Here is a 144,179-nt window from a genome sequence, read left to right as displayed (position 1 = left end):
AAACGATTAGTATAATTTGGACACCTTCTAAGTTAATTGAGGAAATCAATGGGATCTTATTGTACACAATTATCCAACTAGTTATGTCTTGGTGGTCGCTTTCTAATCATTTCTTCCAAATTTTTTTGTAGGGAAAGTTGGTTGTAGGCACAAAAAATGTTTGTCAAATTATTAGATACTTGAAAAAGCTCAAAGCTTAGCATAGACATGTAAATACTCACCAACACATTAAATTTTGATATTCACGACTTACGTGGCATGCATGCGCCATGTGTCTCACAAATCTTACACATGGCATATGACTCATCGAGACCGAACGAGTCATCAAGGGTGTCACCCATCACCATTTGACGGATTGTAATTAAGGAATTATTTTAGATTATAACATTGTCTTTTTAGGCAACGATTAAGAAGAAATTGTATTCAAGTGGTTGATTAGTCAATGGATTTTCGACTAAAGAACTTGTATTCAATTCGTGATTAGTCAGTGGCTTTTGGACTACGCGTCTAATTGTTGTGTGACAAAGATTGAGAAAGTATGAAGACACATTAGGCTGCTAATATAGGCAAAGCTAAAATTTGAAGTCGTTTGGAAATGTTTGCTTCGGTTCAAACTTCACATTAATTGCCCTCCAAATTCCAAAGGGTGCTTAATGATGCTTGGTGATTAATATAAATTAAGGTATATGGATAAAACTCAAGTGTTAACAATTGCTTAGATTTTTTGTTATTTTTTTTTTCCTAGGCTTATTTACCAAACAAAAAACATACATAAAAACCCTAGACGTCTAAAGCAAAAATCAAAGAAAAATTATCTATCACCGCCTCCTTGTTTTGGCTTTGAAGTTGGTGGAAATCATCTTGACAATCATTTTTGGTATTTTTCCTCTCTCCCTTTCCATTCACTTTGTTTTGGTGTAGAATTGTCACCGTAAACATTATAATCGTCGTGATAATCGTTGTCTTCTGGCCCACGCACGTAGTAAACACAAGAGTCTAGATCTAGTTATCACATTCAATATGGGGTTGAAGCCGGAAGCCATGGAAGACTTCGGATTGTGTTGGGATCGAGTTTACCTAGTACGACACTATGGGTTTAGCTGGTATGGTGCTATGGCTCTCGAATGTCCGGAATATGTAGAGCGGCGACATGGTTTTATCCTTTTAATTTGTTTCTATTTAATAATATCCAGGATCTGTCTTGGAGTTTGGTTCGGATTTCTCTCTTTATGGAAGAGTTCGCTAGTTTGATTGCTCTCTATACGAGAATTGCTTCATTTTAATTTTCGTTTTGGTGTACTTTCTAAATCTCTATGCGATTTCTTAATGAAGAATTTGTCTTTAACACCAAGGCTTTAGTTTGTAATACGGTTGAAATTTAATTTAATTTTGAAGGGTCGTCCTCTTAATTAAATAAGCCAATCAAATTATTTATCAGCTAATGCTAACCATCAGATTAGAATAAGCAACTCTCTCTTTAATTATTTGTCACTTTCATTATCCTTCTGGAAGAAAATTAGGGAATGATCGATGCTTATGTGTTGCATATGTCATGCAGTGAGCCACTACACTAGTATTGGTTTGTTGCGTTTATCGTTTTTGTGACAAATTTGTATTGGTGCACCTTGCTTGTGGTAGTCGTGTAGGGGTTTTAATTAATCGCTTGTTTGTACAAATTCACTCCAAATCAATATATTGATCACTGGAGGAATGTACCTAATTAGCACCCTTGTATTTATTTATGATGATCAATGAAATAACGCTATTGTTTCTTGTAAAAGAAAAGAAAAAACATCACAGGGAGGAGGCATCACAATATGCTTGCATCACATGAAGTTGAATAGGATCCTAGGGAGTTATGGGATCTAGCCATGTTGTTTGGATATAGTCATGTTGTTTTGCTTGTAACGATATTCGATCATGCGCGTATTAGCGACAACTACTTACATTGTGAATAAGCGACAATCAATCATATGACACAGTACAGTCAAAATTACACAGCCAATTGTAATTGTTCCCAAACAAATTAGTCTCCCTCTAAAGGGACTTGTGTACATGGAACGCGCAAGTTGCGGCATGTAGGAGTAGAAAATAATGATGTGAGAGGAAGAAATTCAATTAAAGTCCAACGTTATTGTTATCCGAAATTCAATTAAAGCCCAACGTTATATAATAGTGTGAAGGATTGACTAATTAATACCATGTGTGTATTGACATTTCTTTTATCACAAGTCTCGTTTTTTTTTTCCTTTAAAAATGAGAACAATTGGTGGCAAGTTATGGTTATCCACCATTTTCAGGGGCTAGAAAGACTCATAGGCATTTCAGCCTCTCCTAGCCACAAATTTGGCATCCACACCAGTAACGGTTTTCGAACCCAAGACCTCTAGTTTTTAGTTTTAAGGAAATCTCATAATCCGTCATTTACCACTAGCCAGAAATCTCGTACATTGACAAGAGATATTTATCCAACCAAATATAGAACGTCAAAAGAGTTATATAAAAAACAATAATTGACTACTTAAAGATGAGTAGGAACTCCTACTCAAAACTCTTAGTGTTTTAATCACAGAGTTTTGTGCTTATGATCAAAATTATTCATGTTTTGAATCAATAATATTTATGTTAATACATAAATAAATAAGAGTGGGCCCCTTCAATCCTACGATATGATATTTTAATTCGTTTGACATTTAAGTGAAAAAATGATGCCTTATTAGTGTGGTGCCTAGTTAAAGACTCCAACAACAAAAGAGAAACTAGGTAATTAGGAAGATTTTCTATCTTCATATTTCAACGCCCAACAAATTTTATTACATAAAATATTCATCTTTTGACTAGCGTCGCAAACTCTATTGATAAAACATGCAACTTTTCCAGTTATTTATTTATTTTTTCAAACGATAGAATTTTTATTATATTCAAATAAAATGCATACATCATATGTTAAACATTGAACAACCAATCTGGTTCAAAACGGCTCCATCTACAAAAGTCACTCTTGTGACCTCATTTTTTTCCTTCAAATAGGCTGCCAACATAAAATTTAAAAAGAATATGTTCTTTACAGGCATACGAAAAATAACATGATTGCGGAGTTGTATGTACTTGAGCAGTTTTATCTACAGACTCCACATATGCTTCCAGACGTTCTCAGTGAGCAAGCTAAGTCTTTTGCAACAAAATGCAAAATGCCTCTATAAAGCCATCACTCTAATCTCGCATCCTCTCATTATCCTCAGCGCATCCAAAGCACATTCACTTTGTTACAATTCACTCTCTTTCTTTTCCGTCGAAGAAAATTCTCTTTTTGTTCATCCCCTCTCTCTTTTTGTCCTCACCCTTCAAATTCATATCATGGCGAATTCGAAAAAACTGGAAATCCCAGGTTCCAAGTCCAAGCACAGTCGAAATCGAAGGCTCCCTCCCAGGAGGGGAGAGATCAAGATCAAGATATTTAAGGAATTGGTCAAGTTCTTGGCTCCCATGGCGGGCGGGGGAGCTCGAAAGCCAAGGGAAAATGGAGCAGTACCCACTTGGGGTTTCAGCTGGGGTTGTTGGAGAATAATTTAGAAACAAAATAATAGAAATACAGAACTTGAAATTCTTATACTTTATTACTAAAAAAATATTTGCAATACAGAATGAAATTACACAATAAATACAGAAATTATAATGATACTAACTTTAATGAATCAAAGGTAGAGGCTAGCGCAGAAGCTATGTCCTTCGAACAGTATTTACATCTCACTTTTATGTTTGTGGTTCTATAACGTTTACTCGACTAAGATATAACTATCTAATTCTACAACTCGCACTGGATTATAGAATTCTATCGCATTTGCTTTATGTGTTTACTCTCTGGAAAGTTTGTACAAAAGTGAAGGAGGAAGAAAAGATGATTTTCAATGGAATTGAGAACTCCAGTTATATAGGTTCTTTCATACCCCTTCAAATACCTTTTGGAGTTGTGTTTATTAATCAAAACATTTTTAATTAATTTTGATTAATTAATATTAATATTATGGTATAATCATCAAGCCTAATCCACACAATTAGTGGTCCAAACCTCAATCCTCATTCCCAATGGTCCAACACCTAATTACTAATGAAGGAGACTAGTTCCCTGATGTGGGACTTAAAAGGAGCTCAAAACTCCAACAAGGGTTTGGGTACTGCTCCGATGCTCAGTCTGATCGCTCCTGATCCCTCATTTTCTGAAAATTGAGGTTCTTGTTAACTTTGTATAATATAGTTTTGTTCATTTTTTTAATTTATTTGGTCTTTGAGTTTATTTGGGATGTAACCGGAGATTCTTGAGTAAGGAATACTGTTCCGCATCACCTGTCTGCATAGGACATGCGAGAAGGGACATCATTGCATTCAGGTACCAATGGTCCAATACCACACAGACCCACTTTGGAAGACCTAAATGCAGGAATCCTTTTTAACGTGTCTTGAGCATACGAGCGACGTGACATAAAATTTATATTCAGAATTTTTCAGACACGAGGGATTGAGGTTGGGGTTAAGAGAGAAGTTTGGGGAAATGGGTTTACTGTGTTGGTGTGTGCCCGTAGGCCTTTTTGTTGCAGAAGTGATGTAGGACTTGAGGGCGTGTTTGTTTGCCCTCGTTAAAGTTCACTGGATTGGACTACTTTGTTAAGACTATTAATCCCGTGTTTGGTGCAAGCTGGACTAAACTTAAATGGGATTAAGTCGGACTCATTCTGACTAAGAGCTTCGCTAAGTCGTCCTAGTGAGACCCCCCCCCCAAAAAAAAAAAAAAACCACGAGATTGCTAATCCCGTCTCCAACATCGTTTGTACACCTTTGTCGTCTGCAACTCCTACTCCCTTACCCCTGTCCAGATCTAAAACCCACCCCCACCCACTACCTAAATCTCAAAATCCAACATCTAAAATTCCCCCAAAACCACATGCAAACGAATCTCCTGAACAAATTCAAAACAAAAACGCAAAATCACCAGAAAATCCTGAGATTTTCCAAGAAAATTAGAGGAGGGGTTAGGTTGTGAGCTCTGATGAATCGTCTGCATAAGGAAAAAAGGGAGAGGTTAGGGAGAGAGTGGACGGTGGAAAAGAGGGGATGAGAGGGAGATGGACGAAGGAAAATATAGAGATGTATACGGAGAGTGGAAGAGACTTCTAGAAAATGGTGAACCAGATGAAAAGAGGGAGAGGGGAGGGACAGAGTAGCGGAGGAAAGAGGAATGGGTTAGAGTGATATGCTTGGAAAAAAAATTACTGGGCATTAGATAGGTGTTTCTAGAAACAAGTAAAATGATAGATTAATAATAAAATATTAATAAATAGAGATTAAATAATATAGTATCTAAATTTAATAGTTATTCTACTTCTTAGTCTGTCACTGCACCAAACGCTTCACTAAGTCAGTCCAGCTTAGTCTCAGAAGCTAGTCTAGTTCGAGATAGTTCGGTGCAACAAACGCACCCTCAGGGTTTTGTTCAGTATTACAGTGATTTAGAACAAGAAGTGGTGGTTTTTCAGCTTGTAATTTTACTGTGTTTTCAATGTACCCATTTTGTTCAAATATAATACTTTACCTTCCAATTTTATTGCCATATCTATGTTGCTTGGTATGTTGGGAGTTGGATTCGAGCATTTATTTCAGTAAAAGAACAGCCCCTTTTTGCGTACAAAGCAGTTTTTGGTAACTTTGATTGGGGCTTTTTCAACATATACAAAACACGAGACATTACACTATATGTTATAATACAAGTGATGATACAGTGCAAAAATATTTCATATCATCGCTATATTATAATATGTAAATATGTAATCTATCGGCTTGTGTTTTGGGTGATTGATGTTGCTCTAATTTTCCTTATCCTAAGATTGTTAAGATATAGTTAATACACCTACCATAATAATTTTGTCTTATTAGGCCTAAAAAAGTGATTATAAATAATTTTTTGTTGTTAAATTGAAGGATTATTGTTAAATCCCCAAACAAATGGGGGCGGGGCCCGGGGGGGATTGGGGGGCTAAATATATATAATATTAGGGAAAATGCCTTCAAGACTCGACTTTTCTCTTATTGTCCGTCGTTTTTTATTTTTAGTGTTAAATTGAATGATCAAAGGTCAAAACTAAACAGGATATACATAAACCCCCTTGTTTATTTAACTTTCTTAATTTTTTTTTTTTCTCTTTCAAAAGCCCTAACAATCTTATGTATTTTTGTAGGCCAATACTATGAAGGAAAAGGTCGAGGAGGAAACTTTCAACCTCGGGAACTTGGTCTTCTAGGCAGCGAGTCCAGGAGCAAAACCAAGCTTGATAGAACTGAGAGCTAGAGAGGGTGAGTTCGAGAGCAACAAAAGAGAGATTTGTGAGAAAGAAGTGAAACGGAAAAAAAAAAATCGAGAAGATACAGTTGAAATAAAGGGTCGGTCAATGATCGATGCGTGGAATCGAAAGGGCAAAACCGTGCTTCCACTATACAAAAGCCAAGATAAATCGATCTGAGACAAATATTTGAAGGGCATTTTCGTCACGCTACTGTTAATGAACTGTAACATGTGATTTGGGTTTTAGTATATATAAATATATAACTTACATAAAATAAATTTGTCGTTACATAATGTTTTCATTTAATAATAAATTATCATGTTTAAGTTTGTTGTCTTATATTATTGCTTTGCATTACAAGACCAAAACAATTCGGTAACAGTGAACTCATTTCGTATAATTGCTCTCACAACTCTGAGGCAAACACTTTTATTGGTTTGGTTTAATTGCCCAATATTGTCTTCAAAATCTTGTCAATGTACGGAGTGTCCTACTTTGCTTATGTTATTTTAATATTTTTCTTGGAAACTGACAGTTGGAGGAAGTTGTTCGGCACTTTTTTTTATTTTATCAAAATTCAGCAATTTTTTAAATACAATTTTTATATTGTGTTGTTCTATTTCAATACAATCGATTAAAGTGAAAGAATTAAATTTAGGACTTCAAGAAGTAAATGTTATTAATCATTTTATAAAGAAGTGCAGATTACCTATTTCTTTTGGAGTATGATTATTTTCATTCATAATCTCTCTCTCCTTTCATCATCTTTTATTTAAACGATTGCAATTACGTCACGTTTACATCTTGTTTTGAATTTTTTATATAGAGAATAAGACAAAATAAGAGTATGAAAGAAGAGGATGGAAGGGGATGGTAATAGGAGGGAAGAGAATTATACTCCATTTCTTTTACCTATTTTAAAGTGCAATGATATCACTAGCTCCTTTTTGGTTTTTTTACAAAGAGTAATGCTATGAATATCAAATTGTAAAACTAAATTTTCAAACCAAACAATGTGTCACCAATAAAAAATAAAAACATTAAGTAATAATCTAACCATTAACATCCACATCATTTGGTTTACAAAATTTAGTTTAGAAATTTGATCTTTTTAGCATTACTCTTTCACAAAATAAGACCATGTAAATAGAGTAGTGCTATTTACACATCATTTTTTGGCTCTCACACACCATTGCTAAATTTTTTAAATTGATCTTCTTCAATTCATACTATTTGACAATCAAAAATTAAAAAATGTGTTTAAAAAGTAAAAATAAGTTGTTGGATAACATCATTCTTTAAATAACCAAAACAATGCATCATGTCAAGATGGTGGCCCCAAAAAGGCAAACCTCCCAAAGGATGAAATAAGCAAATAAGCCCCACTTTGTTTATGCCAATTCCTGCGCTTGATGTATAATTTGTACCATAAACTAACATTAATAATGGGAAATTAATCATTGGTGGTACTAGAAACCAAAATGAAAATCCTTTTTTTTTTTTTTTTTTTTGTAATTTTAAAATTTTAAAACTCTCATTTGTTCCTATCAACATCAAAGTTTCAATAATCGGTTCAACAGTTCATTACTAGTTAACATTATTATTGTCTTCAACTTAATTGTGTATGCAATCTAGTAGGTGTGCGGTTTTACGTGAGTAATGATATTCATACCATATTTTTGTATCACATTTTCATACCATTTTAGGTAGTATTTAATTGTGTATGCAATCTACTAGTTAATTAAATGATGATTATGGTATACGAGGAGTCTTTTTCCTTCATTTCCTTGGGTTTTGCAAATTTTTCAAATGATGTGACTGTCTACATTAGATGTCACCTAAGGTGGTATAGAAATGTGGTATAAAAATATGGTATGAATAACATTACCCAGTTTTACATAAAAAGTATTAATGCAATTAATGATGAAATCATCAATCTTTAATTGGGTTAGGTTTCCGCGTAAACATTCTTCAACTAGTCCTTGAAATTATTGATGTCTGTCAATCATCTAACCATCAAAGTTATGCATGATTTGCTATTCAGTACTACGGTCTAGTGGTATTCATTTTTACTTGAAAGTGATATGTCTTAGGCTCCAATTTTGTAGATGGCGAATTCGATACCAAATTAGGTTGTCCATTATGTGGTTTAACCCAACTCTCTCTCCTCATAATGTAAAAATATGATGTACTCAAAAAAAAAAAAAAAAAAAGTTATGCATGATTTGTTAATGGTTGTATGTATTTAAAGTTTGCTTTTAAATTTTAGGTTGATGATAACGAGGGACTTGGATTAAGATAATTAGTTTTCATTTTACTTATTTTTGCTTTTATTTATTTATCATGCATGCATGCATGCATGGTAGATTAGTGGGACGCGCTTTTGCTTGCCCTACAAATTGACACAATTTTGCATCATCACACAATTTCTTCTGCCAAACTCTTTGAAATCGAATATTTTGCATCATCTCACAATCGTCACAACCCCTCCTTGCATTGATGTAGTTCTCTCTATGTCTATCCAATTTTCCCACACATTTGCATTTTTTCTTTCGGCTACTAGCATTTGCACGGCCATCCAACTTTCCCCACTTACTGCCGGCGACTTCTCTTTGATAAGGAGAGAACTACTGGAGAACGCAATCACGATTCATTTTTTTTTTTGTCATACAACAAAACACTAAATACAAAACCAAAAAGGCCCTGCAATTAAAAGACACCAACTATCAACTTTTCCAATAGTAATCAGTTGTAATTTGCTTGTCATGATTCGAAGAATTACAGGAAGATTGCTGTAGCTAATTCACTTTTTCACATTACCAACTTTTTCATCATAAGTTCTAAACTTAAAACATGATATAAAAATAAACCAAAGAAAAGGAAATTCCAACATATCTATCAAAACATTTTTAATCATCTTCAAGAGCCACATCTCAATAGAAAAGCTTGTTTTTTCTCTATAGCTATTAGGGTTTTAGCCGGAATGAACATGGGATAAACAAAGGGTGATGCTAGAATTTAATTAGAGTGTGTGGGTTTATTGATAAATTTGAGTTTTACTATTAATTTCATTTTGTACTTAATAATAATTATGCAATATTGTAAGATAAACAATTAACATTTAAAATTTAAGTTAGGTGAAAGTTACACGGGTTTAAATAAAATTTTTCTTTTTTTTTTTATATTTAAACGCCCAACAAATTTAATTACATGAAATATTTATCTTTTGACCGCTATCACAACCTCCATTGATAAAACATGTATCTTTTACAGTTATTATTTTTATTTTTTCAAACATTAGAATATTGTATTAAATTCAAATAGAGACGCATACGTCGAATCCCAAAACATTGACAACCAATCTAGTTCGAAACGATTCCATCTACAAAAGTCACTCTTGCGACTTCATTTGTTCCTTCAAATATGCAACCAACGTAACATTAAAAAAGAATATGTTCTTTACCGGCATACGAAAAATAGCTTGAAAGTTCAAGCCAGCCACTACAAAGTGCCACGTCTTGACTTGAAATACGGCCACTCCAAATAGCATGAAAGTTCCACCAAAAATCTAAACCCTAAACAAAATGCAAAATGCCTTTAAAACCATCACACTCTCTCTTTTCAGTCGAAGAAATTCTCCTTTTTCATCGCCTTCAACAAAAAAACTCTGTTTTCCTCTGTTCTTCTGCTCTTGTCCTCACCCTTCAAATTCATCATGTCGAATTTGAAAAAACTGGAAATCCCAGGTTCCAAGTCCAAACACAGCCGAAATCGAAGGCTCCCTCCCAGGAGGGGACAGATCAAGATCAGGATATTTAAGGAATTGATCAAGTTCTTGGCTCCCATGGCGGGCGGGGGAGCTCGAAAGCCGAGGGAAAATGGAGGGTTCCTGAGCTCCAGCTCCCAAACCCCAGCTGAAACCCCAAGTGGGTACTGCTGCAATGCTCAGTCTGATCGCTCCTGATCCCTCGTTTTCTGAAAATTGATGTTCTTGTTAACTTTGTATGGTATAGTTTTGTTCATTTTTCTGTTCCGCATCACCCGTCTACATAAGACACTCGAAGAGGGACATCATTGCATTCAGGTACCAGTAGACCTGAACGCACGAATCTTTCTTAGTGTGTGTCTTGAGCATACGAGTGACGTGATACAAAATTTATATTCAGAATTTCTCGGACACGTGGGATTGAGGTTGGGGTTAAGAGAGAAATTTGGGGAAGTGGGTTTGCTGTGTTGGTGTGTGCCCGTAGGCGATTTGGTTGCAGAAGTGATGTAGGCCGTCGGCGTTTTGTTTGGTATTACAGTGATTTAGAACAAGAAGTGGCTGTTTTTCAGCTTTGTAATTCTACTGTGTTTTCAACGTACCCATTTTGTTCAAATATAATACTTTACGTTCCAATTTTATTGCCAGATCTGTGTTGCTCGGTATGTTGGGAGTTGGATTTGAGCATTAATTTCAGTAAAAGAACGGCCCCTTTTTGGAGAAATTTTTCCAGATTCTGGGCGTATAAGCTAATCTGGAATTCCACCAATCATAATTTGCCACCTGTACACATTTAAACACCACCCCACCATTTAACAATAAAAAAAATAGAACATATTGGGGTTTGGGCCCCACCGGTCTCTCTTTCCTCTCTCCTTCTTTGAAAACTGAAAAGTCTTTTTATTTGTTGACCAAAAAATGAATGTTATATGAGAAAATTTTCCAGGCAATCTTCGACCAAAACGTCCCACAATTTGCAACCAAACGTTCACTATTGCCATAGCTTAGATTGTTTCTTATCTTTATTTTTTTTTCTAGGGTTATTTACCAAACAAAAAACATACATAAAAACCCTAGACGTCTCAAGCAAAAATCAAAGAAAAATTATATGTTGTCGCCTCCTTGTTTTAGCTTTGGGGTTGGTGGAAATCTTCTTAACAATCATTTTTGGTATATTTTCTCTCTCCCTTTCCATTTACTTTGTTTTGGTGTAGAATTGTCACCATAAATGTTAGAGTTGCCATGATTATCGTTTCTTTTGATCACGCACATAGTAAACACAAGGGTCTAGATCTAGTTATCACATTCAATATGGGGTTGAAGCTGGAAGCCATGGAGGACTTCGGATTGTGTTGGGATTTAGTCTACCTAGTACGACACTATGGGTTTAGCAGGTTCGGTGCTATGGCTCTCAGATGTCCGGAGGATGTAGAGTGGCTGTTTCTATTTAATAATATCCAGGATCTGTCTTGGAGTTTGGTTCGGATTTCTCTCTTTATGGAAGAGTTTGCTAGTTTGATTGCTCTCTATACGAGAATTGCTTCGTTTTAATTTTTGTTTTGGTGTGCTATATCTCTTTTGAATTCATGTTTGAATGGTGGAGCTGTTTGATTTGCTGTATCTTCTTCACTTGGTATTCAGGGATCGTGGCGGTGATTTGTTGATACTTTATTGCAATATTTTAGATATAGTTTGCAATGACCCTTTTACAGTTGAGTTCTTCATGATATGTATTTGTAACGTCATTTTTTTCAAAGAATGAAATATCCTATCTTCTTTAAGAATTTGATTGAATCCGGCAATGAATCTGGACATGATGTTGTACTGCTTGTACTTTTGGTCTTCAGGTCTCCTTCGACGTGTACTTTCTAAATCTTTGTGCGACTTTCTTGATGAAGAATTTGCACAAAAAGGCTTTAGTTTGTAATACGGTAGAAATTTAATTTAATTTTGAAGGGTCCTCCTGCTTATTAAATAAGCTAATCAAACGACTTATTAGCTAATGCTAACCCTCGGATTAGAATAAGCAACTCTCTCTTTAATTATTTGTCACTTTCATTATCCTTCCGGAAGAAAATTAGGGAATGATCGATGCTTATGTGTTGCATATGTCATGCAGTGAGCCATTACACTAGTATTGGTTTGTTCACTTGTTGCATTTATCGTTTTTGTGATAAATTTGTATTGGTGCACCTTACTTGTGGTAGTCGTGTAGGTGTTTTAATTAATCGTTTGTGTGTGCAAATTTACTCCAGATCATTGTATTGGTCACTGGAGCAGTGTACCCAATTGACACCCTTGTATTTGTTTGTGATGATCAATGAAATACTGCTATCGTTTCTTGAAAAAAAAAAAAAAAAAAAAAAAAAAACATCACAGGGAGGAGGGATCACAATATGCTTCCATCACATGAAGTTGAATAGGGATCCCTTTCTTCCATATATTAGGGAGTTATGGAATTTTTTTTTCTTTTTTTTTGGACAAATTAGGGAGTTATGGAATCTAGCCATGTTGTTTTGCTTGTAACAACAATCGATCATGCGGGTGTTAATGACAACTTATTACGGTGTGAATGAGTGACAATCAATCATGTGACACAATACAAATCAAAATTAGACGACCAATTGTAATTGCTCCCAAACAAATTAGTCTCCCTCTAAAAGGACTTGTGTGCATGGAACATGCACGTCGCGATATATGTAGGAGTAGAAAATAATGATGTGGGTGGAAGAAATTCAATTAAAGTCCAACGTTATTGTTATCCGAAATTCAATTAAAGTCCAACGTTATATAATAGTGTGAAGGATTGACTAATTAACCTCATGTGTGTTGTTGGCATTTCTTTTATCACAAGTCTCGTACAATTTTTTTTTTTTTTTTTAAAAGGGGGTCAACTAGTGGTAAGTCATAGTTATCTATCATTTTTGGGGGTCGGGAAGACTCACAGAAGTATTTCAGCCTCCCCATGACCACAAGTCTAGCTTCCATACCAGCAGCGGGTTTCGAACCTAAGACCCCAATTTTTAATTTTAAGAAAGTCTCGTAATTCGCTTTTTACCACTGGCCACAAGTCTCGTACATTGACAAAAGATATTTATCTAACCAAATATAGAACGTCAAAAGAATTATATAAAGAATAGTAATTGGCTACTCAAGGATGAGTAGGAACTCCTACTCAAAACTCTTAGTATTTTAATCACAGAGCTTTGTGCGTATGATTAGAATCATTCATATTATGAATCACATTGTAAAGATCATCTCTGCAAAAAATAAATTAAAACTAAAATTGTTTAGTCAATCTATTGTAGTAAATACATAGACAGTTTGTAATGTTTTTACCAATACTGTTCATTTGTTTTTAAATAGTTTGATGACTAAACAACTTTAGTTTTAATTGACTTTTTGCAAATGCGATCTTTATAGGGTAATTTATAATATAAACGGTTTTGATTATAAACATGAAGTTCTATAAATTGACAACGAACAATTTTGAGAAATTTTGAGTAGGAGTCCTACTTATTTTTTAGTAGCCAAGTATTACCCTATATTTTAATGGAAGAGAGCGAGTCTTGGCGCAATAGAAAGGTTGCTCATTTGTGATCGAAAGGTCATGGGTTTGAGTCGTGGAATCAACCTCTTTGCAAAGTAAGGGTACCGATGCGCACAATAAACGTTCCCTTTCACCACCAGGACCCTTGCAAAGCAGGAAGACTTGTTGGTTTGGAATCACCCTTTTATATATATTGATGAAAAAAATTCAAATAATCTTCACTATTTTTCACTTAAATCAAACTAAACTACGCATTACCTAATAAGTTGTTCGATTGCAATTAATTTGAAGGTGAAATTGGTCGAAACTATATTGTATATGTCGTTAAGTTACGTATCTACATAGTTAATGTGAAGGGAAAATACCTATTTATTTTCTTGTGCGTCACATATATTGAACTTTTTTTATTGATTGCGGTATGATACTGAGTTGAATGGAGAGATGGATACATATCAAGAACAATTCCTCAAACGCCGGACTTGACTCTTTTCAAGTGGTCTAGGTTTACATACATTGGATATCAACAGCTCAACGAGGATAGAAAAATCGGACGGAAAAGGAATAAAATCTTTCACCTTCGAATCTTTAATTCAATCCGTACGGGGCTTTGCCACGTGTTGCAAGACTAGGTGCGTTATGAGCCAATTTTTTCAGGATGCAGATGTATATATAGACCCTAAGTTTCTTTTCTACCAAGCGAAAGTAGTAAGTTTGATGAATGTTCATACTACTGTTCCAACGACAACAAGAATTTCTTAATACTACTTTGCTACCTTTTTCGTTTGTTTTGATTCAAGATAAGGAAAGAAAGCCCACGACTTTGCTACCTTTTTCGTTTGTTTTGATTCAAGATAAGGAAAGAAAGCCCACGACTTGTTGAGATTCCATGATTAGTACGATGCAGATAATACGGACCGATGAATCTCATCGATTGATACACATTCAATGGACGAAATCTCTTTTCCTCTCTTTCCCTTAAGTTTTCTCTTTATTTGTCGCTTCAAACCTCTCAACCTTGAACCACTAGTCACCTAAATTCCAAATCAAGTTCAACCTCACCTCAAAATCAACCCCAACACTGCCACAACACACTCAACCCACAACCCCTAATTGCAGGCTCTCACTCTACCCTCTCCAAAATGAGCCCTAGCACCGCCACATCCCTTAATTGATGGTCCCTCGATTCTAAAATCTCAGTCAATATTAACAAAACAACAAAGAGAGGGGCGTGTAAAACAATGTCTTTTGGTGGCAAAGATCTTTTTCATAACTGTAGAAGAATTATAGAGAGAAACAAAGACCTACAATTGGATTTGGGGTTTGTTAATAACGGTGGGTGTGGTGGTGGGGGAGAAAGAAGTTGATGGGGAAGAGAGAAAGGAGAAGATGATTTGGCCGTCGGATTTATATCAACGGATAAGACCAATTGATGCCGAGTATTCCCATAAAACTGATCCGAAGAGGATCTAAAATGAAATTATTTTTATTGAAAGAATAAATGGAATTAAATAATAAAACCATAGGTGCCACCAAACTCCAGTACATAACTGAAGTCATGATCTTCGTATAAATACATTTAAATGCAAAACACAACAAAAATTAAAGCCTAGCGTGATAGGTGGGGCACTTATCCTTAATTGATAAGGGCATGATTTCAGAACCTATTGTTTTATAAGCCAAAAAACCCCCATCTAATTGTGTTTATATAAGTATTTTTTACTGCAATTTTATATTACTATTTTTATTTCTGTGATAGAAAAATAGAGTTAATTAGTTTCAAATTTTATTGGGAGCTTTTAGTCACACCAAACAAATAGGATAATAATTTCATCCACCGTGAGGGAACGCACATGTCGCACCGGTGCCGAAATAATTGGAACTATTCAATTTCTTAATCTTCATTTGAAAATTATGTGTACAACAAAAAACATTTGAATCGAAAATCGTTTATTATGTGAGTACCAATTAACATATTCATAATGAACCACTCATTTATTTGATACATTTGGATGACTAAACAAGTTTCACTTTGATTTATTTGATACGTTTGAATGGCTAAATAATTTTCACTTTGATTTATTTGTATGGATGATATTCAAATAAGATTAAAAATTTGAACGATTTCAATTATAAAATTAATACAGCTAAGATAAGTTATCACAAGAGGTGGGACGTGCATCCTTTTAAATGCATCATATTTATTGGATGGCTTATTTATTAGTATGCCTCTTGAAACTCAAATCTCGTTTCACTTTATTTATCTCTTGAAAAAAAAAAAGAAAAAAAAAAGTTAGAGAAGAAGAATACATTTTGTTGTTAGAGAGTTTGAAGGCCCACTCCTAGTTTGTAATTTCCTGTGCAACCCAACCCAGAAGGCAGCTCCATCCAAGCTGCAGCCTTATGGGCCTAATCATAGTTTGGGCTCACGAAGACTAATCTTCTAAGTTTTTTTTTTATTTTTTTTTGGATCAAAGGTACCATTCATTACCAACAACAAATATTACAATACAAATGCCCAAATTTTACAACACAGAGGCCCAAAAACAAAAAACACAAACAAACAACAGTGGCCCAACCAAAAGTTGAGACCAAAACAAAAGAAAACACAGAAACAACCGGATCTGTTGCATCTTCCTCCATAACCGCCGCTGCAACCACCAAAACAACAGTCATGCATGTCGATCCAGCCAAATTCGTTCCCCAAACTAAGCCTCGCCTCATCGATACCAGCAGCCAATCCCAAGCTTCACTCCTAGAATAGCTACATACAACTGAGAATCTGCAGCCAAGTGAAAGAAGCTCATGGTAGTCCACGAGCAACAGTGCCAACAAAGGCAAACAACAAAGAGAAGGTGCTGGTGCAAGGAACACCTGACCTAGTAGAAGCACCAGATCAATACACACCAACTAGAAACATCGCAACAAATCATGGCAAAGGGTGACAGAAGATTGGAAATTGGATGGATATGGATGAGAGACAGCAGAGGGGAGAGAAGAAGGCAAATCGGCCAATAAAACCAAGGGAAAAAAAAACAGTGAATGGAAAGAAGAGAAAGAGAAAGAGAGAGAGAAAGAAACAAAAGAAAACCCACCGATCTCAGCCGGAGCTAGGATCGGCGACACCAGAATTGAACTCGATTGGGAACCACTCACATAGATAGGTGAGAATAACCCTCAAACAGAGGGAAGGTCTCTCTCAGAGAGAGAGAGGGTGAGAACAACCCTCAAACAGAGGGAAGGTCTCTCTCAGAGAGAGAGAGAGAGAGAGAGATTTCTAAGTTTTAACAGAAAGAAAATTGGAATTTTGTTTGACCCAAGAAAAAGAAAGGAGGCAGATTCTCTGCCCTCTCACTTTCGTGTCCTCCTGTTTTATGTGGTCACGGTTAAGCCATGTCAATATTTTATATTGTTGTTTTTATAAAGATAATAAGATAAAAAAATATAATAATATAAAATATTGATATGATTTAATCGAACAGAAGGGCACGGAAAGTGAAAGTGAGAGGACCGAGAATCTGCCTCCAAAAAGAAAAGATCAAAAATTGACTTATGATTTCTTGACTCACTGTCCTTTCTTTTTCCACGTTCAAATTTGAAAGTTCAAAAGTTGGAATCCAAAAGAAACAAAAAAAGCAGAAGATATTGGTGGCTGTAAGGCAGAGGTGGTGCCAAATGGCCCCTCCATAGCTTTCACTCACCATTTTCAGGCGATCACTCGACCTTTTCCATCTCTATATCTCTCTCTCCCTCTCCTGTGTTTGTCGATGTGAGAACTCGGCAGGGCTTCCTTTTTCTTGTTTTTATTCCTTTCTCTCGGAGAATTAGAAGGAAAGAAGGAAAGAGATGGAGTCTGAGAATATTGAAGCTAATCAAGCAAACAAAGAAGGGATTTCTCTGTACGGAGGCAAGTATGTACAGTACAACATTCTGGGTAATCTGTTTGAAGTCTCCGCCAAATATGCCCCTCCTATTCATCCAGTCGGTCGCGGTGCATACGGCATCGTCTGGTACCTATCTCTTTCTCTCTCTCTCTACACTTTTTTTGGTTTCTGTTTTGACATTGGTTTTTGGCTTAGAAATGGTATCTGTTTGGATTCTGGGAATAGCAGGGTTGAACTTTTGAGCTTGGATTTGAAAAGTTTGGTTCCGAAATTGAACTGGGTAGGCTTTAGCTTTCTGGGATTTTGCCTTTCTTGGGTCCCAAAAGGATCGATTTTGGATTCAAATTCAATGACCCAGTATTCGATTTGTTTTTTATATTTCGGTTGCTTTTGTATTTGAAGTGGAGATATTGTTAGTTTAGTTGTTTTATAAGTTTGAGAGAGTTTATGGTGAATATGTGTTGATGTGTATCTTGATTTTTACTCAATGAGAGTATTCAGAGTAGAGGTGGTTAATGTTTCCCTTATGGCAGCTGTGCAACAAACTCTGAAACAAAAGAAGAGGTTGCAATCAAGAAAATTGGGAATGCATTTGACAATAGGATCGATGCGAAAAGGACGCTTCGAGAGATAAAGCTCCTTTGTCATATGGATCATGACAATGTAAAGCCTCATCTGCTGTTCCTTCCTTTTGGAAAGTTGGAATTACCCAAATGGAGCTGAATGATAAATATTACCCAAATAAGAAATAATTGGGTTGTTGTTTTGCAGGTTGTCAAAATTAAGGACATCATAAAGCCGGCAGATAGGGAAAAGTTCAATGATGTTTACATTGTATATGAATTGATGGATACTGACTTGAATCAGATAATACACTCTAGCCAGGCTTTGACAGATGATCATTGTCAGGTAAGTTGAGCGTTGTTATATTGTGGACATTGTTTTGAAGGAATGTTGAACCTATTTTCAAAATTTCAAATGGTAAAACTATTAGGTTTATGATATCGATGAATCAAGCTCTTCGCTGTTCAAAAAGAGCTACTGGTCCCTTGAATAAAGTGAATGCTGTTGTTAATTATCCAGTATCTTTGCATTTTGACATATACGTTTGCTTGAATAAAGTAAGAGACCATGTACGACACTGTGTCACAGGCTTTTTAGTATGACCTAAAAGTCTGATACCTGGTAACCCAGACATAAACATTATACATAGGTAGGCACACTGAATATTTGATTTGTATTTTGTTTGTTTTGCTGCAATTCTGAAATTTCATGCTTCTCTGTGGTTCTCTCTCCCTCTCCCTCTCGTGATTATATGTAGACTATGTATTGGCCATGTTGTATTCGCAACATGTATATACTCAAAAGTGTAGTAGATTACCTTGAAAGTTATGTTGAAATCAAGGTTTAAATCACTTAAATTTTAAGCACCATATAATGTTTCTTGCAGTATTTCTTGTATCAATTACTGCGGGGATTGAAGTACATACACTCTGCAAATGTTTTGCACCGTGACCTGAAACCAAGTAACCTGCTTCTCAATGCAAATTGTGACCTTAAGATTTGTGACTTTGGGCTTGCAAGAACTACATCAGAGACAGATTTCATGACAGAATATGTTGTAACTCGTTGGTATCGAGCCCCTGAGTTACTACTCAACTGTTCAGAATACACTGCAGCAATTGATATTTGGTCAGTAGGGTGCATCTTCATGGAGATTCTTAGGAGGGAACCACTGTTTCCTGGTAAAGACTATGTTCAGCAGTTGAGTCTCATAACTGAGGTATATGCACTTTTCGTCATATTCTCTAGCGACTCTTGAACTTGATAGATGTGATTTAGCGTCAGCAGAGCATATTGTTTATTGTTGATATTCTTTACAAGGGATGTCAGAACTAGTTACAGAATTTGGAAGTTTATGCTGTTAATTTTATAGTTTTGATGTTTCAAATTCTTGATTGTTCAATACAGCTGCTAGGTTCACCAGATGATTCAGATCTTGGCTTTTTAAGAAGTGATAATGCTAGGAAGTATGTTAAGCAGCTCCCACATGTCCCAAAGCAACCCTTTGCCGAGAAAATCCCAAATGTCTCGCCACTGGCAATTGATCTTGCAGAAAGAATGCTAGTTTTTGATCCAAGCAAACGTATTACTGGTAAGCCTCATACCATTAAATAACACTCAATCTTTTCTCATTCACCTTCAAGGTACTCACATTTATCTTTTTGGTTCACTATGTACGAAAAGTGGAGGAAGCACTGAACCATCCATTTTTATCAAGTCTTCACGAGATCAATGAGGAGCCTATCTGCCCATCTCCATTCGTCTTTGACTTTGAGCAGGCATCCCTGGATGAAGAAGATATAAAGGAGCTTATATGGAGGGAGTCTCTACACTTCAATCCAGACAATATGTTGGGATAATTTTGTCGACTGCGACCTGTATTCTCTTTATGTTGTGTTTTCCACCGACCAGCATCGCATTTGAAGGATGCTTTTGGTTGCGGAAGGTTGGTAATGTAACTCATTTGTGAGGAGATTCTATATAAGAAGATCAACTAGGGGAGACGGGGTTCTCCTTTGTGTTGAGAGGATGAAACGGCGGTTTCATAACGAGAGTGATATGGTAATGTGAAGCTTCTGGATTGATTCAATCTGAGAATCCAGTAAGAGCTTAGGGTTGGTGTGGTATATGAGAAGGCTTGGTTCTCCCGGCCTTCTTTGGATTTGACGTGGTTTGTATATTGTAAATGCAATATGATTCGAAACCAAATAAAAGTAAGAATATAGCGGGGAAGATAGCTCAGCTAGTTTGTTTTCATCTTTGTACTTTTTCGGTTGGAGTTTCTTATGAACCTTTTTGAGTAAATTAGCATTCACATAATATGCATAAATATGTGACAGTTGACAAAGCTAGCATGTCAAACAAGAAAGCTATGCGGTATATGGTCCCTTTGGAATGATTTGCATACAACTAGTACATTGTAGCGGTGAAACATAGCTCAAAAATGGATTAATACGGTGACTCTTCGAATAGGAATCGTTTTTCCGAAAAATCTTGGCTTTCGTGCCTTGGTGGGTCTTTGAGATCCTTTCAATGACCTATGTTGTGTCGAAGGGATATTTATATATAAAAGATAGTTTTTCTATCATATTAGCATTTTCATTAATATTATTAGTTAGTGATCTCGTTCAGCGAGTCTTTTCTTCCGTGAAACTGTTGGAACCAATCCTACATTTTGTCTCTGTGGACTGAGAAGAAAGGGGCGCAACAGGAAGAGGATTGTAACACAAAAGAAGCAAGGGGTCACCTTCTGTCAAATATACAACATGAATTATGGCAATGCAATGTAGTTGGACTTTCACGCCGATCCAAATGAATTATCCTTTCCACAAAGGTAAACTGCTAGGCGCAGGTGATTAAATATGAATGATATAGCTTAGGACCAGGTCTTTTTTTATTTTTTGTTTTGCTTTTTGTGTTAATACAAGTCATTACTAGCATATGGGCACACACAAAGTGTGAGAAAATTTTTTAATTTTGTTTTTGAAATAGAAAGAGAGAGGAAGAGAGTGATAGAGAATGTGGGAGTCAGAAGTTTTTATTTTTTATTTATTTTTTATTTTTTAATTTTTAATTAGAGATATGTTAGGATTAAATGTAGGTGGGGTTTTGAAAAGAAAAAAAAAAGCAAAATTTGGTTGTGTGAAATTACATTTCTACCCCATATTTCTTATTCATGTTCTGCTTTAATTAAAAGGTTAAACTGGTAATTTCATAGGATTTTAGTTGACAATAAGTGTTTTATTAATTAATAGAGATAAGTTTTTCTATTATGTCCGGCTAATTAGCAATTGTTTACATTTATTTTTGGAGAAGTCATTACATTTACATGGATCCCAACTCCCAAGTGATTATTCAAGTGGACATTATATTTTGGCCCCAAAACCCAAGAAAAATTGGAAATCGCAGAGACTATATTTCCAGAAAGAAAAAGATATCCCTTTACGATTTGGAAATCAATTAGAATTAGGATAGGATAAAGAAACTGGCTCAGTACTATAAATATGCGGTTCCGCCTCACGTTTTGTTTCATCAAACTCTCTCTAAATCTCTTGTTGTATGCAATTATATAGCCCTATAGACCTAGCTCTCTTGTCCCATGGATCCCAAGTTTGCACTCCGTTTTCTTCTCGTTCTTCTTCTCACCTCACCTCTCTTTGTTACCAACACCATGCAAGCTGAAGCCGTCCAACCCTACGGAGAAACGAACCAACGCGAACCATCCGAGATAATCAACGGCGGTTTGGTATCAGTCATCCTCTCCGACAAAGGGTATCATGCCATGTCACTTACCCTAGACATCCTTCTTGAGGCTGTAAACCCTAACAGCACTGTTACCCTCTTTTGCCCACAAGACAAAGCTTTCTTCAACTCCAAGTACCCACAGCCCCCATTGACACTCCTTAAGTACCATGCTGTTCCATTCAAGGTGGACAAGGCTTCCATGGAGGCCTCCTTCCATCGCGGCCTCAAGGTCGACACTCTCCTGCCCGGTCATCCTCTCGTCGTTACTTCCCTACCGGCCGGCACGCATGGATATGCTTCTCTTAACCTAGTCAAAGTCACTGAATGGGATCTCTATAACAATGGACGGCTGATTGTTCACGGGGTTGAAGACTTGTTCGATCCGGCTTTTCAAACCCTAAGGTATCCAGAGTACGACGTGGTTGCGAAAGATGATGTTAGTTCTGGTGGAGTTTCTTGGCTCAAGGAGGCAACAGAGAATTGGTTTCTTATGCTAGGTCTGGCGGCTGCTTCCACTTGTGCACTCGTTCTTGCATTTTTCTTTTGCGCCAAGCCTTCGAAGATGGATGATGTTCACTATTCTCCTTTGTAATATTAGGTTCTTCGTCATGTATTAAATGAGGTTAATTAATAAAGGTTTTTGAACAATGCTTGAATCTTGATGATCTTTTATATATTTTGCTGGTTCTTTCTTTCTTCTTATTATTTGTGGAAGTTTATTGTAATTTTTTTTTTTTTAAACTTCGGTGATGCGGGGAAATTTTTTATAAAGAAAAAGTGGAAGGTTATTGTATTAATTAGATGGTTTTCTTCATTTTGGCGTGCATATAGAGGTCACTAATTGGAGATAAAAAATAAAGAAAGTTACACTTATTAAACTGGTTACAAACTTTTAATAAAAAAGAGAACTGAAACGTGGATATATATATATATATATATATGTATATGTATAGTTCAAAAACGTGTCACTTCGTTTTCCAAGCAGGGAGGAAATGGCAAAATATCACTCTTTTATCCCCTCTAAAACTTCGAAGTCTAATATTGTTTGTTGAAATATCCCATATTAACCGTATCTTTGAGAAAATAAGAATTTAAATATCCTAATCTCACTTCAACTAATAATAAGGCAGAGTTTAAATATCTTAATCTCACTCCAACTAGTAATGAGGTCTTTTGTGACAAAATCTCACATGGACTGTGCAGACAGTTGTTAGAGATGAGCCTTCAGCCCGTCTCTCTAATAATTTGACATCCTTATGTTGTTGTCATGGCTATTTGAGTTTCTTGGACTGCAAACGAAATGCGAGGAAGAACCGAAGAAGAGTATGAATCGGGCAAACTCTATCAATGTAATTGCTTCCTATGTTTAAGTGTTTTCTCTTTTAATTTCGTAAGTTTACACGTTTGATCAATTTCTAGCATTTGGATATCTTTTTAACGATAATGCGTTTTTCTCTGGAACTTACTTGTCTCTCACTTACGATTGAACATAGGTGTGTTAAATTGGGGTTGTCGGTGTTAAAAAGGCTAGCTAGGTTTTTAAAGTAGCAAGTTTCAAGGCCTCCCCACTTGTTTGAATCATCAACTCTGACACTTACATGCATATGTGCATTCACCAATCCAGTAGGAAGTAAATGCCGTAAATGTCGATTTCCATTTATGCTAACAATTACATTATGTACTGGGAGATCCCACATATGACGTAAAGTCCACCACCTTCCAACAAAACCAAGGATCGCCAAAACAAAAGCCTCACGTCATGCTTACAGCTGAAAATTGATAACTTGTTTCGGTTGGCTCCCTTGTTTCCCAAGCGCCTTATCGAGTGCAGCACTGAAATTGTCAAAGGGAACCAGCTCCATCCTACAAACAGGGAAAGCCTCTAAATGTTAAAAATACAGCAGTTGAAATTTGAAAAATTGGAGGAAGAAAAGAAGCCGAAAGTGTATAGCGGACGAAAGAGAACTTACTCGTATTTTAACTTCCCTTCGCGTGCTAGGTCCAGGAGGTGATCTATCAAAACTCTACACTCAAATGCCTTTTCTGTACTCATCCATTTCTGCAACCAGAATCCCCTCAAGGAAAGATCCTACACACGGAGATATATGAGACAGTACACAAGCAGAATGAAATTATCACAAACAGATACATTAATCTGTGGAACTAATGAGAAATTTCTCTACTAACGGAAACTGGTGGGTAAAAAAATTGTGTCGCTTTAAAACTATGAAACCCAAAGGCTCGCCAACCAACATGACAACCCACCATACCCCAACAGATAATTCCTATTTCTCCCTTCATCTCCGCGGCTACGCCACATAAAGAGCTAACCTAATCTGGGTTTTAAATGCCAGAAAGGATTTCTGTAACTGTACAACTTTAAATTTCTAATCAAATTAATCTCCTAGGCTTATAAAACTAACACTCAAGAAAACTTGCCAGAATAGTTCAAGACTAAATATGCCATAAATGCATATATAATGATACCGGGTCTACTCAATCCTTTTTTTGGAACATGCAACCTTCAATCTTTTGACCTCTAATGGTACGATCTAACTGTTTTCCTTCTTTGTAGTAATCAGATTTTCTTATGTGCTTTTGTTATCGTTCCCTTTCCTATTTCATGGTTTTCCCACGTCCGTTTATTTCTAATGTAGCATCCCTTGTCATTTCCACATGTTTTCCTTCACTCCTCATCACACCCACACTAACTCGCAGTTCTCAGCGGAGAAATAAAAATTTGAAGTTTCTGTGTGCAATATACTTTCCTCTAAAAAGTAAAAGCCACAAATGTCAAATTGACTTACCTTAAAAATAAAAGATGAAGTTGATACAGTAACAGGTTTCTTAGACATTCCACCATATGTTACCATAGTTCCACCACGCCTTAAACAGAAAAACATTACATTTTCATAAGAACGTCAAGTTTTAATACCACTTGAAAAAACGTTGCACTGTTCAAAGTATATAGTACGGCAAATCATGTTACCCCAAAAATTTAAGAACCAGAGAAGCAGCATTGCCTCCAACACAGTTAAATCCCAATGAAGGTTCAGGTATACCACCCTGGCATATAAATCAGATTAAACGCCAACAGATTAGTGAAACAACTAAGTGGAGGAAGAACCGAACCGCAACGTACAAATTAATTAATCGATTCCAGAATTTGTGGAAGACACTTGAGAATATCAACTATAACAAGGAAAAAGGGATAATACCAGAAGACCCTTGACATTCTTAACTTCCAGCTGACTCTCTGTAAAAACTTCATCGGCACCAAGGTTTTTGAGTTTTTCTTTTACTTCATCTGACCCAGCCCTGTAGGAAGCATACAACGGTAAGCTAAATAAAGATTCTTTTGACAAAAATGTATATTTCTGGAAGCAGAAATCTAAGAAATATACTTCTATCAGAAAACTGTACTTTTTAATAAACAAATCTTTCGTATTAGCACCTGTCCCTTATTATGTTAATGTTATGGATGCCACGATGCTGTGCAAGCTGAATAATGCACTGCCCCACGATGCTTGTAGCTCCATTTTGAACAATAGCATCTCCTATTCAAACCAAATTAGTCAGTGACAAAACGATTAAGAAAACAGCGTAGAGATTACAGATGTTGCTATACCTTTCTTTAAAGTGGTGAAGTCTTCTAGCATTCTTAGAGCAGTCAAAGGATTAACCGTAACAGTGGCAGCATACTCCAAGGGTGAATCTTTATTGATCTTATGCCATACACTCTGATCTTTCACAATATAAGTCTGCCATGTCCCTAAGCAAACAATTATCCAAATGCATTCAAATATTTTGTTTGCATCACTGTAAATGTAAGGAAACGTGATCTTGAAACGAAGAATTTACCGAAAGAAGGCGGAGATGGGATGACCAAATCGCCAGGCGAGAGACCTTTAACCGCAGACCCGATTGATTGTACCTCTCCTACGCCTTCATATCCTCCAACCGCTGGAACTTGTGGCCTCACAGGGTACACCCCTTTTCATGGTTCAATTCAAGAAAGACCCACTAGTAAGCAACAAATAGTAAATTCAATAAAAATATCGTCAAAACATGATCTTAAAATATTTTGCAACTTTGTTTACTCATGTTCATTTTTGTTTTGAATTTTTTCAAAACAAGCTAAAAATAGAGGTAACAAAAGTCAGGTGTTGTCCTATTCCACTTGTTATATTATAAGTGAACGACATGATTGATATGTCACACTTCTAAGATGTATTATAAGAAAACAAATTTACGTATTGTAATTTGGGTTAACTTCATGTGGGCTTGTTCCGGATACACCGAAAAATTGCTCCTAAAAATAAAGCAACAAATCGGAGCACATGTTAAAGTAATAAATTTACCTCCATTTTCTGAGCAACCAAACAGATAATAAACAACAATGAGAGACTGAACCCAGAAATAAAAAGATAAATAAACCTTCAATTCGATTAATATCAGAAGGGTTGATAGGAGCAGCCAACATTTTCACACACACATCGTTCTCCTTCACTTCAACCGGCGGTAATTCTATCACTCTTCCAACCAAAAAACCACCACTAATTTAAACATTAAGAATTTAAAATAAAAATGAGTTATAAAAGAGGTGAAATTGTGAGAGAAAGTTAAACCTGGTGACCCTGTCGGGAGGACCGTGTTGCTCGTATACCACCGCCTTAGACGGCGGCGATAAGTTCGTGGAGAAAGCCCGCACGCTCAGGGTTTGGGACCGGCGGAGGACGGCGTCGTTTACGGTGACATTGCAGAGTGGTTTCAATGCTCTGAGAGTAGCTGATCGAACCAGAGACACCATTTTTCAATCTCGAGACCGTCCTCTGAGCTCCAACCCAGGGAGCTTCGTGAAGCTTAAGAGAGTTATGGGCATAAGTCAATCATGGCCGTTGGTTGAAACCGACGCCCGAGATTAACTTAAAACTCAAACCGGGTCTAGACCGCAATTACCCGGTTAAGATATTTGACCCGTTTTACCTCTCCTCTATGGAACATATTTTTACATCAAATTTTGGATCCTCTTTCATCCATTGTTAATATCTGATTTACTTGGCTTATAAGAAATTCAAGAGGTACATAATTTTATTGTGTATGTATTTAAGGCTTGTCAAATATCACGCTGCTTAAGTTGAATTTCGAATGAATCTCAGTATCTATCATCAAAACCTTGAAAATTTCATTATGTCTCACTGCTGAAGTTCCAAACTTTGACATGATAAACTCCTCTAATATGTATATATATAGTAGAAAATTCCCAAAATTCACATATAAGATAAAACATTTCCAAGTAAATATCAATCGATCTTTATTTTGCACAAGAATTCAAATCATGTTGAGAATAGCTACTATTCAACACCCATTGTAGGTTAGCTCAAAAGTCAAGCTTAGAGCAACTAATTGGAATCAAATTGCTAAAAAGACTTTTCTCTCCCTTTGGTAGATTTTTTCTCTGCTTGAAGGTGTTCCTCACCGTTTGTGTGAATGATTACAATTTTTTTCAATTTCGGTGGCACCGACCCTAGTTTAGGCCAAGGTCAGTGGTCGTTCTCTCTTTTCTCTCTTCGTCGCTTCTTTTCCTCCCTTATGTTGTTATTTCCCTTGCTCTCCATCTGATTTGCCCTCTTCTTACTCCACTTGCGTCCCTCCTCCTTGTTCATCCAAGCTCCAATATGCAGTCACGATTCCCCACTTATTGTTGCAGTATGTTGAGATGGTGCGTAGAGCTCTGGTGCTTACAGCGACTCGGATATTTCCAACACCACCACCTTCTCTCTATCTGCCTTTACTAACTATGTTGCTTGTGGAAGCCAACGAGCTTCTTTCACTTGGTCACTAGCTCTCTTCACTTTATGGTTCGAAAAGGTGCTCGAGGTTGGATGTTGCAATCGGCAAGGTTCGATTAGGGTTGTGGAATTGTGCAGGTTGAGATGCACTATTGCGGTGGCGGTTGCAACAGAATTCTTGGTTTTCTTTAGCTTTGTTTATGTTTTGAGCCTCAACTGTTGGTTAGGCTCTTGTTTGGTTGGTTTGGTTGGGCCCTTTTTGCTTGTTTGTGTTTTTCTATCTTCGGGCCTTTGGTTTGTAGGTTTGTAGTTGCCAATGAATTTTACCTTTGTTCCAAAACAAAAAAAAACAAAAAAATCACAGTTAATTGAGACAAAAAAATAATTAGAGCAGTTAAACAATTTTTTTTTTCTTAGTAAAACATTGTTTTGACAGTGTTTAGGTGGAAAAAACATCCGATCACCGACATCTCAATTTTTCCAAATTAACCACTGCACTTTCTTCAATTTCCCACCTAGCTGGCAGATTAGTTCTGTCTTTGGTTTATATCATGATTTCAGAAATCTGTTTGTACTTGACCAATGATTCAAGAAAGGAAAGAATGTACTCCTGCAGGCTGCAAAGCAGCAATGATTAATGAGAGGACTCACAAAACAAAATTAGAATGTGATAAACGAGTGGTAACTGTACAAAATACGACACTGGATCATGTTCATCAATTATTGCTTAACTTTGAACAATATATTTTGGATCTGCACATTTATTTTTACTTTTCACATTTTCTTTTCAATATTCAGCTATTAAATCAAATAAATTAAAAAATATCACATGACATAAATTATCAAAGAGTGTGTGAATAACCCACATCTATATTTTCTCTTCCGGCATGCCACAAACCATTATAAATGATCAGTGGCTGATTCAATTAGTGTCCAATGGAAATAAGGAGTAGGTAATCACCATGGGATGACTTAGTGGTTTTGGATTACTGACGCTAATGAATTGCATGATGATGGTAAGAGGAAGTTGAAACGTCTCTGTAAATCTTTTTTATCTCTAGAAAATGAATTTTTCGTGACGAAACCACCAACTGATTTTTTATTTTATTTTTTTAAGAAAAGAAAAACGAGTAGGTAGTGCAATCTCCAAATAAAAGTTTTTTTAATTTGTTTTTAGTTTAAATAGAAATTAAAAAGGTTCTTTTGTAGCTATACGTGGAAGGCGGAGCTTTTCTCTACTGAAGCACAAATCCATGCACGAGATGACTGCCCATTAACCGTCGGCTTAAGGCGCGAGTCATGTAGTATATTTGTGTTTAGATAACTTACTCTATAATCTATATGACTACTCCAAATTATTAGACCATCTCCAACTCTTGGCCTAAAATTTGAACTTTTTAACCTAGAAAATTTAGGTTTTAACCCAGAAACCGTTTTTCTGCTCCAACCCTTGGCATAAAATTTTATTCTCATATTATTAAAGAATGAATTTAAGCTAATTTTTTTTTTCTTTAAGTAACTTTTTTAAAAGAAAAAATTATGTAGACTATCCTAATTTAATTTTATGAACATTTTAACCAAAAAATATTTAGATTCTGACAAATCCTGAAAAATCACTAACCGACACCATAAAACTCGCTAAACACTATGAAAAAATATGAAACACATAAAAGATTTTTTTTAATTACTTCAACAGTTAGATTTAAATTTGGACCGTTAATTTTTTTTTTTTACCGTTAAATTTCACAAATTAGATCTTAGCTGTTGGATTCAATGAATTTATAAATATTAAACTAAATAAAATTTACATATATGGTGGGCCGGCCCCACTAATCCTGGGCTAAATCCTGGACTAAATCTGGCTTTGGTTTAGGTTTTAGGTTTTAGGTCCAATTTTAAGCTTGGGTTGGGTTGGATTTGGAGGGGGGAATAAAAGGGAAAAAATAGGTTATAGGTCAGGGTTAGAAATGGTCTTAGGGTGCGTAATATCTTAGTTCATGACACGTGCGGTATAAAAAAATATATATATGAAATCATCATTCTGGACTCCTCTATTGTTTTATAACAAGATGTTGGAATGAGACTAGTGTAGAACGATTATTCTAAAGTATCTGCAATACTTCTTTAAGTAAGACTGTTTATAACTTATAACTTGACTAAGTGAGATTTCGTATTAGTCTAAACCAATCTCAAAATTGTTTTGGTATGCTATAATCACTAGAACCGAACATGTGGTGCATAGAGCTTTGACGCGTAACAAATTGAGTGGCATGCAATCTGTTCAAATGCAAATGTGTTAAAAGATGGATCTAACTTAAAAATTTTAATATGAACATTAATCACCATATATATATATATTTTTTTTTTATTCTCAAAACCTGTTTAGCTCAGATAAACTAAAATATACTATATTTCTAAGTGTATTATTTGAGCTTTTCGTTGTTGTTTAAAAGCAGGGAAATAGCTGGTGGTTTTGTCATGATATTATCATTTCGAAGGCCGAAAAGATTCACATAAACATTTAAATCTCTCTCTTGATGTGTCCATTGCATGGACAGTTGACTTTTAATTCTTCTTGTTCCCTTCTTTCTCCTATTATGTTGAGGTATTATTTTATAGAAGGATAGTCCTAAGGAGATTAAAATTTTAAACTAAATTTACAAACTAAATAATATGTCACAAATAAAAAATAAGTACGTTAACCACCACTTAACTAATAATCCAATAATCAACATCCACATCATTTGGTTTACAAAATTCAATTTAGAAATTTGCTCTCTCTAGCATTACCCTTTATAAAATATAGGCGTTTGTTACAATGCCTTTTTTATATGTTGTCTTAACTGTTAGAATTCCTCTATCCCACATTGGCCACAGAGCTTGAGAACAAACCCTTTAAATAGAATTACCCCAATCTAACTAATACCAAGACCTTTTGTATTAAAACCCCACACCTGACGGATTGAGCAGGTAGCCAAGTGGAGACAGTATCAGTGTTGTTGGAGTGGGCCCATGGCCCGTCTACCTGTAATTTAAGATGGGATCAAAGCCAGGGGACGGTTCCGTACATCCACGTGAACGGGTGGATCCCCTTTGGCCCCGCGCAAATGGGTGAGCTCTGTCATGGTTTCATGTAGGCCAAAAAGATGCCACGTGCATTGGCCCAACGCAAACGGGTGAGCCCTGGCTTGGCTCTACGTGGTTGCCGATGTGTGGAACTCCACGTGTGACCCATAAAATAGGGTTTCATGTGCAGGGGAGTGTTAGAATTCCTCTGTCCCACATCGGCCACAAAGCTTGAGAACAAGCTCTTTAAATAGAATTACCCCACTCTAATTAATACCAATGTCTTTTGTATTAAAACCCCACACCTCACGGATTGAGCAGATGGTCGAGTGGGGACAATATCAATGTTGTTGGAGTGGGCCCATGGCCCGTCTACCTGAAATTTAAGATTAACCACATTCTAGGCTTTAATTATTGGAAGTAACTTGGATTCTCAAGGATGATGAGAAGTTCATTCTAATTAACTATGTGACCAATTTACAAAATTTCATGCTTATGATCGGAACGGATCATATTATAAAGCACTTTGTTCATATCATTTTTTTTTGTAAATAATCAATAAAATATAAGATCGTTTAGTCATTAAACTACATAAAGACTTATTGATAAATTCGGTAAAAGCATTAAAAACCATCCATCTATTTGCAATAATTGATTGACTAACCAACATTAACTTTAATTGATTTTTTGTATAAAAATTATAGAAAAATGAACAATTCCGATAATAAACACGAAATTCTATAATTGACCTTTAAGCGAATTGAGGAGGAACTCCTCTCGATCTTGAGAAGCCAAGTATTGCTCTTAATTGTTATTAACTAATATGACCCCAATGATTAGGTTACTCCTCCAAGTGATGCGTAACTTTTCTTGCCTTGGTTCAAGTGCAGTTAGAATAATATTTCTGAAGATATATTATATCAGAGGGACAAGAATTGTCTGCCCTTCCACTTCCCGTGCCCTCTGGTGTTCTCTTATTTTATGTGATTACAGTTAAGCCATGTCAACATTTTACATTATTTTTTTATAAAGATAATAAGATAAAAATAAATAATAATATAAAACATTAACATAGTTTAACCGTGATTACACAAATAAGAGGGCACCGAAGTGAAAAGGCAGATAATCCTTATCTATATATGAGACACCAACTTTAATATTGATCAGTGTAGGGTTATGTAGATGTCTATTTATCTTTATCTTTTACCAAAAAAGAATGATAAAAAATGTGTTTATCATTTATCTGTACTTAAAGATCGCATGGGGTAAAGCTACTTTTATTTTATTTTATTAATGAGTAAAACTATTTTTGATTAAAAAATTGAGTTCGGCTCCTTAAGGTTAAACAAGAGTTTTCCTTAAAATACTTTGTGAGTTATTTACAGAATTTTGTGCTTATAATCGAAATTTTCATATTATAAATCAGTCTATAAAGATCAATTCGACATAATATCAATTAAAACTAAGATTGTTTAGTCAATCAAATGTAGCAAATAGATTGACAGTTCGTAATGTTTTTATCAAATCCGTCCATATATTTTTATACAGATTGACGATTCGTAATGTTTTTATCGAATCAGTCTATATATTTTTATACAGCTCGATAACTAAACAATTCTAATTTTAATTGAGTTCTTTTAGATATGAACTTTACAAGAAGTACAACTTCATTAGTTAGCTTATCGAATAAAACGTGCGTGATGCCAAAACGTGCTTGAGAAAGTGCGTGCTGCATGGCATCACAAGAAGTATTGGTGCGAAGGGCATCGTTCGAAACCCCATCTCAAACACTATGTGAAGTATACTGCTCCTAAATGTTAGAGTTAACGTTTACCATGGTACAAACACTTACCATTAGATGTATATATAAAATATTCCTCCACCTATTTTTTTCTTCAAAGTTTAAAGAGGAGGAAATTGTAATAATGGTCTTTCAATTTTAATTCAATTGAAGCAATGATCTCTCAATTAAAAATTCATGATAAATGGTCCCTTAACTCTTCAAAACGTGCAATTATGGTCATTTTTTTCAACTTCGTCAAAACTTCTGTCAAAACAAGTCATGTTGGAAGAATCACCGCTACAATTGGGTTAAAGTTAAGGGATCATTGTTCCAACTGAATTAAAGTTGAGGAATCATTTCTTCAATTGGATTAAAGTTGAGAGACAATTTCTACAATTTTTTCATTTAGTTTTCCATATTTGTTCCTTGATTTTGACCTCATGTGCGTGGCACGAGACTCATTTTGACGGAAGATTTAACGATGTTGATGAAAATGACTATAACTACACGTTTTGACGAGTTAAGGGATCAATGGTCATGAATTTATAGTTGAGAGACTATTGCTCTAGTTAAGTTAAAGTTAAAGAACTATTGCTACAATTTTCTCTTTAAAAAACATAACATAAACTGTCTCACATATTGATAGATTATTACCTATACGTAAGTCCTAGGATCGATTTCACCTCTTCCACTATTGTGTCAAAAAACGAGTTTGATGTCATACATAGAGAGACATGTGCATGATAACATATTTTGGAACGTTGATAACAACTTCTTATAACTAACAAAACATATAATGCTTCGTAACAAAATCATTGTTTGCAAAAATTTTTTGGTAAATGCAATTTAACTGGAGGAAGTTGACGTACTATGAATGAAATCATAGGGAGACAAATTTTTACATGTGAAGATTCTCAATGCATGAACTTTTTCACCTAGGGTGGGTTCAAAAAAAACCGAAAACCTAAAACCTAAAAAAAGGGGACCTAACACTGAACCGAAACCAAAAAATCGAAAACTAAAAAGAAATCGAACTGAAAAATAAAAAAGAAGAACCAAACCAAACCTTATTGGTTTGGTTTCGATTTTGGAGGTTTGGAAATTGAACCGAACCGAATCCCTTTATATTTTATGAATGTATGTCCATGATGTTTTTTTTTTGTGAAACTTTGTTGCCAAGTTTGAAACTAAGCCTTGAGCTTTTCAAGGAGCATACTTTGTTCAAATAGCAGAATATTTCGTGGGTTATAGAGGAAAGTTTTGGAAAGCTTTAGAACTTGGATGAGTTTCTCTATTTGTTTGTTTTTTCAATGGATACGCTAATCATTTTTATTTGCAATTGAGGTTGTTGAAAAAATATGATTGGTTTCTATGATCTTGTTTATATGTACAACTACCTTCCCACTTTCCCACTTTCTCTATTTTCTTATTATTAGTCTACCAATGCAAGCCTTCTTTTTACTTCTCGTGCCCATAATGGGGTTGCACATCAGGTGGCAGTTTTTGTCACGCTTGTGGGGGGTGTACATGTATGAGATTGTTATGAGCTAGAATGATTGTTTAATGTTCTGTCATCTGATGTAAATATTTAAATTCGAATTTAATGATATATACCTTTTGAAAAAAAAAAGAAAAAAATTAATACAGTCAAAGCCAAGTGCCAGCTGTGACATCCACATGTCAAATTACAATTTGTTCGACACCAAAAACTCATTTTTTTTGTTTCCAGTTTTATTTTCCCCGGGAAATACGCAGCAGAGTTATGGCAGGCGAGCGCATCGATCACCGTTGAGACCACCATTTCACAGCACAGCATTATTAAGGGCAAACGCGTAAAGTCAGAGGGCCCCTAAAATACTGATTCAGTGGGACCCACCAGGGGAATATCAACCGTCAACTTTTGTTTCATTACAGATCCGACGGCTGTGGTAAGAGCTGTGACGGATGGCCATCACCTGCCGGTGAATGTTCAGAAAGAAGAGATGTTCGGTTGCTCGCCGGAGGAAAAGGACAAAGATTAGTTGCGAACCAGCTCGCGGCCAAAATCACGGGGCCAATGATAAACGGCCACGTAACCAGAGCATTTGGGAGATAGGAACACGTAAACGACATTACAAAAATACCGTAAATTTAATGCGAGTTTGACCAAAGAAAGCAAAGTGCCGGAACGATAGGCTCGGCTCCGACGGCTCGGATATGGTTGTAAGCGCTAACACATGCAGCAAAATTCCGGCCCCGGTTATCTGTAGGGTACTTTATTATTAGATTACGAAAGTTAAGCGTAAGATTAATTTTCATCCGTGGAGAATCTTTTTCTATAGCTTTGTTTTATTCTTCTTTAATTTTAAGTAAGAAATTTTAAATTCGATTCTCTTCAAATATGAATTTAAATCATATTATTGCTAGTCTATTGTAAGGTTTAACCTACTTCCCCACCCTTTTAGTGTAGGTATCGTTAAAAAAAAAAAAAAAAAAAAAAAAGGAAGCTTGGGTGTAATTATATATTGGGGAAATACCGTAAAGAATGCTTTCTCGAGGCCAAATTGCCTACTAGTCGGCCGTTTAGGTTTTCAATTATGTTGTTCTAACTACAAGATATGCAATTAAAAACATCAGATTTCTAATAATATGTTTACCATATAAAAGGGGAATTGTTATTTTCACTCAAAAAATCTCATTTTACACTCCAAACTTTCATATTAGGAAAGAAAAATACACTTGTGAGGAGTGTAGAATGAGATTTTTGGAGTGCTAATAACACTTCCCTATAAAAATTTGGTTCAATATAATCTTACATGCAAGAAATTTAATGACAAGTAGAATCCAAATAGCCTTCATACTAAAATGTCAAAAAAAAAAAAAAAAAAAAAAAAACTAAACCGTATTGTCTTACCAAACACTGAAGAAGGCTAATAGCATTTTGTTGATAGAGTTCTGCGACCTTGCATAGACCAGGAGATAGAACATCTATCGTATGCAGTTTTACTATTTTCCAATTACTTAAAATTAATAAAATAATTAAAATATACACATTGTATACATGTAGAATACAATTTAGATACATACCGTATACATACACATGGTGTTAATCAAATTATAAATATATTTCCAAAATTGAACAATGCTACATGTATGGTATTGGGCCATCTACTTGTCAAGAAACGTTGAACATGGTATAGGGAATGGAATTCATGATGATACACCTCGTATACACATAGTATGTGTATAGCATACATTGTATACAAATCGTAAACACCCCGTATCAGTCGAGTTATGATCATAATTAAAAAAATAGCAACGCCACACGTATGACATTGTGTAATCTACTTGTCAAAAAACGTCTAATGTAGAATTCCATAAGGCGTTGTAAGTAAACAGATAAGAAATAATGTTGAAAAGGGAAAGTTGATGACGTGGCGAACTTCAATTTGTCAAAATTGAATTTACTTTTGCGGTTGATTTGCATCACAAACCACTGCCTCCCCATTATATTAAAGAAAAAGTTCACAAAAAAGAAAATATAAGAGTCTGTCACTGTGTCTGAGTTTTGCAAACGCTTTCTTCTTTCTTCTCTCGTTCTGCTCTGGTTTCCTGGTTGGTTGGTTGGTTTTCTATGCTTATCTGGTGCTCTGTTCTTGTGCGCCAGTTGAGATAAAAAGGAGTGAGAGGACGAGAAAAAAAGAAAAGGGGAAAAACGATGAGCTGTTTTTGCTGCTCTAAGAAATCAATCAAAGAACCAGAGAAGGAAATTACCAACATCAACACCAACAAACCCAATCATCAAGGTAAAAATTATTTTCCAGAATTGTTTGATTTAAATTTGGGGTCATTGAGATTAAACCCATGTGTTATGTGATCATATTTGATTTTTTTTGGTATTATTTTGAGAATATTTTTGGAAGCTTTTTTTTTTTTTTTTTTTTTTTTTTTACTTTTGGCATTGTGGGTTTTATTTTCGGTTGCTATAATTTGTTTTATTTTTTCTAAATCTGTTTGAATCTCGTGGGTAGTAATCTTTACCCTTCCTGGGGTTTATGTGTGTCTTTCAATCTGTGAATAAAAGCCATTAAATTTCGTTTCATTGTATGAGTTCTTGACTTTCTTCCTCTTTTTTTTTGAAATTTCGATTCAAAAGGTCGGTGCTTTTGACTTTGCCATGAAATTAGTGTGAATATTTGAAATTTTGCAGTGGATGAGGAAAGACGTATGGCTGAATGGGATTTAATCACATATGTAAAATTTTAATCCTTTTTGTTTATCTGGGATTATGTAAAATTGTTAATTTTCTCATCTGGTGCTAAATTAATAAATTTAAATTGGTTCCTGTTGGTGTTCAATTCATTGAGACTGTTGCTCATTCATTTTGGTTGGGAAGGTCCAATCCATATTCCACACTCCTTTTAGTTTCGAATTTTGTCAGTTTGTATTCTTTGTTTGCATTTATATATTACATGACTCCGATTTTTCACCCCATATTTGAGAGAACTGATCGATATCGAATTTTGGATTTTGCTTACCATGTGCTGTATTTTGTCTTTTTTCTTGGCATTCTCAAATCTCTCTAACTTGTCTGTATGCATGTGTATTTGGCCGTTTTGATAGGTCAAGTGAATACGAATGGTGATGTGAAAAAGGAATTGGGTGTGAAAAAGGAAATGGTTGTAAAAAAGGAGGAGGCCACGAAGGATGACCAGTTGTCGTTGGATGTAAAGGAGTTGAATATAAAAGAGGAGGGTTCCAACGATGGAAAAACCGCTGGCAAGCGGGCACAGACGTTTACATTTGCTGAACTTGCAGCATCAACTGACAATTTCAGGTCTGATTGCTTTGTAGGCGAAGGAGGGTTTGGAAAAGTTTACAAGGGTCAATTGGAGAAAATTAATCAGGTCAGTAGTGTTTATGCGAATGTTAGTTCTATCGTTGAGAGTTTTTAAATCACACTGTTAAAACTGTTTTCTTCAACTGAGCTTTGAACTTGTACGTTGAGTCGAATGCTGCTGGGACATTACACGTTCCCTTTTATGCCATTGTGTAAAATATGTGTTTTGTTCCTTGATTTTCATTTAATAAATTACTTATAAGCTCAAGGGCTGACCCAATTTTGCTTTTGTTGTTGTTCTAGGTTGTTGCTATCAAGCAGCTTGATCGTAATGGATGCCAAGGAATTAGGGAATTTGTTGTCGAAGTATTGACGCTTAGTTTGGCTGACCACCCTAATCTTGTCAAACTGCTTGGATTCTGTGCCGAGGGAGATCAGAGGCTATTGGTTTATGAATATATGCCATTAGGATCTTTGGAAAACCATTTGCATGGTATGCATCTGAAACACTCCAAAATCCCGTTCTTGTGTTATGATTGAGATTACCTTTTCACTTTCTTTGCATCTGGCCCTTATATCGCTATGAGTTTGACTTAAGTATCACATTTGTTTTACTTTTACAGTTCTTTCACCCAGCAGGAATGTGCTTGACTGGAATACAAGAATGAAGATAGCAGCTGGTGCCGCTAGGGGTTTAGAGTATCTGCATGAGAAAATGCAGCCCCCTGTTATATACCGTGACCTGAAATGCTCGAACATTTTGCTCGGTGAGGGGTATCATCCAAAGCTATCGGATTTTGGCCTGGCTAAAGTAGGTCCCAGTGGAGATAAAACTCATGTTTCTACTAGGGTTATGGGCACGTATGGGTATTGTGCACCGGATTATGCCATGACAGGTCAGCTGACTTTCAAATCAGATGTTTATAGCTTTGGGGTTGTTCTTTTGGAGCTTATCACAGGAAGGAAAGCTATTGATAATACAAGACCCGTCAGAGAGCAGAACCTGGTAGCATGGGTAAGATAGCTCTAGTTGCACTCTCTTCTTCGATATCTACTATTACACTTCATTCGGTGGAACTGGATATGTTGAATTCATGGTAGCTGCTGTTCCTTGAAATATTGTGTGCTACGCAATAATTCTCGGAAATGCTGATGTTTCTGGAAGCCTTTGTTTATCAGATTTGTCGGCATATGTTAGGTCGGGCCCAAGAGGATGGATACAAGTATTATAATCAGATTTTGTTGAAACTTACTTTCCTTACAGATGAAGGAAATAAACAGGGGCATCATTCAGCTGAAAGGGACTATCCTTGGAGGATTTTTCATCTTGCGGTTGATTTGTTGTCCCTTCTTTGATATCCGGAGTAGAAATGTTGAGTATTTCCAGCTGAGTTGCCCGCACATGCATAGAAACTAGCCCATGTAGTCCATATAGAATTGGAAATATTGATTGTTATCTTTTCAGTGGAGTAAATAGAAATTTGTTACATGTATATAATTATCAGTAGTTTGGTTTCATAACTGGTTGTGTATCCTTAACCATTATATTGTTTTCAGGCAAGACCCATGTTCAGAGACCGGAAGAAATTCTCAATAATGGTGGATCCGTTGCTTCAAGGTCACTATCCAGTCAGGGGATTATACCAAGCTCTTGCTATTGCTGCGATGTGCGTTCAAGAGCAGCCCAATATGCGGCCTGTCATAACTGACATAGTTACAGCGCTGCATTACCTTGCATCCCAGAAATATGACCCCCAAACCGATCCAGTTCAAACCTCGAGAAAGGGTCCATCTTCTCCAAAAGTGAGGAGAGATGACGATATAACGCAGATTGGAGGTGACAGGCCAGAGAGAGACTAGGCCGGAGGATTACATTAAAGAATAAAGCAGCCAATAACATTTTGCGGTTTTGTAGATGATGTGCCTAGTTATCAATTTTTGCATCATAGAAGATAACAGGTACGACTGCCATCCTCAATGTTCATACACAGAATTTCTGCTCTTTTTTTTCTTTTTTTCTTTTTTGCGGTGTACATGAGAGATGGCGTTTAGTGTATGTAAAATGCTTCATTGTAGAAACATTATTGGATTAGTTAGCCTTAATTTCTATAATAGTTCCATTCTTTCGCATATCGCATGGCGTTTAGTGTATACTTCCGCTTTTGTTTCAGTTTCATTTTCTGCAGTACAATATAGCTGCAGAATAATGGATGTTCTCGTGCACGAGCTTTATTGTAAAAACGAAGTGGACATATCTACTTCCTCCTGTCTGCATGCAGGTGATGCGGGGAACATCGTTGTTGGAGAGCTTAAGATGCCCCTCTTCCGGTTAACCCAATTCAAAGAGGGGCATTGGAGGTTCCGGTGAATAATTTGTTATTGTGTAGCCGGGGCTGAGTGTGGTAAGTTTTGAGGGTTTAGGGTTTAGGAGTGTAAATATCGTTTAGGCTGCCGAAAGAGCTTTGAGATCCTTGGCATCGTAATTTAATAAAGTAGCATTGAACAAATTTGTAAAAGGATGTTAACTTGTTACTTTGTTGGCAAATGGATGCTTACAGGTTTGTTTGAAACTATTTTTAAAATGATTGGATGTTTTTTTAGAGAAAATGTTTTTGATTTCCAAAAGCACTTAAAGTGCTTTTTACAAGAAGCACTTGTTTTGTGCTTCTTGCATGAAGTAATAAACTACTTTTTCAGGATTCACTTGCCATTGTATTAAGGATTGGTTTCAAAAGCATTTTCACTAAAAACGCTTTTAATTATTTTAAAAACACTTCTAAACCAGCACCACTTCAACCATCGAAATTAGTGTCCTCCCATATTTGAACAAAAAAAATAAAAAAAAGAGGAATTCTTTGGACGGGACTGACACCAATGCTATATGTGTTCTAGCCGTTAGATTTGATTTCCATAATTGTTAAGATCTTTTATTTTAATCTCATTCACTCATTATCCGTATGGTTTAATGTTACATAATATTGAAGAAATTTTTTTTTTTTTGGACAAGTCGAGCTATTTTTTGCGGTGGGGCGCAGTTGGGATATATAGCCTTGATTCAACAGTCAACGCGAAGAGTTAGGCTAGTGTGGGGGCCTTCAGTCTCAGTTTAGCATCTAGATGAGTGTCGAAATGATAAGATACTCAATTTGTAAGCGTGGGTAGTTATAACTGGGAGTGCCAAAATCTTTAGAGGATGTTTGCTTTGGGAATATTTTTGCTCATCACTCTATTTATCATAGTTGGATGAATTTAAATTTCAAATTTGTGTAATAGATAAACACAAATCTTAAAATTTAAATTCTACCGTCATTTGAGGGTGACAAACTATGCAAAAATGCACCATGTTTGCTTTGGTGCAAAACGTGATGCTTGTGCTCTATTTGGTGACAAGACGTATATTGACACCTATTTGGATATGTTTCTTTAGAAAATCATTTATGGGCTTCCATTAGAAGCACATCCAAAATTTTAATATAAGTGTTTCTTAAAAGAAGCATACATTATGTACTTCTTTTTGAAAAATAGTTTTTAAATATTGAAGAAGTTGAAGTTGTACCACACAATTAATTGCTATATAAAAAGGAGCCCAGCTACTTATAAAATATTTTGAACTTTTTTTTTGACCAATATGTTATAAGCTTTTTTGGTGTTCTAAAAGCATTTCATGACCTCACCTCATATTTTCCAACTTAGTCGTCTTCAACACTAGTAAAAATAATACCATTCTAATAATTAGTCATCAAGGATAGCTCTAAGAGCAACTCCAGCGTTGGAGCCCTTCTCCCAGGCTATTCACTATTCAATGCATGACATGATTCTTTCTGTGAAAATCTTAAGAATCAATTCAATCCAGTCGTGCACCACACTGCTAGAAATCATTTTGAATTCTTTTATCCTTTCCACGTAGCAAGGCTCGATCCTCTAAGTAGAAAAGTACCCAACAGCCTCATGTAAGTGTTTATACGATCAAATTTGTCAACTTTTTCGATGTGGGATTCGGAACTTTGAAGTTTACCGGGTAGATATCGCATTTGCGCACTTGGGAGGGCAGAGGAACCCTCTGGTGTTTGCTGACGAGCTTGCTCACTTTGTCAACCTTCTCGTTGCACATCTAGCACAGCGCCGCCTCGTCAACGCAACAGAGGACGTTCGCCTCCACCGCCTCGCAAACGTTGCACGGAAATCTCCTTCAGACACCCCTACGCCTGCAAGTCCATCCCCAAGCGCAAGCTCCTATGATGGGAGGATTACGAGGATGTCTAGCGAGAGATTCATATCATGCACCACCTCTCCGAGCACCCCCACGTCGTCAGAATCCGCAGCATCTACGAGAACGCCACTGCCGTGCATTTGGTCATGGAGCTGTGTCACGACGGCGAGCTTTTCGTTAGGGGCTGTTTGCATTAAAATAAAAATATTGACTCTGGATCTTTTGATGATGTGAACGGTACGATGAATTGATCCCTAGGATCCTCGCAAAAAGGATTCGGAGAGGATCCTGGTCCGAAGGAATGGGCGAGAACTTGAACAAAATCCGAATTTAACTCCCTCTAAAGATGAAGTTACAACAGTGAATAGTACACTCAGATCAAATTTACATAAAAAATAAGAGCAATGAATTTCCAACTCGTAGCTGTCTCATTTCATTGATGATATTCTATGAACTTTCTATTGAAGCTAAAGCTAACAAGTGACCTTTCTGTATTCTGTTCCCATCAAAACTTGCCATTTGATTTTATTCCTCTAACCCTCGAGAATCTTGGACCGCGGGAAACAGAACCAGATACAAAAAAATAGATCAAGGAGAGATGTTTCCCAATTCCTATAAGCTATAACTCACTAACCTCACCTAGTCTGCAATTGTCGACCAACAAGTACATGGTCGAGTTCTTCTGCGATGGAAGAATTCTACAACAATCTCTCCTTGGTGACTGCAAAGGGAAGTTTCTTTCAGTTAGTAACGGAATAACGAAAAATATGAGGATTGTATTAGGAATCTAGCATCTGTGAGTGCAGTAAAATCAGTAACCCTAATTCATAATTCTGATTGCTGTATGCTTTTACGTGTTGTAAAAGAAACTATGCATTCAAATTACAAGTCAAATTTCATGTGCTGGAAACACCATACCGTTTCCCAACGAAGAGGATCCGGCCTTTTCAGTACTACGATGGAATCAACTTGTTCTGGTGAGGCCATTTTCCATCGGCAGTGAGGAACGGGAGATTTGTGACGAGTGTAGTAGCCAATGATTTTCTTTCTACCCTCATCATACCGAGTTGAGCTCAAGTAGAAAATGAAGGGTTTCTGGCATGGGTGCTTGGACACAGGCCTAGTGTTGAATGCATATGCTGTGTAATCAGCTCTTCTATACCAATTCAGAAAGGTTCTGGAGGGCGTCTCTAGTTCTCTCGGAGACATGATTCCCCTAACAATTTGAACTACATAGCCCCATGATACAGAGATGGACCAGTATCGATCTTTATCGTAGCAGATTGATTGCTGCATTATACTAGCTGAGTCGAGCTTGACAGACCGGGATAGATGATGAAGCGCTTTCACTCGACTCATGTGCGGGAAAACTGGTTCAACTACATCCAGGTGGTGAAGCGACACCAATGGAGTCACAGGATGTGCACTCAGAAGGCCTAGTAGGTCTCCATACACATCATACTGCACAAGCACAAGACACAGAGTTCATAGTTTGTATTTGGAAGTTATTTCATCAATTCTTGCGTACCAAGAAATGTAAAATGACACCTGAAAACTCCACCACATAAAATTTCAACTACGAAAAAGCCACGAAAATTGAAGCCAGAAAATGGCTGATGCACAATACTCAATAAGAAGGTAACTCACAAGTTCTAAATCACAAAATTCTGGTCACCAAATGAAGTGGCAGATGACACAGTCGTAAATAAACAAATGAAAATTTCCACTTCATTCGGATCCAATCAAAATACTCAGAAAAAATGGAAAAGAAACAGAAAATCTACCAATTTTCAAACATTTTCATCTTTTGTTTCCCTCATACCTGATGAAATCCAGTTTCCTTGGTAAGTGGCACGCCTAGCTCAGCCATGCAAGCCTGCATTCGATCATCACTGCCGTATAATCCAGGATAGCGCTGAATGCACCGGTCCTGCATCTTTTCCAATTCCACTGCCAAAGGATAACTTATAGCAAAACCTCCTCCGCCATACGCCATAGAATACGAGAAAAATATGTTCTGAATATGACTCTCTGACGAGCTTCCCACATAATAAAATTGCGTGTGGTCATACTTGTTAAGAATCCTCACCACATTTTCCACCATAAAAACCGTGTCATCGTCCCCCATCACAAACCATCTCACATCCTTCACTCCGAGCCTCAGTGTCTCCGAAACCACCCTTGAAATCCTCAACGCAGATCGCTGTCCCTGGCGATTTGTATATTTAAATCCTCTGGTGTCACCTGAAATCCGAATCTCGGGTAGTCCCTCATTTCTTCTAGTCCTCACCTTTTTGTCCAACCAAACTACCCCTCTAGTTTCCTTAGGCCTCCACCAAACTTTGATGTATTCCTTTCTCTTCTCCCACAAATTCGACGAAGCAGCTATCCCGAACATAATGTGTTTAAGCTCTGTGTCGAATCTCTGAGGTTTTTGATAAAGTACCGGCACTTGTGGGGATTCTTCGTCGTCTTCTTTGTCGTCCTCCCCGAGTTTGAGATCAGCTGAAGTAGTGACATTGGAGAGGGTTTCCAGATGGCGTTCGGTCGAGGGATCTAAAGTGGTGGTTGGACAATCTTGGCGGTCGTAGAGAAGGCTGTTGGAATAGTAGAGGAGATAGAGAACAGAAATGGTGAGAAAAACCCAGGTGAGGGTGGCTCTTAAGCCTATCATTGGCGGAGCCACTAGTGCAGGTGATGATTTCTTTTCGGAGTCTTGGAGTTTGTGGTTGCTGTTGGTGCTGCTACCTCCCATTTCTGTTGAGTTTGGCTTCGAGAAAGGAGGTGGCAGAAAGATGGTTTCCTTGCAAAATTGTTCGGATCAGAGAGAGAGATGTGTTGTGTCCTAAAGTTTGTTATGGAATGAACGAAGTCGACTGCGAGGAAGTTGGAAGTTAATTGACCTTTCTGCCTAAATGACACATTTTGATCATGTCTAAATTGCTTGGAGGAGGAGAAATTGTATGGTTTGGGGGAAAGCAGGCAGTTTTTATGACAAATATTCATGCTCACCAACCTCTTTCTCATGAAGATTTTGGTTTCCCTTCAAGATTTGTAACCGAAAAGAAAAAACATTGATCTTATAATTAGCATGTGGAACAATTGAATGTGAGGCAAGAGATTTATACAAGAAGCTGGGGAAAAATTTGGGCGTGTCTTGTTACATGGCAGGTTGAGTGACAAATATTGTTTGGTTAAAACATGTCACGTGTTAAAAAGTATTTGTAACTCATGGACGAAATCGGACCTATCACTTAGCATGCTACGTGAAAATGCACTCTTCACTCGAGTTTGCCTTCCATAGAATTGTGTATATATGTGTGTGTGTGTTTTTTTTTCGTTTTAAGTTTTGGTGCAAGGAGGTACTTTCTTGAGTCTCAACATAGAAAGTTGTTATTCACACTCATATAGTTTTCAATGGTGAGTGTAAGATACTATCTTTGAGTGTCAACACCAATTCGCGGTGGCATAATAGTTAGACAAGATTAAAAAATCATGATAAATTGGTTCAACTAGTCACCTAACCATGGGCGGAGCCAATCAATGACCAAAGTGGTTCCAGGCCCATCCTGACCACTGTATAAGAAATTTCTAATGGCCTCAAGCTTAAAGAAGTAGAACCGTGAGACATGAGGAGAAAAAAAAAAAAAATTGTCCTCGTGAAAATGTTAACTTGAATGACATCGTGCCTTATATTTTTCTTACAGTTTTGTTATTTTGTGTTTGTGGTTTAGTGAAATTCAAGGATGGGGTTTTAAAATCGACTAGTTAAAGTTATTTCTAAAGCAACTTAATCAACTATTATTTGCAACCCTCCTCTCCTCTTTGCCCTCCTTTTTTTTTTTTTTTTTGTCAAATGATTCAAATTAGATTTCTTTGTATTTTCTTCCTATATTTTGTACCTCCCACTTAGTTGTATTATACACTTCTTTTGATTCTCTCTTTTGTATTATACACTACACCTAACGATGCTTCTAATTAGCAAAGTTGTTAGACCAACAACGACCATGCCATGTTAAAAGATTGAAAACCGGCTTGGTGCGTTGTTTCAGCTGTACTCATCAAAATCTAGCGGTTGGGCAATGGAATTTGGTGTAGACTCCATCATCTATATATTAAATTGTTTGTTTGGTGCCAAATTCGACTGTTGCCTCACAACATAATTATAAAAAAAAGAAGGCAAATAAAAATGAATAAATGAATGATCCTGCGGCAGAACATTATCACACAATTGAATGTTAGCAACTGCAGCTCCAAACCATGACATTGCTCAACCAGTTATCACAATATGCTAAAAGTTTGGCTCCCAACCAATAGGCAACAGTGAGAATTAATCAAATGGAGCACAAATAACATCCATGGTTTTCCAAGGCGAAGCAGCTTCAAAGCTCATGAGTAGGTTCTGTTTCGACATTCAAATACGCAAATTGACTTCATAGTGCTTATTCTATCAACGGCAACAAAGCGGGATCTACTTTATCTTTAGACAATAACTCAAGAACCAATTCGGCTGTTGATGCATCTGCAGAAAAACCATTCTCCACCATTTGTTGAATAAGTCCCATCGCCCTTGATGTCTCATTGTTATTAAAAAGCCCTCGGATAATTGTGTTATAAGTGCAACCATTTGGCGAACAGCCTCTCTCTTTCATTTCTATAAGTAAATTTTCCGCTTCATCTATTAGACCTGCATTACAAAGTCCACTAATCATTATGGTAAACGTCTTGACATTAGGCTGAAGTCCTTTTGATGATAAACCGCTAAAGAGATCCTTTGCGCATTCAACTTTTCCTCTTATGCACAAACCTTCGATAAGAATACTGTAAACCACAATATTTGGATCCAATTTCTTGCCTTTCATCTCTTCAAACAATTCAATTGCCTTAGACAATTGTTGGTTTTTACACAGACCATCCATTAATATAGCATAAGTTTGGACATCTGGAAGAAGGCCACAAGCTTGCATCTTGGAAAACAGCTTTTGTGCATCGCGTATTCTGCCTTGCTTGCAGAAACCATCTATTAGTGTGCTATAAGTAACAGCATCTGGAACCAGTCCTCCACCAGACATTTCCTTAAAAAGCAGCATTGCCTCATCTATACTTCTATGCTTACAATAGCCATTTATCAATATGCTATAACTATAAGCATCAACTATGGAACCCTTGCTAAGCATTAGATCAAAGACTTCCTTTGCCTCACTCATTTCTCCTCGCAAGCAATAACCATCCATGAGTGAACTGTAAGTAACCACGTCAGGTTCAATACCTCTTTCGGTCATCATTTTGACCATTCCTTTTGCTTTCCCAACCAAGCCCTCCTTACAAAGGGTGTCTACCAAGACATTGAAGGTCAGCAGATTTGGAAAGATACCTTTGCTCACCATTTCATTAAACAGTCTCGCAGCTTCCTTCCACTCCCCTAATTTGCATACTCCATGAATCAAAGAAGTATAGGTAATGACGTTGGGGTCAATACCTTTACTCATCATTTCAGAGAAAAGGTTCATCGCATCAACAACCGTAGTGTCCTTACAAAGACCGTCGATGATCGTGCTATAGACAACTATGTCAGGCTTGCAACCTGCTTCTTCCATTTTCCTAAGTAGTTGAATAGCTTCAGCGTTGTTACCTTTCATGCAAAGGCCCTTTACTAGTGTGCCGAAAGTAACCACATTGGGCTTACAAGTACCACTCTCCATCATTTTATTCAGAATCCCGACGGCTTCAGCCTCTCTATTCTGAAGAAGGAATCCGTTGATTAGAGTGTTGAAGGTCGTGACATCAGGTTCAAAACCAAGTTTGAAGAATTTTCCCAAGACAGACAAACCAAACCCCATTTGGTTCAAATGAGAAAAGCAATTAATGATAATGTTTAGAGTGTAAACACTAGGACCAATTCTCGACAGACCCAATCGGTCATTCAGCACGATGACTGTCGAATAATGTTTCAATTTGGCGACTTGACTCAAGACTTGAGTGAAACGGACAACGGAAGGCAGAGGACGCAGTTGAAGCATTTCGTCGAACACATGGAGTGCATCCTCAAGATTAGTTACTTTCACAAGGAGTTGCAATTGGGTGTTTTTAGATTTGATCGATTCAGAAGGTCGAGAGCGAGACGGAAAAAGAGTAGAGTTATGAAGAAGACAAGGCACAGGCGGCGTACCTCTCAATTTCACTCTCTGTCTGCTGCCGACGCCATAACCAACCTTCAAACAAGAAGCAATCGTGATCGTCCGCATCACCTTCATCATGTCTGTCTCTGAGTGTGTGAGTCTCAAACCTCCGACCGGATTCGTCGATCTTACGTCTGCATTTTGCCATTTCTATTTTGCAGAACTAGTTACTGATTTTATCAGTTTCAACAAAAAAAATAATAAATAATACAAAAAAAAAAAAAAAAAAACTTATCTTTTTTTATTTTTTTATTTTTTTATTGTTTTCTTTTCATAAATATTACTAGCCTGACAATTTGATGATTTGATCTTTTACATATCATTCTTTACATGTAAGTTTTATGGTTAATTTTGTGTAAAATATTCTTTTATTTAAAAAAATTAAAGGAAGAAAAACTACAACGTAGTGGGTAGTTTTGTTCTGTTAATTTGGAATTTTATTGTAATTAAATTGTTTTATTTTAAAATTTTAATCAGACTTGGTAATTTTGGATTATCGACGTTTCACCGTTTTTAATATATTTTAATCAGACACGGTAATTTTGACTTTGTATATAGACTAGTGGCAATTTTCTTATTATTTTCTTTGATAAATTTAATATATTATTATTGTATTTACCATATAATATTTGAAAAGTTTGAGCCACAAAAATATAATAGGCCATGACCCAAGAATTCCATCCAATTTTGTAACTCCAAAAGCTAAAGGAAACTGTTGTTATTAGTACTCTAAAAATCTCATTTTATACTTCTCAAAAGTGTATTTGTTTTTTCTAATTATAGAAAGTGTTAAATAAGATTTTTAGAGTGCTAATAACAATTCCCAAACTAAATTGGGTTTTATATTTTAAAAACTCCAATTTTGTAAGGTTACATTTTACTCATTAGGTTTGAGTGTAATTGTCACATCCCGACTCGAGCCCCACCACATCTTGGGCTCAACTTCACCACAGCACGATATTGTCCACTTTGGACCCCGACCATGCCCTCATGGTTTTGTTTCTAGGAACTCACTCGAGCAGAACTTCTTAGTGGGTCACCTATCCTGAGATTGCTCTCGTGTGAACTCGCTTAACTTCAGAGTTCCTACGGAACTCGAAGCTAGTGAGCTCCTAAAAGACCTCGTGCTAGGTAGAGATAGGAATATACATATAAGGCTGACATGATCCACTTCCCTGGCAATGTGGGATGTTACAATCCACCCCCCTTAGGGGCCCGACGTCCTCGTTGGCACACTTCTGTCCAGGGATTGGCTCTGATACCAAATTGACACATCCCGACTCGGGCCCCCACCACATCTGGGCTCGACTCCACCGTAGCACGATATTGTCTGCTTTAGGCCCCGACCACGCCCTCATAGTTTTGTTTCTGGGAACTCACGCGAGCAGAACTTCCCAGCGGGTCACCCATTTTGGGATTGGTCTCGCGCGAACTCGCTTTACTTCAGAGTTCTTACAGAACCCAAAGCTAATGAGCTCCCAAAAGACCTCATGTTCGGTAGAGATAGGAATATACATATAAGGCTTACATGATCCACTCCCCTGGGCGATGTGGGATGTTACAGTAATTGTAATCTCATACAACATCTTTAAAACATTTCAATCTCATACATTTAGTTATAATTTCGTTTCGTTTTCATACAATTATTAAAAAGTTGTTAAGTTAGCGGTTAAATAATGACGTTGTAATAGTAGATTTCACATTTGTACTGACGTGGCTGCCAACTTGTGCCACATGGCCAAACTAATAAAAAATCTTTAATGGCCTACCTCAACCCGTCTACACCCCTCCACCACCCCTCACCAGTAATAACTCCAACACCCCTCGCTGTGTTCTCATCTTCCAAACCCCTATCGTAGCTAGCGGAATGGGGTGGATTGCAACGAGTGTGGCTGCAGATTGAAGGGTTGGGGCTCCATATTGTATTTATGATTTATTTTTTTTAATTTACTAGACAAATTTGACTGCCACATCAACAAAAATATAGATCTTGCATTTGCCAAGTTATCATTTAATGGTCAAATTGACGGTTTGACTAACAAATGTGATTGAAATTGTTTTAAAGATATTGTATATGTGACAGCCCGTTCCGAAAATTTTAAAACGTACGCATGAAAAGACGATTTTGCCCCTAGTGTTATTTTTTTTTTCCGTTGTGTGATTGTTTGAGTTGGTGTGGCTGGTTGTGGACCACACACACACTCCCATAATTTCCCTCACCCTTTCCCCCTATTCCTGCACCTATATCGTGCCCATTTCCCTTCCCATTTTCATACCCATGTGTACGGACACACTCCAAAACCACCCAAATCTTCACAGATTGAAGAAACAAAGTACATATCCATGCTCGCGAGGTCCATTGGAGTCTAACCATACCCATTTCAGGTAAGGATACCTTCGTTTTCACGTCGAACTCAGGATACCCGATTTTTGGTACTGTTCATGCACACGTAAATTCTTATGTTTTTGGGAATTTCAAGCTTGTAGGAAGCTTGGTGAGGTCCTTAGGAGGCTCGGGGTGGTTCGTTTGAAGGTTTTGGACGTCGGGATCACGAGTTTCGAGGTTGGCCGGAGTTGGGTGTATTTTCCCAGCGAGATTTCGTGGATTTTAGCACTTGAAAGTGGTATGATCTTGTTCCTCTCGTTGTAAGCTTCAATTTGGTACCAATTTTGTGAAATTTGGTTGAAAAACGAAGAAGTTAGGACGATTTGAATTTTTCCCGATTTTCCGGCGCCGGAGCCTCACCGGAGAAGACGACGGAATATTCCGTCAGTTTGGACGGAATATTCCTAACGCCGTTGACGGAATTCGTTAAAGTTAACGGAATATTCCTAACGGCGTTAATTGACGCCGTCAGCGTGCCAGGCACGTGCCTGCGCGTGGCCAGAGTGTGTGGCCGTGTCTTGGCCGGCGCGTGGGGGCGCGTGCGGTGGTGAAATTTTTTTCTAAAAATATGGGGATGTTCCTGAGGTTGAGTAGATCATGTTGGTGTATTCATACACCCCATTTGAGCATTGTATGAGAAGTTATTTCTTAAGTTTGGTTATGTGCTTTAAAATTAACGTTTTTATAGTTGTTTCGCATATAGGTGAATCCTATCCCGAGGACGAGCGTGGTCACTCGCGGCAGGGGGTTACGACCCTTCCACTTACCAGTGAGTGGGCTTTTGGTTTTCCGTATATACCTATATACTTATATTTTTCCCAGAAATTTATTTAGAACGTTTATTCGTTATATGCCATGCCTATAGTTTTGCCGTTGTTTATGCATTGTTAATTGTTTATATATATGTATGTTTGGTGCTGCGGACGCACAGGTAAGTGCCAGGTGAGTTGTGATTTATGTTTACTTTCAGTAGTGATTTGAGATGCATAGAGAGCTCATAACCTGCACCCCCGGTGTTAGTGCTCCCGCCCAGAGTTAGGCACAATCCTTCACGTGATGTTCACCTCCCGCACCACACGCTCAGCTTGGATCCAAGTTAGGTGCACAGTCCTGTCGTACAGACCACTCTAGGTGGTTCCGACTCGTAGATGACCCGCGATTATTCGTCCAGCCTTCACGTGATCGTAGCACTTGAGCGTATATATATATATATATATATATATATATATATATATATATATATATATATATATATATATATATTACACCCAGGCTTGTCGTACAGACCACTTTAGGTGGTTCCGACTCGTGTGCAGGTCTAGTTAGTGAGATTGAGATTTGAGCTCTAAATTGAGCCGTACAGGTCACGTTAGGTGACTCCGGCTGACAAATTATATGATATTGATGCGATATTACCTGAGCACTTGCATTTTATTTTGAGGTTTTGGCATAGCATATTCTTGAGCATGACATATATAGTTATATATTCTATTTTCTGGGAAGTATACAGGTTTTACGGCGAGGGGTTAGAACTTATTTATTAAATGGTTTTCGAAAAGCTTTGTTTTTGCCCACTCACGCTTTTGTTTTGCGCCCCTCCAGGTTCTAGTTGGTTAGCACGTTTGGTGGCTTCCCTGAGGATTTCCCCGGCATATCTGACAGACCACCACCAGTGTAGGACCACCTTCGGGTGTGCTTTTGTTGCGTCGTTTTCTCCTGGACTGCATTAGGCTTTCATGCTCTGAACTTAGTGTCGCACTTACGCTTGCACTTGTTTGTTATTACTTTGTGTAAAGCTAGTTTTTATTTATTCGTACTATTTATATTATTATTTTTTTCGCTTCCGCACTGTGCACATGGTTACGTCACTTCCACGTGACGGCCAGCATGCCCTGATCTCGATCGGGGTGTGTCAGTATAAGTTTGCAATTGCACCCTAACTTGAGAGGGTAAAATATAACCCAATTTTGTAAATCATGAATTAAATTTGACTTGTCACTTAGCATGTTAGGTGAAAATGCACTCTCCACTCGAGTTTTTCTTTCACATAATTGTGCTTATATATAGACCCTTTAAGGGAAGGGATCCCCATTTTTCAAAAAAAAAAGGATGACACACCCCGACTCGGATTCTCTGCTAGGACTCCGAATCGAGTTGTGCTAGCCGACACCTAGAAGGTGACGAAGCCATAAATATGTGATAATGGGTAAACTATGAATAAATTTAAATCTAAAAGTGCCTTAATGAACAAGTGCACGGTGAGTGGGTATGGACCCATTCACACGTGATACCGAGTATAAGTAAAGTATAGCAAGGTAAGATAATGATTATACCCTCATAAGAAGCCACCTATACTGAGAAGTGCCACGAATCCTCGTTGATACGGAAACTTTGCTACTTGAACATGGAAGGGCGCAAAACAGAAAAATGTGAGTGGGCGAAAACAAAGTTTTAAAAACACATTTCACTTTTCAAATATAATAACCCCTCACTGTCAAAACCTGTATAATTCCCCAGAAAATCATACTACGTAAGTATGAAATCAAAAGTATACTAACAGTAAATTTCAAACGTATACCATGACACAACATCTCATTAGCAATATAAATAATCATGTGCTTAATAACCCATACTAGCACCCAAATTGGAGTCACCTATGGTGACCTTTACAACTTATCCATATCTCATCAATCAATGCTAGCTCATAAGTCGGAGTCACCTATAGTTAGGCCTGGCAATTTCTGACACGACCCGATAACCCGACACGACACGACATGAAATTAACAGGTGTTTGGGTCGACACGATAACGAATCGGGTCTTATCGGGTAACCCGATAAGCACCTGTTAAGATAACGGGTTGGGTCGGGTATACACGTGGGTAAACACGATACACGATAAGCAGAATATTATTTTTATAATTTTATAACCCTAAAAAAATACTGTAATAATTATATACATTAATTTTACAATTTTATACCCCTAAAAATTATAATAAATAAATATATATATATATTAAATTAACTATAAAATTTATAATAATTATAATTATTATATATACTATAATAATTATACCCCCAAAATATTAAGTCTATCTATACTAATTATATATATATATATATATATAAAATTTTATAAAAACTATAATGCATATTAATTAATAATTTAATATGCATGAATCATGATCATGCATTTGCCAACTTGCCGCCTTTTTGAAGAAAAAAAATGGAGGGAAAATGAAAATGTTAAGAAAAGTTGAAAATAAAACAAAAAAGTGAGGGAATTAGGGAAAGATGTTGGAGGGAAAAGTGAAAATGATAAGAAAAAGTTGAAAAGGAAACAAAAAAAAGAGGGAAAAATGAAAATTAATAGAAGTGGTGAGAAATTTTTTTTTTTTTTAAGTTATTAACTTTTTATCACACACATGACTGTCATGACATATCTCACTATTTTTATAATGACACGTGATGTATGTACTATTCCGTGTACCAGTCAATTATAATTTATACGTACAAAATAAATAGATTTAAATCTACTTAATAAATATATATATACACACACACACACACACGGAACTTGATTGATGGCATACGAATTCTCCAAAACTAATTTCAACGATCCCAACCGTCAAACTTGTTTGTATATGCTTTGAGATCACATCAACAAAAAATCATAAAAAAAAAACATTCAGAGATCAAGTAACGGGACAAAGCTTTTCAACGGTTATAAACGAAAAATCACGATTTAACGGTTATTTTAACTCCGATTTTGATGATTTTTTATAACTACACTCCTTGACCCTATATGAATACAATGAATGAATTCGATCTTCAATTTAAAATATTTACACAAGTGGATACCACAAAATCTTTTGTTATACTTAATGAAAGTATAAATAAACTCTAAGTGTTAGTCAATCTATCGTTTTACGAATTCTCCAAAACTAATTTCAACGATCCAAACCGTCAAAATTGTTTGTATATGCTTGGAGATCCCATCAGCAAAAAATCACAAAAAAAAAAACATTCAGAGATCAAGTAACGGGACAAAGCTTTTCAACGGTTATAAACGAAAAATCACGATTTAACGGTTATTTTAACTCAGATTTTGATGATTTTTTATAACTACACTCCTTGACCCTATATGAATATAATGAATGAATTCGATCTTCAATTTAAAATATTTACACAAGTGGATATCACAAAATCTTATGTTATACTTAATAAAAGTATAAATAAACTCTAAGTGTTAGTCAATCTATCGTTTTACGAATTCTCCAAAACTAATTTCAACGATCCAAACCGTCAAAATTATTTGTATATGCTTGGAGATCACATCAGCAAAAAATCACAAAAAAAAAACATTCAAAGATCAAGTAACGGGACAAAGCTTTTCAACGGTTATAAACGAAAAATCACGATTTAACGGTTATTTTAACTCCGATTTTGATGATTTTTTATAACTACACTCCTTGACCCTATATGAATACAATGAATGAATTCGATCTTCAATTTAAAATATTTACACAAGTGGATACCACAAAATCTTTTGTTATACTTAATGAAAGTATAAATAAACTCTAAGTGTTAGTCAATCTATCGTTTTACGAATTCTCCAAAACTAATTTCAACGATCCAAACCGTCAAAATTGTTTGTATATGCTTGGAGATCACATCAGCAAAAAATCACAAAAAAAAAACATTCAAAGATCAAGTAACGGGACAAAGCTTTTCAACGGTTATAAACGAAAAATCACGATTTAACGGTTATTTTAACTCCGATTTTGATGATTTTTTATAACTACACTCCTTGACCCTATATGAATTAGATCTTCAATTTAAAATATTTACACAAGTGGATACCACAAAATCTTATGTTATACTTAATAAAAGTATAAATAAACTCTAAGTGTTAGTCAATCTATCGTTTTACGAATTCTCCAAAACTAATTTCAACGATCCAAACCGTCAAAATTGTTTGTATATGCTTGGAGATCACATCAGCAAAAAATCACAAAAAAAAAAACATTCAAAGATCAAGTAACGAGACAAAGCTTTTCAACGGTTATAAACGAAAAATCACGATTTAACGGTTATTTTAACTCCGATTTTGATGATTTTTTATAACTACACTCCTTGACCCTATATGAATACAATGAATGAATTCGATCTTCAATTTAAAATATTTACACAAGTGGATACCACAAAATCTTATGTTATACTTAATGAAAGTATAAATAAACTTTAAGTGTTAGTCAATCTATCGTTTTACGAATTCTCCAAAACTAATTTCAACGATCCAAACCGTCAAAATTGTTTGTATATGCTTGGAGATCACATCAGCAAAAAATCACAAAAAAAAAAACATTCAGAGATCAAGTAACGGGACAAAGCTTTTCAACGGTTATAAACGAAAAATCACGATTTAACGGTTATTTTAACTCCGATTTTGATGATTTTTTATAACTACACTCCTTGACCCTATATGAATACAATGAATGAATTCGATCTTCAATTTAAAATATTTACACAAGTGGATACCACAAAATCTTATGTTATACTTAATGAAAGTATAAATAAACTCTAAGTGTTAGTCAATCTATCGTTTTACGAATTCTCCAAAACTAATTTCAACGATCCAAACCGTCAAAATTGTTTGTATATGCTTGGAGATCACATCAGCAAAAAATCACAAAAAAAAAAAAACATTCAGAGATCAAGTAACGGGACAAAGCTTTTCGACGGTTATAAACGAAAAATCAAGATTTAACGGTTATTTTAACTCTGATTTTGATGAATTTTAACAGCTACACTCCTTGACCCTATATGAATACAAAGAATGAATTTGATCTTCAATTTAAAATATTTACACTAGTGGAATTTATATACTTAATAAAAGTATGAATCAACTATAATATTAATAATTATATACATTTAATATTTGTAATAGATTAGTAATGTATGTATTATTTTTTTTATTAGGCTTTCATTTTCGAGTGTAGATATAGTACTTGAACGAGAAATGTTTTAATGTTTTCAAGTAATATTTATGTCGCAATGTGTGGTATGTACAAATTGTAAAAAAATATATATTTTTCTTAACGGGTCATAACGGGTCATAACAGGTCGGGTCACTTTACCCGTTGGGTAAAGTGACACGACCTGTTAAGGACCCGTTAAGATAACGGGTGTGACACGACACGACCCGTTAAGATAACAGGTGTTACACGAAAACGACACGAACACGACAGACACGACCCGTTTGCCAGGCCTACCTATAGTGTTATGTACACTCATCCATATCTTATCAATCAATGTCCAAGTAATATGTCAGCCAGATTCACCTCTTGTGGCATGTACGGCTGAACCCATAGCTCATCACATATCCCTGTACATGAGTCAGAACCACCTTTAGTAGTCTGTACAACAGGACTACGTGTAAATAAGTACGCTCAAGTGCTACGATCACGTGAAAATTGTGCGAATAATCGCGGGTCACTTACGAGTTGGAACCACCTGTAGTGGTCTGTAAGACATGACTGTGCACCTAACTTGGATCCAAGGTGAGTGTAAGGTGCAGGAGGTGAACATCACGTGAATGATTGTGCCCTGGCCACAGACGATAGCACTAACACCGGGGTGCAGGTTTATGAGCTCTAACTGCATCTATTATAACATGTATGACTCATGGGCAACCTGTAGGACAATGTCGAAGTTGCCTATCATTGCAACCTGTACGACAAGGTCAGAGTTGCCTAAAACATAAATATAGTCATGCCATAACTCGATCATTTCAAGGAATACCATAAACTTACCTGAACTTACCTGTGCGTCTTGTGTTCCTCTTCGCACTTCAAAGCATTCATAGTAATTACTTATAGGTAGTATACATATGGATATGCCATAATGCAATTTAATACTCAACCATGTCATATCATTTACCAATATATACATATATATAACATAGCGAAATATGCATAATCTGTAACGCCCCACTCCCGAACTATTTATTTCGGGAATAATTATCAGGAACAAATCCAACTAAATATTAGTTTAATCAACTATCATTACTTACAATTCTTTACTTCAATCTCTCAATTCCTCACACATTACTATTGTCTCAATTATTGTATGGTTGCATCTAACGTCTCGTTAGACTGTCTACGTACCCTAAACAAGGATCAAGTCATTCGTAGTTCGCCTCAATTATTTGTAGGTAACATGCATAAATCAACTTAAACACGTTTGTGGAATTATCAATCATATGTATATATACGATAGAAAGGAAATGACCCACTCACTGATAAGTAAAAGGGTTATAGCCCCCGAGTCTTGCTTGACTGCACTCGTCTTCTGGAAACGTCTCACCTAAGCGAAACAACTATTTTAATGTTACTTTAAGCACATACTCAAAACTAAGTAATAACGTCTCATACATTGCTCAATTGGGATGTTTGAATATACCAACGTAACCCCATGATCATCCTCCATATTTTTAGAAAAAAATTCTGATCACCCACGCGCCCTCATGCGCCTACCAAGGCACGGCCACACACGCGACCATGCGCACGCACGTGCCTGGCACACGTATGGAAACCTAACGGCGTTAGGGAATATTCTGTCCAATAATGGAATATACCGTTAAATATACCTAACGCCGTTAGTATATTTCGTCAAAGTTGACGAAATATTCTTCTTCTTCTCCAGTGATCCTTGCGGGAGCCGCCGTTTGTGATTGCCGGATTTTGGAAAATTTTCAAATCTTCATATATTCTTTATTTCTCAACCAAAATTCATGAAATTTTCACCAAAATGAAGCTTAGGATGAGAAAAACACAATCTTACCACTTTGAGGTCCTAAAACCAAAAGAATCTCGCTGGAAAAATTCAAGGAAACCGGCCAAACCCTGCAACTATATAAACCCGAGTGTTCCTACGTCAAAATCACTCCTAAAATGATCCAACGTGCTAGAAAAGCAAGAATATTACCTTCTTAAGTCTCAAATCCACTTAAAACCCTCGCAATCACGTCGGAGGAAAATCACCCCTCACCGGAGTTCGGGTAACTCGAGTTCCCGTGAACCGTTCGTCGTCCCAAAGGTACCACTCAACTCGTGAAGTCACGAGGAGTACGATGGTGGTCTTAAACAACTCGATCTGTGAGAGATGATGAGAGTTGAGGAGATGGCTGTACGAGTGTACGGACGAATGGAAAAATCCGAGAGGGATGAGAAAGAGAGAGAGGGTCAACGGAATTGAATGTGTGTGTGTGAGTGTGGTCCAGTTGGCAACCAACTAAACCAACAAAATCTTACTTCCAATTGGGTCCAAAAAGTTAGGAAGCAAAAATAGATTGGTCCAAAAGCTTAGCCCATTTACACACAACAACCACACAACGTTCAAGGGCAAAATGGTCATTTCACGCTATCGACAATATATTTCGGGACTGGTTGTCACAATGGGGATACACCGTTAAATTTGACTTTAATGAAATTCTGTGGTTGAGATTAAATCACAGGCCACAGAATCTCAACCACATGATTTTCATTAAAGTCAAATCTAACGGTCAGGAGGATGTCCTTTTTTTTTTTGAAAAATGGGAATCCCTTCCCTTAAAGACTTCCTCTATATATATATATATATATATATATATATTTTTTTTTTTAATTTGTTATGCAGGGAGATACTCTTTATTCATCCTCTAAAATAGTTATTAATGGTGAGCATAAGATGACTATTTTTTAGGTCAATAACAATTCATGGTGGCATAATAGTTAGACACGATTGAAAAAGCATACTAAATCGGTTTAACCAGTCACCTAACAATGCTTCTAGTTAGCTGTATTCACCAAAATCTAGCAGTTGGGTTTAGAAGGATTACATGGAACTTGGCGTAGACTCCATCTATACATTACATTGTTTGTTGAGAAAATTATAGGAATAGTCTCTTAACTTTAACTTAATTGGAGTAATAATCCCTTAACTAAAAATTCATGATCATTGGTCCCTCAACTCATCAAAACATGCAGCTATGATCATTTTCGTCAACTTTGTCAGAATTTCATCAAAATGAGTCATGTTGGAAGGACCATTGCTACAATTTTTCTCACTTGGTTTTCCATATTTGCCTCTTGAGCACGTGACTCATTTTAAAAGAAGTTGTAACAAAGTTAACAAAAAGGACCATAGGTGCCCGTTTTGATGAGTTAAGGGACCAATGATCACAAATTTTAAGTTGAGGGACCATTACTTCAATTGAGTTAAAATTCAGGGATCATCGCTACAATTTCCTCTTGTTTGTTTAGTGCCTAATTAGACTCTTACAACATAATTCTACAAATAAAAAAGGAAAAAAAGGAATAATCCTGCTGCAGAACATCATCACACACTAAAATGTTCGCAAATGCAGTTCCAAACCATGACATTGCTCAACTAGTTATGACAATATGCTAAAAGTTTGGCTCCCGACCAAAAGACGACAGTGAGAATTAATCAGACGGAGTAAAGATAACATACATGATCCGTGGTTTTCAAAGGCCAAACAGCTTCAAAGTTCGTGAGCACGTTCTGTTCCGACTTTCAAATATGCAAATTGACTGCATAATGTTCTTTCTATCAATGGCAACAAAGCGGGATGTACTTTATATTTAGAGCGTAACTCAAGAACCAATTCATATGTTGATGCATCTGCAGAAAAACCTTCCTCCACCATTTGTCGAACAAGTCTTATTGCCCTTGACATCTCATTCTTATTGATAAACCCCCGGAAATTGGTGTTACCAGACATTTCCAGAAAAAGCATCCAAGCCTCATCTATCCTTTTTTGCTTGCAATAGCCATTTATCAATATGTTATAACTGTAAGCATTACCCATGATGAACCCCTTGCTAAGCATCAGATCAAAGACATTTTTCGCTTCGTCCATTTCCCCTTTCAAGCAATAACCATTCATAAGTGAATTGTAAGTAACTATATCAGGTTTAATATCTTTATGAATCATCATTTCAACAACGCTTTTTGCTTCCCCAACCATCCCCTTCTTACAATGTGTGTCAACTAAGATATTGAAAGTGCACAGGTCAGGAAAAATATCTTTACTCACCATTTCATTCAAAAATCTCATAGCTTCTTTCCATCCAATTTGCGAACTCCACGAATCAAAGAGTTATAGGTAACGACGGTGGGGACAATTCCGTTACCTATCATTTCAGAGAAAAGGTCCAACACATCAACAAACATAGTATCTTTACATAGGCTGTCGATGATCATGTTATAGGAAACAATGCCAGGCTTGCAACCACCTCCTTCCATTTTCCTAAGTAGTTGAATAGCCTCAGCCTCTCTTTTCTGAAGAAGTAATGCGTGGAAGGTCACCACACTCGGTTCAAAACTAAGTTTGAACAACTTTCCCAAGACAGACAAACCGAACACCATTTGGTTGAGATGAGAAAAGCAATTAATGATAATGTTTAGAGTACAAACATTAGGACGAATTCCCGACGGCCTGCTGAATAATGTTTCAACTTGGCAACTTGACCCATGATTTGATTGAAAAGGACAACGGAAGGCAGAGGACGCATTTGCAGCATTTCGTCGAATACATGGAGTGCATCCTCAAGATTGGAGGCTTTCACGAGGTGTTGCAATTGGGTGTTTCTAGATTTGTTCGGTTCAAAAGATTGAGAGTGAAACGGAGCGAAGTCATTGATGAAAAGAGTAGATTTATAAAGAAGACAATGCACAGGCTCCATACCTCTCAGTCTCAGTCTGCTACCGATGCCATAACCAACCTTCAAAGAAGAAGAAGAAGCCATTATCGTCGCCCGCATCATCTTCAGCGTGTCTGTGAGTGAGTGGGTGGGTGTTGATCATCAAACCTTTACTTTTATATTGTTAATTTTCTGTAAAATATTTTTTTATTTAAAAAAAATTTAAAAATAAAGGAAGAAAAACTACAACGTAGTAGGTGATTTTATGTTAATTTGGAATTTTATTGTTTTATTTTAAAATTTTAAAGTAATTTTGGATTATTAATGATTTACCGTCGTCACATTCTGACTTTATATACAGATCCCTTTATATATATAGATTAGTGGCAATTTGCTTTTTACGTGTTATATTTTACTTGTAATTTTATCTCTTTTATTTTGATTTTAAATGTTTTTATATTTTGATCTTAAAAAATTAAAGGCAAAAGATTGTCCATTACATTAGGTTTTAGGAAACTTTAACGAAAAGCTCCCGATATTTTTTATTTTAAAGAAAAACCACATTTTTACACTAACAAGTCAATCATGGTATTATTTACTTTACCTTTTATTTTGTCTTTGTCTTTAAAATTTAAAGTTTTCAAACCATTTTCATTAGTTTTCTTTAGGTTTTATTCTGTTAGTGAATTTTTAAAATTATATTATTTTTATTTTAAAATTTTATTAACGAAGGGTATTTTTAGATCTATAAATGTTTCACGTTTTTTGCTTTCTAGATTAATATATTTTCTGGTGTACAAGCAATAGTATCTCCGTTGTAGCGGTGCATATTTTTGTTTAGTGTATTTTCCTTCGTGATCATCTGTATAAATTAACTTTGATACCATAATATTCCAACTTTTTTTATTTTTTTTAATTTTAATACGGCAATATATTTACACCAACTTGCTATTAATCAACTGATATTTTATGTTCCGCTGTGAGAATAGACCCAGATTCAATTTTCTCCTTTTTCACCTTTTACCGTATATTATTTAAAAATTCTTCCTAAATTAGGTGTAGGGTTGCTGCTAGTTTGGTATTTTTGTGCTTTTTAAAGAAATTGTTTCTGTTGTACTATGCTGAGAAAATAAATAGCTGTAAAATAAAGTTGTTGAGTGTGTGGTAAACTGTTTTTGTAAAAGTGCTTTAACCAAAAAAAAAAAAAGTATCTAAGTGTTTGGTAAACTTTTTTATAAAAGTTATGTGAATATGTTAGACCATCTCCAACCGATCCGGCCAAAAGGCCATAGAGCTAAAAATAGCTCAAAATGACACGAAAACCGTCTCCAACCGAAGGCTAGGCACATGGCTCGTGGGCCCCACCAGGCCACAATTGCATAATCGAGCCAACTTGCTGGCTCGAACCAGCCAGCTAGCCAACCCCGGACCGGTCCAAAAATTCAAGCAAAATCGGCTACTTGGCGTCAGCATGACACCAGCTAGTAACGGTTAGCTGACGCAAGGTAGTCGTTGGATTTGAATTTTTTTCTATTTTTTTTTACAATTAAAAATTCTAATTTTTTTTCTATAACTACCTAATTCATTAAACAATATTAAATAACATTGAAAAAAAATATTAAAGAGATATTGTAGAGGGCAAAGCTGAAGGTGTGTGAATTATAGCCCAATATCGACTATATTTATGGACATTGGAAGCTGAAGATAAGAAGTGGCACACAGATAAAAATCCTATCTAAAATTCCCACAACCAATTACATCTCGTCACGTGGGACTCGAAATCCAACCTAAAAGATTGGAGACTTTCACAAGGTGTTGCAATTGGGTGTTTCTAGATTTGATTGGTTCAGAAGGTCGAGAGTGAAACGAAGCGAAGTCATTGATGAAAAGAGTAGATTTATGAAGGAGACAATGCACAGGCGCCATACCTCTCAGTCTCAGTCTGCTACCGATGCCATAACCAACCTTCAAAGAAGAAGAAGAAGCCATTGTCGTCGCCCGCATCATCTTCAGCGTGTCTATGAGTGAGTGAGTGGGTGTTGATCATCAAACCTTTACTTGTAAGTTTTATTGTTAATTTTCTATAAAATATTTTTTTTATTTAAAAAATAAAGGAAGAAAAACTACAACGTAGTAGGTGGTTTTGTTATGTTAATTTGGAACTTTATTGAAATTTAATTGTTTTATTTTAAAATTTTAAAGTAATTTTGGATTATTAATGATTTACCGTCTTCACATTCTGACTTTATATAGTGGCAATTTGCTTTTTACATGTTATATTTTACTTGTAAATTTATCTCTTTTGTTTTGATTTTAAATGTTTCTTATATTTTGATCTTAAAAAAATTAAAGGCAAAAGATTGTCCATTACATTAGGTTTTATTCTGTAAGTGGATTTTTAAAATTATATTATTTTTATTTTAAAATTTTAATTAACGAAGGGTATTTTTAGGACTATAACTATTTCACGTTTTTTGCTTTCTAGTTTAATATATTTTCTATGGTATACACGCAATAGTATCTCGGTTGAAGCGGTACATATTTTTATTTAGTGTATTTTCCTTCATGATCATCTGTATAACTCAACTTTGATACCACAATATTCCAACTAATTTTTTTTTATTTTAATACGGAAATATATTTACACCAACTTGCTATTGATCAACTGATATTTTTTGTTCCTCTGTGAGAATAAACCCAGATTCAATTTTCTCCTTTTTCACCATTTACCCTATATTATTTAAAAATTCTTCCTTTTTACCATACCCCTAAATTAGGTGTAGTGTTGCTGCTAGTTTTGTAGTTTTGTGCTTTTTAAAGAAATTGTTTTTGCTATGCTGTGCTGAGAGAATAAACAGTTGTAAAATAAAGTTGTTGAGTGTGTGGTAAACTTTTTTTTGTAAAAGTGCTTTAACAAAAAAAAAAAAAAAAAAATGTATCTAAGTGTTTGGTAAACTTTTTTATAAAACTGATGTGAATATGTTAGGCCATCTCCAAGCCAGTCCATAAATTCAAACCCAACGGCTACCTGGCGTCAACATGATGCCAACTAGCAATGGTTAGCTAATGTCATGCTGAGGCCAGGTAGCCATTGGATTTGATTTGATTTTTTTTTTTTTTTTTTTGTTACAATTTTTTTTTAAAATTAAAAATTCTAATTTTTTCCTATAACTACCTAAGCCATTAAACAACATTAAATAACATTAAACAATATTAAACAATATTAAAGAGATATTTGAGAGGGCAAAGTTGAATGTGTGTGAATTATAGTCCAATATCCACCCTATTTATGGACATTGGAAGCTGAAAATAAGAAGTGTCATGCAGATAAAAATCCTATCTAAAATTCTCACAACCAATTACATCTCAACACATGACAATTGAAATCCTATTCGAAAAATTATTGAGATTACATATCAACAAGAAATCAAGATAGTTACTCACATATCAACACGTGACACTCGAAATTCGAGACGTAAAATTATTGAAATTCCATATTGACAAGAAATCCAAAGTTACTCACATATCGACACGTGGCACTCGAAATCCGAGACATAAAATTATTGAGATTCCATATCGATAAAAAATATGTAAAGTTACTCACATATCGACATGTGACACTCGAAATCCGAGCCGAAAAATTATTGAGATTCCATATCGACAACAAATCTGGAAAGTTACTCACTTTAGTGACACGTGTCACTCGAAATCTTATCCGAAAAATTATTGAGATTCCATCTCAAAAAATTATTGAGGTAGTTTAATTTAAGTAACTATATTAATTCAATTAAAATAAGAAATTATGTTTGGCCTATAACCCTTTAGCCCCTTCGGTTGGAGATGATTTTTTGTCACAGTGCTATGTTTGGCCTATGGCCCTTTGGCCCCCTCGGTTGGAGATGGTAAGAAATATGGCTTGTTATTGTTCATTAAAATATTAATTTCTTGGAGAGTTATAGGGCTAAAGGGAGCCATTTGGCTCTCATTCGGTTGGAGATGGCTGATTCGGCCAAAGGACCATAGGGCTAAAAATAGCCCCAAATGACACGAAAACCATCTCCAATAGAAGGCTAAGCCAAAGGGCTTGTGGGCCCCACCAGGCCAAAACCATCAACTCAGGCCAACCGGTTGGCCATCTCTAGCCAGCCAGTCTGCCCGATGAGCCCAACCACTTTTTTTTTTGACGAATTTTTTTAGCCTAGCCCACTTTTTGTTTTACTAATTTTTTTTTTAGCCCAGCCCACTTTTTTTTTTCTTTTTTGGATGAATTTTTTTTTTTAATTTCTAATTTTTTTCCAACATCATTTCTAACATACTTTTCATCATTCCATACTATTTTACCTCATTTTCTTTCAATTCTTCATATTCTATTCTCTTCCAATAATCTTTCCTTTAATTTTTTCAATAATTTTCAAATGGCCACCTCTTTCAATAATCTTCCAATATGTTCGAAAATCTTATTTTAATAAGGTAATTTAATTTAATTAATTATATTAATTCAATTAAAATAATAAATTATGTTTGGCCTATGACCTTTTGGCCACCTTGGTTGTAAATGGTTTTTTTGTCATAGGGCTATATTCGGCCTATGGCCCTATGACCCATTCGGTTGGAGATTGTATGAAATATGACATGACACTGTTCATTAAAATATAATTTCTTGGAGGGCTATAGGGCTATAGAGAGCCCTCTGACCCTCTTTCGGTTGGAGATGACCTTAGATGACTAAATAAGATATGATATTGAATATAATATAATAATTGTCAAATAGAATGATGCACTTGAAAAATGGTAATTTTATAGAATATGGGGGTATACTTATTATTTGAAAATTTTATAAATGGGCATTGTTCACTATGCTTTGAAAAAAATAAAAAAGCACTTGTTTTAGAAATGTAGTAGACCCTACTTCTGCCTTTCTCCATTTTCACCATTTACCGTGTATTATTTAAAAATTCTTCCTTTTTACTGTACCCCTAAATTAGGTATAGCGTTGCCGCTAGTTTGGTATTTTTGTGCTTTTTAAATAAATTGTTTCTGTTGTGCTGTGCTGAGAGAATAAATATTTGTAAAATAAAATTGTTAAGTGTGTGGTAAACTTTTTTGTAAAAGTACTTTAACAAAAAAAAAAAATATATATATATATATATCTGAGTGTTCGGTAAACTTTTTTATAAAACTGATGTGAATATGTTAGATAACTAAAAAAGATATGGTATTGAATGTAATATAATAATTGTCAAAGAGAATAATGCACTTGAAAAATTTGTAATTTTGTAAAATATAGGGGTATACTTATTATTTGAAAATTTTATTAAATGGGCATTGTTCACTATGTTTTGAAAAAAAAAAACACTTGTTTTAGAAACATAGTAAACCCTACTTCTGCTTAAAATCAATAAAGCAAAACGAAAGCAGAGAGCAAACACCACCAAATAACAAGCACCATACCTCTAACAAAGTTGACAAAACGCCTACCCACAAGTAGCCTGAGGCTTCCTCCCGATGGGTAACTAAGCCGAAACACTCTGCTTTGAAAACTGAAACTTGCAGCTGAGTAGAAATAGCAAAAGAAAAAGAGAGAGAAAAAAAAAATAAGAATAATCCTACTGCAGAAATTTAGTTCAGCTGAAATTTAGAATGTGAATCACATCAATATTAGTCGGAATAATCCTGCTGCAAAACACCATCACACACCTGAATGTTAGCAATTGCGGTTCCACACCATGACATTGCTCAATCAGATATGACAATATGCTAAAAGTTTGGCTCTCAAGGCAACAGTGAAAATTAATCAAATGGAGTACAGATAACATCCACTGTTTTCAAAGCCGTGGTAGCTTCAAAGTTCATGAGTAGGTTCTGTTTCGACATTCAAATACGCAAATTGACTTCATAGTGCTATTCTATCAACGGCAACAAAGCGGGATCTACTTTATCTTTAGACAATAACTCAAGAACCAATTCAGCTGTTGATGCATCTGCAGAAAAACCGTTCTCCACCATTTGTTGAATAAGTCCCATCACTCTTGATGTCTCATTGTTATTACAAAGCCCTCGGATAATTGTGTTATAGGTGCAACCATCTGGCGAACAGCCTATCTCTTTCATTTCTGAAAGTAAATTTTCCGCTTCATCTATTAGGCCTGCATTACAAAGTCCACTAATCATTATGGTAAATGTCCTGACATCAGGCTGAAGTCCTGTTGATGACAAACCGCTAAAGAGATTCTTTGCGCATTCAACTTTTCCACTTATGCACAAACCTTCGATAAGAATATTGTAAACCACAATATTTGGATCCAAATTCTTGCCTTTCATCTCTTCAAACAATTCAATTGCCTTAGACAATTGTTGGTTTTTACACAGACCATCCAGTAATATAGCATAAGTTTGAACATCTGGAAGAAGGCCACAAGCTTGCATCTTGGAAAACAGCTTCTGTGCATCGTGTATTCTACCTTGCTTGCAGAAACCATCTATTAGTGTGCTATAAGTAACAGTATCTGGAACCAGTCCCCCACCAGACATTTCCTTAAAAAGCAACATTGCTTCATCTATCCTTCTATGCTTACAATAGCCATTTATCAATATGTTATAACCATAAGCATTAATAATGGATCCCCGGCTAAGCATTAGATCAAAGACTTCCTTCGCCTCACTTATTTCTCCTCTCAAGCAAAAACCATCCATGAGTGAACTGTAAGTAACCACGTCAGGCTCAATACCTCTTTCGGTCATCATTTTGACCATGCCCCTTGCTTTCCCAACCAAGCCCTCCTTACAAAGGGTGTCTACCAAGACATTGAAGGTTTGCAGATTTGGAAAGATACCTTTACTCACCATTTCATTCAACAGTCTCGCAGCTTCTTTCCACTCCCCTAATTTGCATACTCCATGAATCAAAGAAGTATACGTAACGATGTTGGGGTCAATACATTTACTCATCATTTCAGAGAAAAGGTTCAAAGCATCAACAACCATAGTATCCTTGCATAGACTGTCGATGATCGTGTTATAGGAAACAATGTCAGGCTTGCAACCTCCTTCTTCCATTTTCCTAAGTAGTTGAATAGATGCAATATTGTTAGCTTTCATGCACAGACCCTTTACTAGTGTGTTGAATGTAAACACGTCTGGCTTACAATTACCACTCTCCATCATATTATTCAGAATCCGGACAGCATCAGCCTCTCTATCCTCAAGAAGGAAGCCATTGATTAATGTGTTGAAGGTCACCACATTCGGTTCAAAACCAAGTTGGAAGAATTTTCCCAAGACAGACAAACTAAACCCCATTTGGTTGAGGTGGGAAAAGCAATTAATCATTACGGTTAGGGTGTAAGCATCAGGACGAATTCCCGACGCACTCATTCGGTTATTCAAGGAGATGACTGCCGAATAATGTTTCAACTCAGCGACTTGAGTCAAGATTTGAGTGAAATGGACAACGGAAGGCAGAGGACGCATTTGAAGCATTTCGTCGAACACATAGAGTGCATCCTCAAGATTAGTTACTTTGACACGCTGAAGCAATTGGGTTTTTGCAGATTTGGTTGGATAAGAAGGTCGAGAGTGAAACGGAGCCAAGTAATTGTTGAAGAATAGAAAAACAGTAGATTTATGAAGAAAAAGATAAGGCACAGGCGGCATACCTCTCGCTTTCACTCTCTGTCTGCTGCCGATGCCATAACCAACCTTCAAGGGAGAAGCAATTGTGGTCGTCCGCGGCATCTTCAGCATGTCCGTGAGCGAGCAAGCGAGTCTCAAATTTTACTACCTCTAAAAACTCACTTTTCATTTTTAAATAATAGATTATATTTTTCACTCATTCTTAAGTTCAATTTTTAAAAATAATCATATTAAATAAAATTTTAAAACATAAAACTTGAAAATTATTTTTGAATTTAAAAAGTTAAATTCAAGTAAAATAACAAATAAACCCTTATCTTTTTATTTATTTATTTTATTGTTAACAGGGCTTCATCTCTAGTCAAACCCTCTCCTTCTCGCCATCAAGATCCCTCTCCATGCTCTATTCCCCTACCTCCTCGCCCTCCAAGCCCCCCTTCTCCCCTCCTTCTTCCTAACCACCGTCGCCACGACTCGCCGGGTCAAATCAGTCTCTGACTCTACCGAACCAGTCCTAAACCCTATACGAGATGATGTACGATGACCAAAACTGAGACTCCAAGCTCCTCCCGGACCGAAAAATCCATGCATCTTCACCTTGATGTCAACGTTGCATCACCTTCATCTCGAGCTCTCGGGCCCCGACCATATAATATTTAAAAAATTTGAGCCAAAAAAATTTAATATTTAAAAAGTCTTTTTCTTTTTACAATTACCACTCTTCTGAAATAACCCAATGTCTTGAAAACTACCCAAGGTTAATTAGTACATTAATTATTCAGATTTCAGAATCTTCCCAAACAAACGCCAAAATTCAGAATCTTCCCACGCTTTTCATCCCTATAAATCTACACAATTAAAAACCTCCAACCATAAAATAACTCAAAATTTTCAATTTTTATATAATTGAAAATGAAACATGATATAAAATGGATGAAGAAAATGAAAAATGGGAGTTCTACCGCTTGAGAATGGCCTGAATTACTTCTATCGGTGGTCAGCATGTGCTTCCTGGCCATTGGTCGAGTGGCGACGCTTCAGCTGCTGGAAGAAAAGAATAGCCGCAAAGGATGAGAATGGTGGTTGGGGTCGTGGGCTAGATTTTTGCATAACCACGCGGAGGTTGCAGTTTGCTCGGAAGAGGGCGGGAGGAGTGACGGCAGGATGAGTATGGATCTGAGAAGAAAATAAGAATTAGCTTTTCTTTTAATGAAATTACATAAACATCCTTAATTAAAATTTGAAAAAAAAGCCTATTTTCTAGTTTGCAAGCCATGACCCAAGAATTCCATCCAATTTTGTAACTCATGAACTAAATTGTACCTTATGTTTTAAACTTTTAGTAACTCCAATTTTGTAGAGTAAATTTCATTTTACTTTTTCAAGGTTTGAATGCAATTACAACTTTATAAATATTTAAAACATTTCAATTTTATACGTTTAGTTATTATTTCATTTCTATTTTATATAATTGTTAGAAAAGTTGTTAAGTTGGTAGTTAAATAATGAAGCTGTAACAGTGGATTTCACATTTCTGCTTACGAGGCTGCCAATTTGTGCCACATGGTTTTTTTTTAACAAGTGATATTATCTACAATAAGGGGGAGGGGCTTAGCCTCACAATGAGTTAACAATAATTTGGTTCAAACTTGTCTTTGATAAGAATTGAATTAAAACATTTCACTTACAAATGAAGAATAATACCATTAGACCGTAGTATTATGTGACATTTGTGCCACATGGTTAGACAACTAATAAAAAATCTTAAACGGTCTGCCTCGATCCATCTGCACCCCTCCACCACCCCTTGTTGGCGACAACTCCAACACCCCTCCTTGTGTTCTCTGAGTTCTCATCTTCCAAACCCATCCAAACCCATCTCGTAGCCGGCGAAGGGGGTGGATTGCACGGAGCGTGGCTCGGATTGATGGGGTGGGGCCCAATTTTTATTTATAATTTGTTTTTTAATCTATGCAGACAAATTTGATTGCCGCATCAACAAAAATATAGACCTTCCATTTGCCAAGTTGTCATTTAACGATCAAATTAACTATTTGACTGACGAATGTGATTAAAATGTTTTAAAGATATCATATGAGGTTGAAATTATATTCAAACTTGAGAGGGTAAAATATAATTAACCCAATTTTGTAACTCATGGACTAAATTGGACTTGTCATGTAGCGTGCTAGGTGAAAATGTACTCTCCACTCGAGTTTTTCTTCCATAGAATTGTATATATATTTTTGTTTTAAGTAGTGTGAGGAGATACTCTCTCAAGTCTTGACATAGAAAGTTGTTATTCATACTTTAAAATATTTATTAATTGTGAGAGCAAGATATTAATTTTGAATGTCAACAACAATTCATAGTGGCATAATAGTTAGACACGATTCAAAAAGCATACTAAATCGGTTGAACTAGTCACCTAACAATTCTTCTAGTCAGTAACGTTGTGATGCCCACACCACGTCAAAGGAATGAAAACCGGCTTGGTGAGTCATTTCAGCTGTACTCATCAAATTCTGGCAGTTGGGTTTAGAAGGAATAAATGGAATTTGGCGTGGACTCCATCGTCTATAACATATTACATTGTTTGTTTGGTGCCAAATTAGACTCTTACCTCACAACATAATTATACAAAGAAAGTAGAAAAAAGGAATCATCCTGCTGCAGAATATTTGCAATTGCAGTTCCAAACCACGACATTGCTCAACCAGCTATGACATTATGCTAAAAGACGACAATGAGAATTTAATCAAACGGAGTACCGATAACATACATGATCCGTGGTTTTCAAAGGCGAAGCAGCTTCAAAGTTCATGAGCACATTATGTTCCAACTTTCAAATTTGCAAATTGATTTCATAATGCTCTTTCTATCAATGGCAACAAAGCGGGATCTACTTTATCTTTAGAGCGTAGCTCAAGAACCGATTCGTGTGTTGATGCATCCGCTAAAAAACCTTTCTCCACCATTTGTCGAACAAGTCTTATTGCCCTTGACGTCTCATTCTTATTGATAATCCCCCGGACAATGGTGTTATAGGTGTAATTGTCTGGAGGACAGCCTCTCTCTTCCATTTCTGTCAGCTACTTCTCTGCTTCGCTTGTTAGCCCTTTCTTTCAAAATTCATGATCATTATGCTATATGTCCTGACAAGGCACAGGCGGCATACCTCTCAGTCTCAGTCTGCTGCCGATGCCATAACCAACCTTGAAAGAAGAAGCAATTGCGGTCGTCCGCATCATCTTCACCATGTCTATAAGTGCTGTCTTTCATAAATATATTAAAAAATATTATTTATTAATGTATTTACCTTATAATATTTATTTATTACTGTAGTTACCTTTTTTTTTTCTTTTTTTTTTTCCTTTTCATTTTTTAATTATTTTTTATAAAGAGGACAACTAGTGGCAAGTCGAATTTCACCCTGCCTATGACAGTAAAGCAGACTCATCAGTTCGGAGCATTGACCTCGAGACCTCCCACATGTTTTTGTTTATTTGGAGAGCCGCAGTCTGCACTCTTATTATTGGGCCACATGCTGTGGTTTAGCGTTACCTCTTCTAAATTAGTGTCTAATGTCTGAAAAACTAGCCAAGGTTAATTAAGCATTCATTCATTTATTTATTTTGCTGAACAGACAAAATTATCTACATTAAGTGATGGAGAAGTGGGATAAGCCTCACAATAAACTAGCAGTAATGTTGTTCAAATTTACTTTTGACAAAAATCGAACCTAAAATCTTTCACTTAGAAATGAAGAAAAATATCACTAGATCGTAGTACTAAGTACCAAATTCACTCTATCATTGACTTTGCACAAATATTACAAGGGGTAATGGAGCAGCATTGCAAAACACAATAATGCCTTTGGGTGCTAATCTTAAAACATCATCTGGTCCAATCATGCGGCACTTGTTATGAATTACAATGATTCTTGTATAAACATTCACTCAGCCACACTATCTAAAGAGTAATCATCCTTCACAAATCAAATTAATACTTTTAAAAACACACAAATAATTTAGTTTGGGCAACCTAACGCAACATAACTTCACAGAAAACTTGAAAAAAAAATAAAAAAGTTAATTTCCTTGTACCCAAATATCAGTTTCTCATGTCGAACACCCCTCAAGATTGCCGGTAGAGAAAATTCAATATCAAAATAGAAAAGAACATTATCCCATTATTACTATGATTAGATTATCAAAATCTGGATTAGGGTTAATTAAACCAAAGTTAGATCCATTTTATAGACTAATTAAAAGCTGATCAGTATTATAATTTATACGTAATAATACACAGATGGGTCCATAAACTCCTTTCCTCCTTCATCCCCTACCCAAAAAAGCACAATTTTACAGCAAACAAAACAATATCGTACGACTGGAGTGAGTGATTGAGTGAGTGGGCAGCTCACCGGTTAATTTAATTACCTTCTTCCTTCCTTAAACAAACCCTTTTTCTCATGTACGTTATAATCATTCACACCATTACCTCTCTCTCTCTCGATTTTCTTGGATTCCTACTTTTTCAATTTTTCCGGAAAATATTTTACTGTCGACTTCCCGACAAACCATTCTTAATTAATTTTCCTCTCTCTCTCTCTCTACTTTCCTAGAAAATTTCAGTTCTTTCACTCACTCCAATCCTCCAAGAACCCATCTTCCTTTCATCCTTGCATCCCCAGAAAAATCCCACTTCTGGGTTTTCTTGACCACCCACTTAATTCCCCCACCGAGCTATCAGAGCTCCAATGGCGGCCGAGAACGCGCTGAAATCGAGGGAGGTGTCAGCCATGATCAAACAGGGCTTCATCTCCGATCAAACCATCTCCTTCTCGCCGTCAAGATCCCTCTCCAAGTTATATTCCCCCACCTCCTCGGCCTTCAAACCCCTCTCCTCCCCTCCTTCCCAACCGCCGCCACCGCCACCGCAACTCGCCAGGACAACTCAGTCCCTGACTCGGGTGACCCAGTCCCAAACCCTCCACGAGATGATGTCCGACGATCAGCACGGGAACTCCAAGCTCCTCCCGGACCGGAAGGTCCACGAGAAAGTCCACAGGCTCCTCCAAAACGCGCCATTTCGGAACCCCAATTCGGGAGGGCTGGTGTCCGGCGACATCAGGCTGATGGTGGTGGCCAAGGACGGGTTCAGGGTCTCGATGGACGTGCACAAGAGCGTCCTGGAGGCGAAAAGCCGGTTCTTCGCCGAAAAACTCCGAAAAGACCGGGGGGTTTTGCACTGCGTGGAGATTTCGGACTGCGATGATGTGGAGGTGTATGTGGAGGCTGTGGTTCTCATGTATTATGATGATTTGACGAGGAGGTTGATGGGTGACGAGGTCTCTAGGGTTTTGGGTTTGCTGAAGGTATGTGCTTTTCGCTTTTAGCTTTTGTTGACCGTAGCTTTTAGCCTTGTCTCTGTTTTGTTTCTTTGTCTTATATACTCTGTTTGGTTGGTGAGAAAATTTTGGATTAGGACATATGGGTTTTGGGAATCTGTACACTTTTGGATAGGCAGTACACGTTCATGTTGTATTGTTGAAGTTGCTAAAGTAGACGCAAACAAAAATTATCGTAATTAGGAAATTTATGTATTGTACGATATTGCGTATTTAATTTGATATATTACTGAAAAGATAACGTCAGAGAGATTAAAATTTTAAACCAAAATTGCAAACTAAATGATGTATCACCAATAGGAAATAAGTTTAATCAATACTTAAGTAATAATTCAATCATCAACAACCAAATCATTTGATTTGCAAATTTGGTTAAAAAACGTGGTCTCCCTCTCCCTAGCATTATCCTTATTGAAAAAGGTCGAGATAATTATAGTAATATTCTTTCAACTATATTTCAATTCAAGCTTTGGTCCCTAACTTAAAATTTGTGAGTTTTTGTATCTAAATTTGTTATAGTGTGAAGTGAGTATCCTTTTGTTAACTTCGTTAGAGCTTCCATCGATTGTTTTTCCTTCAAAACTCTTTATTTTGGATGGAATGGATAGCTAAAATGATCATTATTTCATATTATAACTTATTAATTTATTAAGGTATTTCTTATTTTCTTAAATATTGTATTTTGTATTTATTTATCGTTTTACGAACTAACAATTCTACGTAATTGTTTAACCAAGTAAGTATTTCGCTAAATTAATGGACTTTCTTGGTCCTAAGGCTATTAATCTATAGAAGTTTAACTGTATTGACAGAATAAAAAATATATCATAAGAATTTAAAACCTAGAAGTCCCATTTTTCATCCGCAATTTCTTGTGCAAAGCTGCATTTTTGTTTTCCTAATTCATCAAAACTTAAAACAATGACCCGAATCTGTATTATATATATATATATATATATATATATATATATATATATATATATATATATGAAAATACAAAAGAATTGTTGTAAATCGATTCAAAATTGAAAAAAGACTCGAATATTGGTTGACAAGGATCACGTCTGCGCTAATTTTGTTCATTGAGTTAGCGATGGTGAATATTTGTAAAATTAATGTTTTGTTGTAGGTATTTGCTGCTATCATGTTTGATGAAGGGATTACCGCATGCCTGGAGTATTTGGAAGCTGTTCCATGGTCTGAGGAAGAAGAGGAGAAAGTTGTATCGCAACTTGGTGAGCTCCAGCTTCATGAAGACTTAACTGGTGAAGTTCTTCTGAGAGTGTCATCTGAACCGTCCACTTCTGCAAGAGCCAATGACATCTTCATGAGACTGCTGACCGGAGTTCTTCAAGCGAAGGATGATAGAGCTCGTCGGGAAATGAAGACTCTCATTTCTCGGTTGCTCAGAGAAGATGCAGCCAGTGACGGCAACAGGATTGATGTTTCTAAGGAAACCCTTTACCATCTTTGCCATAGATGTCTGAGCTCTCTTGTCCTGTGCTTATCTGAAGCGACATCCGCGGATGACGGCAGGCGGGATCGCGGGGTTTTGATGGCGGAGATAGCGAGAGAGGCCGATAACATGCAGTGGATTGTTGGTATTCTGGTGGACAAGAAAATGGGCGATGAGTTTGTGAAGTTATGGGCGGATCAGAAGGAGCTTGCTGTCCTGCATTCCAACATTCCAATCATGTACAGGCACGAAATCAGTAGAATCACTGCTCAGCTGTGCGTTGCAATTGGGAGCAGGCATTTGCTTGCGCCCAAAGAAACGAGGTTCTTGCTGCTATCGACATGGCTAGAAGCTCTGTATGAAGACTTCGGATGGATGAGGAGGGCTTCTTCGAGGTCTATTGATAAGCAACTGGTTGAAGTGGGGATAAGCCAGACAATTCTCACGCTGCCATTGCAGCAGCAGCAGACTATTTTGCTTAGTTGGTTCGATCGGTTTCTAAACAAGGGAGACGACTGCCCCAACATTCAGAAGGCGTTCGAGGTTTGGTGGAGAAGAGCATTTATCAAACACGTATCGGAGCAGGAAAATACCCAGTTACAAATAACTGTTTGTGACCACGCAAGCTGAATAAAATCGACACAGAAATGTAGTAAATATATTTTGTTTCCTGTACCAGCTTTTGATGAAAACTTTAGGTTTCGAAGATCATCAATGCTGTGAAAATCTTACATAAAAATTATACATGTACTCCTTATGCAATTTTATCTGAGAAAGCTACTTGTCTTTGTACCCGTCTATCGCAGGCAAAGTTAAAGCCGCAAATGAATCAGACGAGTTTACACAAATTGAAATCCGACTGCTACATGTTGCAAAGAGTACAAGCTTCCCAGTTAAGATGAGTTCCATTAGTCGAGCATGTGCATGATCTGGTAACCGGGCCGAATATTGGATTGCTGCGAAGACCACCCCGATGTTCCAGACAATCCTCAGGTAACCGAGGTGAAAGGCGAGCCATCTAGACATGATGGTAGAGCAACCAAAATGATATAAGCGTCGAGGCTGTGTGACACAGTTCTGGAGAAGTGAGACACTTTACAAATCGTTTTTCTTCAAATCAGGTAAGAATCGGTTGTGGCCCATAATCCAGCTGCACATCTGAACGTGGTAGTCCCAAATCTGTGGGTTGCTCCAGACAAGAAGAAACACTGCTCATGGAAAAACATTCAGTTAAAGCTTCCGGGAGGTTCACAAAACAAAACCCGAAACAACAGAAAGTTAACCAACAAAAAATATTAGATATGGCTCATGTTAGATACAGAAGTATATCAAAGCATGCAAACCACTATTACGATTAGTAATGCAGTTCTTTAAATTGTCCTTCAACCAGCGGTGCACATTTGTCCCAAAAAAAAAAAAAAAAAAAAAACTAGCGGTACACAGAAACTGATGCTGCCGAATGCACGACTCAAGGAAAGAAGGGGAAACAATGATTCATTAACTAAAACAGGATGGAGTTAATCCATTTAATTATAACGACTAGACAGATTGATAGGTTGCCGACTTTAAATTTGATTTGGTGAACCCAGGAGATCGGGCAAGTTTTGTTGAGAAGATTTTCAGTTGATAGTCAAACATATTTAGTGTGGTATTCCTGCTCTAAGAACATAATATAATCAGACTTCCTTATCACTGTCGCATCAAAATTACTGAACGTTCGGAGAGCATACATGCGCAATAGAGTGAACAATCTACGCAACATAAGGACTCAAACTATGAACGCATGTATAAATACAAAATTCTTACCTTTGCCTAACTTTGAACATTCCAGTGCCTATCTGCATTGGGATACCCATGATGATGCTTTCACTTACGCCTTCAATCTTGTCAACTCTCCCGTTTACACTAGCATTGAATAGGATATCGTCTGTCCGCTCAAATGAAGCAAGCATCAAAACACTCTTGTCCATTTTTGAAACGCCAAATCTTGTGATTCCAAGAACTTCACCCTGTCATGTAGAATAATTTATACATGAATATGCATCCTCACTCTAACTGCATGTCTAATACATCAGTGTACACCAATTTTGCTTTTTAGATTTCCAGTAAAAGATTTGGTATCAAAGGAATTTACCCTGTATGTCATAACATCCGCTAGAAAAATCATATGGCGATCGTCTATGTTCATCCCGTGCGATTTCATTACTTTCTTTATCTCCTCAATGATACAGACTCTAGCAGCTTCAATTCCAAGTGTCCGCTGCACTTCCATAACATCATTACTTGTCGTTTTACAACCATCAATTCCTTCAGTGCCCATTACCGCTAGAAGACCGGTGCTATAAAGTAACACAACCGGCAATAAGATTAACAAAACAGCTGACATTTAGAATCATTTTCTAGGAGCAAAATAACAACTACCACTTGGAAATTAGAAACATAACACGATACGATGAAAACTACAGAAACCACACACACACGCACATAACGAAATTCAATTAATGCCCATAATTATATTGCATAACCAATAACTCACTCATTTTTCTTTCTGTCACAGAGGGAATGAAACGACCCTGTTCTTTCCCCTCTGGTTTCCCACCCACCACATCATTTCTGGGTTGGGTTATGTCTTTTCTATTTTGTTGTCTACGTTCAGGATAATGATATCTTTTCTTCATAAGGCATCTTCACCAATGAAAACTAAAGATTTTGATGATGGAAGCACATAACACGTATCTGCCTATGCCAAGTTTGGCTCCTAAGGTTCATTGGTTATTGAATATTTCATCTTAGTCCTTTTCCAGGACAGAAAAGACGTGGAAGACGCTACTGGGTGAAGCTTTTTTTTCCCGTAAATGTTGATCAAAACTAAAAGGTGAAATTACTGACGCCAAGGTTAAAGTATTCAAGGTACTGTTCCATCTTTCTGGAAGTGACTTTGTAATAAATAAATTAGTTTACTATGAGCAGCAACTGAAAATTCACATGGCATCACAAATGAATCATCCAATTTGGATACACATTACATCATAAATAAAGAACCCAGAAAGACTCCTAACTAAATGTGCACTAAATCATATGCCGATTGCCAAGTGAGGACCAGTACGAGAGATATCAATCACCATTTTGCATGAGAAATATAATCAAACATCAGGCCAAACTCATGCAAATATAATAGTTTGAAGAGATCTAACATGTAAACCGTTCAAACCTTACGTCACGCGAAATTATATTTTATAACAAACTCACCCTTCTGCAAACAACTTGTACTTCTTTTCGTCTCCTTTAACTTCAACATCATTTTTCTCTTTTTTCACCTTTTCTTCATTAATAACGACACGCTGAACTGTGCCTACACCCTGTTATTGAAAGAATTTAATGAATCACATCAGCTTGATGTGTTTTAAACTTGGTAAATCGAAACAGGAAAATAAGCATTCAGAAAAAAATTAGAAGTCTCACCCGTACAATAACTTTTGGGAGCATACTCTTTAGATAGTCGAGGTGAAAACAGAGCCTACTCCTATCAGCCTCCTGAGGAAGAATTTCTAACTTTCTGATATCCAAAACCCTAACATGCTGCATATGAGATATGACCACGAGTCATTATTAAGAACATATAAAAGTTAGCTAACTAACATGTCAAATTCTCACCTCGCTCTTCAGTTTGATTCTCGGTGTTCGTAAAATTGATTCTTTTACAACATTAGCATCTATAGACAAGTGTGCATCTTGAATCATGACCATATCAAGTGTGATGACTATAGATGCCGCTCTTGAAGTCATTACAGTTTTTATACTCTTAGCAACCTTCATAACAACAGCCAAACGTGTAAGTGAAATCTAACAATGGAGACGAAGAATAGACAACCCTATCCAAGTCACCAGGAAGAAAAGTTTCGGGTTGTTAAAGAATATTAGATCCATGCACGTCCAACAATAAGTAAGATAAACTACTAATAGAACATCAACCTTTACCTTAAAACATTCTGAAACAAATCAAACACTAGTTTGACTTTCTAAAAAAACCCGTTCTTGAGCAATCCAACCAACTAAGCCCAAAAACTTATTGACTACCGATCCAAAGTTGTTGAGAAAGGTAACAGGAAAAAAAACAGAAACCTTAATTTGCATTGCCAACTAATCACGTTCAGTTGAAAACTATATATACAACAGTATAAAATATAAACTTCATTGAGTGATCAACGTGGGCTATTGTCAAATTTACAATATTAGTAACAAATTAGTTAAAATACATACCTGCCCTAGATTTGTTTTCTCAATTCGGCCTGCTACCAGCCGTGCGAATTTCGCATTAGTATCCCACTCAAGTACTGCAGTGATGATGGGTGTACTGATCTTTTTTGCTCCGTTTATTATTTCCTTGATACGAGGGACCCCAAGGGTAACGTCTAACAAAGAGTTAAGGATCAAATTTAAAACCAACCAGTAAATAGCCAAAAGTCCATGCAGCTTTTATACATATCTAACTTTACTCATTCTAATGAATCAAGGATACTCATGCTTGCAACTCCGGCAAAGTGAAAAGTTTTTAAGGTCATCTGCGTCCCAGGTTCGCCAATACTTTGAGCTCCAATTACTCCAATTGCTGTCCCAGCTTCGACCTTTTTGGAATGATAACGAGAAATGCAAGTATCGAGGAAGACCTACAATTTAAATGTAAAGGAAATTCAATAGAGGCACAATCATATGTTCTAACCAACAATCTCCAAAAATGTAAAGGGCTAACTCTAGTTCTTAGAAGAAACATTAGATAACCAGACAATTTCAAAGGATACACAAGGAACATAACACCAAACATTACAAACAGGAAATGGCTCAGCCCAAAATTACGTAATCAATCTCATAATAAAAAAATCGTGAATGAATGTCCAACTTGCACACTGATATAAGATACATCAAACATCCTAACGCCTTATACCAATACATTTTTGGCAAGTACACTCGCAGACACTTGCATTTTAAGTTGCTCACATTATTCATATGTCTAAGACTCTAAAAAGTAAAAACAAAATAGGGAATGCAAAAGGTGACGACTTGCACTAAAACATAGGAAAATAAGTACCTTCAGCTGTTGAGAAGTAACACCAGATATATTTTGGACAATCTTATCCAGAGTAGCAGACTTTTCCTTCAATGCAGGATTTTGATCCAACACAAAAGTCTCATGTGTTTCTCTAAATGTTTTTACAAATTTATCCAGGAATTTCTCCAAAGAAGTTTTGAAACCAGCTGCGCAACCTCCATCAGGAGTCATATCGTGTTTTGAAAGCCTGCTACTCACTATTTCAGACACTTCTTCAGGAGACAAGGTATCACTTCCTCCAGCAGGACATGTGGCCTGTAAATGGACCTCATCAACTCAACAATGAAAAGTCCATGATTACTTCTGAGTTCTGAACCAAATGAAAATCAAGGTTTCATACCTTGGCTTTCAAAAACAATCGGTTGAAGTCCAAAGGAGCTCCACTTTCTTTTCCTTCCATCATTGCAGGATCCATACCGTCATCCCCATAACAAAATTGAACTATAGATCCACTTGAATTCCTTACCGTGTTATCGTACTGGACAGATAGGTCCTCCAAAATTTTTGACAATCTACGAGACATGTATCCAGTATCAGCTGTTTTCACCTGCAAAGGTAAACAAAAATTAAAGACAAAGTATTTCAAGACCCAAGGACCTCTGTGTTTGGCTGCTAGAACTGAACCCCACAAATACATTCAAATGTTATAATAGATTAACAATCTGTCCAGGTTTGACAATGAGGTTACTGCTAATTTTATTGAATCTTCTAATGCATAAAGATGGAGCTAGATTCAACTGAATTCTTATATTTGTGTATAATGTGTAAAGAGAGGGAGTAGACTATCAACCAAATGTTTTAAATTTTCGTGTGCATCAGCTTTTTTGCTATTTCTGTTAAAAGAAATATAGGTGTATTAGGTAATTCAAAGGTGGTGTTTTACATTTCATGCTGAGAAGCCTAAAGTACGGGACAGAGTCAGTTTGGGCTGGAGTAATTACGAGACAAAGTCAGTTTGGGGTCTCGAAACCTTGTCTGTAGTAATAAAACTTATGTTCCTTTTCTTTTTACTTCATTATTTTTTGAGTTAAATTACCGTTAGGAAACTTGAATAGCAAGTTATATCATACAGAGCAACAAATACAAACAACAACCAAATAAGGGGCTTGTCCAGTAACATTTTCATGAAATATCAGCTATTCTATGTACATGCTGATCAAGTATTAACTCGTACTATTCACCGTCTATAATTTTCTTGATCCCCCAATATATTTTAGCTATATTAATGATTAGCAAGCAATCTGTAAGTTTGACAAGTGACGCACAGGCCCAAATCAAGTGGGTCTAGAACCAAAAAAAAAAAAAAAAAAAAAAAAAACACATTAATAATGTGACTTGGAAGATTGATGAAGTTATGACTAGTTAACATACGGCTGTATCCACAAGCCCCTCTCGCCCGCCCATTGTATGGAAAAAGAACTCAGTAGCTGTCAAGCCACTGTAAAAGGAACTAGCAACAAAGCCTTTTGCCTGCATCAATAATAACAGAATGTTCATTTAACACATAAATTCAGACAAAAAGGTTGATAAAAACATTATATAATTCATCAAACTATAAACACAAAGTGAAAACCTCCAATGCATACTAGGTTTCACAATGGACTTACAAAAACTTGCATTAAAGTTCAAATAATAAACATTCAGCTGATTTCACAAGAGACATAACTCCTCGTTAGAATTAAAAATTAAAAAAACAGTACAATGTAAGTGAACACTAGTATACTTCTAAAAGAACAACAGCAACACCTCGGTCCTATGAGAAAACATCAAGACAAAAACAGAATTAACTACAAAACAGAAAATATAAAAATAAAATAAGAGAGAGAGAGAGAGAGAGAGAGAGAGAGAGAGAGAGAGAGAGAGAAGAAAGCTCCTTAAATTCCGAAGCTATAAATTAAAAAAGAAACTTTGTCCCATAAACACTCACCTCCTCACCCGCCACATTCTCAAATATCCTCCTATTTCTTCCGAACAACTTAATCGTTTTTCGGGGAGAAAAACAAAAACCAATGTTCTTGCAATGCATGAATTTTTCTAAACATAACCAATTATAGAGTTTGTCAAGGGGTTAGCATGCCTCCTTTCTTTTGAAGTATTCTATTATCTTTCTAATCTCTCCCTATTCTCTTCAATTTCAATCATTGTCGAAGCCACAAAGAGCAACCTGCCTTCAATCCATAATGTAGACAATCTTATAGCCGTATATGCCAGACAATTTTTTTTAGAGACTATATGCATGTCAAATTAGCATATGATATGAGTCACATCACTTCTCACACACACATACAAAATTGACTAAAATCAGCACAGAACTTACAGCAGGCATCTTTGCAAATCTAGGGAAGTGAGGAAGGCTTCGATCTATGAATCCATTAGGTGCACGACGACCCCCAACTGATTGCTGGCCAACACAGGCAACCATCTGGCTGATATTGATAGGAGATCCTTTAGAACCACACTGGGACATGATCAAGGGACTATTTCTCCAATGGAGCTTTTGCATGCACAACTATGGAAACATGGCAAAAGACAATTTCAAAACCATCGTCTTTGAAATATTCTTGCATGACAATAGAAAATAGAAATAATTGCTAAACAAACTGTGCTACTCCAACACACATGGCACTAAGTTTTCAAATGAAAGTAATTTTAAACAGACATACTCTAAGAAGTTAAAACTGTAGAATTTTGTCCTTTAAAACTAAGAATTGAGATTGAGACTTAAAAAATACACTAAAAGGAAACCCAAAAGGGAAGTTCAATGCATAAACAAAGAAAACAGTAATTAAAAAACTCACCTTTCCAGTTTGATCTCTAATATTGTTTAGTAAACTAGTTATCCCAGTCTCAAGTGATTGTGCGGCATCAAAACCAGGTACAAGTGGTAGCTGTCCTTCATTATACAACTTTATCTGGCCACCACATTTGTCATAACCTTCTTTAATTAATTTTTCCTTCTCATCATACAAGCTGTCACTTGGTTGTACATCACTAATCCCAATTGAGAATCCATGATTACCAATCCATCGGGCACTGCCACCCATGCAAATATGACAAAATTAAACACATAATATTGTTGTATGTACCATTTAAATGCACAAAGAACAGTGACATCAAAATATGGATGCATCATTTGATGAGTCATCCAACTAGAAGATTAGATGATGAATATGATTGAAAAAGATAATTTCTAATTTACAAACGCAAGGTTAGACATTCCTAAAGGGCAGCAAAATAATATACAGCATCAATATCATGGAGTGTCAAAACTCGGTGATGGATAATCATCAAAGCTACAACAGGAAGACGATAATAGTAAGAAAAATCAATATAGTGATATCCAACCATCAAAACCACAAAAAAAATTTGCAAATAGAAACCTTCTAAGTTTTAAATCTCAACACAATATTTAGACCATTAAAAATGTACCACCTCTAACATGATTTTTATTTTCTGATCACCCATCTCAAATATGTCGGACTAGGATTTTTTTGGGTCAGCACACATGGTATATTATGTTAAAAAATTCAACTTTTTGAGTAACTTTTAGTCATACCTTTTTAGGTAACATTTTTGATAAATGTATGCAATAAAATAAACAATAGGTTAGAAATCTGACAGAAGACAATAAAACTAATTTGAACTGTCAAGATGGGTTTAAAAGAACTAGCATTCAAGAAATAATTGTGCTGCATATATACCTTAACTTTGCCAGGCGATTCATGCAAGAAGCAGCAGCATGAGCTTTATAGTCTCTCAATAGAACAGAGTAAAGTCCATCCTTATTGCCGTTCCCTGGAATAATATAAATGCAAAACTGTAAGCCTCAATGGTTCAATATCACTCACTCAGATATCCAAATGCAATATATGATAAAATGAAAATAAAAGTCCAAAAGACTTTCAAGTTTCAAATCAAGAAAATTAACTAGATCAGAAAAAGTCGTACCCAATTCTCAACTAAATTTTTTTGGTAGCGTTACAAGGTTCTAAGGGAAGCCATGACTATCTTAGCTTTGTATAAAGATTCTGAGAGTTTATTATCAGTTATGCTAACCTTTACCTCATCAACTTCTTTTGAGAACAATAGGATTACTTAAAATGGAGCGAAGCTAAGTGTTTCCTTTGTTTCCCTCCAAGGAATATTGGAGTCTATGTAACACCAAAAATTTCTTCCATGTAACTTCACTTTGTAGTTAATGCATTTGATTGAATGAATCATCCAAGCCAAACTAATTGAAAAATGGGTTGAGAGACCCAGGACACGGCATACAAGTATGTATGGCTTTGATTTCTAGATGTGAGATTTCTCAACCCATCCCCTCACATATGAGGTGACTTGAGCCAAACATGTAGACAACATATATTGTGTGACATGGAAGCTCAGGTGGTCACTGGGCCTAACAAGCAAAATGAGTAGTTTAGCCCTTGAATCCTTGTAATCAAAAATAAAAGAATGCTCCCCTTTCCCTCTCTCTGGTCACATATTCACAATTCAATAAGCCCGAGCCTCAGGAGTTCTGATGAATTTTTACCCCCCTACAAATACATATTTCTTGGTTATTAATGCATACGAGGGGGCTGCTTACCTAGAAGGTTTTGTTTACTGTATTGCTTATTGTATGGTTTTCAGGTAGCTGTTAGGTCAGGTTGTCAGAGAAAATCTTATCCTCTATAACTTCATTTGTTTGTAATCATCTATTGTTACAAATTTGTTTCTCGTAAAAAATGCAAAATTATTTTTTATCCTTCCTCTTCTATCAAATGAAATGTAGTGGAAGCAGTCTATCTAGGTATTTTAAACAATGCAGGACATAGACAAACATATACTATCAAAAGACAGAGAATTAATCAAGAAAACTGACCCAAAGTACCCTTCCCAAGTTGCCCAGCTATGAGCTCACTGTTACGAAAATAAACAAATCCATCGTTTGGGCACATTGCTTCAATTTCTCTTCCATCTCCAGTCTTGGTGTAGGATTTCTCCGTAACTGTAAGATTCAAATAGACTCTAACATTTGAATTTGGTCGCACTAGAACACTAAATAATTGTTTTCCTGTCCATAGCTCTATTGGCTGCAAAACAACAGTTAAGAAGAGAAAAGATAAATACTAGAAACGATATAGACATATAACTGAAATTCTCAAGTGTAAGGGTACAATTGTGTAACAAATTTACAACAGAAATAAATAATGGCTTCAGTAACTCACCTTAATTACAGAAGGCGTTGGCAAGTCAATAGTATCCACTCCATCCCCCATATATGAACACATGAGAGAAAAAGATGCACGGTCATAAAATGTGTCCTTCCTTGTAATAAGGAAAGAGGACGTTAGAAAATCTTGGGTGGAAGCAACCAAAACCTCTCCATTTTTTGGAGTACATAGATTGTTTTGCACCTGAAAAACACACTGAAATGTTACACCAAAAACAAATGCAGCGAACAATCAACAAAAGTATAAGCCAAAAGAGACGACGCATGACTTTCCACACCAAGAAAATGGGGAATAGAAACAAAAATAGAATGCATTCACAGTCTATAATGCATCACTGATGTATGACCTCCCAGGACCAAGAAGACAACCACCAAAATTAGGGTTTTACCTAGCTTGACAGGGCAACAACAAAGACAGTAATAGAAATAACCCACTACAACTCATTACCATAGCAGAAAACGAACAAGCTCATTTGGTCAAATTTTTTTTTTTAGAGGGACCAATCTAATTACTGACAAACAATAAAATTACAAGGGAAGTGGACAAGAAGATCAATCCAAAGAAAGCAAAGCACAATGGATTTACAGATGTTAGCAATGCTAGAAAAGACCCAATCAAAGCACAACACCTAGAAAACAGCAGCTTGCCCAACTGGGAGATCAGAATAATAACACCAAGACACTGCAATGCTCAAAATATACCAATGATTGTGAATAATGTAGTGAAAAACTGTATTTTTATGTAGTTTTATGCATAGCCATTAGCCATAGGCATATATCTCAATGAAGTGTGATCCAATCTTATTTACCCCCATCAATGTAAGAGCTTCTGTCCGGGCCTCTTCTGTTTGCGGGACATGCATATTCATTTCATCGCCATCAAAATCAGCATTGTATGGGTTGCAAACAGATTCATTAAACCTCAATGTTCTCCAAGGCATGATCTTAGCCTGCAAGTACAAAATGATAACACGTGACTAAATATCAACAAAATCATGAAACAATGCCACATACAAAAATAATTATAAACATTTAATCACCCTATGACACATGAGAGACATCCGATGCAAGCTTGGTTGTCTGTTGAAAAGAACAATGTCCCCGTCTTCTAGGTGGCGTTCAACTATGTCACCATATTTTAGTGAATCAGCAATGCTCTTTCTGTTAACCTTTAAAACCCTTCAGCACAAAACAATAAATTCAACATCAGCAACAAAGCAAGCATTTCCATATAAGAAAAGAACCCAAAGCAAGCAACATTAGCACAAGACTATTATGTACCATTCAGTCCCATCGGAATTTCTAAGCACTCTGGCACCAGGGTACTTATCAGGTCCATTACTGACACACTGCCTCAACTTCTCAATATTATGATGAGAAACACGTTCTGGATAAGTTAATATTGTAGCCATTTTGATAGGGATTCCAACCTAGATTCAATAAAGATTTAGAGGAAACAAACATAACAGGCAAATAAAATTAGCACAATTGTGTCAGAGGTTTTAGCAGAATATGCAAATAAAATTAGCACAATTATGTCAGAGATTTTAGAAGAATATCTAACCTCGGTAATTTTCAGATTAGGGTCTGGTGATATAACAGTTCGGCCAGTATATTCTACACGCTTCCCAGATAAATTCCCACGAAAGCGCCCTCCTTTCCCTTTCAGGCGCTGCACAAAACCAGCCAATGGCTTGGAAGTTTGCATGGAAAAGGGAACACCACGAACATCACTGTTTACGTACTGTGCAACCTCAACTTGAAGTATCTCCCAACTAGCCTGAACACCAGTTCTCAACATTAAGCATTACAAATCATACTATAGAACCATAAGCAACATTTATTATCCTATTAAACTTCACCAGCAAACAAGATATTCAAATATGTTTTAAACAGCATTTGCGCAAAAAGCGGCCGCATAATTAGCTCACGATTTCTAAACAGTAAATCAGCAATCAACTAATGAATAAACAGATGCGATTCTTTTTCTTTTTATACAAAACAGAACAATTGGGTCAATAAAGGTTAACAGTACAACCAAAGGCGGAGCACCAGTCCACAAAAAGATACCATCCTCAGCCAACGAAAATACGACAATAAACTGAATTACAACTGTACAAGAACAAGCATCCCTCAGCCAAGAAACCCCAGAACCAGCAGCCAAATAACCTACATTCTTGACCAAAAAAATACATAACCTACATTCGAACATAGAAAACAGCTTCCTGAAAAGCTCTTGGTACGACATGCCTCCCAATCCAGAAGAAATGGACAAAACAGAATGTCTTTAAATTTTTTGAACAAAGAAGGCCCTGTTAAAACTAAAGTCTAATTCATTCCCAAATTGAGCTCAGATCCTCCTCATTTCCTTCAAGATTCCATTGTTCCGGTCCAACCATATACACCACAACAAAGCCAAAGCAGCACATCTACGAAGAGACACCCGCATCACCATGAACACCTTTTGAAAACCACTCTGAATCCCTATTGGCTGCAATTATATCTTTCTGAGTGACTTATGCATGTTCCCATCACCAAAATTGACACAACGTATTATTTGGACAAATTTGACATGGTTAGGAACTATAAAGGTGTGTTTGCTAGGTTTTAAACTATTGAGACAAGAGTAGAACGTAGTTTGGCCAAACCAACAGAAAAAGAAGGCACATAATCATGAATGTGACTCAAATCTCAGGAAACCTAAAATATTTGTGTGCACATAGCATTATATACGAATTTCTATACTAGTGCCTGGGTAGGTCTATATCAAGCATGCAGAATTACATGTACAAATGTGAAGTAAACAACAAGACACTGGTGATACACTTTGGAGGACATATATCCTCCATGATTCATACCAAACATTTGGCTGCAGAACTTGCTTCCATTAAATCCTGTCGGAGACTAGAATTTGACTGAATAATTCTCTTCAACCTCTCTGTAATGTCATTTTCATTGCTGTAATAGGAAAAGTAGAACCCTAATAAGTATTATTTACAGCAGTACTACCATAAAAGCACTGAAAAAAGATGTTTATGGCATCTAATTACAAACATGAAAAGAAAAGGGAGCAAAAGCTTCATATTCAGTAAATAAAATATTGAGATGACCTCTGTGATCCATCCACAATAACAGAAGGACGAATAGGTATCGGTGGCACCGCAATGTTTGTCATTATGAGGTTCTCTGGTCTATCTGAAAGATAAAGCAACTCACAATCCTGCAATAACAGTAGAAAATACAAATATGCTTCAAGAGGAACAGAATGCAAGAGAATATATAACCATGCACCATTTTCATTGTTTTTTTAACTTTTTTATAAGTAGTACCTCATCAACCATCCTTTTGAACAGTGAAAAAACTCTAGCAGGGTTTAGATTATGAGTAGCCGGATTAAAGGACGCTTTGGACTCTTTCGTGTGAGATATTGCTGATCTAAAGTCATCCATAACACCAACAAATTTTGAACGATCATGGATAATGCCCAGCACACCCACAGCCTTCTTCACTGAACCTGTAAAGCATAACATATCAAGCCATTACTTTTGAAAGATGATAGAAGATCCAGCCAGAAAAACAAAAACAATAAAGTATCAAGAGGGAATATATGAGCCAAACCATTTATAAATCCACATTTGGAGCACTTCACTGGTCTATTATTGGTTGTCAAGCTATTACACTTCTTCACTATCACTTTCATCAACTCACTTTTCTTCATGGGCTCCATTTTGGGACGTCTCATTTTCTTCAAAAATTCGATGCGCATTCCCTCCTCCAAAAGTATGCCAGAACATAACTGCATATCATGCAATCCCAACTTGAAATTCCAGTAAAAACAGGGTTTACTTGGCTAATAAGATTGCATTGTAAAGAGTTCACTGTCAAAGCAGTTATTATTTTGAGTCATTAGTGCAAGAGTATGAGTCTCTTTTACACAATGGTGAGGTTATTAATTCTAGCAAAACTGAAATTTCCCTTATTTCCCCCATTAGTTCATGAATTTTGCAAGAGAAAACAATAAAAGCCTTAATCTAGTACAAAAAAGAAAACATTCTCTAAACCATATGAAGGGAACTATGAATCACTAAAAGAAATTAAGAAACATAAGTCTCAATGATTCAGTTTCAGAAAACATCAAGATTAATATACATGAAGTTCCAGAGTTTGTGACTGTTATGGTTTGACTGATCCAAAGTGGAATTCAAATCCAAAAATCTAATTGTATCTTTATAAAGGCATCAAACTATAAAAGAATGGTGGAGGTAGTACTGATAAAAGTTTTCCCCATTGTAGTTAATCCTTCCAAGGGCACCCCTCCCCCCCCCCCCCCCCTCCCTCCTTTTTTCTTCTTTTTTGTCTTTCTCCCAGTTTAATGTTTTATCACAACTTGTACATTTATTTGAGTCATTTTGTCTTATTTTATTTAGAAATTTACATAAAGTGTGTGTGTGTGTGTGTGTATTTTTTTTAATTGATCATATTAGCGAATATCTTTATTTAATAATTTTTTTTAGGAAAACTAATGAAAAGGGCTTGAAAACTTGAGTTTTAACGATAAGGACAAAATAAAGGGTAAAGTGAATAGTATCAGGTTTGACATTTTAGTGTAAAAATTTGGTTTTTTGTTAAAGTGAACAGTACCGTGGGCTTTTCGTTAAAACTCCCCTTTTTTCTGTGAATTATACAAAATAAATTCTTGTGGATGGGATGGGGAACTTGACCCGCATTGTGGAATCTGTTCGCCCAATAGGGATCCCCATACCAACCCAGAATGGGGAGAGGATTGGATCCAACACTTCTGCAAGGATGGATATAAAGTGCGCAAACCCTCCCCTCCCCTCTTGCCAGTCCTAGGTGGTAGCAAGATACATTCAAGGTTTAAGTTCTTGTCCGACCTAAATAAAAGCCAAGCTCATGCATTTAGCCCAACACATTGTTTAGATGTAAATTTAACCACATTTCATGCATGCTAAATTCTCAAAAGTATTTGAGAATCACTGAATTTCCCTTGACAGTGGCCAAGGTGTAAAATGGAGAGCCTAAATTCAATTTTATACTCCTGGTGGCCTAAACCTAAGTCTCGTAAAATCAAATATCCCAAAATCTCAACCAATCTCAAACTAAAAAGAAGAAATATATAAATAGTTGTTAAATTTAACTTTTTAATAGAAAAACAAAACATATAAAGGAACATAATTCAAATTCATTAGAAAGTAATTACAAATGGAGTTAATCTATTCTCTGTACCTTACAAATGCACTTCAATATGTCCACAATAGTACTTAAATACCCAACATTGAAAACAGGAAGGGCAAGCACCAAGTATCCAAAGTGCCCCGGGCAGTCCTTCGTTGTCCCACCACAGGTCGCACATGCACCACTACTCCTATTTGCAGGACCCTGAAGCAATACCAGAACATCCAAAGGAAAGAATAATCTACAGTTAGAATACTACTTGGTCATTCTTTGTTCTTTATTTGAATCGTTTCTAATTGCACTCTTCCATGTGAAATGTACTCACGTGAAATGAATTCAAACAAAACTAGAACTTTCAGAAAATGTTATTCTGTCTGTGAGTCAATTATATTGAGTGTATTGGTTAACTTGTTCCCTTAATCCTGTTTAATACTTCTTATGGTCAGTCCTAATGCCTGCACAAATCCATCGATTAGTCTAACGTTTCAACAATTTCCATATAATTCAACCGAAATTGCTTCAACAAGAATCGAAAGTAACAATTAAAGGGTGGGAGAGTACCAAGCGGGGGTCCAATAAGCCGCCTTCAATAGGCTTCCGATTGGAATCATAATATTGACCTTTAAAGATTTGAACTTCAGCCATTTTCATGATCTCCTTGTCGGACATCGCGCTGAATTTCCATTTTTCTCTACAGGCATTGAATTATACAAACCGAAAGCGTCTCACTTTACAAAATTGAACAAATCAAAATTTAATTTTTGAAGAAAAATGAAAAGGGCTTACATTCTAAGGTGTCCTTGGTCTTCGATGAAAGGCTGTTTGGTAAAGATTATGGTCTTGGCTTGCCCTCTATTCATCCTCTACATTGATCATACCCAAAAGAGACGAAAACTAATTAATTAAAGATGAATTAATTAACCACAAAATTAGATTGAAATACTCGAATGCCGGGTTAATTTGATCATAACTATTGAAATTAAAAAGAAAAAAAAATTGTATATTTGTATTTCCATATTAGACTGCTGCAAATTTAAAGATATGATAAATAGCAGTACCGAATGGTGGCGGCGGCGCCGACGGTGGAGACTTCAATAGAGGTGGCGAGAAGCAACTGCTGCAGTTAGAGAGAGTGAGAGAGAGAACGCTCAGAAAGGTTTTGGGTTGGGTTTTAGGCTAGCGGCACATGCTTCAGCGACCGGTTCGAACCGCTTAAACCGGCTGAAATGTTAAAACTGAATTTTTGAAGGTTTTTTAGCACCCCACGTTGCAATTATTATTAAATGACCTATATATTCTACATGAAATGACTGTTTAGGCCTTATAAGATTTTATCCATGAAAATAAAAATTACACATAAAAATTTCAAATGCTCTTCCACCGTATATTTTACTTTAAAACAAAACTCTAACTACTAAAAGTACAAACATGTTGATGAGAAAATGTAATTTTTGACGGATGAAACATAAAATTAACGTTTTGGGAGGCTTCACATTTTTCGTATTTGAGTGATTTCAACGCCATCGTTATCAATATAAGCATATACTCGCTTTTGCTTTCCAAACGGTTGGAGAAGAGGCTAGTCTCGACCCCATTTCTAAAAACCAATCCCTAGAGAAAGATAGGATAGTGTTAACAGTGCAAAAGGAAGTATCATCGCCTTCGGATTTGAAATCAACAGACGAATATGGTATACACAAGGTTGATGTGGAGTAAATGTAGACAGCAGAGTGTAGGGTATGTAGAATATATGGGGTCCTCGAACCGTAAGCGGTTTCTTTTCATTCATTCATTCATTAATTCAAGCTAGTTGTAGCTTGCTTCCAAGTTCAAGTGCTAGCGATAGAATAGGCCGAAACAGATTCGTATGCCACCATGATTTAGTTTAGTATCAGATTCTAACCTAGCATTCATCCTCGTTGCGCATGTTGAGCTAGTAACTCGAGCTAGGATGACAGTATGAGCAGTAGCGAAGTCAGGTGTGACATCCCGTCCCAGGAAGTGGTCCCGCCCGGACCGGAATGTGACATCAGGAATTGTCTTGGGGTGTAGAGTACCAAAGGGGCGAAATCATCACCCTTAAATGGCGATTTCCAACGTGATAGAGCGGCAACCCCTCCTTGTCCCCATGTAGCTTCAGCCAAGAGTGTGAGGGTACTATGGAAAATAATGTAGGGTGTATTAAAAATTTAATTGAAAAATTAGATGTGCGTGTATTTAACAATATATGAAGTGTGAATAAAACAACCTTTTTAGAATCAACAACACTAATAGGTTAAATTGTTCTCTATCATAAAATGGACATCAATAAAGATCGAATGCGAACCAAAAACATTTTCTCATTACTCCGTCACTACAGTAAAACGTTATTAAAAATATTTAGAAATGGAAAGGGAACTTTTCCGAACCCCATCCTCCAAATCCAACCAATTAATCAATTCGGGTTCTTGAAATTTGATCCAACGGTTACAAATAAAGGAATCATTTAAAAGTTATAATAATTTTAACCGTTTGATTAAATTTTAAGAATTCGAATTAAGTGATTTGATGAATTTTGTGAAAAGATCGTGATCCTTTCCTCTAGAAATAACTTGATTTTTACAGTCGAGAAGCTGAACGGTGAGACGAATCTAGCTTCAGTTGGCAAAGCAATAAATACGCGTTTTACTTAAACCCATGTGTCCAATCTCGCCCCCTTTCTCCTAAAACCCTAGAATTCCCAACCATGAAAACGGTATCGGGGATCGTCCTCTCGTCGAAGCCAATCTCTCTGTCCAAAGCGACTTCCACTCTCTCCTCCTTCGTCTCCAGCGACACCGGCGCGTCGCAAGAGTTCACCGTCTACCTCCGACGCACCTTGGCATCGTTCAAGGAGGTGAAGCAGCTACACAAGGAGCTCAAATCGCCGAGATCGGAAAGGAAGCGGTCGCGGCGGCACAGGTCGGAGACCGAAAACGACGACGCAGAGACCGTCGGAGAGAATCCGGCGCAGAGTACCGGTGTGAGTGAGGTGAGTCATGGGCTTGAGTCCAAGCCGGAAACGCAGCGACAGGTAGTGGATGCCCAGGTGAAGAAGAAGGAGAGGAAGAAGGGTGAAGTTCGTAAATTTGGGGAAGATGGAGGTGGAATTTCAGAGAGGGGAGGGGAGGGTGGTGAAAAGAAAGAGACAGCTGATTCAGTAGAGGTACTTAGGACGAAGAAGAAGAAGAAGAGGGACAATGTAGGTAATTCTAATGAAGATGGGGATCGAATTGAGAAGGGAGATGGCGGGGTCAAAATTGCAGAGAGGGCGAATGGCGGTGTTGAAAAGAGAGAGCCGGCTGATTCAGTTGATACACAAAATAAGAAGAAAAAGAGGGACAATGTTAGCAATTCCGGTGAAAACGGGGGTCAAATGAAGAAGGGAGATGGCGGGGCTAAAACAAGGAGCGAAGAGGTAAAGAAGGAAGAGAGTAAGAAAAGGAAGAGTGGGGTGTTAGAAGATGGAGGCTCTGGTGCTTTAGGAGGAGAGCAAGGGGATAAGAAAAAGAAGAGGAGGAAAAGTTGAGAACACTATGACACAATTGTTCGTAGTTGTCGGTTTTGAGTTTTCTGGGATTCGGTGGAGATTCGAATTCCATGAGGTCTGCTGCTCAGCACCTTCAGGGTAATTTGTGGGGATACTATTTTCTATGTAATGCTAATTACTAAGCTGAGCTGTAGTTTGTTTTTGGTGATATTATTGATTGCAACGGAAATATTGTTAATGCCATATCGATTTTGGTTCTTAATTTGAGTGTTATTTCAATTTGTGTATTCTGCATTCAGTTTTGTATGTCAAGTGTTATGTTTATTTCAAAGAACAAACCGATTCTATCAATTGCAATTCTGTAGATGGCTAATGAAATAATCATATATGAGAGGGAAAAAAAAGGCTAGCAAGCACCATAAGAGGATGTTTTAAACAATTGAGAAAATTGTAGATACATTTTTAACAAATTAAGGTTGCTTCTTTCAGTTACTGGATCCCAGGCCTTTACGTTCTTTGTGTAAGTACATCCTTTTACTTTTAATCTCTGTTCTTTTTTTCTTCGACGGATATTTGGTACTTCCTTTGCTCTTGGATATAATGATCCTAGGCAGGCATATGCATAAGGTTCTCCACCAGCGTATTTTAATTTTTGGCATCTTTTTCTCTTCCTGGATCAGTCCACTTTATAATACAGTGAATTGTAGGATAAACATGGTTAAATAGTATGTCACGTTGTTTCCGCAAGGGTTATACCTTTTTGAAGTTGGAACAGAATTACTCTTGAACCTATCAGATACTTTGGTACACAGTTATATAACAGCACTACCAGGTATGTTATCTCGGTATCAACTCTTGCATGTTCGTGTTTCCTCTTATTTAACAAAATTGTCCAACCATCTTGCTTTCTGTTTTGTCAATTTTTTGTTCTTCCTGTTTGTCTTATCATATCCATGTTTATTTATGTAATTGAAAACACAAAAAAGAAGAGTACACAAGACCAGTTCAACAACTGAATACTGCAGAAGCTATAGAATCCTTAATTCTCTACAATGATTCTTTAGATATATTATGTATGTTTGGTGTATTTGAATTCCCTCTGTTTTCGATATAAAAGAAGGAAAGGTTTAATCAGTTTATGGGAACTCCATGGTTCTCTGTGTTTTCGACCAGAAAAAAAACATGGTTCTCTGTGTCCCAGAAGAAACTAAAGTCTCCATTGGCGGAAGAAGGATTATGGGATTGCGTTTTATAGTCAATAGCAAAGGAGAGGATGAAGTGAAATTCAACTTTGACATCAACGGATACATCTGTGAAAGCATTGTTCTCATCTCCTATGTACTCTCTGAAGAGTTTGGGTTTGCCGTGACTGTAAGTAGGAATGCGAAAGTTGTGTACTTCTGGGGTCTGTTGTGCAACTTCGGACCTCGTTTGGAGGTACTTGTACAGGTGAGCCGCAGACGGAATTTTTTATTGTTATATGTTTTGGTGCTGATGTCTCATTCTTATTGAAGCATAATGTTACTGCTTTGCAAACCAGATTCAATTGATTCCTCATCAAGTATGTTGGCAAGAATATATTTTTCTTGGCGGATATCACCAACCGATAGATACATAATAGATATCAATTTTGTTTATTAGGAATTCAACTTGTATCATTTGAATACAAAGCATTGAATTGATTAATTAAGTAATTAAGCACCTATGTGGAATGTCGTATTACAACCGTACACAATTCTTTGGATTCTTAGGTATATACTGGTAAGGAATATAGGGACTCTTATTGCATAGAAATTAATATCATCTGTATGACGTGAATGCATGTCTACTACTGATCGATCAATCATAGGGCTCCATTAACATGAAACCCCTATGAAAGCTATTTCGACACAATTGCTCGTCTACTACTGATCAATCAATCACAGGGCTCGTTAACTGGAAATCCTTATTAATCAATTATGTGAAACAGTAATTCTACTTCATTTTTCTTTTGGTTGTGCAATTTTTCATGGTAGTACTTCACACAATTACTTTTTCTAGTTAATCGTACGTGTTATGACATCAAATTGTGAATAAAGCTGTTGATTAGGTGGTGGATTTTGAATATGCAGACTAACATGCCATCCATTCAATCAATGATCATTCTTCTGTCGTGACATGCTGCTGCAAACCTAGAAGAAACCATGCTATTCTTGTTTTGATTAGAATGGAGTAACTTCCGGACGCCTGAGAGAAGATAGGATCCCTCTGCTTGGGCGGCTATGTACGTTTCGGGCGATCTTATTCCCTTCGGCTGCATCCACAGATATGCTAAACTGGGGTTGGTTGGTTTCTTCCTTGTACTGGGAAATCTCAGCTTTGTGTGACGACACGCTTTTGCCGGATAATTCAACAAACACTTCTTGTTTTGTTACCAAAAGTGTACATTTAAATTCAAAATAATGCAGGGCATTCCCTTTGTGTGTTTGTTTCTTGTATTCCAAGAAATGAAAAAGAACAGCAACAATCTGCTCGTAAATATTACTGAATATTGAGAGGCATTGTACATTAATAATATAATTGGAGTATTAAGTATTGTCCTACTCTTTTGCTTCCCTAAGCTCCTCTTAAGAAATGTGCAATCACACTCAAAACAATTTAATTTGGCAAAGTAATTAAAATCCAAAAGGTGCCAAAGAATAAACAAATATTAATGGGTCAGGAAATTCTTTGGACAAGTTATGGTCAGAAGTAATGGATTGAAAAGATCATCAGCATTTGGGAAGATCTGCAGGGGAAGGGAGCAGTTTTTGATTGGGAAGCTTGCCATCCAAGACTACCCAACCCATCTTCAAGCCCCAACTTGTGTGGATCTCCAGGTGGCAATGCATAAACCATACTCCTGTGTATTCACACATGATACATTAACAAGCAATCAACCAACAATTAGAAATTTTGATTTATCATTGAGAGTTATTATTGGCACACTCACTATTACTAATCACACAACTGATGCTTCTCTGTCTTTACGTAAGTCTTACTTCCATGATCATGATAGAATTCTCGTTCCTAGATGCCCGATTAGGGCACCATGAGTGAACGATGTTGAATCATAGAGGTTAGATGATCGAATCACCTTGTAATCCAGAGTGACGGACACAAGAATTTCTCTCTTATGCGATTGGTAGTGTAATAGTATATAATTATGATTTTAACAATTTACTTTTAGGTTCAATTCAATTAAATAGTTACCTGGATTATCAGCCAGAAAATGGATAGCAACCCACCCACCAGAGGGCACACCCACAGTGTTCCTCTCAACAGGGTCAACCAGATTGAACTTTTTAGGGTCCTTATTCGGGTCAAAGTTCCCGAACCCTTGACCCACAACAAAGAAATTGAACCCATGAAGGTGCAGAGGATGGCTCTCAGCACCAAGAATGCTAGTGTCCTGCATCACCAGCTCCACCCTAGAATTAAATGGCAGCACCATCAGCTTTGTCCCATTGCTCACCATAGTATCCTTTGGTGGGGGGCCAGTATAGTTTAATGGCGTTATGGGATTGGTTGGGAAGTCAGGAATGCAGACCCCACTTGACTGCCCAGAAAAATGGGATTGTAGCAAGGCAGTGTTTGGCATTGCAAAAGAAATGTTGTTAACTGAGGCTGCAAACATTGTCCCATTGGGTCCTTGACATGTTTGCTTGTTTTGGCTACAAGGGTTGGTTCCAAGGCCTATGGTGAAGAAAAAGTGCTTGTCAACTTTTTGAGGGACATTAGCTGGGAATTGTGGAGTGTTAAGCTACGTGGTTTGTTGGCGAATTTGGTTGCGAATGATGTGTCGTTTAGGGCAGGGAGGTTGGGTTTCAACAGCGGAAGTCTCTTTGTGTTTAGGGTTTTGGTTTTGGATGGCGAATCGTACTCTAGAATGCCAGCAACTGTGGTGTTGTCAAATGTGCCTTGGCCAGTCACATATGGCCTTGCAGTCATGAAAAATGTGGCAATGGGGAAGTTGGGTTTGGTCTTGAGAAGAACATTTGTGGTTTGCCCGGGGGCAATGAGAATTGTGCGAGTCTCGAAGGGTTTGACATAGACGGCATCGACTTCTACTACTTTGAGGGTGTGATTTGCAATGCTGAAGAAAAGCTCGTCGTTGAGTGCTGCGTTGATTAGTCGGAGAAGATAAGTCTTGCCAGGTTGAACCTTTAGCTTGAATGCATCTGCAAGAAAGTCACATGTGCAAAACAATTGAGATGAGAGTAACATAAATTCTTCTCGCATGATCTGTTCTATAATATCGAATGGAAGCACTACATTCTCGAGCCTATATCGATTCCATTTTTTTCTTTTTGTTACAATGATATCGACACATTATCAATAACAATTGACAGTTTGTACGAACTTCCATTCCATAGTCGATTTAATACCTTTGGCAAAACAATTGTGTAAGGGCCCCGGGAATCCGTTAATGGTATAAGCATCATACGCATTCGGCCCTCCACCTGTTTGTAAGGCCTGGCTAATTATGGCTTCAGGATCTGCATTCCACCACTCACCTGTATTTCAAGTATAAATTGTATATATAGCTTTTCTCAGCAGGTATACATATTATTATAGGCAGAAAATATAGTTCAAAGTTAATTACCAAAAATAATTGGAACATCTTTGCAGGTTTAGTGAAAGGGTACGGAACACCGTGCTTGGGAAGTATGATTAAGGGCCCATAAACAGTTGATCTGAGCCGTGACGTGTGAGCATGCCAAAAAAGAGTGCCTCTTGGGCCTGTAATGGTGAAGTTGTACACATAGTTGTTGCTTGTTTTTATGGGACATTGGGTCACATATGCCGGACCATCAGCCCACCTCGATTGAAGCTGTCGAATGCCGTGCTTGGTAATTTAAAGAAATTAATTAACAATATTAACCAACACTTAATTTAGATTAGTTATGCATGGTGATGGTGTGTAATGAAGTTTAAGCAAAGAATGATGATTAGATTCAATATTGCTTATGAAGTTGTAGTTGATGATTACCAGTGGATAGAGATGTTGTTTTGGACATGGTTAATCATTTTAATTAGGAGTTGATCACCCTCTCTAGCAATGATTTTCTGCCTAGGAAACTGCCCGTTCACTGTTACTATGCTTTTTGTGTGGCAGAGTCTTGTCACCTTCTGTTGTTTGATCTGCACAACCATTCAAAGGGGAAAACATAAGAACCCAAAACAAAAAGGAAAAAAAGGCTGCATGCATGCATGCATCTGCAAGCGCTCAAACTTCATCTATGTAACAAGCTTTGGCTAAGGGGTCAATGTTATCTTGTTAGGTATCATGAATAGTACATTTTTAGACAGTTAATCTAGACAACCTATATTCAAATACAAATTCAAATGATCAATGGGAAAGACGAAGAGATTGATTTCATAGCATAACAGATCAAACTGTGATTAGAGTATCTCTCGTTTCGAAATTAAGGAAAGTGTTTTGTGATGATCAAACGACCAAATGATATACAAATTTTTTATTTGAGAAACATAACATGTTAAACTGTAATATTTTTCCTCGTTGATGTGTCTATATATAATTATACATGCGTTGAGGAATATGCACATACTTCAAACTTGTGGTGCCTGGTTATGCCTGCAAGAGCATGATGATGAATGAGACATGTTATGAACGAGAAGAGAAAGAGCCTAAGAAATGGTGAAGCTAAAAGAAGATGAACACCCGTTTTACTCTCTCTCCCTCTCTCTCTCGTTTTTCTGCAAGAAAGTGAGAAGCTGCTCCAATTAGGTGAACTCAAGATAAGCATTTGGGTTGTGTATATATTTAGAGGAGAGGGAAGAGTAGTGTTTGGTCGAGTAGCTATTATACTATTAGGGATATGCGTACATGGTTGTTAGAACAACTTTAGAGTGGTGTCAAAGACAATCAAAATTTTCTGTTGACCTCTCTCCTTTCCTTTCAAGTCCAACATTTCCTAAGTATTTCCACGTCCCTCTGCATAAATGGACGTGATTTTGACCTACTTAATATTAGTTTCCTGGCTTAGCAACAACTATGAGAGTCTGTCACGAGGTAACACGCATAAACAACTCTTTGCATGCATGTATACACAAGTAGTTAAGTGAGGGAACTAATGAATGTAATGTGAAATTTATTGTCAACTTGTATATGTCCCTTTAAGTATCAGCAATTTGTGTGGAGGCTTCTTATTATAAAAAAGAATGGCTTGTTTAGAAGTGTTTTTAAAATGATTGAAAATATTTTTGATAAAAATGTTTTGGAACCAATTCTTAGTAAAAATGCAAGTAAACCTTAAAAAAGCACTTAAAGTACTATCTACAAGAAGCATATAACTGATGATTCTTGCATGGAGCACTTTAATGCTTCTGAAATGCAAAATAATTTCATCAAAAACACTTTCAGTGATTTTAAAAATCACTTCAAAACGAGTAACTATGATCAGGTAAAAAAATGAAGACTAAAGACTTTCACTTAAAAGTTGAAAATATATATATATATATATATATATATATATATATATATATATATATATATATATCACTAAACCGTTATCTTATTATTAAAAATCAAGATTTGCAAAACCCTATCCTCAGCGACAACCTAGTGCAAAAGTCGAAGTAGGGGAAAGAGGAAGGATAAGCACTTCTGTTTTCCTCCTCCCTTCAGCTCCTATCCCTTTTCTTCCATTTTTATACTCTATTGTTGCCAAGAATAGTCTCCTTTGTGGTGATGAAGTCCATGTCTTAGCTTTGTTTAGGTTTAGGTTCTCCATCATTTTTTTTGTCTTGTTTCAATCCAATTCTTCTCCCAAAATCCTCCTCTTAGGTTTTTAAGGTGTGTTTTTTACCCTCGTTAAAGTTCATTCGACTGGATTGCTTTGCTAAGACTATACTAATCCTATGTTTGATGCAAGCTAGACTAAACTTAAATGAGACTAAGTCGGACTCGTTCCGACTAAGTGCTTCGCTAGGTCGTCCTAGTGAGACACCCCAAAAAGCATGGGATTCCTAATCCCGTCTACAACATCGTTTGCACACCTTTGTCGTCTGCAACTTCGAATCCCTTACCCATGCCAAGATCTCAAACCCACTACCTAAATCTCAAAATCAACACCTAAAATTCAAAACAAAAAAAATGAAAAACCCCCAGAATTAAGCACCTGCAAACGAATCCCCCAAAAAAAATTCAAAATAAAAAGGCAAAATCACCATAAAATTTTGAGATTTTCCTAGAAAATCAGTGAAGGTGCTGGGTGGAGAGCTCCGATAAATCCTCTGCGAGAATCTCTGCATAAGGAAAAGAGGGGGAGAGTGGACGAGGAAAAATGGGAGAGAAGAGGGAGAGAGTGGGTGGAGGAAAATAGGGAGAGGTATACAAAGAGGAAGAGAATTCGAGAAAAATGGTGACAGAGGATAAAAAGAGGGAGAGGAGAGTGAGAGACTAGCGGAGGAAAAAAGGAATGGGTTAAGATGATTTTAGAAATAAAAAATAAAAAGATATTGGCTATTAGATAGAGAGATGATTCTAGAAAAAAAGAAAAGAAAAAAAGAAGATAAATTAATAATAAATTATTAATAAATGTAAATTAAATAATATAATATTTGAGTCTTTTAGTTATCCTGTTTCTTAGTCCAACACTACATTAAACGTTTTATTAAATTAGTCCAGCTGATTTGGTATAGTTGTGCTTTGGAAAAAAAAAAAAACTATTTCTGCTGTGTTGTGAGAATAAGATCATTTTTGCTACTTCACGTTTTCAGCTTTTTTTTTTTACCCAAAACTGTAAAAATAAGTTGTTTTTAAGTGTTTACCAAACACCTTTTTGAGCTCAACTTTTTTTAATACTCACTTTTTATAAAAGCACCTCAGTACCAAACCAATACTTAGACTAGGTACTGGTTTGGTACTGAGGTGCTTTTATAAAAAGTAAGTATAAAAAACAGCTGAGCTCAAAAAGGTGTTTGGTAAACCCTTCAAAACAGCTTATTTTCACAGTTTTGGGTTAGAAAAAAGCTGAAAACGTGAAGCAGCAAAAATAAACTTATTCTCACAGCACAGCAGAAACAATTTTTTTTCAAAGCACATCAATATCAAACCAGTCCTAAGCCAGTCTAGTTTAATCCCTAAAGCTAATCCAGTCTGAAATAGTCCGGTGGCACAAACGTACCTTTAAGGTATCGTGGGACTGCGAGAGATGATGTCGAATTTTTGTGATATGGATTTTCTAGATTATAGTGCCCCTTTTGTCCATGTTAGATTTGTCCAAAACTTTTGGGTTTGTGTCATTTGTTCATGTCTCATGATGGCGGCAATGTCCTAATGCAACCGGTAGCTTCGTTGGTGGTTTATGGTGGATTGGTGCTCCTTTTCTTCATTTCTTTCTTTGGTTTTGGGCAATGGTGTAGATAGACACCTATACTGTAGTGCATCTAGACATATAGCACGAAGATGAGTTAATTCTGTTTTCTATAAATCCGGCGTCGTTATTACGAAAGTATAAACTGTTGTAGAGTTTTGTAGGATTGCAACTTCATATCCTTAGTTTAAGTGATTGTCTAATTGGTTGAAAAACAATGACCAAAAATTAAATACAATTAGCTATCAGATACGTCGTGGAAAAAATCGTACAATATCCATTGTTTCATGTTCAGCCTCTTAATTACATTAGAATATTTGAAACCTTACAGTATCCCCTCAACCTTTTTCTTCCCGAACTCCATATGGAAAAATTCGAATGAACAAAAATTCCACAGGAATCAGTACAAGAATTATTGAAACATAATTAATTGGACAAGTGCATAAGAAAATTTAAGCTGACAGTTATAAAACAAGGGTTACAAAATAATGGGAGCAGTTTCCAATCCAAAAAATGTAGCTCAGATCGAGTCAAGCATTAACAAGTGGGAAGATCTGCTGGGGGAGGAAGCAACTTTTGGTTGGGAAGCTTTCCATCTAGGACTAGCCAAGCCATCTTCAAGCCCCAACTAGTATGGATCTCCAAATGGCAATGCATGAACCATACACCTGCATATACAGTTTTTAACACATGGTTTATTAGGATAAAATCTTTGATTAAATTCAATAGCTAGTTTAGATTTGCAACACTATAGTATTAGTACTGCTCTCTATTAACTAACTCACCGGGGTTATCTGCTAGGAATCGTATTGCAACCCATCCACCAGATGGCACACCCACAGTATTTCTTTCAACAGGGTCGACCAAATTGAAGTTTGCAGGGTCCTTATTCCGGTCAAAGTTCCCGAACCCTTGTCCAACAACAAAGAAATTAAATCCATGAAGATGAAGAGGGTGGCTTTCGACGCCCAGAATGCTTGTGTCCTGCATCACCAACTCCACACTAGTGTTGAATGGAAGTACCATTAGCTTTGTACCATTGCCAACCATTGTATTATTAGGTGGGGTGCCTGTATAGTTAAATGGAATTAAAGGACTGCTTGGGAAGTAAGGGCTGTAAACCGCATTTGATTGCCCCGTGAAGTGGGCTTGAAGTAGAGCGGTGGTTGGCATTGCGAAAGAAACGTTATTGACTGAAGCCGCAAACATTGTCCCATTAGGTCCCTGGCAGGTTTGGTTACTGTTGCTGCATGGGTTGGTTCCAAGGCCTATTGTGAAGAAAAAGTGTTTGTCAACCTTTTGGGGGACATTAGCAGGGAATTGTGCATTGGCTAAGCTACGAAGTTTGTTGCTGAACTTTGTTGCAAATGATGTGTCATTTAGAGCAGGCAGAACTGGTTTGAAGAGCGGAAGCTTCTTCATTGGGAGGGTTGAATGGAGGGTTTTGGAGGGTGATTCATACTCTAAAATAGCAGCAACAGTGGAGTTGTCAAAGGTGCCTAGTCCAGTCGCGTATGGCCTAGCGGTCATGAAAAATGTGGCATTGGGGAAATTTGCTTTGGTCTTGAGCAGAACATTTGTAGTCTGCCCCGGGGCAATCAGAATTGTGTCAGTCTCAAAGGGTTTGACATAGATCGCATCAGCTTCTACCACTTTGAGGGTGTGGTTTGCAATGCTAAAGAAGAGCTCATCATTGAGCGCAGCGTTGATTAGGCGGAGAAGGTAAGTCTTCCCAGATTGAACCTTCAGCTTGAATGTGTCTGCAAAAAAAAAAAAAAAAAAAAAAAACGCATATATACAATGTTACTTGCTCAATATGATTTAAAATTTTGTGTCTTTCAAGTTATAAACCATGAAATGGTCTATCATTTTTTTTTGCACTAATTTAATACCTTTGGCAGAACAATTGTAAAAGGGCCCTGGAAGTCCATTGATGGTATAAGCATCAGAGACGTTTGGCCCTCCACCTGTTTGCAAGGCTTGGCTAATAACAGCTTCAGGGTTTACATTCCACCACTCTCCTGTATTCACATTGTATAGCTTTTGTTAGAGGGATATTATGGATGCCGTCCATAATTATAAATGTTCTTTGACTGAAACCTTATTAGCTTTCAATTTTTTATCGAAGTCTCTGACATTAATGTATGGGTAATGTATTTATATGTAGGTTATTATATTTTTTAAATTAAAAATTAAAAATTGTAGTTGTTTATATTAATGAGATTTTAAATAAAACATATCATGTGTCAAAGTAAAAATATTAAAAGATGTCACTTAGTACTACGATTTAGCGATATTCCTCTTCACTTGTAAGTGAGAGGTCTTTGGTTCGATTTTCGTCAAATGTGAATTTAAACCACATTATTGCTAGCCCACTGTAAGGCTTAATCAATTCCCTACCCCCTTAGTATAGATAATATCATTTGTTCAAAAAAATATATATATTAAAAGATACATTATAGTCTCCAATCTGTTACACACACACACACACACACACACACACAGATTATAGGTACATTCATCAAAATTAGCCAACAAATTAATATTGCCAAAACATGTACTACCATAAAAAAAAAGATATTAGGTTAATAACATTAGTAAATTTCTTCAATTAAACTTGACATGGATACATTCTCAAATCAATGAAAAAGAATGTACATACCTATATAAGTTTTAAAAATGGATTAGAAAACAATTGAATGGATTTTATATTAAAAAATGTGTACATTTTATATTAAAAAAAAGGGTACATTTACATATTATAAAAGGAAAACTAACGAAAAGTCCAAGAAAACTTTAGTTTTAATGAAAAATGACAAATAAAGATGTAAATGTGTAGTGAATAGTACTATGGAAAGGTAAAAATGTGGTTTTTCGTTAAAAGTGAACAATACCGGGTGTGTTTCGTTAAAACTCCCTATAATAAATTGGTATACTTAAGAATGGGTACATTTAAGATTGAAAATATTAAAAATTATATGAATGGTTACATTGAAGATTAAAAAAATTGAAAATCTTCTTACATAAAATTAATGGGTACAAACTTATTCTAATTTTTTTTTTTATTTTAGAAATGTTTTGAATTGAAAATTAATTAGGAGTTTAATAAAGGTAAATCAATTACTATTTTTTATTTTTAAAAATTATGGAACTTACATATAAATTCATTAATACATTAATTAATACTAGGGACTTCGATCAAAATCTAAAAAACTAATAAAGTCTCAGTCAATGAACATTAGTAACTAGAGACCGGATATTAATTTTTACTTATTAGAACAGAATTGATAAGACAAAAATTTTGATATATGCTTATTTGGAGTATGCAGATAAGCATTACCGAAGATGATCGGAATCTCCTTGTAGGGCTTAGCAAATGGGTAAGGTACACCGCGCTTGGGAAGTATGATCAAGGGACCATAAACAGTTGATCTAAGCCATGATATATGAGCATGCCAGAAAAGAGTGCCTCTTTGGCCTGTAATGGTGAAGTTGTAGACATAATTGTTGCCTGTTTGTATAGGACATTGGGTAACATATGCAGGTCCATCAGCCCACCCCGATCGAAGCTGTCGAATGCCATGCCTGGTAGTTTAAAGAAATTAATGATTAATTAACCTTCATTTTTATCCTGATTCAAGTTGCATGCATGGCATCAAATTTAAGCGAGCACATATACATTCTTTCCGAACTTGTATACAATTGTTAATTACCAGTGGATGGAAATGTTGTTTTGAACATGATTAACCACTTTAATAAGGACGTGATCACCCTCCCGAGCAACAATTCGAGGCCCTGGAAATTGCCCGTTTACTGTTACAATGCTCTTTGTGTGGCATAGTCTTGTCACATTTTGATGTTTGATCTGCAAAATCATACAAAAGACATAAAATAAGAACCAAAGGAAAATAGAAACATGTGCATGTATAGAGACAAACTTCATATGTGCGACAAGATATTGTCTTAGAGGTTGCTCTGATATTGACAACTAGAATGGTATTTGAAGATTGACATCTCTACCACACATTCAAACAAGACTATATAATGTCAAACTGTTTGACAAAAGTACATTTTCTATACGTATGAGCATACATCAAATTTGTAGTGCCTCGTTATGCTTGCAAGAGCATGCTGAGGAATGAGACACAACGTAATGAGAGAAAAGAGGAAGAGTCTAAGAAGTGTTGCTGACGAAAGAAGAGGAACTCCCATTTTACTCTCTCTCTCTCTCTCTCTCTCTTTGTTTTTTTTTTTTTTGGGGGGGGGGGGGGGGGGGGGGGCGGCGGGTGGAGAAGAAAGTGAGAGATATTTAGGGTTTGGATGAAACTGAAGCTGCTGAAATGAAGTACTGTGTGGTGTGTGAAGGTTTGGTGTTGTTTTATATTTAGAGAGGTGAAGAGCTTCATCAATTTTGGTATGTATTTTAATGTGTAACGCAATTGTTATGTAGAGTGGTGTCAAAGACATTCTATTTCTGTTGACCTCCTTTCCTTCAAGTCGAATCTTTCCTAAGTATTCCACGTCTCTCCATTGTTTGGACGTGATTTTGATCTACCAAAAAACTTCCAGGCTCAGCAACAACTATATATATAATTATGATAATGTTTAATGAATCTATTAACAGATGGCATGCATCTGTTCTTGCAGATGCAATAGGCCTATCACAAATCAGTTTATTAATTAGTTTGTGAGGAGTAAATAGTGAAAATGTTCTAGCTAAGACTACAAAATAAGGAGAGATTTTTTAGTGTGACCGGTATACAGGATGGTACACCACGTGTTACTATACAAATGGTGGGATATGTGTGCTAAAAAGTTAATAACTTAAAAAATAAAATTTCTCATCACTTCTATTAAAATACGTGGTATACTTCTTAAGATGTTTCGAACATGTTTAAAAATAGAGAAAATAATATTTAATGAATAACTGATTGAATCATATTATTGCTAGTCTATTATGAGGTACTAATTATTAAAAAAAAATGTACAAAAAAATTAATTATTCAAAAAACATTGTTAAAATGACAAAAAAAAAAAAACTAATTTTGGGTTGCTTTTGGAGTTTTTTGTTTGAGAGGCATTTTTGTCCAATTATTTTGGTGAAGCTTGTGACACCATAAAACATTGTTCATTGGGCCATTGGCTTTATGTATAAAGATTTGGAGCACCATTTCCATTAAATTTCTTTCATTTTTAATTCAACGTATTTGAACTACATTATTGTTAGTCCATTAGTGTGGATAATATTGATTGTTTAAAAAGACATTCAACATATTTGAATAGGAGGTGATTAAAAATTGAGTATAATTTATACATTTGTATAATCTCTATAATAGTGGTAAGACCCACCAACGCATATGAGTCCCATATATATTACAGAAGTGGTACAAAATGATGATACAAATAGATGGTAAGAAACTAGCAATCCCATTTTTGTACAAATACGTTATGGAAAATGTGGTAAAAGTGGCATTTTTGTTTAAAATAAGAATTGTCCCATTTAATACATGCACCATCTAACATTAAAAAGGTAATGTTATACTTGTCCTATTTGTTTCACTTTTCTGATGTAGGTAGGGATCACCAATACAAGTGGGTCTCATTAGAGAAGTAATACAAATGTGATATGAAAAATATGATCGAGTGTCATTTTTGCCTTAAAACTTAGTACTTCACCATCTAATAAATATTTTATTTTTAATTTTAATTTCACATTTATAATTTAGTTGTCATTTTTCTAGAAGTAAATACATGTGAGCATAAAAAAAAATACAGAAAAATAAAGAAAATATGATGAGGAAAGATATAGAAAGAAAAACACAGTCATCCCCATTTAGATTCTCCCCTACGGCCCTAACCCCCCTTCTAATTTTCGCATATGTTTTTAGAATTTCCTCGTGGTCTAAATAGCTCTATTGTTAATTATTATAGAAAACTCGATTTTAATTTGTAAAAAAATTGTGTTTCTAATAATACCGTATGTAAGATGAAAAACTAAAAATAGTTCTTTGATTCGTGTTGACATCAGCTTATATATTCTATGTTAGATTTAATTACCTTTTTTAATGAATTTATTGTATTTTTAGTTTGCCTATATTACCCTTTTTAGGGATTCAAACACAAAAAAATTGAAAAACATTTTGCAAATTATAAATAATGTATGAGGCCTAACGAATCAATAATACAAAAATTACTGGACCAAGTGAACTAAAACATAAAAAATTCAAACCGTATCAAATTGACCAGACCTAATGAACTAAAACATAAAAAATAAAAATTGTACTAATTAACCGTACCAAATCTATCAGACTTGATGAACTACAACATAAAAATACAACCATACCAGATTTGATTGTACCGAATTTATCAGACCTAGTAAACTAAAACATAAAAATACAAATCGTATCAAATCGATTGTACTGAATCTATCATACCTAAACTATGTAACTTACCTAAATGACCGTACCATGAAACTATCGGACCTAAACTAGTGCATTCTCCACACAATATCAAATTTGAATAAATAAGAAAAAACAAAACAAAATACAAAAAGTAGATAGTTATAGACAATAAAGATGGCATTTTTAGATAATGAAAATGGAGGTTATGTTTATGGGTGATAATGAATCTATGGTTACATTTTTCAACTTTGATGGTGGAGGTTATATTGTAGACAATAAAGATGGCATTTTTGTAAATAGTAGTAAACCTGTGATTTTATATAAATCTTTTTTTTTATTAACAAACAATATTTTTACACTATGGGGTGGGAGAGTAGGCTAAGCCTCACAATGAGTTAAAAATAATGTAGTTCAAATTTGCCTTTGTCAAAAATCAAACCTAGAACTCTCACTTACAAGTGAAGAGAAACACCATTAGACCGTAGTACTAAGTTACCACTAGACCGTAATACTAAATGACAATAAATTATCATTTTTAGGTATAGAAAACCTTTCGGGTTATATTCAAAGAATCATTTTATTTAAGCCCTTTTCTCTAAAAGCCAAATTATATATCTTATTATATCGCGGACAATTCTGTAGGTTAATTTATTCAAACGTAAGTTTTAGACCTCATGTACTCCACATGCAATGCAACTTATCTCACGTACAGTGTTTAATCGTAATTAAAAAGCAGATTAAAAGGTTGCCATATGAAGCTGTCGTTGTTACAATTGTTAATATAATATTCTTTCTTTAAATTAATTATTATCTCATGGGATGAATAGTGTCGATGGGGAAACCTCATTTGACGTGATTTTGTGTTAAGCAAAGGTAGCTGTGCATGCACTGAATGTCGTGATCCAAATCGACTGTGGATGGTAAGATTTCATTGTATGTACTGACCAGGTCGATATATAATGTATATATCGTCGTCATCAGGCTCACTAGACCTACCCCTGCTGGTGCACCTACTACAGGTTTTAGGTTTATCTATGCAGATATCAAATTAATTTGTTCTTAGTTGATTATTTTCTTGATCTCAATATCTCTACATTAACCAACTAGCTATTAATATTTCTCTAATTTATAATGTGTGGTTCTTTCTCAACTCATATAGTCGTGAAACATGCATGGACATTGTCAGGCATAAAGTTCATGAATCTTAGACCTGGTTTGGTACTGAGGTGATTCTGAAAAAAACCGGTATCAAAAAAAGCTGAGAGCTGTTTTTGTGTTTGGTAAACATTCAGCTTCAGCTTTTTTTCACAGTTTTGGGTGAAAAAAAGCCAAAAACAAGAAGCTGCAAAACCCAGCTTTGAAAAATCGGCTTTTTTTTCACATCTGTTTTACATAAAAGTTTACCAAACACTGTAATACTGTTTTTTTTTTCAAAAGCATTTTTACAAAAAAGTTTACCAAACACTCTGCTGCTTTATTTCACAGTCGCTTATTCTCACAGCACAACAAAATCAGCTTTTTTTTCAGAGCACAGCAATACCAAACCAGCCCTTAGTTTGCACATCGTTGTTTGGTTTTAATACTAATTTGTCGTTTTCACAAGGATGGATAAACTTAAGTACTCAATAGTGAGCACCTTATATACTCACCTTTTTATTTTAGCCCACATTATTTTAAGTGAATTTAAGGGGAAAAAATGTATGAAAAAGGTAGCTAGTGAATTTAATGGGAAAAAAAAAAATTATGAAAAAGGTAGCTAGTTTTTATTTAAAACCTAAGAGTATGGAATTAACACAACATGTACTAAGATCACAGTCGAATAGTCATACTTTTGAAAATTTTGAGTAGAATTTCATTGTCCCATATTGGTCATTACTAAAAAGTTCCCTCACTTTACAAGGCTTTGTTCCTTATAGAAAATGATTTGAGTGATAGACCATGGAGAATAAAATTGGGCTCAACCTTGAGTTTGGACTTTGGGGTGTAGTAAAATATGGGCCTTAGGGCTCGGGTTCTAATAACTAAATTCTTTAATTAATTTTGGATTTAATTATTTTTTACCAATAGTTACAATCCCGACCCGGAATGCCCACTTTGACTCCGAATCGAGCTGTGCTGGTTGACACCTGAAAGGTGACGAACCCATAAAGTGTAGTGTAGTGGAAAATGTGAATAAATTTAAACCTAATAGTGCCTAAATATAAGAGTGCGCTAATGAGCCCATTTCACACATGATGTCAGAGCATAAGTAAAGTACAGTAAAGTAGGATGAGAATTATATCATTGAAGGTAATCTCCAATACCAGTATTTGCCAAGAATCCTCGTCGATACGAAAGCTCAGCTACTAAAACCTGGAGGGGCGAAAAACAAGGGTGAGTGGGCCAGAAAATAAAGTTTTAATAAACCCCTTCTGAAAACATTATAACCCCTCGTCGTAAAACAAGTATAGTTTCCAAAATATACATACTATGTATAGTATGAAAATACTTACCGTAGCCTGAAATATCTCAAGAATTCAATACGACACAATATTTCGTAAGTACACATCACATCCGTAATCACACAATCTCACATAAGCAAACATATCATACAAGTGCTCATCCACACATGTTGACACACGAGTTCATGTAGAGTTATTCTGACATGAAAATGATTGGGCGTAACAATGATATACGCTGTAGTACTACAATCACAGGAAGACTGGCGCTATGTGCATCACATACGATATGAGTCCTAATTTCCTATAACAATCTAGGACAGGATTGGCACATACAATAGATCCAAAGTGAGTGTACGGTGTGATATGCACATACACGTGAAAGACTGATCCTGTCCCGGGTGAGTACTAATACTGATGCAGCAAATGATGAGCAGTTAACACAAATATAATCATGCCACAGTGATTTGATAATTCTAGTTGACATAACATTATTCATAGCCGTAAGTTTAGCTAAGGCATCCCGTAAGATTTATAATGATTTCCTAATTCTCGTCGTTACATCATTTTCTATAAATGTTAATTTAATTATGATAGTCATATAGAAAATTCATTATTAGACGTATATATGGAAACTAAATAAATATATCTATATATCAAAGAAAATACCCATTCACAGTTACTTGCGATGTCACATTCATTCGAGCTAGGAAGCCAAAGTATTTGATAATAGTCGCACCTAAGCATAATATTGAGACTCATTAGTAAAAATCAATTAAAATGTTTGAATTTGGAGAAATGAACGGCGGATTCGGAATCAGTGCGTCGAAATACGCTAAGAAGGGTCTTAGGCAAATTTTATAAAAGGTCAACTTAAAATCAACGGTCAACCCTAAAAGTCAACCGAGATGCCCCGGTGGCCAACCACGTTAAAACTTTGGAATTTCACTAAATGGATGTCAAAAACAGAATTGGAACGTCGAAATTAGCCAAGTAGGGTTTCCAAGAAAATTTCGAAAGAGTCAACACAAGGAATATTCTAAGAATATTCTGAGCCCATTTCAGAACTGGGCCGAGCTGGAAACAGTGGCCCAACTGTTTGGGCTGGGCTTGGGCCAGGTTTAGGCCTACGGCCCCTTTTTTTTTATTTTTTTCGTCTCCTTCTCTGGGCGATTGCCGTTGCAACCGCCGGGGTTCTACCCAGTTCCGACCACTTCAAAACTCCACTAAACTTAGCATTCCAATATATCAAAACAAAGCTCAGAGGACAAGGAATCGAAATACATCTTTGGTTTCCTCGATTGTGGCCGGAGTTGGTCGGAAAAAGGGACTCGAACTTGCCGGATTTCCGCCGGAATCTGGGAAAAATCGGTTCTTGTTGTTTCTGCTTCCCAAACTCGCCAAAACGAGCACGTCAACTTAGAAATTGAAGTAAACATAAAAAAGGAAGAGAGACGAGGAACCTTAAAGCTTACCTAGGTCGTGAAAGGTAGAAACTTGCCGGGAAATCATTGAACATTGTGGCAACACTATGCAGTGCACGGCTTGTGTTTTGGTTTGATTTCGTGGTTTACGTTCCTAGGTTTTAGGAAGAGACAGAAGATCGGGGAACAATGGTGGAGTTGGAACTCGCCGGCTGGGTTGGTTGTTTGGTTTGCCGGAGAGACGGCAAGTGTTTTATGTGGTCCTCGGCGTGGTTGTACAGAGAGGGCAGAGGGTTTTAAAATAAGAGGTATTCATCAATTTCTCTTCTGAACTTGTGACCATTGACCAATTTCTCCCCTCAACTCTCAAAATTAGTCAATTTGCACCATACTGTTAATTTTTTTTTTAAAAAATTTCCATCTATTCTTTTCTTAATTTTCAATCTTTCTAATAACTTCCAACAAAGTACTAAAAGTAACATAAACTCACCTGTATAATATAGGGCAAAATGTACAAAAATATAATACAGTTAGTATGTGATATGGGTTAATTATAAGAAAAGGTTATGAATCGGGTTTAAAGCATGTAGAAGAAGAAATAATAATCCTAAACTCATGGATCAAACCTATTTCAATAAAATGAGTTATTCTTAATAAGGAGTCGAAAATTATGAATAGACTAGCCATTTTTTCACTAAAGCTCGATTCTCCGCAATTTACTTGAACTTAGCTTTTACTTTTATAAAGAAAATTGTATTCACATACAAAAATTTACACATCAATCCTTTTCGTTATCAATTTTGTATGGTCAAAAATCAAATAAAATTACTCCATACTGATTTATTATGACTAATAATACTATCTATGATAAATTGTAAAATTCTAAATTTTAATCTATTTGTAATAGGATAAAAATATAGGAACATGATTAACATACATTTATTTAGTTTCTTACATACACTTGTTTAATTATGATCAAATTAAAAAATTAACAGTAGGGTGCAAGTTGACTAATTATAAGAGTTGAGGGGGGAAATTGGCTAAATTAAAGTTGAGGGGAGAAATTGACTAATTATGAGAGTTGAGGAGGGAAATTGGCCAAAATTAAAGTTGAGAGGGGAAATTGGCTAATGGTTACAAGTTTAGGGTGGAAATTGATGAATACCTCTTAAAATAAAAATGAAGGGTGAGGTTAAGGGAGGGAAAAGAGAGAGAGGGAGAGACGTGATGGTTAGGGTGGTGCGTGGTGGCCGTCGCCACTCCAGGTGATGGTGATCGGTTGCAGAGGAGGAGAGATGCGGCTGAGAGAGTTTGAGAGAGAGAGTGGGAGATAAGGTGAGGTGGCGAAAGGGAATTGCGTGAGTAAAGAGAGGGAGATCCATATTTCTAGGGGAAATGGGATACGGGATAGGGCAGGAGTGGGGAGTCCCACCAGACAAAAAGCTCAAAGAAAATGTTAAAATAATAAAGCCACTTACCAGGAATAGCAAAATTACTAAAATGTCCTTCAACTTCGTACTTCCGTAAAATCTCCATCGTAACTCCAAATTCTATTCCGCTTGTGTCTACGCGTTCGTATTGTCGAGTACTACAAGGAGATGCCAAAATAATGTTTCATACATCTCCCAATACGTTGGTCAACGAAAGTCAACACCCTGGCCTCTAGGGGCATTTTCGTCAATTTACTCATTTAAAATTAATAAAATCATAAATTAGGGACATGTTGTCACAAACAGAATCATCCTTTCAGATGAAGTCTGAAGTGTGGTGAAATATACATCAAATGGATGTAAAAACAACATTTTTAAATGGAGAACTTGATGAAGAAATATACATGGAACAACCTGAAGGGTTCGTGCTTAATTAAAGGATGAGACAGCAAAGTGTGCAAATTAGTTAAGTCATTATATGAACTTAAACAAGCACCAAAACAATGGCATGAGAAATTTGATCATACTTTGTTGGCACATGGGTTCAAAATAAATGAATCTGATAAATGTGTCTACATTAAGAGTAATGATAAAACTTGCGTTATTGTCTGCTTCTATGTAAATGATACGCTCATAATGGGAAGTGATAAAGATGTAATAAACAAAAGGGAAATTTTATTTAAACTCATTTAACCTCTTTCTACACCCAACTTAAATTTTAAATGTTAATGGTCTATTTTACTTTATTGCATAATTACTATTAAGTACAAAATGAAATTAATAATAAAACTCATATTTATCAATAAACCCAAACATTTATTGTGTAGATGACATATTAACAAAAAAAATGTAGATGGCAACACTTTCTCTTAAGAAAAACAACTAATAATTTACAAGATTGGGGAAATATCAATAAACATGATTAATGTTTCTTTGATTACATGCAACCAACTGATCACACATGTGTGTGTGTGTGTGTGTGTGTGTGTATAGTTCCATTTGATGGGGATCAGTGATTTGGATTATGCTTTGGAGTTTGGAGGGGTACGGTTGAACAAACAAGAAATGTAATTGTTTCTGGTGAGGGAAGTTGCAGCCAGAAACAAGATGGAAAACAAACACGAAACGTTAAAAAGGGGTTGGAACTTTCAGTTCAAATCTAACTTCTTGTCCCACAATCCCTTTTTCTAGTTCCCCTTTTCAGACTTTTGGTGTGGATTACACACTCAGATTTCTATGTGGAAAACCTCCCACAAGTTACAACAACATTTTAATTTCATCTCGGAGCCAAAGTTGCTGAGGGTGTCAATGAGCTCAAAAGTTGTCCCAGTCCCCCCCGTAAAAAAATACCAAAAAAGCTCACTCATCTCCTTCCTCTTTTTCATGACCCCATTTGTCTTCTTGTTAAGTCTCTCTCTTTCTATATGTCCGTTCTGGGTGGCGTGTCAAGGCAGAGACCCTAAGAATAATGCTTCGGACTATCACTCGCTCAACAAAAAAAAAAAGAAAAAAAGAAAAAAAAGAAAGAAAGTGTTTCAATTAATATTAGAAGCCATGTTGAAATTGATTGATCGAAGGAGGAGTCCCTGCGTAGCTCCCGCTCCAATTCAATGCTTCTTATTGATTCACGTGCAGGGATCCGTCTCTACCACCACCACCACCACCACCACCACCACCACTACCACTACCACCACCTTCTCTCTTGTCCTTTCCATCTTTTGCACTGTTTTTCTTTTTTCTGTAGCTGCCTGCAACTATGTGAAACCCCCCAATCATAAAAAAAAATACAGCTTCGATAAGACACAACCTAATCACCTCAAACGCTACCTAATTTATTAATTAACCAAAAATCATCATGAATAAATTTTAAGCTCATCAATTTATTCAAACTTCCAATCTCCTTTCATATATGGCCTTTTATCGAATTAAAAAAATAAAAGGGAGGGGAGGGGACTTGAAGAGAAAAACAAAACCAGAACAATGCACCCGTTGAGCGATAATGCAAAGGGAGAGATGGTGATACATGGTTTTTTTCAACATGTATAGAAGTGTCAGTCTTGTTGTCAGCCATGGCTGAATTCACACCCCAATTTTCAATGTCCGTTTCCAGACGGCGTAAAGATAGTTAAAAATCAAATGGGTATAAAGAAAAATCTACAAATTGAATTGGGTTTATAGGGGTATAATAGGTAATAAATTTGGGTTTAAAGAGATATTAATAGTTTAGTTAAAAATCAATTGGGTACAAAGAGTAAGCTGGGTGTAGAAATAGGTTACATGAGCTTAAATAAAATTTTCTTAAACAAAACAAAGAAAATGTTGGATTCAAGTTTTGACATGAAAGACTTAGGTCAAGCCGATGTCATTTTAGGAATTCAAATTAAGAGAAATAGTGAAGGATATGTCCTTACACAATCCCATTATGTAGAAAAAAAATATTACGAAGGTTTGGTCAATTTGACTGCAAACCTACTGCAACTCCTTTTGATGCTAGATGCAAGTTGGAGAAAATAAAGGCAATGCCATATCTCAACTTGAATATTCTCAAGTAATTGGAAATCTAATGTACTTGATGAATTCGACTAGGCCTAACTTTGCTTATGCAGTAAGTAGGCTTAGTAGATATACAAGTAATCCGGCACAAGAGCATTATGATGCTTTAGTAAGAGTGTTAAGGTATTTGAAAAATACACTTGACTACGGATTACACTACACAACATATCCACCTGTTGTAGAAGGCTACAGTGATGCTAATTGGATTTCTAACACTACAGAATCCAAGTCGACAAATGGATATGTTTTTACTTTGGAAGGTGCAGCAATATCTTGGAAATCCTCTAAATAGAAATGTATAGCTCATTCTACCATGGAATCAGAGTTTATAGCTTTAGACTTGGCTGGAGAAGAAGCCGAGTGGCTTAAACATTTTCTAGAGGACATTCTAGTATGGCCAAAGCCTGTAATTGCTATATGTATACATTGTGATTGTATGGCTGCACAATCAAGGGCCAAAAGTCATGTATACAATGGAAAGTCGTGACATATTAGGCGTCGACATAATACTCAAGAAGTTGCTCTCCAATGGAATAATATCCATTGATTATGTAATGTCCAAGGAAAGTATAGATGATCCTTTGACAAAAGGCCTACCAAGAGAGCAAATATTATTTACATCGAGGGGAATAGGTCTCAAGCCAATTCAATGAATTGGATTGGGGCGGAAACCTAACCTAGCTAATTGGAGATCCCATAGTCTAGGTTCAACAGGCTAACTGGTTGAGTTTGATTCAAAAGTTGAACACACAACTTACCCATTCTTATGATAAAATGTGTGTTGTTAGTTAAAGTTTGAAGGGTTATGTTTTATACACTTAATGACATTAATATCTTGTTATCAAGAGGAATATGGCAGACTATTCTTAATTAATGTCACCTACATAGGAGTAAATGGGGCCGCATTTATGAGAATTGACATGGCTAAATTCTCTAAAGCTCCTACAAAATCCAGGATCTATTCAGGGCCAAAATGAACACAACCGTATGAATTGATGTGTGGCAAACATGATGTGTGTAGCATATTGTCTTGGTTTACTACTGCGGTGAACAGTTCAAGATCTTCTACATCCATTGCGTCACCAAGTAAACCCAGTATGTTTTCACTAGGGTAAGTTCAAGTCCAAAAGATACTTCACCCGATGCATATCATGTCTATTCTCTCTCAGTTTTAGGTAGCCTAGTCATACATTTGCATTCAAATGTGGGGTGTTATAAGTAAATTGGTCGTGTTTGAATGAAATTTCAACTCAAATACGGGGTATTGTTGAAAATTTTGAGTAGAATTTTATTGTCCCACATTGGTCACTACCAAAAAGTTCCCTCACTTTATAAGGCTTTGTCCCTTATAGAAAATGAGTGGAGTGATAGACCATGGAGAATAAAATTGGGCTTAACCTTGGGTTTGGGTTTTGGGGTGTACTAATTAATTGATAATTAATATATAATTAATTATCAAAATATGGGCTTTGGGGCTCAAGCTCTAATAATTAAATTCTTTAATTAATTATTTTTTACCAACAGACTCATCCTTTTAGATGAAGTCTAAAGTGTGGTGAAAGAATGCAGAGAGCAAACACCCTTCTGAGAAGATGTTTTCCAACAAATGCATCCCGTCTTCATACCTATTGCGAACATGCATAATCCTATTATATATACATCCATCTGCATGACATTTAGAACACAGAAAAAACATAATTCTCCTTCTACAATCCAAAGCATTCTTACTGAGAGAACCACAAAGAAATTCGCCTGAAGTTAAGTTTTCCGATGCTGGAATTTTGACTTGATCGTTGAGACGTTGGTAGAACTACAAGCACTGAGTAGGAGAAAAATATTTGTTTCAAGGACATTGCGGTACGCAAGCCTCGATCATCAGTTTATCTGTTTAATATTATTTCATTGTTCATACTCTGTTAGGTTAGTTGTTCGCATTTATTATTTATTAGTATCTATAAATTTATCATTGATTGTTGATATTTATCTAACACATACTAGTATGCATGTATATTAACTTTACTCTAACCTGGAATGGAAGACATGATGGTAGGGTTTGAGAAGGATGTCTTCTCCACTCACTGCCAAGAATGTTCGCGCAATGAAATAGGGTTTATTGTTTCAGGATGGAACCGGTGCAGTGAGTGCAGAAACAACCTAATATATATATAACTAGGGTTTCCCTACTAATACGCCTATTATAGAGTAGTTAGGGTTTACCATAACTCTTTAATATCAATTAGGTTTCTTATCATGGTTGTCAACACAAGTCCTCCCAAATAAGGTGTATTAAGACTCCAAACTTTAGCCATATATCAAGATTTCCATATAATTAGGTCGATGGTCAACTTGTATAACAAGTTGCTTATCGTCCAAGTAACTGAATGATACTCACATGAGTCTTACAATTTCTTGAAGTGCTTAGATGGGGATGATTGTTGAATGTTTCGTCATTGTTGGGTGAGGGATGTTCAGTTGGATTTCGGACTTATTGTGAGACGAAGGATAATTTTTAGAAGACAAATTTCTCCCTGTTTTCGACTATATACAGAGACTTTATTCATCTAAGGAGTCAAGTTAGAGTGTAGACAATTTTTAGTTCGGTGGGGTGGGAAATTTTTCGCTAACTGATGAAGCCCACCTAGCCCCAGGTTGACTCTGCCCTTGATTAAAATTCTTCAATTTTTTTAAGGGAGAAGAGATAACAGTTGGGTATGAATTGAAGTTGAAGAAATTAAGGCTCCTTTATATGCAATAGAAATTAATCCGAACGTTTTTTGCAAAAATTTAAACAAATTCAAGATTACCAATACATTCATTTGTAGTGAAAAAAATAGACAAGTTCAACAAAAAAAAAACACTAAAATGACTATCATTTAATGCAACGGTCATATGATTTCGGATTTGAGTGGCTTTCGGTAAGATAATCTTCGAGAGAAAACCTAAAAGATAGATAGTTAAATTGTTAAAATACATAAAGTGGGCATGTATGTCAAAATGTGTGTACAAAAAATGCGTGTACCCACTATATATAAAGGAGAATAGCACTAATAAAAGATGCTTTGCTCTGATACCCGGGTAATCAACCTCGGCAAAAAAGCAGATGCATGGTATAAGTAGAAGTCAAGGAAACCTGATTCATACGTCTAGAGGTACAGATAAAAACATGAAATATGATCTAGTAGATCACATGCATATACAGTTTAAGAATATGCCTTTCTTAGTTTGCCAAGCAAAGAATATGAAGCGTTGGAGTGGTGTCTATAAATTGCGTACATACCTTGAGAGTGATATTAAAACATTTACTGGCCAATTAACGATGATTTGATTTGTTTTAGCACACTAGAAGGACAACCAATGGCAACACAGAATTGCAGACCTTCGTTGTTAATATGCTGTGTGCTTCTGATTGCTTTATTGGCCGGAGGTGAAAGTCTCGCACCAAGAATAAACAAGGTGATGAAGATGCAACATGCATATAGACACACACTAGCTGATTGAAAATTATTCTAGAATTTGCTTGTTACTGTGCATGTGCCTCTAATTTGGTGGTGGATGAATAATGCGATGCATGTTAGTATAGAAACCTTATTTTTGTGATTGGCCTTCTATTCTAATTATTGTTTTGCACTGAATGCACTTGTTTTTCTCGTATTAACTTAGAAAACTTGCTTGTTAATCAGTTAGCATTCTAATTACTATTTTGCATACAAAAAGTACATCAGAAGTTGGTAAAAATGATTGCTTTTTGAAATCTTAATTGTTGATCTATGATCAACTTTTTTGTATGTCGTCAATATTTGATCATTATGTTGATATTTCCTTAGTAATTGATTTGATTCGTGATTATCATTTTAGCTAATTTATCAAAAGTATTTGTACCACATTTAACTGATAACACCTAGCTAGATGAAATAAATAATCTCACTTTTGACATTATGTAGGAAAACTGTACGTACGCAGTTACAATTGAAACAACATGCACAAAGGGTGCCGAAACCTCAAACCACATAAGGCTGAGATTTGGTGACACAAACTCTAATGACATTGTGGTTCACCACCTAAACTCCAAGCACATAAGAAGGGTGGATCCGATAGCGCCTGACGTCCTTGACGATGTTCCCAGAAAACCATTTCAAGCTTGCGTGGTGGATGAGTTCCAAGTGAAGGGCCAATGTGTTGACTCGCCGGTCTGCTACCTCTACCTCAAACTGTCTGGAACTGATGATTGGAGACCTGGTTTTGCACAAGTCCATGTTTTGGAGGGGTCTCACTCCCATCTCAGCTCGAATTACTTCTACTTCCGCAGGTACTTGCCGCGCCATGTGTGGCATGGTTCGGATGTGTGTGATAAAGAGGTCACTCCATTTGGGATCAAGCACAAGAGGAAAGTGTTTGCTAAATAGCCAGTCATGAAAAAATTGGCTTGAACGCCATGATATAATTCATCTTTAGTTACTTGTATCAAACTTTTTCTCTCAACTTTTTTGTTGTTATACCATATCATAAATACTGAGTATTCAGAGAATAACGAAGTTGTGGAATTAACCCATATTTGTGAGATAAAAGAAGAAGGGTACAGTAGCATTGACATTTAGGGTCAACTGTCACTAATATAAATAATTTTAATTGCAATAGGGGGTCTTTTAGTTTTAATTATGTGCTGTTTCAGAAAAAATTATTATTATTATGTGTCCGTTCTAGTACAAATACTAAATTTATTTGTATATATTGGTTCTGGCAATTGATGCTAGCAACGCTCTTTTTTTCTTTTTTTTCTTTTCAATTCGCGTGAAACATTAATTTAAAAGAGAACAATTTGGGGTTTTTGTTCTGATCGTTCTGCTACCTAAAGGCTGCAAATCATGTGTTGAAATTCAATTAAAATCCTTAAAATGTAGAATACCTTGGAGTATACCAAAAATCCCTTCAACATGTGTAGAACAAAAGCAACATTCACACATCAATTGGGATCTAGGCTTTTGAGATTTAGCAACTAATTCTAAGTCATGCACCTGTGAATTATTTTGAAGCATCTCTAATATTTAGTCCTCGGTAAATGCTGGACCAAGATTACACGCATGCATATATGCTAATCAAGATAAAAGCACCTGTGAGGCTTCTTTTTGCCTGATCAAGCTGTGAAAAATCCCATAGTACATGTGAATCATGCATATTCATTCATCTACTAAAAATTCTGTTAATACTTCTAGTAATGAAAAGGGATTTGCATATCTGCAAAGTCAGATAATGATCAGTTTAATCCCAGTACACCAAATGCAAGTGAATCGAATTTTTTGTTTTTAATTTCTTTTTTTGAAAGCCACAAAGTAGAAATGAATAGAACCACCCAAGCTTACAACATATTTCAGAATTCAGGAAGTCCAGAGCTGTATGCAACTTTTGATCAAGACAAAGAAGCTATACAGTGATCTTGAATACCAATACCACGTACTTAATTGTTATGTATGTACTAGCTAAAAGGTGAAAAGGATTGATCAATTCTTATTTTAGCAAAATTTTCTTTTGGTGGTATGGAAATATAGTAAAATATAATAAAAACTTTTTTATTAACTGCGTGTTTCCATCTTATTGAATTTATATTTGTACGTATTTAATTACCAAAAAGATATAATGCATATTTTACTTACATATGTGATGACCCTCATCGAAATAAGAGATTCTACCTTGCAATCAGTTGTATATCAGTTTCTCTTTATTTCTTTCCTTTCATGACTAGTTATAATATGAGAAATATACACACACACACAGATATATATATATATATATATCTACTAATTAATAAAACACTTATTGTCAACCAAAATCCTATGAAATTATCAGTTTAACACTCTAATTAAAACATAATATGAATAAGAAATATGGGGCATAAATGTAATTTCACATAACCAAATTTTGCTGTTTTTTTTTTCCAATGCCTCACCTACATGTAATTCTAACATATCTCTAATTAAAAAAATTAAAAAAAAAAAATTCCCACTCCCACATTCTCTATTACTCTTTTCCTATCTCCGTCTATTTCAAAAAAAAAAAAAAAAAAAAAAATCTCTCACACACTTTGTGTGTGCCCATATGCTTGTGTGTGTGTATATATACCAAAATCTCTGTGGGTTTAGCACCCTCCTATTTATTAGTCCAAATTAATTACAAGCCATTTTAATATTGTCTTTTATTATTTTGGAAACTTTGTATATTATGAATTTGTTAATTTTCAGAACGTGTTCATTTGGTACGCAATTGGACCACTTAACCCCCTGAAATGTTAAGTCCCAGTTATTGCTATACGCAATTGGAAAACTTAACCCCCTGAAATGTGGAAAAACTGAGATTAACTACCGTGCGTAGAAAAGACGGAAGAGAAAAAATGCGGAGGTCTCTGTGTTTCTTTCCTTTTTCTAGCTCGGGAAAAAAATGGGTAACCTTGTCGACTTACATGTCTTTCCATGCCATGCATTTTGTGAAAACCCTAATTATACCCTTATCATTCAATGGTTATAGCCCAAAATTCTATTGATTTGATTTGATTTATTTAAATTTTTTTTGTCGAAATGATGAGGGATGAGGAGACAAGACGTGACTAATTGCTGCAAACTATACATGGAGGAGGAAGGCGGTGTCTGAAGTCACTTTTCATCGATGTGAGCCATGCATGAGCATGACTTTATGATAGGAATTTTACCGCACATGCTTAAGGGTTAAAAACTCTTATAGAACTTGCAAGAATGACAAAGTTATTATAGTATAAAATGATCTTATAAGGTCGTTTTCCACACGAATTATTAAATAATTTGAAGTAAACCGAATTTCAATTAATTATTGTAAAGTAGAAATTGAGATGATTGATTTTATGACCTACTTAAATTAAAACAAAATTGATTAATAAAAGTAAATTAATCTGCCATCGAAATTGATTAATAAAAGTAAATTAATTTGCAATATTAAAGATGAAGAAAAAAGAAACAATTTTGAAGAAATCAAATTAAGAAAGCACTAGGGATCCGCCGTCACCTTAACAATTCTATATAGTTCTCTCAATTACTTATGACCTTTACATGCATATTTCGAAGGTTGGGTTTTCCTAATATATGCCTACTTGGAGTCTTGGACCCCCAACATAGAGCGTATATCAAACATGCAATCCGTCTGTGGTATTCATATCAAATCTAAACATGCATGACTCATTAAGTTCTGTTAAACCTTTTGAAAAACCATGCAACCCTTAAGACGTAGTATTCATCCTAAGTGAACTTGCACATATTAATCACAAGAAGCCTTAGTCGTCGACCTCCAACCAAAATTGCATCAAATTACTTTTCTAAACATCCTAATGGTGATCAAGGGAATTGGATCCTCTCCGAGGCAATGCCTCGGGATCCTCCTGACTGGACAACACGGACCGTTGGATTTTGATCCAACGGCTACAAACAGGGGGTCCCTTTAAAAGTTATAATAATTGTAGCTGTTGGATCAAAATCCAACGGCACGTGTTGTCCGATCAGGAGGATCCCGAGGCTTTGCCTCGGAGAGGATCTAATTCCGTGATCAAGCATTAAGAGTCCAAGACAATTAGATATTTTAAATCAATGATCAATAATTCAAAAACCTGCATGTATATAATCATAAGCAAATTGAAGGAGAAACTACATATTCTTGCTAAGGCTCGTGGCCTCACCCTAGCAAAAAGAAAATTAGTTACGCATATTCATAATAGAAATCACAAAGTTCTTTATTGAATAATAAAAGATCGAAAACACTCTGAATGAAAAAGTCTGAAGTTTTCTACGCTTGGCCAATTTCCTCTCTTCAAGAACGCACGGAGAACAAGTTAACCTATGAATAGGACCGGCCAAGCTTATTTAACCTAATAGAAATTAAATCCTCCTAATAAAAGGTCTTCCAATCCAACTAGGAAACTAAATACTAGAATAATATAGGAAACATAACCCTAAATTGAATGAAAATTTCGCCTAAAATCTGAACAGCCACGTTTTGGACCCTTAAACTGCTCCAAAACCAGCCCAATGTTGTTGGATCTAAGGTTTGGAATATTCTGAATACTTCTCCAGAAGGCTACGAATCCATGAAAGGTCATCTTGAGTTCTAAAAACGCAATTTAAGCCTAGAAACGTTATTTTCCAGCACTGCGCACTGCTACTTTATTTCATCACCAAAAAATAACCGCTTTGTAGAAAAATCCTAAATTTTGACATGAACACACCAAGAGACACACGAACGTCCTCCAATTTGAATCACTTCAACATTCGTCCGTTTGATCATGTTTTGCTCCAAAGGAAGTCGAATGTCCTATATTGAAAATATAAATCAAAGTATCAAAATTCTACCAAAATAATTAGCAAAATATACTAAGAATAAGATAAAATATATAATATGAAATTGACTCATCAACTTATCTTTACAATTACTATAAATAAGCAAATCTAAAAGGCTATCAACTTTTATTCATCAGACAAGGTTGTCTGAGTCTGATTTTTGACGAGATTAATTTACTCCACTGTGTTTTGCTAGAGAGCAGTGTTGGATTTTCATTCGATGTAAATCAATCATAAATTGTCCTACACTGTGTCTACACAGTGTGGCTTCCCACCAAATGAATGTTATTTTCATGGTAAATCTAAAATCCAACACTCTGTTTACTTTCTCTTTGTCTATCTATTTATACCTCTCCATACTTCAACCCTTCACTCCCCACAGCCACACCAAAAACCCTACTTTAGTTTCTCTGTGTACAGCTACCACAAACCAAGTCCACAATTCAGGAAAAACCGATTATGTCCCCTGCAGCTAACTCATCATCATCATCATCAAGATGGTGCCCTGCCCCAGAGCAACTGATGCTCCTTGAAGAGATGTACAAGGCTGGAATCAGAACCCCCAATGCCTCTCAAATCCAACACATCACTGCCCAGCTCTCTTTCTATGGCAAGATTGAGGGCAAAAATGTGTTTTACTGGTTCCAGAACCACAAGGCAAGGGACAGACAGAAGCTTAGGAAAAAGCTTTGTAAGCAACTGCAGCAGCAGCAACTACTTTATCACCATCATAATTACCATAATTACCGTAACTGCCACTATGAGCAGCAGCTGAATCAGCAGACCTTTCTTGGTTGCCTTGAGTCCCCTCCTCCTGTCCCTTCTGCTCTTCATCATAAGCGACTTTCTACTTGTCATCATCACAATAACTACTCATCAACTGGGTTTCTTCCTCCTCAGGTTATAATTATATAGATTTATGCGTAGATATTTATCTCTTGATTAAAAACTTATGCACAATGATGAGATATTTACCAGTAGTGGAAAGACAGAATATTCTTTCTTTCTTTTTTTCTTCATGTTTAAAATCATTACCTTATTATTGCTTTGGGTCAGTATTGTTTTAGCTTAATAACTGTTTAAAGTTAGAAGTACAAGGAATTTATTAAATTTACTAAATTATTAAATTTAAACTTGGTACTACCAGTCTACAATTCATCACCCTTTTAAAGATCTAACAGCAAAAAATTCTGATGTTAAAAATCCTTTTTTTTTTTTTTGTCAGACTAAAACATCCTATATATCATACCGAAAAAAATCGGCCACTATATTTATCATATAAGACAAAAACATAAGAGGAGAAGTATGGAAAGGTAAAAACTGTTTTTCTAAAATGAACTTGTACTTGCCTTTTTTTAGGTCTTCATTAAATATATAACTATATAAGTACAGTGTCTGTTTGTATAGTGTTTGTGGTAATAGAGTAAACATAAAACTCTTAACTTTAATCCTTAAATAATTTTATTTTTAGATAAATGCCTGGTGTAAGATTATAATTATATACTGATTATAGTCCTTAGATATAATCATATAAGTTAACATTTTCAAATTAATCAATTTATTTTATTTTATTATTATTATTACTATATCAAATGTAACCGGATATCTTTCAGTCATAAACATATAAACATAAAATATTTGCATCAAAATTAATGGAGAACTATCGTACCTCTTTTTGTTTAATACAAATGGACCTAAACTATCGTACCTCTTTTTGTTTAATACATGCAAAACTTTGTCATACAAATGAAACTAATGACTAAGGTACCTGAGCAAAATATTTGTAGCTAAACTAATTGGACCTAAACTATCGTACGTAAATATTGTGCAAACAAAAATTTACCATACAAATGGAAATCCCCAGTCATTTGAACCTGGAATTGTATTTGTGCCATAAATATGGGGTTAATTGATTATAGAAATTTCTTTTGTATTTGAGAATTGACCTAGCATTACTGACAATAGGTAAGAAAAAATAGCAAGCTTGTAAATACATAATAGCAAAACCTATGGAATTCATTGCAGATGGTGACGTTTTTTAAAAGAAGGATTCAAGAATATAAGAATCATCTTATTTAAACCCTAATATCTAAAATCCCCCTTAAATTTACAAAGTAAAGGAATAATTAACAATTTTTCTGTTCAAGGTAATACAATATTTTCATTAAAGAGCGAAACAAATTTGTATACATAACAATATGCATGGTGCACAAACGGTGACGTCAATAAAACCGTGATGCTAGAACAGTCAACTTGGATTGAAAGAAAAAGAGTATCACGCACTAAGACATTGATCTTTATTGTCCTCTAACTAACAAGTGTACAATAAAATCAACACAAGTTTTTTACCAAGTAAAAAACACCAGAATACATAATTCTTGTCCTTAATTTCTCTCATTTTGCTACTAATTTTCCTTTTCTTGAAGCTATTTTAACTATGTTTTTTTTTTTTTTTTTCCTTATTGGCATAGGTCGGAGTTGAAGATGCCTTGATAAACTACACCTGGAAGATGGAGATCCCAGAGAAGGTGGAGAGGGAGAAGTCCGTGATGAGTATGTACGGTCGTGAGTGGATGATAATGATGATGAATGTAAGCCCACCATCCCCATGTTGCACTAGTTCAAGCAGCAGTACTACCACTACTACTACTTCTACACCACCACTCAAGACCCTTCAACTCTTCCCTATCACTGCCACTGATCTCAAAGAAGAATCCACACCCTCCCGCAGTGCTCTGTCTTCCTCCACCCTCACAGAAAATCACTAAAAAGCCGTACTACTACTGCTGCATTTGCATCTGCATCTGCATTCATCTCTCTCTCTCTCTCTCTCAATCACTTGTTTGGTGTCTTAGTTTCTGCTATGTGTTTTCTGTGTTCTTCTTCTGCGATGTGAAAGATCTCAATTGTCCAATGAGTAGTACTACGGTTCTGGGTCCTATACTTATTTTAACCTCTCAATTTCAAACAAACGTCGATTATTTATTTGCACTATTACTAGCTAGCTGTACTATATATAGTGCAATATTGCATGCAGCAGAATTGTATTTTGTTTTCAAGTCTTAGCTTGTCTGTTGTGTGTAGCTTAAAGCTGACATATTGCACACCCAGTACGTGAACTGATGACTACATATTGTATCTAGTCATGTAGAAGTCAGCTTTTTATTAGTGTTTACTTGGTCTGGACCTTTCGAACAAGTCAATGTAACACATTCTGTCTATTATATGTTTAAATTTTGCAAGGATTTTTTTCATTTTCTAAACTTTTTTTGTGCTTTCTTTTAATATTGGGAGAGGCGACTTGTTTAAGATGAAATAATAATTCTTTGGTTATGGCACCAAACTACGGATTATCTAAAGACTTTTAACCAATTTTTTACTTGAAGGAATTTTAACCATCGCCTCAAACATATTCTAGGGGTGTTTTAGCACTGGACGAGGGGTGAACTCGAATAACTATACTGTTTGAGGGAGTGTCGAGTGACTATATTTTTAAATCTTGAAAAGTAAATGGCTAAAAATCCAATAATCTAAAAATATGGCTAAGTTTTCCAATGTCCCTCATAATGATCCCATCAAATTATAATGTGTGTGTTTTTTGCCTTATTTTAAAACTCTCATAAGTCAAACAAATTTTCACATTTTCTTGGTTAATTCAATCCCATCACTTGTTCTTTGGAGAAACTGAAAAGAAAATGACTTATTTTCACATTTTCGCTTATATATAGTGAACCCATCAAATTAGATCCCATTTTTTTGGAACTTCTTCTCATAGGCACCTTTTTTAAGAGGAAAAATGTTGAATTTTTAATTAAAATCCAAGTGCTTTGCAAAAAAGTATATCACATCGCTTTTTAAAAGCATCTAGTTGGTGCTTCTTCATAAGCTGTTTAAAACAGTCTCAAACAACTTATGCTACTATATAATTATATCTTGGGCTGCCTTTTATACACTACAGCCAAGTTTACCTATTCTTATAGGAAATGAACTTAACAAATTACATATTACGTATATTTGCTCTAAATTAACTAATACACATGTTTGTGGACAACCAAAAAATAAACATTTATTTGCAACAATTATATAGTATATATGTAATTGGGTATTTATGACATACGGATTTATCTTGAACAATAATGGTTTATTTAGCTGCACTGTCAAGATTTTAGATGGGTCATTAGCTCATTACTATAACCACACCGATATTGTTTTCTAACTTACATTTTACTACTTGCACAACGTACACCGATGTGGATCCAAAATCAATATAAGTCATATTTAATTTTGTTGATTTCTGATATGAAATTTTTGTAATCTTCAACAAAGTGATCACGATCATATACATGAAGTTGAATCAATGAAATCGCCATAAAACTTTGCCAAACATAAGCTAAGGTCAAATTACCTCCATTTGTAAAATAAGAATCCTAATGATGGTAAGTGATCTTAGACATATATATTCGATATCACATGAGGTATTGTCACTGGAGTAATGTGAATCCCACACAGTCCTTGGCTGTTAGGTTACAATAATGTCCAATATTGGTGTCTAGACAAGAAAACGACGTTCTATAATGCAGTTCAAACGAAGGCCCCCTTTGCTGGAATGGACAAAACGACTCTACCAAATGATATGTCTGATGCCCTGAACGACAAAACAGACGATGCAAAAAGACATTTATGATTTATCTGATGCATGGAATGGCTCCAAACGATCTACTTGTTGCTTGATGACATGTTCTTTTCATCACAAAAACAAATAAAAATTGGAAAACAGTTAAAGCCATTTGTTATTATGTTAGATTCTATTTAAGTTATGTTAAGTTGCTTGAAGGTCGATTCGAACTGTTAAGTAGAGAAAGATCAATCATACACTACTACAAAAGAGGCTATCACTGCCAGTGTAAAAACCAACAAGAAACCCCAATTATTGTCAGATTTTTGGTAAAAATCCGACATCAAATCGTGCAATGTTTGATAGGAGAACCAACACCGTTTCTAGCATCACGAAAAGGGTATTGAAGTCGGTTAGTCCCCTTAATCTGCCACCAAGAAGCAAAGTAATATAAAATAAAAAAAATAACAATGTTGGTTAAAAGTGATATCTAACCTTACGTCGGTTAGAAGCGACGTTAAATTTTGACATGATGGCGGTCCTAACTGACTTCAAGCAACAATAAAAGAATTAAAATATCAAACCTATTGTCGGTCCTAACCGACATTACGTAACAGTTAAACAAATAAAATACTCAAACCAATGTCGGTTCTAATTGACATTACGTAACATCTTAATACATAAAATAATTATTATGTTGTCGTTCATAAGCGACACCAAATATATTAATAATAATAAAAAAAAATCTGTTTTAGTCTTTAATTAATAATAATTAAAAATAATTATATAAAAATAATTCCCACCATATTTCATATATAGGCCAAAGCAAACATTAATAAAAACTATTAACAATTATCCACCATAACAAACATATTATATCTCACATAACATACAAAAACTCATCCGCCATAAGAAACACTAAATCCGACATTACAAATATAACATACAAAAAAAAGAAATAGAAACTACAAATGCTGGCCAAAGTGTCATACATATCTGACAATAAAGCGAACCAAATAAACTACTTAACAGAACCAGAGCCTGAATGTACCCCAGATCCTTCTTCAGATCCTCCTTGTGATCCGAAAACCCTTGTCATGTCCACATCTAATGTAGCACCCGTGAGCATTCCAAAAAACTCTCTAGTTGGAACATCCAGGGAAAATCCATTAGGAGAAGCCATCTTAGGTCGATATACAGGCATTTGATATGGCGGCTGCTGCATGTATGTCATGGGCTGCTACTACATGTATGCCATGGGCGGCGTCGGATACAGGGTGAGGCTGACTTTTGGGCGAGAGTTGGGTTCCTTGTGGGCATAGATATCCAGGAAGAGGCTGACTCTGGCTTGACTGTTAGGTTCCCAAGCTATACGGTGGTGGCGGTTGAATTTTTTGCAGTAACAACGTCAACAACTGCTTCTGTTCACTAATACAAAAAACACTTTGCGTGACGCATGTCCTTTGTTGCGTGCCAACCATCGCGCCAAGGCAGTGAAAGCGGGGCTTGCGTGACGAAGAAGTAACATGCATCGCAAAAATACTTAGGAACATACATCATGTTACTTCTTCGTCGCGCAAACCCTTGTTTTTTGTTTTTTTTTTTTTTTGGAAAAAATATTTTTTATTTATTTTTTAATAAATATTGTAATTAAATTCTAAACAATAATTAATGAACGAAGAAAAAGTATTTAATTATAAAATATATGAAAATGTACATACAAGATGTCTGAACAAAAAAATAAAAAAACTACAACAAGTAGTCTTCTAAGTTTGATACATCAGGTTACTGGGTATCGGCTGGGCGAAGTGGCTGGGAGGTCAAAGGTGGAGCAAGATCAGGTGCTGGCATCGGGATTTGGAGGCCGGACATCTGTAAGGCCGGTACAATAATACTCATCTACTCGCCCTGAGCCACAAGCTGACCTTTTAGGGTTGTCACTTCCTTCTTCAGGGCATTGACCTCTCTTATGGTCGATCTGGAAGAGGAGGCACCCATTCACAATCTAGCAAATTTTCATAATCATAAAAATAATAGTTTTAAAATGAAAAAAAAAAAAAAATACAACGTAGTGAGAATTAGAAAAAACTATTTGGCTGGAAGGCCCCATCCTTGACTCTGGATGCCGAGGAAGTGTGATCAAAAGGCTCCGGCTCGCGGTGGCGCCGGTGAGGCCGCCGTGCGCTGAGCGGCTGAACCAACATTGATGACGTCGATGATATAGGCACCTGGGACGCTGTAGAAGTAGCCTCAGTAAGGGGTGTAGGCTCCCCAATCAAAGGAGCACTCACGCCTAGACCAATAGATGTTGATAATGCGAGAGGAGCATTGGTCACACTCCGACGACTTGTGATCAACTGCGACATCTATACATTTTTTGAACCATAAAAATATAACATTAGAAACTAATCCTTTCTTGCATTTGAAACTAATCAATTAGCAGCCAAAGTAATATCATATCCTTTCTTGCATTTGTTCATATATATAAAGCAGTAGTGCAACGGTAGAAACAATACTAATTAAAGATATCAACTATACTTTTAACCAATGGGATCATATGTTTTGTTTATGTGTATCTTGATTATTTTGGTCGCAATTGTGATGCCTTCTCTATGTGCAACTGAGGTCTATTTTATATTTTATTATTAAAATAAGTGCAGCAAACAAAGTGGCCATACAACACGCAAGTTAACATGATGAAAATCAATTTAATTTGTCGTATTTTTATTTGTCGTCTTTCATTGAAGATATCATGATAGCATGTGTAAGAAGCTTGAAGACCTCAACCAACTTTGATTATAATATGAAATTATGCCAAGAACATGCTAATACTAGAGTTTACCACACTATAAGCTTAGACTGTGGCTAGATAGCCTAGTTCTCTGACCAAAATTAGTATACTCTGAGACCCTGCAAGTATGGACTCCAATTAAATGGAGCTTGACTAGACACATTGTCGAAAGAGAAGAACCAAAACCAGAAGGTTTTCTGGATGAAAGGTTAACCAATATAATTAGTCGACTTCTTCATTTGCTAGCGGTTGGTTGAAGACCCTTACAATTTAAATATCCCATGCGACTATCTCACCGAGAATCCATGACAACAATCCAGGCATCCAATGCAACAAGAACCCAAGTGCATAGCATAATTAGCAGTTAACCACCATTGAAAAGAAAAGTGAATTCGTCATTAAGCTATGGATGTAGGTGCATTACATCGTAATGCAATAATTAATTGTTATTTACAATCTTAAAGCAAGCAACATTCATGTTTTCTGGGCAGAAAAGAAGAGAGAAAAAAATCCATATGCCACAAGGGGATTATACTACCCTACTTTTGTGGAGATTATACTACCCTACTCTGTTTATGATTCTTTGTTTCTATCTTTTTCTTTCTTTCTTATAACAGGTAAGAATACAACTGGGAATAGCATGGCCCGAGGAAATTGATCAAGCTTTTTTTACTAACGTGATAATGATTCTTTGTTTCAAAAATATTAATCTCTTGAATATATTGTTGAACTAAAGCATCAGATTCTTTTGGGGTCTAAGTAGTCTCTATGAATCCTATGTTTTCATCTTTAGATTGTGAAAGAAAATGGGATACAACTTAGGTGACCATTGATGATAAATGTATTTTGAAAAGCAACAATTTTTGGTTTCTTATTTCTTGACATGGAAGTGGTATTCATATCAAGATCTTTAACCGTAATGTTTAGCTTCGTAGTTGTGCATCCTTTAGTTGATCACCTCTTTTGCTCATCTTCTTGCAGAAATATTATCTTAATTACCGGATCATTGCAATAAACAGCATATGAAATTACCAATGATTTCGAAATGCAATGAAAACTTACCAGATGGCTTAGACCAACACTGTTTTAGCTCCTTGAAAGTTTCTAAGGTATCTCTTCCTCCTCATCCACCAGGAAATTTCTCCTGTATAAATCAAAAGATAAGAAAATCACACAATATCCCTGAAACCGATGCTCAAATCTATCTGCTGAAATTAAACAATGTAAACTTCATTAAAAAAAAAAAAAAAAAAGAAAAAACTACATGAGACTTGAACTCTATGCAACTCTTCTAGAGCAAAAACGCCGAAAAGTGAAGTGTGCCAAATGACTGAGGGGGAAACATACAAATCTTTTGGATAACAAATCAAATTCTTCAAGCAATAGAAATGTTTTGAATATTTTAAATCACATAAAAATGTCACTGCCTAGAAAATTTTCCTCAACTATTACAAAACTTTAAGTTTTGCCTCTCAATTTCGACCAAATGAAGGTTCATACTTGGAACTTAAAGTTCTTTTGTGTGTTATAACTAAATGAGTTTTGATAAATTATATGCACTAGTAAAAAAAACACTTTGCGCGACGTAGGTACTTTCGTCGTGCAAAGTAAAAAATCGTGAGACGCTAGGGTTTGCGCGACGGCCCACGGGGCGTGCGTCGCGCAAAGTGGGTTTGCACAACGGCCACGGCGTGCGTCGCGCAAAGTGGGTTTGCGCGACCAACGGAGTGCGTCGCACAAACCCACTTTGCGCGACTAACGGTATGCGTCGCGCAAACTCACTTTGCGCGACGCACTTCGTTGGTCGTCGCGCAAACCCACTTTGCGCGACGCACGCCGTGGCCGTTGCGCAAACCCACTTTGCGCGACGTACGCAGAGTGATTGGTCGTGCAAAGTGGGGAGTAGTTTTGGTCAAACTTTTTTTTTTTTTTTTAAATTCTTGATAAATATTGTAATTAAATTCGAAAGAATAATTAATTAACCAAGCAAAAGTATTTAATTATAAAATATATGAAAATGTACATACAAGATCCGAACAAAAAAGAAAAAAACTAAAAGTGAACTAGGTTTAATACATCAAGCTACTAGGTATCAGCAGGGCGAGGTGGCTCTGAGGTCGAAGGTGGACCAAGATGAAGTGCTGGTAGTGAGATTTGAAGGCCGGACATTTGTATGGCTTGTACAAGGTCTCTCCACGCCCCAGCATATGACCTCATCTCCTCACCCTGGGCCCTCAACTGCTCCTTCATCTGCTCGCCCTGGGCCTTTAGGGTTGTCACTTCCTCCTTCAATGCATCTACCTCTGCGTTTGATCTGGAAGAAGAGGCACCCGTTTCACGAAGTGACATAGTTGTGAGGTTTAAAAAAAACAGTAAAAACTTGTTTGTACACAATCACTTTAATGCCCACATTGTTTTCTTTTCTAATATCTTCTTTCAGTTTTGTATTAAAGGCTATAGTAGTAACTTTATTTGTTTTTGGTTGACAAACAGTAGTTTATTAATATGTAATTTAGATTAAACAATTAATGTGCGTTTTCTTGTCAAACTATATTCACTTCTTATAAAAGTATTTTTCATAATCAGACTCTTTAGGGAAAGGGATCTCGATTTTTCCGAAAAATGGAAATTCGTTATGAGATCCATTTCACATTGAACTTTAACGATCCGAATGTCTATTTTGTAAATCTTGATTCATAGATCATTCTTACAAAATTTCAATTCAATTCAGTCGGAAACCAGTTGCCTATTTAACTATCAAGATGAAATTTTAATGTTTCTTAGAGAACAAAGTGTTAGTTAATTTCTTTGAACTTAATTAGATGCCTTAAATAATTTCGATTTGACATATTTTGCAAGGATGATCTATGAGGTGCAACTTGAAAAATAGACGATTCAGATTATTAAAACTTGACGTTGTGTGAGCGTCATATTCCCAGTTTTTTTTAAATTTTTTTATTTTATAAAAATAGAGATTTCTTCTCTTAAAGACCTTTTTTTTCTTAATATATATAAAAAACTTAAATGCATAATTAAATTTTTGGGTTCCATAACCATTCCAAAAAATAAATACATACAGAACAACTAGATACATACATACATACATAAATACAGAACAACTAGATATATATATATATATATATATATTTATATCTATATATAAGTGTCCCAATCTTGTCACAACTACATAAATACAGAACAACTATATATATATATATATATATCATTACAAAACATTGGAGAAAATTTTGACCATGAGGCTTATTATGATATGGCTACGTTATTAGCCATATTTCCTTATAAATGTTATTGACTTTATATAACTGACCAAAACTTAATAAATTAGGTCACCCTGTGCATGTAGGTGGATACTCCATTTATATAGGAAAAGCCAGGGTATCACATGGCTGGTCTTAGTTGGATTTTAGAACATTGTTAGAAACTTTTCAGCCCTGAACCAAAAGTTTATACATTTTAGTTCTTAAAATTTTCCAAATAAATCATTAAAGGAATCAAAATGTTGTATGAGGTCGCCTCTAATTTTTCCAAATAATTAGTCTTTTTTCTGAAATTATGAAGATAAAAATCAAGAAAGTAAGCAAAATCCTGATCGAAAACAGTGAGATTTCCATACCACAGACACAGAACACTTAATAAGGTAAAAACCATCAAGGAAAAATACCAGTGAAGTTGTTGCTGCTTATGCAGTCAAGGTATCGTCTGAAAAAAGAAAAAGAAAACGGATGGCAAGCAATTCCAAAACCAAAGGGACACTCGTCAAAACCAAGCTATCTGTCAAAGTATCGTCTGAAAAAGTAGCGTGCTTCTCCAGTGCACAAAATTTAAATTTTCTTCCCATAATTTATACTATAAACATCATCTTGATCTTTGGTTCTATGAAAGTGAAACAGAATATGATAAAACTATAAACATGTACCTAATGAAGCTATATCCATGTACTTGTCATTGAAGGCATTTTAAGTTCATCAGCCGCCGGCCTGTTAAAAAGGTCCTTAATTAACACGGCATATGCATCCTTAATTAAAATCAGATTAATAAAAGCCAATTTCATGTTCATACACAAAACACACATACATCAACAAAATACTCAGAAATCAACTTGCAATTTGAGCCTAAACCCTAAATAACAAAAACCCATTGAAAATCAGAAACCCTTACCTTGATTTTGGGACTTGATTCGCGTCGGCTTCGAGATTGTGAAGAGGAAAGATTTGGGGTTCAAGATTTGTGAAGAGGAGAGAAGGAGATCTGGGGTCTACGGGAAAAGAAAGGGGACGGGATTTTGGGTTCAAGATTTGTGAAGAGGAAAGAGGGAGATAAAGAGGGATGGTTCAAGATTTCTGGGTTATGTTCGAATAGAAGGAGGAGGGTTCAGTTGGGAGGAGAGAAGGAGATCTGGGGTCTACGGGAAAAGAAAGGGGACAGGATTCTGGGTTCAAGATTTGTGAAGAGGAAAGAGGGAGATAAAGAGGGATGGTTCAAGATTTCTTGGTTATGTTCGAATAGAAGGAGGAGGGTTCAGTTGGGTTAGGTTTGAATCGAAGGAGGAGAGGGAGATAAAGAAGGGCTGTCATTTGGGTTCGAATTGAGGGAGATAAAGAGGGCAAAGTGGAAAATTTTGGAAAAATTGAAAAAAACCGCCTATTTTTCACTATTATACCGCCAAAATTATCACACCTTGCGCGACGTAGGTGTTTAATTCGACGTCGCGCAAAGTTGTTTTGCACGACGATCATACTAAGGCGTCACACAAAGTATTTAATTGGAAAAAAAAAAAGTATTATGAAAATTACCGAAAATGTGACTTTCCTCCTTTCAAATTCAAATTTTTTTAAACATAAACCCCACAATAATATATTTTTCTAACAAAAACCCACAATATTTTTTTTTTCATATATATCAGTCAATCTCTTAAGTATTATAAGTACGAAATAAATAAATAAATTAAAATCTACTTAGTAAATATATATACGGTTGAACTTCATAAGAAAAGCATCGTATGAAACTAGTTTCAAAGATCCAACCGTCAAACTTGTTTCTATATGCTTCGAGATCGCATCAACCAAAAATCGCAAAAAACAAACATGCAGATATCAAGTAACGGGACAAAACTTTTTGACGATTATAAACGAAAAAGCACGATTTAACGGTTATTTTAACTCCAATTTTGATGATTTTTTACAGCTACACTCCTTGATCCTATATGAATACAATAAACAAATTTGATCGTCAATTTAAAATGTTTACACAAGTGGATACCACAAAATCTTATGTTATAATTGATGAAAGTATAAATAAACTCCAAATGTTAGTGAATCTAATGTTTTGATGTGATACGCATTGTACGAAACTAGTTTTAACGATCCAACCGTCAAAGTTGTTTGTATATGCTTCGAGATCGTGTACACCAAAAATTGCAAAAAACAAACATTCAGAGATCAAGTAACGAGACAAAACTTTTCGACGGTTATAAATGAAAAATCACGATTTAACGGTTATTTTAACTTTGATTTTGATGATTTTTTTACAGCTACACTCATTGACCTTATATAAATACAATGAATGAATTCGATCTTCAATTTAAAATATTTACACTAGTGGATACCACAAAATCTTATGTTAATGTTATACTTAATGAAAGTATAAATAAACTCTTAAGTGTTAGTGAATCTATCGTTTTGATGGGATATGCAGCTTAGAAACTAATTTCAACGATCCAACCGTCAAACTTGTTTATATATGCTTCAAGATCACATACGCCAAAAATTGCAAAAAACAAACATTCTGAGATCAAGTAATAAGACAAAACTTTTCGACGGTTATAAACGAAAAATCACGATTTAACGGTTATTTTAACTCCGATTTTGATGATTTTTTACAGCTACACTCCTTGACCCTAAACAAATACAATGAATGAATTCGATCTTCTATTTAAAATATTTACACTAGTAGATACCACAAAATCTTATGTTATACTTGATGAAAGTGTAAATAAACTCTTAAGTGTTAGTGAATCTATCGTTTTGTCCAATGTTCAATCCGGGTTAAGCAATTATATTTGCATTCAAATTTAAATTCGTTGGTTTTGTCCAATCAACTCTCATATCTTTTCCCACCACAACACTAACACTTGCAAATAGCAACATATATAGCAAAAATCAACAACAATGTTAGTTAGGTGATAATGTTTTAGCTCAACTTTCTGTTTGTAAGCTAAAGAAGCTTCTAAGCCACACACGATTGATAATATATAATGTTACATGTTTCCTCCTTAAATTCATTTTTTCAGCATTTTTATTTAATATAAGAACACAATATTTGTATTAAGTTCATAGTTTTTATATGCATCAAATGAATGTCTATCTCATATACTATGACTACTTTCTGGTAGATAATTTCCTTAATTTTTGGTATTAACAGCATGGAAAGGATCCTAGAAATACTCATATGCTAAGAGCACTAGTAGAAACAAGGTTAGTAACACAATATTTTTCAAAGCACATTTACTAGTTAAAGTATTGTTGGAACTACCTGGTGTATAGAGAAAAAGAAAATCAACAAGATAGTTATCTCCCTTGATTTTACAATTTCAATTTCGTAAATGAATCACATGAAGGATCTACATATTATTAATTCAGTTTACATCATGTTTAAGAGCAAGGGAAGGATTGCAATTGAAAAAACATAAAGAATTAATATCAATTTAAACCTGATCTGGTAGACGATTTTGAAGAGAGAGATGGAAGACGGAGGTAGCTGCTGCAACTGGGTTTGCAGTTTCTGCCTCCCAAACTAATCAAATGAAATAAAAAAAGTTGTTGACTTTGCGCGACGCATGCCCACCTGCGTCGCGCAAAGTCAATGAAAGAAGCGGTAAATCCTTTTTCGTTTGGCGCCAAAAGTTTGGCGACGAATGACGGCGTCGCGCAAAACTGCTTTGCGCGACGTATGTTCACCTATGTCGCGCAAAGGCGTTTTGAGCAACACTTTCTTCGTCGCGCAAAGTCTGTTTGCGCGACGTTTTGTGTTATACGTCGCGCAAACGGACTTTGCGCGACAAAATTTTCTCCGTCGCGCAAGATTCCGTCGCGCAAACATGTTTTTCTACTAGTGATGGTGAGATCCATGGCTGGTTGCAGAGGGTGAAGATTCCACCAATACCATTGAAGGACTTCACCAGTATTAAATCCTAACCCGAAAATTCAATTTAATACTAAAACCACCAATTTCTAATTTAATTTTCCAAATTGAATCTAATTACAATACCAAAATCTTCAAATTAAGGCATTAAAGCCTGATTCGAACCTTAGAAAGAAGAAAAATTAAGAATTAAGAAAAGATAGATACCTAATTCTAAGATGAATCTATGGCACGGTTTGCAGTTGGGAGTGGCTGAGATGAGCGATAGGGCTGGGTTCAGTTCAAAACGGTTCGGTTTTTTGCCAAAATCGAAACCGAACCGAAATTTCGGTTCGGTTTATTTTTTTTTCGGTTTCGGTTTTTTCCAGTTCGGTTTTGGTTTTTTTCGGTTTTTTATTTTTATTTTTAAATGATGTAAATGGAAGGAACCTACCTATCAACCTCCCAGTTCTCATATATCAGAGAATTGAGAGTCTCAAAATCCTGAATATATTCAAGTAATTCAACTACTTGTGATCAAGCAGAACGAATTCAAATTTTCAAAAGTTAAGCAAATACATAAACATATATTCTTCAAGGAAATGTACATCTCCAGGATTCAAAATTCAAAAACTTTAAAATTTACAAAATCATGAAATAACTCAACAAATTAACTGATCGATGCAAATCGAAAAAAAAAAAAAGCAATTGGGTTCTTCTAAATACCATAATCGGACTTCAATAGCGCATGCCCAGTGCCCACATTCAAATTCAAAGTCAAGTCCACAATAGATCTAAAAAATTCCAAAACATATTCAGAGAAAAATACAAACTTTTTCACCTTAAATTACATAAATTTCAAATGGATAACCATACAATTAAAAACCTATGAACTGACAAATAAATAAAAGCACAACCTTTGTTGCAACGATATCGCCATGATCGTCGCAAGCTCTTTCAATTCCTCTTTTCGTCGGATCTCGAAAAGGGCGAGGGAAAATTATGGTTTGGAAGAAGGAATCCGCGAGGAGGACAAGAGAAGACTGGAGAAAGAGTGATTTGGAAGAAGAGAGGAAGGAGAGGGAGAGGGAGGGAGAGGGAGAGAGAAAGAGAGAGAGGAAGCAAAGGCAAAGAGGAAGCAGAGGACGGAACAAAGAGGTGTTTGAGATCTGAAATGAAATGGGAGTGCGACGGCTAGGGTTTGTAAAGTTAAAAAATTTTATAAAGCATTAACCATAAGAAACCTATAAATAAATTACTGGTACAATTATAACAACACAAAGCCTACAGTCAAGTTGGCTTGCAACAACCAACCCCAACCCGCAGGGAAAGGGTTCAAACCCTGACGGCAACATGTATTTTTTAGTATTTATATGTGATTTTTTTTTTGGTTCGGTTCAGTCCGATTCGATTTCCAAACCTCAAAAACCGAAACCGAACCAGCCAAATTCGGTTCGGTTCAGTTTGGTAGTTTCGGTTTGGTTTTTTTCGGCCTCGGTTCGGTTTGGTTTTCGATTTTTTTCGGTTTTCGATTTTTTGAACCCACCCCTAATGAGCGATGGAAAGAAGCAATGAGTGAGAGGGAATGATGAGGAGGATGGGGACCAGCTGAGATGAGCAATGAGGAGGAAGGATGAGGATGAGCAATGAGGAGGAAGCTACGTGAAGAAGAGAGAGACTGAGTGAGAGAGAGGGAAGAGAGATCGACTATTTTTCAATTGCACAATTTACACCTCCATTTGGGAAAATTAAAAAATAAATATATAAATTTAAATCTACTTAATAAATATATATACCATTGAAATTGATAGGATACGCATTGTACGAAACTAATTTCAACGATCCAACCGTCAAACTTGTTTGTATAGACTTTAAGATCACATACTCCAAAAATTGCAAAAAACAAACATTCAGATATCAAGTAACGGGACAAAACTTTTCGACGGTTATAAACGAAAAATCACGATTTAACGGTAGTTTTAACTCCGATTTTGATGATTTTTTACAGCTACCCCCTTGACCCTATATGAATATAATGAACTAATTCGATCTTCAATTTAAAATATTTACACTAGTGGATAGCACAAAATCTTATGTTATAGTTAATGGAAGTATAAATAAACTCCAAGTGTTAGTGAATCTATTATTTTGATGGGATACGCATTCTACGAAACTAGTTTCAATGATTGAACTGTTAAACTTGTTTGTATATACTTTGAGATCGCATATGCCAAAAATTGCAAAAAACAAACATTCAAAGATCAAATAACAGGACAAAACTTTTCGATGGTTATAAACGAAAAATCACGATTTAACGGTAGTTTTAACTCCGATTTTGATGATTTTTTACAGATACACTCCTTGATCCTATATGAATACAATGAACTAATTCAATCGTTAGTTTAAAATATTTACACTAATGGACCACAAAAACACTTTGCGTGACGCAGTTTGTTTGTCACGTAAACAACCTTTGCGCGACGTAGTTTGTTCGTCGCGCAAACAACCTTTGCCTGACGCATTGGTTGGTTTGTCACGCAAACAACCTTTGCGTGACGCATTGGTTTCTGCGTCGCGCAAACAGTATTTGCGTAATGCATTGGTTGGTGCGTTGCTCAAAGCTTATTTGCGAAATGACCCAATTGTGATGTCACACAAGTTATTTTTTATTTTTTAAAAATTATTATAAAATATACTGAAAAAGTGACTTTACTCCTTTCAAATTCATTTTTTTTTTTACATAAAACACAATAATATATTTTTCAAACAAAAACCCGATCCGAACTACAATAATAAATTTAAAGTTACTTAATAAATATATATACCATTCAATTTCTTAAGTGTTATAACAAAATAAAGAAATTTAAAGCTACTTAAGAAATGTGACTTTACTTCAATATAATTCTTAATTACTTGCGGTGCATTGGATTTACCCTCAGTTCAACCGTATAGCACAAATATAGGAAATTTCAAGGGGAAACCAACATTTCTTACAATTTCTCCCGTGTAAATATATAAGTTAACCCTGATAAAGTATTCAAATGCTAATTCCAAATGAAGCCGAAACAAGTCTTTATCAATATATCTACAGTCTCACTCCTTTTAATAGGTAAAATTAATAAAGATTAATTAAAAATTCAATGATACAAAACTCCACCATTACCAAAAAAGGGCATAGCAAGTAGGCAAAGGTACGTATACAAAAATCCCATATGCAATTTGAAGAAAATACCTTCAAATTCGTTCTTCAATGATATTCATATACAAAAATCCTATACAAAACAAATTTAGTAGTGTGGAAAAACTCGTTGACTTTGCGTGACGTAGACTGACGTCGTGCAAAATATCTTTGCATGACGTTTTGTTGTCACCGTTGCGCAAACATACTTTGCGCGACGCAATTTGCTCCGTCGCGCAAATATGTTTTTGTACTAGTGGTTTGCGCGACGCAATTTGCTCCGTCGCGCAAATATGTTTTTGTACTAGTGGTTGCTGCTACTGGTTGTCTGTCTGTTGAATCTTAGCCTCTAGGTCCACCAATCGTTTAACATTAGCTTCATCCTTCCTTCTTAATTCATTGTTTTCAGTCATTAACAGTGCGACTGAACTCCTGGATGATCTCCTAGAGGAATTAAAAGTAGAAGCTGAAGAAGATGCATATGACACCATATCTGGAGTCACCCCATGTCCAAATCCTCGGACTCTATTATGACTCTCAGGATCCATCTTCTCGACATAAACTCGGGTCCTAAGCTCCTCACTGTCTTCTTGGCCAGACTTAATCAAAGATTGAATAATGCTCTCTATGGTTGCCTTGCAATACAATTTTTAAAAATAAAATTTCATTAATCATAAAATAGAAAAATAAACTATAGTTATTAAAAACTAATAATAATGAAATACTAACACGAAAAAATCAATAACCCTTGTGTGCTGAGATGTTTCATCAATCCTAGTTTTATCTTTTCGTGTATGACAATGACGAGGAAAAGAAAGAGGATCTACCTTCTTCCCATGCTTATTCCGCTATAATTATATGTCAATGAAAAAACAAATAATTTTAAGCAAACTTCATATTAAAAATAAAATTTCTACCAACTATATATTAAATTTAAAATTAACTACAATTCTTAAAAATGTATAACCCATACAAATTCTTCCCGAACTCTTGCAAAAGATTTTGAACCGGTTGTGTGGTTCATTGTTTTCAAATGCTGATTATGCTTTTTTTTTTTTTTAGCAATTTCCTGAAAAATAAGAGAATTTATTAGACAAATTTTAAGGTATAATAAAATAAATCATGAAACGTTTACCCTTGTTTTTTCTTTATTCCAGTATGCAACCAACTGAACCCACTGTGTAGGATTCACATCA

General features: G+C 35.9%; 12 protein-coding genes and 1 pseudogene across 14 annotated transcripts; 5 read left to right on the top strand and 8 right to left on the bottom strand.

Moving 5' to 3' along the window:
* The first annotated feature begins 17,262 nt into the window (after positions 1-17,262).
* On the top strand, positions 17,263-20,354 carry LOC137715281 (mitogen-activated protein kinase homolog NTF6-like). The gene is made up of 6 exons (XM_068454549.1): positions 17,263-17,655; positions 18,063-18,192; positions 18,301-18,438; positions 18,980-19,312; positions 19,501-19,684; positions 19,777-20,354. The coding sequence occupies exons 1-6, from the start codon at positions 17,492-17,494 to the stop codon at positions 19,950-19,952; spliced, it is 1,125 nt and encodes a 374-aa protein (XP_068310650.1). The 5' UTR covers positions 17,263-17,491; the 3' UTR covers positions 19,953-20,354.
* A 3,111-nt stretch (positions 20,355-23,465) lies between these two features.
* On the bottom strand, positions 23,466-26,722 carry LOC137716046 (enoyl-[acyl-carrier-protein] reductase, mitochondrial). Its single transcript, XM_068455440.1, has 10 exons — positions 26,466-26,722; positions 26,275-26,372; positions 25,699-25,830; positions 25,466-25,609; positions 25,292-25,394; positions 25,056-25,155; positions 24,827-24,903; positions 24,645-24,723; positions 23,808-23,926; positions 23,466-23,700 (listed from the first exon to the last, which is right to left on the bottom strand). Exons 1-10 carry the CDS (start codon positions 26,645-26,647, stop codon positions 23,601-23,603), a joined length of 1,134 nt encoding a protein of 377 aa, XP_068311541.1. The 5' UTR covers positions 26,648-26,722; the 3' UTR covers positions 23,466-23,600.
* Positions 26,723-36,007: 9,285 nt separating this feature from the next.
* Positions 36,008-39,859, top strand: LOC137715350 (probable serine/threonine-protein kinase PBL5). 2 transcript variants are annotated; one of them, XR_011065561.1, is made up of 6 exons: positions 36,008-36,263; positions 37,081-37,364; positions 37,601-37,790; positions 37,921-38,312; positions 38,855-39,256; positions 39,577-39,859. XR_011065561.1 is itself a non-coding variant. In XM_068454642.1 (5 exons), the coding sequence occupies exons 1-5, from the start codon at positions 36,176-36,178 to the stop codon at positions 39,155-39,157; spliced, it is 1,257 nt and encodes a 418-aa protein (XP_068310743.1). In that variant the 5' UTR covers positions 36,008-36,175; the 3' UTR covers positions 39,158-39,427. The 2 variants fall into 2 exon arrangements, 1 of the variants encoding a protein (XP_068310743.1); XM_068454642.1 differs by lacking the exon at positions 39,577-39,859 and having other exon boundaries at positions 38,855-39,427.
* A 2,171-nt stretch (positions 39,860-42,030) lies between these two features.
* Positions 42,031-44,262, bottom strand: LOC137714287 (uncharacterized). Its single transcript, XM_068453531.1, has 3 exons — positions 43,330-44,262; positions 42,426-42,968; positions 42,031-42,228 (listed from the first exon to the last, which is right to left on the bottom strand). The coding sequence occupies exons 1-3, from the start codon at positions 44,260-44,262 to the stop codon at positions 42,127-42,129; spliced, it is 1,578 nt and encodes a 525-aa protein (XP_068309632.1). The 3' UTR covers positions 42,031-42,126.
* Positions 44,263-45,640: 1,378 nt separating this feature from the next.
* On the bottom strand, positions 45,641-47,831 carry LOC137716224 (putative pentatricopeptide repeat-containing protein At1g12700, mitochondrial). The gene has a single exon (XM_068455650.1). The coding sequence runs from the start codon at positions 47,762-47,764 to the stop codon at positions 45,950-45,952; it is 1,815 nt and encodes a 604-aa protein (XP_068311751.1). The 5' UTR covers positions 47,765-47,831; the 3' UTR covers positions 45,641-45,949.
* Positions 47,832-59,616: 11,785 nt separating this feature from the next.
* Positions 59,617-60,883, bottom strand: LOC137714286 (pentatricopeptide repeat-containing protein At1g62680, mitochondrial-like). Its single transcript, XM_068453530.1, has 3 exons — positions 60,552-60,883; positions 60,269-60,459; positions 59,617-60,125 (listed from the first exon to the last, which is right to left on the bottom strand). Exons 1-3 carry the CDS (start codon positions 60,881-60,883, stop codon positions 59,617-59,619), a joined length of 1,032 nt encoding a protein of 343 aa, XP_068309631.1.
* Positions 60,884-66,486: 5,603 nt separating this feature from the next.
* Positions 66,487-68,628, bottom strand: LOC137716587 (putative pentatricopeptide repeat-containing protein At1g12700, mitochondrial). The gene has a single exon (XM_068456035.1). It carries the CDS (start codon positions 68,519-68,521, stop codon positions 66,680-66,682), a length of 1,842 nt encoding a protein of 613 aa, XP_068312136.1. The 5' UTR covers positions 68,522-68,628; the 3' UTR covers positions 66,487-66,679.
* A 4,396-nt stretch (positions 68,629-73,024) lies between these two features.
* On the top strand, positions 73,025-75,909 carry LOC137716144 (BTB/POZ domain-containing protein At5g60050-like). The gene is made up of 2 exons (XM_068455546.1): positions 73,025-73,790; positions 74,953-75,909. The coding sequence occupies exons 1-2, from the start codon at positions 73,173-73,175 to the stop codon at positions 75,907-75,909; spliced, it is 1,575 nt and encodes a 524-aa protein (XP_068311647.1). The 5' UTR covers positions 73,025-73,172.
* On the bottom strand, positions 75,907-92,008 carry LOC137716143 (DNA-directed RNA polymerase III subunit 1). Of its 2 annotated transcripts, XM_068455544.1 has the most exons (28): positions 91,856-92,007; positions 91,584-91,660; positions 91,359-91,488; positions 90,849-91,001; positions 89,220-89,397; positions 88,931-89,115; positions 88,712-88,821; positions 88,460-88,559; positions 87,166-87,381; positions 86,883-87,031; positions 86,642-86,780; positions 86,411-86,551; positions 85,597-85,785; positions 85,251-85,461; positions 84,088-84,181; positions 83,185-83,419; positions 82,704-82,895; positions 81,758-81,856; positions 80,727-80,933; positions 80,366-80,641; positions 79,799-79,946; positions 79,540-79,691; positions 78,934-79,089; positions 78,742-78,858; positions 78,529-78,638; positions 77,414-77,618; positions 77,086-77,288; positions 75,907-76,487 (listed from the first exon to the last, which is right to left on the bottom strand). In XM_068455544.1, exons 2-28 carry the CDS (start codon positions 91,655-91,657, stop codon positions 76,397-76,399), a joined length of 4,260 nt encoding a protein of 1,419 aa, XP_068311645.1. In that variant the 5' UTR covers positions 91,658-91,660; positions 91,856-92,007; the 3' UTR covers positions 75,907-76,396. The 2 variants fall into 2 exon arrangements, with proteins under 2 accessions (XP_068311645.1, XP_068311646.1); XM_068455545.1 differs by lacking the exon at positions 75,907-76,487 and having other exon boundaries at positions 77,082-77,288; positions 91,856-92,008.
* A 1,429-nt stretch (positions 92,009-93,437) lies between these two features.
* LOC137716162 (uncharacterized) lies at positions 93,438-94,586 on the top strand. The gene has a single exon (XM_068455569.1). It carries the CDS (start codon positions 93,523-93,525, stop codon positions 94,342-94,344), a length of 822 nt encoding a protein of 273 aa, XP_068311670.1. The 5' UTR covers positions 93,438-93,522; the 3' UTR covers positions 94,345-94,586.
* Positions 94,587-97,055: 2,469 nt separating this feature from the next.
* On the bottom strand, positions 97,056-99,480 carry LOC137716226 (laccase-17-like; annotated as a pseudogene).
* A 3,445-nt stretch (positions 99,481-102,925) lies between these two features.
* LOC137715911 (laccase-17-like) lies at positions 102,926-106,901 on the bottom strand. The gene is made up of 6 exons (XM_068455272.1): positions 106,758-106,901; positions 106,379-106,530; positions 106,006-106,250; positions 104,558-104,686; positions 103,451-104,425; positions 102,926-103,333 (listed from the first exon to the last, which is right to left on the bottom strand). Exons 1-6 carry the CDS (start codon positions 106,875-106,877, stop codon positions 103,203-103,205), a joined length of 1,752 nt encoding a protein of 583 aa, XP_068311373.1. The 5' UTR covers positions 106,878-106,901; the 3' UTR covers positions 102,926-103,202.
* An 18,760-nt stretch (positions 106,902-125,661) lies between these two features.
* LOC137715492 (WUSCHEL-related homeobox 3-like) lies at positions 125,662-128,467 on the top strand. Its single transcript, XM_068454839.1, has 2 exons — positions 125,662-126,159; positions 127,731-128,467. The coding sequence occupies exons 1-2, from the start codon at positions 125,719-125,721 to the stop codon at positions 128,025-128,027; spliced, it is 738 nt and encodes a 245-aa protein (XP_068310940.1). The 5' UTR covers positions 125,662-125,718; the 3' UTR covers positions 128,028-128,467.
* The last annotated feature ends 15,712 nt before the right edge of the window (positions 128,468-144,179 follow it).

The sequence above is a fragment of the Pyrus communis genome, chromosome 14 (genome assembly GCF_963583255.1).
Source record: "Pyrus communis chromosome 14, drPyrComm1.1, whole genome shotgun sequence".
Lineage (NCBI taxonomy): Eukaryota > Viridiplantae > Streptophyta > Magnoliopsida > Rosales > Rosaceae > Pyrus > Pyrus communis.
Note: the sequence above shows the minus strand (reverse complement) of the source record. Positions and strands in the feature narration are given on the sequence as shown.

Coding starts and splice junctions, on each gene's coding strand:
- LOC137716046 (XM_068455440.1), bottom strand. CDS start 26,647: ATGGTGTCTCTGGTTCGATCAGCTACTCTCAGAGCATTGAAACCACTC. Junction 25,610..25,698: donor CCCATCTCCGCCTTCTTTCG/GTAAATTCTTCG, acceptor TTGTTTGCTTAG/GGACATGGCAGACTTATATT. Junction 24,904..25,055: donor AGAATGTCAAGGGTCTTCTG/GTATTATCCCTT, acceptor TTTATATGCCAG/GGTGGTATACCTGAACCTTC.
- LOC137715911 (XM_068455272.1), bottom strand. CDS start 106,877: ATGGGAGTTCCTCTTCTTTCGTCAGCAACACTTCTTAGACTCTTCCTC. Junction 104,426..104,557: donor TTACAATTGTTCTGCCAAAG/GTATTAAATTAG, acceptor TTTTTTTTGCAG/ACACATTCAAGCTGAAGGTT. Junction 103,334..103,450: donor ATTCCTAGCAGATAACCCCG/GTGAGTTAGTTA, acceptor CTGTATATGCAG/GTGTATGGTTCATGCATTGC.
- LOC137716224 (XM_068455650.1), bottom strand. CDS start 47,764: ATGATGAAGGTGATGCGGACGATCACGATTGCTTCTTGTTTGAAGGTT.
- LOC137714286 (XM_068453530.1), bottom strand. CDS start 60,883: ATGGCTTCTTCTTCTTCTTTGAAGGTTGGTTATGGCATCGGTAGCAGA. Junction 60,460..60,551: donor CGTCGGGAATTCGTCCTAAT/GTTTGTACTCTA, acceptor GTTCAAACTTAG/TTTTGAACCGAGTGTGGTGA. Junction 60,126..60,268: donor CCTTTTCTCTGAAATGATAG/GTAACGGAATTG, acceptor TCAATATCTTAG/TTGACACACATTGTAAGAAG.
- LOC137716587 (XM_068456035.1), bottom strand. CDS start 68,521: ATGCTGAAGATGCCGCGGACGACCACAATTGCTTCTCCCTTGAAGGTT.
- LOC137714287 (XM_068453531.1), bottom strand. CDS start 44,262: ATGGGAGGTAGCAGCACCAACAGCAACCACAAACTCCAAGACTCCGAA. Junction 42,969..43,329: donor AGGAAACTGGATTTCATCAG/GTATGAGGGAAA, acceptor GTGCTTGTGCAG/TATGATGTGTATGGAGACCT. Junction 42,229..42,425: donor ATCCTCTTCGTTGGGAAACG/GTATGGTGTTTC, acceptor TTCCCTTTGCAG/TCACCAAGGAGAGATTGTTG.
- LOC137716144 (XM_068455546.1), top strand. CDS start 73,173: ATGGCGGCCGAGAACGCGCTGAAATCGAGGGAGGTGTCAGCCATGATC. Junction 73,791..74,952: donor GGGTTTTGGGTTTGCTGAAG/GTATGTGCTTTT, acceptor GTTTTGTTGTAG/GTATTTGCTGCTATCATGTT.
- LOC137715492 (XM_068454839.1), top strand. CDS start 125,719: ATGTCCCCTGCAGCTAACTCATCATCATCATCATCAAGATGGTGCCCT. Junction 126,160..127,730: donor CTGGGTTTCTTCCTCCTCAG/GTTATAATTATA, acceptor TTATTGGCATAG/GTCGGAGTTGAAGATGCCTT.
- LOC137716143 (XM_068455544.1), bottom strand. CDS start 91,657: ATGAATAGAGGGCAAGCCAAGACCATAATCTTTACCAAACAGCCTTTC. Junction 91,002..91,358: donor GCTTATTGGACCCCCGCTTG/GTACTCTCCCAC, acceptor GTATTGCTTCAG/GGTCCTGCAAATAGGAGTAG. Junction 78,859..78,933: donor GAATCAAACTGAAGAGCGAG/GTGAGAATTTGA, acceptor TCTCATATGCAG/CATGTTAGGGTTTTGGATAT.
- LOC137716162 (XM_068455569.1), top strand. CDS start 93,523: ATGAAAACGGTATCGGGGATCGTCCTCTCGTCGAAGCCAATCTCTCTG.
- LOC137715281 (XM_068454549.1), top strand. CDS start 17,492: ATGGAGTCTGAGAATATTGAAGCTAATCAAGCAAACAAAGAAGGGATT. Junction 17,656..18,062: donor GGTGCATACGGCATCGTCTG/GTACCTATCTCT, acceptor CCCTTATGGCAG/CTGTGCAACAAACTCTGAAA. Junction 19,685..19,776: donor TCCAAGCAAACGTATTACTG/GTAAGCCTCATA, acceptor ATGTACGAAAAG/TGGAGGAAGCACTGAACCAT.
- LOC137715350 (XM_068454642.1), top strand. CDS start 36,176: ATGAGCTGTTTTTGCTGCTCTAAGAAATCAATCAAAGAACCAGAGAAG. Junction 36,264..37,080: donor CAACAAACCCAATCATCAAG/GTAAAAATTATT, acceptor CCGTTTTGATAG/GTCAAGTGAATACGAATGGT. Junction 37,791..37,920: donor TTTGGAAAACCATTTGCATG/GTATGCATCTGA, acceptor TTACTTTTACAG/TTCTTTCACCCAGCAGGAAT.